Source organism: Cetorhinus maximus, chromosome 17, assembly GCF_964194155.1.
Source record: "Cetorhinus maximus chromosome 17, sCetMax3.hap1.1, whole genome shotgun sequence".
Lineage (NCBI taxonomy): Eukaryota > Metazoa > Chordata > Chondrichthyes > Lamniformes > Cetorhinidae > Cetorhinus > Cetorhinus maximus.
This window is the reverse complement of record NC_135895.1, coordinates 24535680-24679858: the sequence shown is the minus strand read 5'-3', so window position 1 is coordinate 24679858 and position 144179 is coordinate 24535680. Positions and strand designations below refer to the sequence as shown.

The 144179-nt window shown below is 42.8% G+C and overlaps 1 protein-coding gene across 2 annotated transcripts; it reads right to left on the bottom strand.

Moving 5' to 3' along the window:
* Window positions 1-26677: 26677 nt before the first annotated feature.
* On the bottom strand, window positions 26678-124758 carry agla (amylo-alpha-1, 6-glucosidase, 4-alpha-glucanotransferase a). 2 transcript variants are annotated; one of them, XM_078560844.1, is made up of 34 exons: window positions 124618-124758; window positions 123979-124092; window positions 111095-111302; window positions 108646-108815; window positions 96218-96421; window positions 90963-91144; window positions 90016-90127; window positions 89743-89860; window positions 86550-86652; window positions 86341-86438; window positions 84763-84902; window positions 81670-81857; window positions 79132-79255; window positions 71859-72022; window positions 68135-68236; window positions 66544-66699; window positions 66236-66386; window positions 63062-63186; window positions 62561-62670; window positions 62303-62437; window positions 56596-56726; window positions 55382-55518; window positions 53128-53261; window positions 50456-50631; window positions 49835-49937; window positions 47968-48193; window positions 43335-43446; window positions 43091-43226; window positions 40988-41100; window positions 31572-31783; window positions 30952-31049; window positions 30607-30694; window positions 30385-30518; window positions 26678-28203 (listed from the first exon to the last, which is right to left on the bottom strand). In XM_078560844.1, the coding sequence occupies exons 2-34, from the start codon at window positions 124058-124060 to the stop codon at window positions 28086-28088; spliced, it is 4590 nt and encodes a 1529-aa protein (XP_078416970.1). In that variant the 5' UTR covers window positions 124061-124092; window positions 124618-124758; the 3' UTR covers window positions 26678-28085. The 2 variants fall into 2 exon arrangements, with proteins under 2 accessions (XP_078416970.1, XP_078416971.1); XM_078560845.1 differs by lacking the exon at window positions 124618-124758 and adding an exon at window positions 124420-124438.
* Between the last annotated feature and the right edge of the window lie 19421 nt (window positions 124759-144179).

The window sequence follows — 144179 nt, the reverse complement described above, 5'->3', positions numbered from 1 at the left end:
CCACCACGACTGTTGTTTCACTTTCGATTTAGACAGCATTGTCTTGATTCCGTTTCTTCCCCGTCTTTACCACTCCCCCGGTCACCTATTTCCTTTCCCCCATCACTGTTGACCCCCCTGGCATCACCTTCCACCTCCCCTCCATGACCTAGCGACCCTTTTCCTTCGGGGATGTCCAGGTGAACTTGCAGGTTCCCTTCCTTCCCAAAAATCTCACCCCCATCCACATTCACCTCTCCAACCTCCTCCTTCTCGCCCCCCAGGGTCCATGTCTGCCTCCGAGGTGCTGCCAATCACCCTCGCCATCTCTTCTACTGCTACCGTCGACCCCTCACCCTCCCACCCTACCGCCTCACTCTGCCCTTGGTCATTCTCACCATTCCCTCGTTCCATGCCCACCCTCAGTTCACTCCCCAAGAGGCAGTTATGGACTTATCAGAGCCCTCCCTCCCTCGTTCACCTGGACATTCCCCTCTGGACCCCTTCTCCCCTTGGAGCCCCTTTCCCCTTTGGAACCCCTTCCACACAGACTCCCCCTGCCTCCCCCACTTTGGTCCTGATCCCCACCCCCACTTAGTCCTTCCCCCTTTCTGACGCCTTCAGACACCCTTACTTTTTCCCCCACCTTTGGTCCTTCCCCCTCCCAACTCTTTCCTCCAGCTTTACTTATTCCTCCAGCCTTACTTCTTCCCCCTTCCTGACTCCCTCAGACACACTTACTTCTTCCTGCAGCCTTACTTCTTCCTCAATACTTAGTCCTTCCCCCTTCCTGACTCCTTCCTCCGCCCTTACTTCGTCCTCCAGCCTTACTCCCTCCCCTCTCATTACTCATTCCTCCCCCTGGACTCCCTCCCCTCTCTGCACTCCTTCCCCCCTCAGAACTCCTTCTATTACATCTTCCATCCCCCTTACATTTACCTCCCCAATTGCTGTCTTCTATTCTGTTACCCGCTCCCAACCTTACCCCGTCCTGACACCTTCATTCCCCCTCTCCCAACCTTACCCCGTCCTTTCATTCCCCCCCCTCCCAAACTCACCCCATCCTGACGCCTTAACTCCACCCCCCACCTCCCAACCTCACCCCATTATGACACCTCTAACTCTCCCTGTTGATCCTAGACCTTCCTCTCCCATCACCTGGTATATCTTCCTGTTCCAAACACAGCTGGACCTTCCTCTCCACCCCCCTCGACCATCATCTGTTGCGAGCAGACCCTCAATGGTGAATTTCTAACTTCTGTGAGCTGCTTCGCAGTGGATCCATGTTTTTGAGAATCCACCCAGCATGTCATGGATGCTCCTCCAGTGTGCCGTTGGTGTCAGGCTCCAACATCTTCCGCTCCTCGGATGTCCACGATGTGGGCAAGGCCATGACAGTAAGTCCTGACTTCGGCACGTCCTATTTGTCAAGACATGTTCTGCATTAGTGTACAATCATGCTGACGTGGACGGACGATCCAGCGGCGGGATGACTCCGACGAGTTGGCCTTCTAATGCTATGCAGATGTTTACAATGAGGTTCCCGATGCCTGATGGCGGGAATGTGACCCGCCATCAATGGGCTGAGGGAACAATCGCAAACTGGTTTCACAACGTTGTGAAACCGATTTCTGGCCTTCTCGTCATATTGTCCATTCACGCCGTAAAGCATGCCCAACACCAACGGGCATGGAAAATTCCGCCTGAGTGTCTGCTGCCCTTGTCCTTCCATATAGTAGAAGACATGGGTTTGGAAGTTACTGTCAGAGGAGCCTTGGTGAGTTGCTGCAGTGCATCTTATAGGTGGTACACTCTGCTGCCCCATCTCTCACCTACCAACCATCTCCATCAATCATGGTCCATCCTTAACATTCATAGCTTCACTTCAGCAGAATACATTAACACTGCTGCCAGCCTCACACCTACATCTCAAGCCTTCCACTCATAGCCAGCTTCAAATATGACAGCCACTTCACTCAAACACATTGCTGCACACTCACTGACACACTCCTGCGCCCCCCCACCCCCCCCACCCCCCCTCTCTTGCAGGACATGGTGGCACACAACCAAAGGTAGCAGGAGCTAACCTATAGTGGCAGCCATGGCTGCATGTCCTTCTCCCATGAAGAGACGCTGCTCGCCCTCATTGGTGCAGCCATGACTGAGGCCATCGTCAGTGGTGGGACAGAAACCACCGAAGATGAATTGTGGTCCCACCTAATCCTCCTCCTCCCACTTCTCCATCAGCTTCCAATCTCTTCTCATTCCCAAGCTGTCTATGGTGTAGGCATGCACCTCTTGCTTTCCCCTCACTTTCCTCACCGCAACCCTATCCTTGTACCTTTCTCCTTTAAGATATCCATGAACTGCAATCTGACCAGGCAGTGGTGCAGGATTGTGAAATGCAAAAGGAAGAGACTAACGATGATGACACACTGTCACTCAACCTGACACCTGCTCGGATACTAACACTGCATCTACTTTAGAGGATAACACCAGAAGTGGGATCTGCACATGGTTAGTCACTGGGCACAAGTGGTCTGAAAGTGGAAGAGGTAGATCAGGTGCCACGGAGTGTGAGGTCGCACAGGGGTTTTGCTACAGAGAACTCAGATGAGGATTTTGATGGGGTGGCCTACAGAAAAAGGGTCATGGTAGGTCCACAGAACATCTTGGTGCATTGGCAGGCTTGCCAAAACTGCTGCGATCACTGTCAAGCAGTGCGAGGAGTACAGCACCAACTTGGCACAGGGTTTTGCACAGAACTTGGAGCCCATTTGTTTCCCTCTTCACAGGTGCTGCCAGCGTTTGCATGTGCAGTTGTATGTGTGGCTGCCCATACCCAGGGGGCAATGTGCAGCAGGGAGCATGCGTAGTCATTACTGACCCTGGAATTGCATTGATTACAGCAGCATCAGGTTAACACTTTTAAAATTCCCCTTCATCCACGGCTCACCCAAACCTCACAGACAGGGCTGGAAGGAGCAAGTGGGAAATGGGACCCACACCATCTGCCCATCCTCACCTCCAACCCCTAATCAAAATGACATATCACCTTGGTGTCCTTTTAGAAATTTAATAAAAGATGAAATATCTGAGTGCCTGCCCGCTCGCCCGCCTGCCACAGGACTCAGGAGGCATGGAATTGCTTTAAATTACAGACCAGCCATTTAATTAGTTCAAAGGGATTGTCCGTTATGTTTTTTTCTGGGGTATAAATCACTTTGGGGATCCATGGGCAATGAAATAAGATTCATTATTGAAAGTTTGAAGACTGCTGAAAAAAAGCCGTCACCGTTTATGATGGTGGTTTTGTGTCCCCTGCGAATGACATCACTGGATTCCGCATGCACAAGCGCTGACAAGTGCGCACGTGCAGATAGGTATTGGCAGCCATCTTGCATTGGCAGGAGATACAGCAGTTCACAGCAGTCTGGCAATCTAACCTCCAACAGATAAAAGCACCGCCAACAATACTGCAAACATTGGGGCTAACGGCACAAGGCAGGCACCAAGGGGATGCATAAGGGTGATTAGTTGATGTTTTATGGAATGGTGCATAGTCTGTTTGATAAACTTGGTTTTGAATGTTTTTGTGTTGGCTTTTATTTCAATATTGTTACCAAGAGGAAGCTATGATGGTCAGTGATAGAGGGAAGATAAAGTGTCGGACAGTTGTTGAGTGGAGAATTCAGGTTGCATTCACAGGCAGATGAGCCAATCATTGACAGCCTGGTCAGAAAGGGGATGTGTTACCTCCTCCCTTCCTCCTCCTCAGCGGCTTGCTGGTGGCAAAGGCTGTGTCATTTTAATAGAGAGGTTGTGTAGGATGCAGCAGACCACAACGAATCACGACAAAAGCTCTCGTGGGTAATGCAGCCTCCAAAGGTCCAGACAGCAGAAGCATATTTTAAGCACTCCATTTCGTACAGCAGCATGGCTCTTATTCTGTGCATGCTGCCGACGTGAGCATGGGTTGTGTACCTGAGTCATGAGGCAGGCTTTCAGCAGATGGCCCATGTCACCCAGTAGCCACCGTCTTGTTTTACGTGATAGCTCAAATACGGAGGGAACAATGGACTAACACAGAATAGAGGCATCACGACTATTGCCAGAAACCAGGTATCACCTGTATGATGTGCTGAGCATGGGCGCATGCTGGTGCACTTCAGAGTGAAGAACACTTTGGAGTTGCAATACATCTATACATTTAGATGCAGCACCTACAAATCAATGTGCGTGCGGTCAATGGTACCCTGCACCATGGGGAAGCCTGCTGTCCTGGTGAAGTTCAATGTTTACTCCATCTGCATCTCATCAGTCAGAGAGAATGATCTATTCCTCTCTCTTGGCAAACAGAGCAGTAGTGACTTCGTTTGTACACCAGTGGACAGCAAACTGCAAAATATTAGATGTCCCCTGCTTCAGCCTGGAAGGAGCCGATGTGAAGAAGTTCATGGCTATGATCACCTTGAAAACACTAGCAGCGTTGTCCTCACCCTGCTCTGAGGTTGCAGGTCTGCTTGCAAAACATGGCAGATTTCAGTGAGTACCTCCTTAGCAACCAGAGGCATCATATTCACTGTTTCTCAGTGAGGCTGAGATAAGGGAATTGCTCCTTGGAGACCTTGAGCAGATATGGCCTCCTGCTGCGAGCTCTACTACCCTTCCTGTTCCTCCTCCTTCAATAGTCCTCCTCTGTGTTGGGTCTGCTCATTCTCCCTGTCATGTTGAAGGCCCAAGGGGATACTAATGACAGCACCCATGACTGGGAGCAAGTGGACTTTACCAACCTTCAATAAGCAGTCCTTCCATTAACTAACTCAGCAACAACCTGTAGAAATCAATTAGCAACTAACTTGAAAGTAGTTGATCATTCCTTTAAACAGTGCCAGTGGCCATGTGCGGGGGTGCAGGGGTGGGGGGAGGGAGGGGGGGGCAGGTGTTGAGGGTGTGGTTTTTTCCTGCTGAACACATGCTCAGCTGTGCAGGAGTATAAAAGGGTGTTAGCTGGAACGCTGACGTTGAAGATGGCACTGATTGATCAAATCAGCGTTACACACTAACCAGTGTCACGATCTGTCCATTCTGCACACTTGCTCCCTATGTTCGCACTAATGCCTCACCAAAATGGCATCTGGCGCAGCTCGTGCCAGAAGTATACATGCGCTAAATAGCACACAGCGCCAAAAAATGTGAGTTCTGGCCTGAATTTGCAGCCTGTGTCTCTAATTCTTTGAATTCTTTCATGGGATGCAGGCAGCCAGCACTTGATGCTTATCCCTAATTTCCCTTGGGCGTGCCTGACAAATACCATCTTGGAGTTTAAGAGGAGGTTGGCAACATGCCTTAACAGTCGGATCAAGGTGTGTTGTGCAAGGTGACCTTTTGAAAAAAGAGGGATAAAGTACAAATAATTCTTTAAAAAAATATAGTCTATCAATTAATGATCATACACGAACAGTAAAGACTGTGATTTACATATTTAAATACTTGTGCAATATATCTTGCTGCGTAGCATTACGAAATGGCCCACCCCAGTCTGAAACCAGTACTGTTCTTCGAAACAAGCAGATTCTATGGTGATTAATGACTTAAGTTGACATATTGTATTACAGCACAGGGATAATTACTGAGTCTGATTAAATAAATATGCTGCATATAATATGGCATGGTAAAGGTTTGAATTCATGTTATGTTTCTATGGTGAATGCAGCACTTTGAGCTGATTGGTAAAACTAAACCAATATAGAATTCCAGCACAGAGTCAGGGACAGTAAATCTTCAACCCAGAATTGGCACGAAAGTTGGGAGGGAAACAAATACGTAGGTCACGGAGGCTTTAAAGGTGTTTTTGTGTGTGTGCGTGTTCGTGTGTGTGTTGTCTTACCAGTGGAGTGAGAAATTCTATTTAAAATCACCCAGCAGCAAAACCTTTTTACTTGAAAAGAAAAGGTTAGCTTATTTCACTCTATTGCTCGCGAAATTACTTAAGAAAAGATAAAGGGTGTGGCGGGCATGATAGGTGGTGTGTGTGCAAAATATGCAGCACCCATTTCACAGTGAGGTGAAGGCAGGTCACGATCTTCTGTTCAGCCCGCTGATGGTGGGCCACGTTTCCCGTCATCGATCAGCTGGGAGCTAATTGTAAATACATTAACATATAATTAAAAGGCCACCCCCCCCACCAGGCTCTTGGAACTCCGCCATATCATCCGTCCACATCGGCGGGAAAGCACGCCGATGTGTTTCACAACAGCGCGCAGGCAACCTGCACTTGTCGGCCTTCACTTTGGGGGAACTGAGGTAAGTGAGCAGCAGCGTTCTCCACAGCTCGCCCATTGTTTACAGGCCTCGGGGGCGCCGGGGGCGGGGTGGTGGGGGAAACTGATGCCTGGGTCTATAGACGCCAGCTGACCCTCCTGCAGATGATTGAGAACCAGTGTCGCCGACGACTGCTCATGAATAGGGACCTGGTGGCTCACATCTGCCACTTACTGCAGGACTTGGCGCTAAGGGGACATGGAGGGCATCCAATGCCAGTGGCTGTGAAAGTGACTGTGGCGCTCAATTTCTATACCAGTGGCTCCTTTCAGGGCTACACATGTGACCTCTGTGGGATTTCACAATCCGCCATCCACAAATGCACCCATGAGGTCACGGATGCCATCTTCTCCATGGGACACAACTTTGTGCATTTCACCCGGGACCGGGATAGCCAGGATGCAAAGGCCATTGGATTCGCCCTGATCTCGGGATTCCCACTGGTGCAGGGTGCGATTGACTGCACTCATGTGGCGCTTAGGTCTCCATCGCTACACTCAGTGGACTTTATCAATCGCAAGGGCTTCCACTCACTGAACGTGCAGCTGGTTTGTGACCACCAGAAACGCATCCTGCAGGTGTGCACACGGTTTCCAGGGAGTGTGCACGACGCCTACATCCTGAGTCACTCGCAGATCCCTGCAGTCTTCCAGGGTCCACAGAGGCTTCAGGGTTGGTTCCTTGGGGACAAGGGCTACCCACAGAGGCCGTGGCTGATGACACCCTTGCAGTGGCCTCAGACTGCAGCAGAGCGATGCTATAATGAGGCTCATGCAGCAGCTCGCAGCTTAGTGGAGCAGACCATCAGGATGCTGAAGATGTGGTTCCGGTGCCTGGACCAGTCTGGTGGAGCCCTGCAATACAGTCCGCAGAGAATGTCACGCATTGTCGTCGTCTGCTGTGCCCTTTACAGCCTGGCGCTGCAATGGGGTGAGGAGGAGCTGGAGGAGCTGGATGTCTCCTCTGATGAGGACGACGCTGACAGGGTCCTCCGTGGTGACAATGGGGATGAGGTTCTCGAACTGACTAGACGAGGCAGGCGCGCTCGGGAGGCCCTCATAGCTGCCAGCTTTGTGGAGGATGACGACGACATGCAGTGAGGTGTCCCCCTAGATGCTCACTTCGCAGTTGTGAACATTTGACTCCAGTCTGGCTTATGGAAGTGCCAATACCCTCTGTGAGAATGCTTCTGTCATGGAGATGCAGTGGAGGCCCTAATAGTCGCTCAATTGCTGGAGGATGATGACAACATGCAGTGAGGACACTCCATAGATCTTCACATGGCCTCTGAGAATGTCTAACTCCTGTCTGGCTGAGGGCAGCCCGCTTGCGCTGCATGATCAGGACCATCTCAGAGACGCAGCCATGAAACTTTAGATGCATCTGATGCTGTGTCCGCCTTCAGCACCTCAGCCCTTCAGGAGCTGGTGCACAGCATCACTGGTCTCAGATGCTGGTGTGATGGGGGCCAGCCCCACCTTCAAAGGTGCTGAGAGCACACAGAGAGTAAGAGAGAACTCTGTGGTGCCTGCCCACTTAATTCTGGCAGCAATGATCAGCACTGCTGAGGTGCAGACATCAGTAATGTTTCCAGGGAGTGTGAGGCTGGACCATCACTGTGGTCTGAAGGCCGCAAGGAGTACATGGAAGAGGCCCTGGACTGAGACACCTGCCTTTTATCTTGGGCAGAAAGGTTTCACATCTGAATGACAAGAACATTGCTCATCAGAACAAGGAGCCATAGGCAGGGTGACATTCTTGGGAGTTTATTGACAATAGTGAACAGTATGTACAAGTGACCAACACCGATGGTCAGGCTGAGCAACTACTTTTACCTAACTTTCTTAACCCTGCTGCTACGTCTTGGTGCTCCCCGGACATCCACAGCAGAGGTGGACGCAGCCTGTTGACTGTGACATCCTGCCTGTGATGACTTTGGTGGACGTCCTCTGGAGGGCAGAGACTTGGTGGGCCCCGGCCTGCTTTCAGGGTCCTGCTGTGTGGCAGTGGCACCCTCCTTGGCCTGTGAATCTGGATCTGTGGATGTAACAGGAAGAGGGAATTTGGATGGGCCGGTCACTCCCTGAGTCACCTGGGTGCTCGGCCCCAGATTGTGCACCTGCTGATCCTCCTCCCTATGGGTGCCCAAGGGCCCCTGGATGACTCTGAGCGCGGAAGGGGTAGCTGGAGTGAGATTGAGCTGCCCAGCACCCTTCTCATGTACACACTGTTGGAGGCCAACTATGGCATCAGCGATGGAGTTAAGCCCGCGCAGCAGTGCAGTAGTGACGCCTGGACCATGGTCTCCATGGCGGCTGCCATCCTGCCAGTGTTGATCTCGGTGCACTGCAATGCCGGTGCTATCACCTCAGCCTGAAGATGGACGGACTTCCTCCTTCGAGGACATCCCTTCCTGTTGTTCCCGAGCTTGCCTTTGCAGCTTCAGCAACTGTGACATGACCGAATCCAGAGGCTCGTCATCTGACTCGGACTCAGCAACGCTCTGGTCTCCAGCAGTCCTCTGCGTGCCGGGAACCTGGGAAGTCCCTGCCTCTGCCTGCTGTGGAAAGTACGATGTGCTCACCAGATTGTGATCCTGAGGCTACTCTAAAGCTAGGTTCCACCGAGGTGTGTCTCTGCGCTGTTGGAGGGTGTGGGTGAACGCTGTGATGGGACTTCAGGGAGGGTGCCTCCAGATTCCTCTTCAGAGGTTTCTTTGGAGCTTGATTGGAAGCCCCGGGTCATGGATACGGATGACACAAAGATTGACCGTGTGGTTAACAGTGAGGTTGAGTGTCTTGGGCTACAGGAAGATATAGACAGGATGGTCAAATGGGCAGATAAGTGACAGATGGAATTTAACCCTGAAAAGTGTGAGGTTTGTAAGGAGTTGTAAGGAGTAATTTGACAAGGAAGTATTCAATGAACAGCATGACACTAGGAAGTTCTGAGGAACAAAGGGATCTTGGCGTGTGTGTCCATAGATCTCTGAAGGTGGAGGGGCATGTTAGTGGGGTGGTGAAAAAGGCATATGGGATTCTTGCCTTTATCAATCGAGGCATAGATTAGAAAAGAAGGGAGGTCATGATGGAGTTGTATAGAACCTTGGTGAGGCCACAGCTGGAGCACTGTGTGCAGTTCTAGTCGCCACATTATAGGAAGGATGTGATTGCACTGGAGGGGGTGCAGAGGAGATTCACCAGGATGTTGCCTGGGATGAAACATTTATGTTATGAAGAGAGGTTGGATAGACTTGGGTTGTTTTCGTTGGAGCAGAGAAAACTGAGGGGGTGACCTGATCGAGGTGTACAAGATTATGAGGGGCATGGACAGGGTGGATAGGGAGCAGCTGTTCCCCTTAGTTGAAGGGTCAGTCACAAGGGGGCATAAGTTCAAGGTGAGGGGCAGGAGGTTTAGGGGGGATGTGAGGAAAAACTTTTTTACCCAGAGGGTGGTAACGGTATGGAATGCGCTGCCTGGGAGGGTGGTGGAGGCAGGTTGCCTCACATCCTTTAAAAAGTACCTGGATGAGCACTTGGCACATCATAACATTCAAGGCTATGGGCCAAGTGCTGGTAAATGGGATTAGGTAGGTAGGTCAGGTGTCGGTGCAGACTCGATGGGCCGAAGGGCCTCTTCTGCACTGTGATTCTGTGATGGACTTTGTTGGCTGTTTGGCAGATGTGCCTGCGAAAGCAGGGGGAAATAATTAGTGCATGGCAGTGGTCTGTGAATGTTGGACTGCTGGATCCTCACTTGGCAGAGCAGCTCACCGTCAGCACAGGACCGGTCCCAGTCATCGCCGGCCAGCTGAATGGCTCCTTTTTCGAATTCTGTCTGAGCTTTGATTTCTGGCATCCCTCCACCTGTCTGAAACCTTTCCCCCCTGTTGTGAGCCAGTTTGTCCTGCATGGATAGAGATGGGGAGAGTGTATCAGGATGCCTGCTGGGTCAGATGATACGTATGCCTGGCCTGTGCGGGTGGTGAGTGGTCTCATGGACGGGATGTGGACAATGACAGTGAGTGTAAGAGAGTGAATGGTGATGTCCCTTGCACTGGCAGTGAGTGAGGGCCCTGTGGATGTGTGATGGGTTTGTGAGTGTGTGAGTTGCGAGTGATGAAAGGAGTGACTTACGCTGGCAGAACGGAGATCATCATTCATCCTTTTCTGGCACTGGGTGGTTGTCCTCTTCTGCAGGGCGTTCGCGCTGACCACCGCTGCCACCAGCTCCCAAGCCAGGTTGCTGACTTTGCTGCCCATCCTGCGGCCATAGCACACCCTGGCGGGTCTCCGCGGCATCCAGCAGTCGCTCGAGGGACCTGTCGTTGAAGTGGGGGGCTGCAGTCTTTTTTCCTTTTCTGGCCATGTCTCCCGGGCAGCGGTGGCGATGAGCACTTTGCTGGCGGCAGCCTTTTAAAGATGGCAGCCGATGTGATGCAGGAGCCGGGTGATGGCGAGCGGGCGAATGAGAGCCCGCCCGTCATGGAAACGTGTTTCGCTGGAGTGAATATATAACGAGGCGGGCTCGGGAAGATACAGCGTGAAAACCCGCCATTTTCATCGGCGGGTAGGACTCCATTTTACCCTCCTGCTACCGCGCTTAGTGCGATTCTGGGAAAATTGTGCCCAAAGTTACAAACACATATACATACGAAGATTACTTACAAATTAAGATAAAATGACACTTATAAAAATTGGGTCAGTTTAGCCCACATTTGGTGCAGGCCTGATACTTTTGAAGTGGAGATGTTGCGTTGTCTGAAATGAAAGGTTTGAAACTGTAGCATTGTCTCTGCAGCTGTGATGGTTTCCATTGTTGATTGCCGGAGACTGCTTTAACCGATAAGCTTAGTAGGTGGAATCATGTTTACAGGGAGGAGAGATGGTTCCTTACTTCTGTTCTGCAGGTAGGAAAACATTTAGCAGCAGCAAACTAGTAGCTGTTTTTAGACGTCTTTCTCTGCCTTTACCTGGGTTAAACTTCTTCAAGATGGTTGTCTGTGGATCTACCACTTCCTGCCCTTTTAAATGCTTTTTGCAGGTAAGGCAAGGTGGCCATCAGTATCATGTGACCTGTACAAGAATGCCGAGTCACTTTCCATATGAGGCAAATGGTAATTCCATTAGTTATCCAGTCTCCTTGCCCCGTATACTGATCAAAAGAGCCAAGGTAGTTCACACCTTACAGTAGCTTATCAGTTAGTGCTTTTGTGTTTGGAGGAAAAGCCTTTGAGTCAGTGGGTGGAATTTTCCGCTCCCGCCAGCGGCAGTAATCGTGGTGGGCAGCGGTGCACGGTTTGGCAGCAGGCCAAAAAATAAGTTGCCCGATGGCAGGAAATTAACTTGGAATCTTGTGCTCCTCACTTTCATGGCAGCTTTATTATAATTAAGTGATTAAGCAGAGAATTAGTGATTCACTCGGCAGGCTCAAACGTTACACATCACTCAATCATTATCCGCGTGTTGTCGCTGTGTAATGGATGCTTCCTCACTGGGTTGCTGGTGGAGGCTAACCTCCCCTGCCAGCTCTGCAACCCGCTCCTCGAATAGAGTGAGGATCCTGAGCCCCGGGGTAGCACCTCCTGTCTGGGCTCTTTTCCTCTTGTTGTGGGCTATCTTAACCTGCGTGAAGGCAGATGGTCTGACTGGAGCACTATGGATGAAAGAGCAGCTCAGAAGCTTGCATGCCTGTTGTGCACGCTGAGCCCTCCCTAGTAAGGGATTAAGATTCCATTAGGGGCTATGACACATTGACTACTGATGAGCCATCTACTGATCCTGTGCAACATCCCTGTGGACTTTAACCCTTCAACCACCTGATGCCCTTATGAGAGTGGGAGATTACAGTGAGCAGAAGTTTGACTTAAGCTGGCAGAGCAGATGAGATCATTCATCCATTTCCAGCACAGCAGGACACTCACCACCCTGGCAACCTCCTCCCAGGCTGCTGTGGTCAGACGGGCGGGAATCCTGTTCCCATCCCTCAGAAAGAGGACCTCCCACTTTCCTCGATCACCTAGGAGGGGAATCTCCAGGGAGGCATTGCTGAACTGTGGAGCCGAAGGTTGCTGTCTTCTCCTGGACATATATTTTTTTAATGCAATGTGGAGGTTCTAGCCTGCAGCGTGAGAATGGCTGTCTTGGTGCCATCTAAACATGGTGCCCAGCCATTGAAGCCTATGAGATTTGACATGCTCCTTGCAGATGCATAATTAATGAGCAGAAAGGCAGAAAACCTGCTCCGCCACCCAGTGACTTTCCCGCCAACCACTGCACCTAGTCTCCAAAATGGAGAATTCTACCCAGTGAGTCTGTTTACATTTAAAATTCAATGTTCCAAAAAAGCAATGTCTAAGGATGTCTCCTCTTTGCCTGGCTGAAGGAGTCCCAGCCTAAATCCACAGGAAAGTCAAGTGACCCTTGGAGTGCATTTTGGAAACAGTTTTTATACTCAGTCCAAGGTTTACAAATGTAAACACAAAATGTGACCTTCGAAAGTTTTTTTCTAAAAATTTGTAATATCATCACTGCGCACTGTAACACAAAAACAAATCCTACTTAGGATCATCTCCAATCTTACCATAGCATTGTTTGGCAGCACCTGTTGACATGACTGTTGTTCTTCTGGGGGCGATGGCCCTGTAAACATAATAACTAATAAGCTGACTATTTTGCTGGACCAACAAACCCAGATATTGGGGTGAGTAAAAGATTACACCTTTAAGGAAATCACAATACCAAGGATGCAAATTGAATCATTTACTCAAAACATTTCAACAGATTGAGAAGAAATAATTTCTCATAAGCATCTAAAAGCAGATTATCGATTCGTTATCAGATTGCTCTGCAGTAATTGGCTGCTGCATTCTGCATCACAACAATAGCGATTACACACCAATAGTATTTCATTGGTGGTAAGTGCTTTGGGACATCCCAAGGTTGTCAGGGGCACTTTATAAATTCAAGTCCATCTTTTACAACAATGGAACTGAATATCAGTTGGTATGTATAAATAATAGATTATAATTTTCAGATATTTTTCAAACTGCCATCGCCAACTTTGGGATGTAAAACACCTGCTCTCTCACTTGTAGTCTAAGCCTCTAGATTATTAGTCTAGTGACCTAACCAGAACATGACTGTGTCCCTTTATATTCACACAGAACGTCTTTATATTGGCAATCCTCCAACTGTGGCTCGAGTGTTAGCACTCTTGTCTCTGAGGCAAAGGTTGTGGGTTCAAGTCCCACTCCTGAACTTGAGCACAAGGTCAAGGCTGACACTCCTGTGCAGTAATGAGGGAGTGTTGCATTGTTGGAGACGTCATCTTTAAGATAAGAAGTTAAACCAAGCATTGTCTGCCCACTCAGGTGGAAGAGATCCCATAGCACGATTTTGAAGAGCAGCAGGGGTGTTATCCACGACATCCCACCCAATATTGATCCCTCAATCAACAACAACAAAAAAGATCATTGCTCACTTTTAACCAACTTATTGGTGTTCTTTGAGGAAGTAACCTGTGCTGTGAATAAAGGGGAACTGGTGGATGTACTGTACATAGATTTCTAGAAGGCATTTGATAAAGTGCCACATCAAAGGTTGTTGCAGACAATAAAAGCTCGTGGTGTAAGGGGTAACATATTTGCATGGATAGAAGATTGGCTAGCTAACAGGAAGCAGAGAGTAGGCATAAATGGATGTTTTTTCAGGTTGGCAAGATGCAATGAGTGGTGTGCCACAGAGATTAGTACTATTAGATCAACTATTTACAATTTACGTAAACGACTTGAATGAAGGGATGGATGGGATGGTTGCCAAATTTGCTGATGACACAAAGATAGATAGGAAATTAAGTTGTGAAGAGGACATAAGGAGGATACAAAAAGACAGAAACATAGAAACGAGGAGGAGTAGGCCATTCGGCCCTTCGAGCCTGCTCCACCATTCATTATGATCATGGCTGATCATCCAACTCAATAGCCTGCTCCCGCTTTCTCCCCATATCCTCTGATCCCTTTCGCCCCAAGGGCTATACCTAACTCCTCCTTGAAAACATACAATGTTTTGGTCTCAACTACTTTCTGTGGTAATGAATTCCACAGGCTCACCACTCTCTGGATGAAGAAATTTCTCATCTCAGTCCTAAATGGTCTACCCCGTATCCTGACTGCGACCCCTGGTTCTGGACTCCCCCGCCATCGGGAACATCATTCCTGCATCTACCCTGTTTAGTCCTGTTAGAATTTTATAGGTTTCTATGAGATTCCCCCCTCATTCTTCTGAACTCCAGCGAATATAATCCTAATCGACTCAATCTCTCCTCATATATCAGTCCCGCCATCCCAGGAATCAGTCTGGTAAACCTTCGCTGCACTCCCTCTATAGCAAGTACATCCTTCGTCAGATAAGGAGACCAAATCTGCACACAATATTCCAGGTGTGGTCTCACCAAGGCCCTGTACAATTGCAGCAAGACATCCCTGTTCCTGTACTCGAATCCTCTGGCTATGAAGGCCAACATACCATTTGCCTTCTTCACCACCTGCTGCACCTGCATGCTTACCTTCAGCGACTGGTGTACTGATGTTCTCTTTCCTAATACCTCAAAACTAGAACGCTAAGAGGATGTTTTTGTAACTCCAGCAGTAAAGTTTATACATTTCATCAGTTATCCTGAGTTCAGTAATGCTGAAAATTGAATTTGAACCCATTTGCTGTCAACAAGCTCACTTCACTTGCTGTTGGTCGCTGCGTTGAAGAGCCCAATAATGAATGTGGTTGTTTATGGTTTATTGACTAAAATAATTATTGATCAAAATCACCTTGACTGAGAGAACATTCGTATGTAAAATGTTCTGGAGGAATAACGGGAAGAGAAATGTCCAGATTTCAGAAAATCTCTTTAGGTGCAGCAACATTTACTTCATACCAATTCTTGTTACATAACTGTTGTGCATGGCATTTTCTCACGTACTCCAAATATAAAGTATGGCAAAGCACAGTTTGTGTGGAAGTAAAATGTAGCTGTTGCGTCAATTAACTCCATCTATAAAACGGTGGGATATGCTTGAAATCTCCATGCATTGTTATGCCCTGTCTGGGGATACTGAAGGTACTGAACAGAGGTCAGCTTTTCCCTCACCAGCACAAACTGGGGAATGGAAGAGAAATTGGATAGAATCCATTCCCCATATATGTTGAGGCTCTTCTGTCTGGTTGGTCTCCACCAATTTTGCCATGAATTGGTCAGCTACGTGATTAGTTCAAGCAGAATTGCAGGGGGCGGGTGGGGGGTGGAAATGGGAGAAATAACTTCTAAACTATACAAGAAAGTCTCTATGCAAAAAGTACAATTGTTTATTCATCCCAGTGAATTACTAATAATGATGGTAAACTGCTTTGTGCAGCACAAAGGAGCCATTCAGTGCACAGACTGTGAAAAAGATAGTGTCACTATAGCAACAACAGTACATAGATAAATGCCCAAAAATGCATTGGAAGATGCAGGGAATTGAAAAGGTTTGACATTTTCCAGTTCAAATTCCTACCTTTATTACTGATTCAAAATAATTTAAGAGGCTGGGCCCAGGTGTTTATTTGATTAGATAAACATTTTTCCAGAGCAAACTAGCTTACAAATTGAATTGAACAGCCTCTCAATGAAGCACTGTGGCGAATTTCAAAGGAGGCTTATAGCAGGATGAATAACTTTCAAACAGGAGCAGGTAGGCAGTGATTCTTTATATAACTTGGATGGAGTTAACATTAAGATTATCTTTAAAACCAAGCTTCAACAGTAGGTTTTTTAAAAAAAAACTAAGCATAGACTTATGTTAAAATGGCAAGCATGTAAGTCCAGGTAATGGTTAATTTTAATGCATAATTTTCATATAATTAACTACAAATATGGCTCTGGGTATTGGCATTCACCCTTCTTATAGAAATAGCTACCAAGTTGTAATGAATTTTTCGAGTTTTAAAGTAGTTGTCACAAATATATTTCCATCTTTTTACTTCATTATTGTGCAGTGATAAACGGGCTAAATCAAATCGATTTATTATTGTAAATTATTACAACACACACCAACAAAAACTGACAATCCTACCGGTCAACCTACATCATATTGTACATATCACATTGCATTCCTATCTAGGACTTTAAATTATTGGTGTACATCATTCTTTGTTGGCATCTTCATTCATGTCTCTGGTGATTTCTTGTCCTTCCTCCTGTGACCTCATCATCAAGTTCAGCTCTCACATCCGCACATTGTCATCTTATTGACATTATCAATGAGAATTATGTCTAAGAATTACATCTCAAAGAAAGTGTTTGCAAACCATGACACTGAATAACTTTCAAACTGAAATAGCTTGCTCCTGTAGTTTCCATGTTATGCAACAGACAGGAGGAAATTTTTGAACTTCATTTACACTATCTGAGTATCCATAATTTGGACTCAGCATAAATGTTTCAGTTAATACAACACTATGCAGTGCCTTTTACAACATCAGATGTCCCAAAGTGCTTTACAACCAATGAAGTATTTTTTTTGAAGTGTAGTTATTATTGCAATGCAGGAAATGCAACAATGAATTGTGCACAGCAAACTCCCACAAACAGCAATACATCGGGACATACAAACAAGGAGCAGGAGTAGGCCACTCAGCCCCTCGAGCCTGCTCTGCCGTTTAATAAGATCATGGCTGATCTGAGAGTAACCTGAAATCTGCACCCCACCTACCCCCGATAACCTTGCTATCACCCCCTTGCTTACCAAGAATCTATCCACCTCTGCCTTAAAAATATTCAAAGACACTGCTTCCACCACCTCTTCAGGAAGAGTTCCAAAGACTCACGATCCTTTGAGTGAAAGAATTTCACCTCATCTGTTTTAAATGGGTGACCCCTTATTTTCAAACAGTGACTCCTTGTTCTAAATTCTTCCACAAGAACATTACATTGTTGTAGTGATTCCATCCCTCCCTCCTCCTCAAACATAAAAAAAAATAGAGAGAGGAAGAGGCAGTGCCTTCAGGAGTGCACCAGACCTGCGAGGGACATTCTTCTGAAAGTGGATTTTTTAAAAAAAGCAGCTGATTGGTGAGTAAATCCTGGGAGCAGACTCGGAGGGAGGAGCACTGGAGCAGTGAGTATAAATCTAGCTTACCTCAGGGATTCGCGGCCTTGTCTCCAGGGAGCAGACTCGGAGGGAGGAGCACCGGAGTGGTGAGTATAAATCTAGCTTAACTCGGGGATTCTTGGCCTTGTCTCCAGGGAGCAGACTCAGAGGGTGGAGCACCGGAGCAGTGAGTATAAATCGAGCTTACCTCGGGGATTCGCGGCCTTGTCTCTAGGGAGCAGACTTGGAGGGAGGAGCACTGAAGCGGCGACCTAAGGGCACAGAGTAACTGAAGCCAAAATTGAAAAAGTGATGTCACAGGAAAGCTGTGACCTGATTGGTTGGTAGGAAATCTGCGCCAAATTTGAAAAAAAAACTGCAAAGCTAATTAATAAATTAATTATCCAAGTAGAGATGGCTGGGAAGGTGATGTGCTGTAGCTGTATGATGCGGGAGCTGGCAGGTCCCATTGCAAGCCGCAGTGACCACATCTGCAGCAAGTGTTGGTTGCTGGAGGAACTCCGGCTCAGAATTGATGAGCTGGAGTCCGAGCTCCGGATGCTGCGGCACATCTGGGAGGGGGAGAGTTACCTGGATGCTTTGTATCAGGAGGCGGTCACACCCAGTAGATTAAGTACCTCAAGTCCGGTCAGGGTCAGCAGGGTGTGACTGCAAGTGAGGCAAGTAGAGGGATCCTGTGTTCAGGAACAGAGGAGCCTCAGCTCTTGACCTTGTCCAACAGGTACGAGGTACTTGCTCCCTGTGTGGATGAGGAAGAGGGCTGTAGGGAGGATGAGCCAGCTGACCACGGCACCGTCGTACAGGAGGCCATTCAAGAGGGGGGAGCAAAAAGACAAGTGGTAGTTGCAGGGGATTCTATAATTAGGGGAATTGATAGCTTCCTTTGTAAGCAGGATCGAGAGTCCCGCATGGTATGTTGCCTGCCCGGTGCCAGGGTGAGGGACATCGCTGACCGGCTTGAAAGGATATTGGAGAGGGGGAGAATCCAGTTGTTGTGGTCCACGTTGGGACAAATAACAAATAACATAGATAAGACTAGGAAAGAGGACCTTTTTGGGGATTATCAGGAACTAGGAACTAAATTAAAGAACAGGTCCTCAAAGGTTATAATCTCTGGATTACTACCCGAGCCACGTGCAAATTGGCATAGGGACGTGAGAATAAGGGAAGCAAACACGTGGCTAAAGGAGTGGTGCGGGAAAGAGGGGTTCCATTTCGTGGGGCACTGGCATCAGTATTGGAACAGGAGGGATCTGTACCATAGGGACGGTCTCCACCTGAACCGATCTGGGACCAATGATCTAGCGAAAAGGGTAAGTAGGGTAGTCAACAGGACTTTAAACTAGAAATGGGGTGGGGGGGTGGGGGGTGGGAGGGAAGGGTAAAACTCCAAGAAGTATGACAAATGGGAAACAAAGCAGCAGGTTAGCGTGTGGGGGGGTGGATTCAACTTACGACAATGAGAAAGGGGACGGGAAATACAGGACTGAAGGTGTTGAATCTGAATGCACGCAGTATACAAAATAAGGTCAATGAGCTTGTTGCACAGATTGAAATTGGCAGGTATGATGTGGTGGGCATTACGCAGACATAGCCGCAAGGGAATCAGGACTGGGAGCTAAATATCCAAGGATATACATCCTATCGAAAAGATAGGCAGGTTGGCAGAGGGGGTGGGGTTGCTTTGTTAGTAAGAAATGAAATGAGATCGATAGCAAGAAATGATGTAGGGTCAGATGATGTAGAATCTGTGTGGGTAGAGTTGAGGAACCGCAAAGGTAAAAAAACCATAATGGGAGTTATGTACAGGCCTCCTAACAGTAGTCAGGATGTGTGCCACAAGATACACCAGGAGATAGAAAATGTGTGTAAGAAAGGCAAGGTTACAGTGATCATGGGGGATTTCAATATGCAGGTAGACTGGGAAAATCAGGTTGGTAGTGGATCCCAAGAAAAGGAATTTGTGGAATATCTACGAGATGGCTTTTTGGAGCAGCTTGTGGTGGAGCCCACTAGGGAACAGGCAATTCTAGATTTAGTGATGTGTGATGAGGCAGATTTGATAAGGGAGCTGAAGGTGAAGGAACCCTTAGGAGGAAGTGACCATAATATGATAGAATTTACCCTGCAATTTGAGAGGAAAAAGCTGGAATCAGATGTAACGATATTACAGTTGAATAAAGGCAACGACAGAGGCATGAGGGAGGAGCTGGCCAGAATTGACTGGGAGATGAGCCTAGCAGGGAAGACAGTGGAACAGCAATGGCAGGAATTTCTGGGAGTAATTTGGGAGACACAGCAAAAATTCATCCCTAGGAAGAAGAAGAATACTAAAGGGAGGATGAGGCAACCATAGCTGACAAGGGAAGTCAGGGACAGCATAAAAGCTAAAGAGAAAGCATACAATGCGGCGAAGAGCAGTGGGAAACTAGGGGTTTGGGAAGCCTACAAAGACCAACAGAGGACAACCAAAAAAGAAATAAGGAGCGAGAAGATTAAATATGAGGGTAAAATAGCCAGTAATATAAAAGAAGATTGCAAAAGTTTTTTTTAGATATATAAAGGGTAAGAGAGAGGCAAAAGTGGACATTGGGCTGCTGGAAAATGACGCTGGAGAAGTAGTAGTGGGGAACAAAAAAATGGCGGAGGAACTGAATAGGTACTTTGCATCAGTCTTCACGGTGGAAGACATGAGTGACATCCCCAAAGTTCGAGAGAGTCGGGGGGCAGAGGTGAGTATGGTGGCCATTACCAAGGAGAAGGTGCTAGGAAAACTGAAAGGTCTGAAGGTGGATAAATCACCTGGATCAGATGGATTACACCCCAGATAGCTGAAGAGATAGTGGAGGCGTTAGTGGTGATCTTTCAGGAATCACTGGAGTCAGGGAGGGTCCCAGAGGACTGGAAAATCGCTAATGTAACCCCCCTGTTTAAGAAGGGAGTGAGGCAAAAGACGGGAAATTACAGGCCGATTAGCCTGACCTCAGTCGTTGGTAAGATTTTAGAGTCCATTATTAAGGATGAGATTTCAGAATACTTGGAAGTGCATGGTAAAATAGGGCAAAGTCAGCATGGTTTCATCAAGGGGAGGTCATGCCTGACAAATCTGTTAGAATTCTTTAAGGAGGTAACAAGTAGGTTAGACAAAGGAGAGCCAATGGATGTTATCTACTTGGACTTCCAGAAGGCCTTTGACAAGGTGCCACACAGGAGGCTGCTCAGTAAGATAAGAGCCTATGGTGTTAGAGGCAAGGTACTAGCATGGATAGAAGATTGGCTGTCTGGCGGGAGGCAGAGAGCGGGGATAAGGGGGTCCTTCTCAGGATGGCGGCCGGTGACTAGTGGAGTTCCGCAGGGGTCAATGTTGGGACCACAACTTTACACTTTATACATTAATGATCTAGATGAAGGAACTAAGGGCATCCTGGCTAAGTTTGCGGATGATACAAAGATAGGTGGAGGGACAGGTAGTATTGAGGAGGCGGGGAGACTGCAGAAGGATTTGGACAGGTTAGGAGAATGGGCAAAGAAGTGGCAGATGGAATACAATGTGGGCAAGTGTGAGGTCATGCACTTTGGTAGGAAGAATAGAGCTATAGACTATTTTCTAAATGGGGAGAGAGTTCAGAAATCTGGAGTGCAAAGGGACTTGGGAGTCCTAGTCCAGGATTCTCTTAAGGTTAACTTGCAGGTTGTCGGTAGTTAGGAAGGCAAATGCAATGTTGGCATTTATTTCGAGAGGACTAGAATATAAAAGCAGGGATGTGCTGCTGAGGCTTTATAAGGCTCTGGTCAGACCACATTTAGAATATTGAGAGCAATTTTGGGCCCCGTATCTCAGGAAGGATGTGTTGGCCCTGTAGAGGGTCCAGAGGAGGTTCACGAGAATGATCCCAGAAATGAAAGGCTTAACATATGAGGAACGTTTGAGAACGCTGGGTCTATAATCAATGGAGTTTAGAAGGATGAGGGGGGGATCTGATTGAAACTTACAGAATACTGAAAGGCCTGGATAGAGTGGACGTGGGGAAGATGTTTCCATTAGTAGGAGAGACTAGGACCCAAGGGCACAGCCTCAGAGTAAAGGGAAGACTTCTTAGAACAGAGATGAGGAGAAACTTCTTTAGCCAGAGAGTGGTGAATCTGTGGAATTCATTGCCACAGAAGGCTGTGGAGGCCAGGTCATTGAGTGTATTTAAGACCGAGATAGATAGGTTCTTGATTGGTAAGGGGATCAAAGGTAACGGGGAGAATGGGGTTGAGAAACTTATCAGCCATGATTGAATGGCGGAGCAGACTCGATGGGCCAAATGGCCTAATTTCTGCTCCTATGTCTTATGGTCTTATAAGAAGAAACATCCTCTCCACATCCACTCTGTCAAGACCTCTCAGGATCTTAAAGTTTTCAATCAAGTCACCTCTTACTCTTCTAAACTCCAGCAGATACAGGCCTAGTCTGTCCAACCTTTCCTCATAAGACAACCCACCCATCCCAGGTATTAGTCTGGTAAACCATCTCTGAACTACTTCCAGTGCATTTACATCCTTCCTTAAATAAGGTGACCAATACTGTACACAGTACTCCAAATGTGGTCTCACTAGTGCCCTGTACAACTGAAGCATAACCTCCCCACTTTTGTTTTCAATCCCCCTTGCAATAAATGATAACATTCTATTACCTTTGGTAATTACTTGCTGTACTTGCATACTAACCTTTGGCATTCATGCACTAGGACACCCAGATCCCTGGGCACCTTAGAGCTCTGCAATCTCTCACCATTTAGATTATATCCTTCTCTCTCATTGTTTCACATTTGCCCACATTATATTCCATTTGCCAAATCTTTGCCACTCACCTAACCTATCTATTTAAAAAAGGAGGCAGAGAGAAAACGGAATTATAGACCAGTCAGCCTGACGTCGGTAGTGGGGAAAATTCTAGAGTCCATTATAAAAGATTTAATAGCTGAGCACGTGGAAAACAGTGGCAGAATCGGACAGAGTCAGCATGGATTTATGAAAGGGAAATCATGTTCGACAAATCTACTGGAATTTTGAGGATGTAACTAGTAGAGTTGATGAGGGGGAGCCAGTGGATGTGGTTTATTTGGACTTTCAGAAGGCTTTCGACAAAGTCTCACATAAGAGATTGGCGTGTAAAATTAAAGCACATGTGATTGGGGCTAGTGTACTGAGATGGATAGAAAACTGGTTGGCAGACAGGAAAAAGAGCAGGACTAAATGGGTCTTTTTCCGAATGGCAGGCAGTGACTAGTGGGGTACCACAGGGATCGGTGCTGGGACCCCAGTTATTTACAATGTATATTAATGATTTAGATGAGGGAATTAAATGTAATATCTCCAAATTTGCAGATTACACAAAGCTGGGTGGGAGGGTAAGCTGTGAGGAAGATGCAGAGATGCTTCAGTGTGATTTGGACAAGCTGAGTGAGTGGGCAAATGCATGGCAGATGCTATATAGTGTGGATAAATGTGAGGTTATCCACTTTGGTAGCAAAAACAGGAAGACAGATTATTACCTGAATGGCTATATATTGAGAGAGGGGAATGTGCAACGAGACCTGGGTGTCCTTGTACACCAGTCGCTGAAGGTAAGCATGCAGGTGCAGCAGGTGGTAAAGGTGGCAAATGGTATGTTGGCCTTCATAGCCAGAGTATTCAAGTACAGGAACAGGGATGTCTTGTTGCAATTATACAGGGCCTTGGTGAGACCACACCTGGAATGGTGTGTGCAGTTTTGGTCTCCTTACCTGAGGAAGGATGTTCCTGCTATAGAGGGAGTGCAGTGATGGTTTACCAGACTGATTCCTGGGATGCCAGGACTGACATATGAGGAGAGATTGAGTCGGTTAGGATTATATTCGCTGGAGTTCGGAAGAATGAGGGGGGATCTCATAGAAACCTTTAAAATTCTAACAGGACTAGATAGGCTAGATGCAGAAGGTTGTTCCTGATGGTGGGGGAGTCCCAAACCAGCGGTCAGTCTGAGGATACAGGGTAGACCATTTAGGACTGAGATGAGGAGAAATTTCTTCACCCAGAGTGGTGAGCCTGTGGAATTTGCTACCACAGAATGTAGTTGAGGCCAAAACATTGTACGTTTTCAAAAAGGAGTTAGATTATAGCTCTTGGGGCAAAAGGGATCAAAGGATATGGGGAGAAAGCAGGAGCAGGCTATTGAGTTGGATGATCCGCCATGATCATAATGAATGGCGGAGCAGGCTCGAAGGGCCGAATGGCCTACTCCTGCTCCTATTTCCTATGTTTCTATGACCCACACTACTTCCTACCTTGGAGCTGAATAGCAAATGCCATATGGTTAATTGTGAGTGGGAGTAATGGAACTTGAAGGGGAACGGCTGTAATACTGCATAACTATAAACTCTTCTCACTCAATTCTTAGGGTGTTATCTGACTTTCCTTGACATCAAGGCTAGCATTCGACAGACTATGGCATCAAGGAACACTGGCAAAATTGAAGACAAAGACAATAAGGGGGAACTCTCCACTAGTTGGAATCATACCCAGCACAAAGGAAGATGGTTGTGGTTGTTGGGGGTCAATCATCTCAGTTCCAGGACATTGCTGCAGGAGTTCCTCAGGGTAGTGTCCTAGGCCCAATCAACTTCAGTTGCTTCATCAATTACCTTTCCTCCATTATAAGGTCAGAAGTGGGGATGTTTGTTGATGATTGTGCAATGTTCAGCACCATTCATGACTCCTCAGATGCTGAAGCAGTCCATGTCCAAAGGCAGCAAGATCTGGACAACATTAGGCTGATGTGTGGCGTGAATGTTACTTGCCACTTAAGTGCCAGGCAAAGACTATCTCCAACAAGGGATAATCTAACCATCTCCCATTGACATTCAATGGCATTACCATCACTGAATCCCTCACCATCAACATCTTATGGGTTAATATTGACCAGAAACTTAACTGGACCATCCATCTAAAGACTGGTTACAAGAACAGGTGATGAAATACTCTACACTTCCCTGGATGAATGTAGCTCCAACAACACAAGCAGCTTGACACCATCCAGGACGAAGCTGCCCACTTGATCAGTGCCCTATCCACCGTCTTAAACATTGTAGCAACTCACCAAAGCTCCTTCGACACCATCTTCTAGACCCATGAGCTCTATCACCTAGAAAGGGTATCAGGTGCATGTGAACACCAGCATCTGCAAGTTCCCCTCCAAGCCACACAACATCATGACTTGGAAATATATTGCCTTTCCTTCACTGTCGCTAGGTCAAAATCCTGGAACTCCCTCTGTAACAGCACTATGGGTGTAACTACACGAGATGGACAGCAGCAGTTCAAGGCAGCAGCTCACCATCACCTTCCTAATTGCAATTAGTGATGGGAAAAAATTGCTGGCCTTGCCAGTGATGCTAACATCCCATGAAGAAATAATAAAAATAAATTCAGCACCAAAAGCATAGCATTAGTCTTTTAGCTGTTTGAGAAAGGGTTACCATAAATTGCAGCATCTAAGTCAACATGCCCTATAAAGACGACGCCATTTTTCTGGCCCCCGAAATCATGGTTTTGCATATACTTGGCTTATAAGTTAACTCCCCTTTTCTGCTACGATATAATATACTCACATTAGGAGTCAGCCTTAATTTTTCATCCCACAAATGTCTTACTTACCAGTACCTTATAACTGAACGCAGGGATTAAGCATGTGATCCGGGCTGTGTTACGAAGATGCACAGGTGTTCAAGGCATGCCCACGCTTTGCATTGGATGCCAATGACATTTCAAAATGGTGACCACCCACACCAGAGGTTCACTTTTATACCTGACGTGTCAATCAACCCCATTTTTGGAGGAATTTTTCGAGGCTCCAAAGGTTGACTTATGTGCCGACATCTATGGCATTGCCATTGATGCTACAGAATTCTGGGTCTTTTACTCATGGAAGAATGTGAAGTTATCCACTTTGATTAGAAAAACAGAACGAGTATTTCTTAAATAGAGAGGGGCTGGGAAGTGTTGAACTTCAAAAGGGACTTGGGTATCCTTGTTCATGAGTCACTGAAAACTAACATGCAGGCACAGCAAGCAATTAAAAGGTGGCAAATGGTATGTTGGCCTTTATTGCAAGAGGAATTGCAATTATATAGAGCGTTGGTGAGACCATACCTGGAGTAGTGTGTGCAGTTTTGACCTCCTTACCCAAGGAGAGATATACTTGCCCTAGAGGGAGTGAAACAAAGGTTCACTAAATTAACTACTGGGATAGCGGGATTGTCCTATGAGGAAAGATTAAACAGGCTGGGCTTTTATTCTCTGGAGTTTAGAGGAACGAGAGGTGATCTCAATCAAATATACAAAATTCTTACAGGGCTCAACAGGGTAGATGCAGGAAGGATATTTCCCTTGGCTAGAGGGTCTAGAACCAGGAGACAGAGTCTCAGAATAAGAGGCAGGCCATTTAGGACTGAGGTGAGGAGGAATTTCTTCATTCAGAGGGCAGTGAAACGTTGGAATTCTTACCCAGAGATCTGTAGAGGCTCAGCCGTTGAGTATGTTCAAGACTGCGATTGACAGATTTCTACACATTAAAAACATCAAAGGTCAGGGGATCGTGCAGGAAAATGGTGTTGAAGTAGATGATCAGCCACGATCTGATTGAATGGTGGAGCAGGCCCGAAGGGCTGAATGGCCTACTTCTGCTCCTATTTCTTATGTTCTTATTCAGAAATCAAAACTGGGATCTCCAAGGCTTCATCATTAATTGTTCCTCAACATAAGATATTTTCTGTCTTCCTTTAATTTTAAACCTTTTGGTCATATAATCAGCAGTATACTAAAAGTATGATCAATGTCCTCTTTAACTTTTATTTTAAAGTTCTGGACAGGACGCATTTCCTAATGCAAAAGAAGATCAGCAAATGAACCAACACCAAATGCTGGATCAAAATTTTTGTTATGTTCTGTATTTGTAGACAAGAATACATTGTAGTAAGCTTTGATGTCAAAATATAGTTACTAAAGTAAATTCAAAATGCAATAAATCACACTTTAGTAAACCTGTAGTTTCCAGATGCTAGACAATCAAGTACTGAATTTCAAATTATAAATATATCTAAATAATTAAGCATAATTGAGAAATCATAGCTATACATTGCTCAAATTCACAAACACATTGAAAGACTCCGCATTGGTGAAAAGAAACAGGTGCAAAGAGCATAGTCTGAGTGATTTGTTTAATACTTAATCATATCTGTAGACAATATCACATTCTGTTTGGTTTGTAGCCATCCTTCCTCAGAATACACAAAATAGCTGTAGAAACTGCTGCTGCATTTCATATTTAACCTTCCCCAATTTTAGGCGAAAAGTGGCACCATTTTAAACAAACATATGGCTAGTTTCTTCAATATTTGAAAGGTTGGACTGAAGAATGTACTATACTTGGGAATGAAGATAGAGAAGTTGATTGAGGTATTTAAACTGTGATCTTATCCCCCCAATCAGCTTACTTATCCTCCTTTGCCTGGTCCAGTACAAGTGCTTCTAATTCTAAGAGGCAAACTTGGACTCTGCACGTTGTAACACAATGAAGCAGTCAATTCTGGTATTGACAACAGCACTTAGGTGGTGAATGGCATGGAAGATTTCATTAGCAGCTTTCAAAAACTGATGGCAACTCTACAATCTCTTTTGCTGAAATTCTTAGAATTACTGAAATTAGCTACAGATAATCTCAGGCAGTAATGCATTTTTTGATTTTTTTTCCTATAATCTGATACAAAAATACATGCATATTGTATAGTTCTGTGCCTATACTCTATCACAATCTTAATACAGTGAGCTAAGACTAACAGCACCATCAAAACGTTGAATACATCATGCCCCCAATTCCTTCTCTATTAAACACGAACATTAAAATTTTAATATTACAACTCTAAATGTGCAAATGTCATGCAAGTGCATAAAAAAATTTCATTCCGTTGGGCTTAAAATAAGCTTGTACACAGTAGTATGCAAGATAATGCTTCTCTGGAACATTACCTCACTATCGCGACTCATCCAAAACATTTACGAACATGATTCAATATTGCTGTAAAATTCTAATTTTCCAATCCATTGGTAATGTGTTAATTTAGTTATGTGCATCTTGGCCGATAAGCACAATAATGATGACACCTACAATGAAGTTCAAATTGTAATTTGCACAGTGCATCCTTTATAAGTAAACAGTCACGAGCCATTCAAATTTCAAGCTCTAGATTCAGGGCTACACACTGTTGGATAAGCAGTTTAGAGCTAGTTTCAGGTCAGTGCAACATTTCTGATAGCCAGACAAGAAGCAGATGAGCCAGACAAGAAGCACTTAAGATCACATCAGTTAATATCACAATCACTTTATATCACTAATTTAAAAAGCTCCTTTTATACTAATTACTTTAACACATTAAGGGATAATATAACACTTTAGGTCACAACTTTGTCCTGTCCCAGTGATGTGATCTGATGTTTTTAATTGTATCACAGAAACTGTACGGTTAAATGGCAAATAGTATTTAAAACTATGGAGGGCACGAAAGGAACTTCTTGAGTTGATACATTGCAATTGGCAACAGGAAAATACTGCACTTCAAAGCTCATACAGCACTTCTAGGATGGTAGCTATTGACCAGGCCTGGGTTTCACAGCTAAAGGGACAGTACCCCCCATTTTCATTTGTAAGCTCTGGAAGACCTTTCCAGGGAGATCTGCAAAGTAAAAAACACACAAAATAGTAAATAAAAGGACTGCAATTCTTAGTATCCTACACAATTTGATATTCCTTGATCTTATTTTTCATAAAAATGACTTGACCATCAGTTGCGTTAATATGTTGTTTTAAGAAAACATGTGCTTAAAATGGGTCTGTTTCTCAATGCTAGGTTATCAATCTGTAGGCAAACTGTAGTCACTGTGCAAGTTGGCAAGTATCTGAAAAATGTCAAGAACCTTCATGTTGAAGAATTCGTTTAATCTCCCTGGGTTGGGAGGAGAGACTTTTAAAACTCAGACTCCAACACCTGAAAAAGTTAGTTGAGTAGCTGGATGTTGCAAAGGAGTTAAACCGCAATGCTGGATGGTAGAACAGAATTCAAAGAGATTTGCCCAAATCTTCAGGTTCCCAGGTTGTCAGAGATGAGACATAAGTTGGGAGATGATGCACACATATGTGTAGAAATTGCTTGGCAAGTTTAAACTTGCAGTGGGCTGATTTCTGTCTGGGATGCTCTGTGAAAGTCTCCAACACTGAGCTAAGGGTCGGAAACTTGGGCCAGGTAGGCATGACATACCTGGATACCTAACCCTGGAAATGTTACACAGTTTAATACCGGATCAAACTCTGTGATTAGCCAACATAATTAAACTGAGCACCACAACCAACCCCTCCGATCACTACCTTTGACCTGACCAGCCTCCCCAACCTGGCCACCCATTCACTCACCTACCCACTCATTCATTCATTCAGACTGGACGCCTTCAAAGAAATTACCTGAATACAGCAGCCACTGTCGTAAAAAGGGGGCAAGTCCTCTCCTTCCCCCAGCTCTGCTACGCTTACTGGTCTTCCACATGAAAGGCTTCCCTGGTACATTTCTGCTTCAGGCGGGATCAAAAGTCCCAGCTGAAAATGGGTCGTAACATTGGGTTGGAGAAAACTTTGTGGGCAACGGCACTGCATTGCTGTTGACCAGAAGATCTGGGTCTATGTTTTTAAACTGAGCTAGGCAGCTGACTAAGTAGGTTCAGCTCTCATGCGTTCATCATTTTTGTGACCAGGCAAGAACAAGCTATAATGTGCCTTACCTATTGTGGAATAAAGCAGCTTACAATTTGAACCAAACTTGGTCTCACTCAGTATTAACTCAATCTCCCTTCAAATTGATTGATGGCACTCAGGTAAAACATGAAAATCTGATTCAGGGAGTTTTACTAATGAAGTTCTGGGTCCTAATACTTAATGTTTGCAAAGTTGGCAGTGGAAGTCAACATTCAAAGTAGTAGCGAAGATCATCCCAGGGAGTGACTGATACCACAGCAGGTATTTATTAGAACCGTAAGACTCAAATCAAACAATAAAAATGTTATTTTGATGTTTTACTTGAGGTAAATTCCACCCACTATATCTATAAAAGGTAAAGGCGGGACAGAGAGGGGGCAGGGGCGAACAGAGGGGAAGAGAAGGATGGGGTGAAAGAGTGTGACAGAGAGAGGGACAGCGTGAGTATGTGCATATGCATGTGTTGTGCGCGAATGAGCAGGCACGGATGAGAGAGAGTGAGGTGTGTCTATGTGAGAGTACTGAGATTGAGTTAATACTGAGTGTCTGGCTCACTCCCAGTCTCAGGATTCTCAGCACCCTCATCCACTCTCACAGTGGGTGAGGGTGAGCGAGTAAATAAATTGAGACAGGGAGTGAGCCGGACACACGCTCACACGTGCGCGCACACACCTCTTACACTTTTTAAAATCAATTTATTGCTTTAGCATTGCTTAATTTTAGCTCAGCAAGTTGCTTCTTTTCTTCATACTCAACTTTTTTTTTTGAAATTCATGTATCTTTCTAAAATCTGTTCATCTGCCCCTTGAGTGAGAAAAAAATGGAAACATGGCCTCCCACACAAAAAAGTTGGATAACAATGGCAAGTTATACATCAGCTGTTTTGTGTTTTACTATATTGAATTACCACTTGGATTAGAGACTTATGAACAAACTTAAACGTGGTGCCATTCACCTAGAACAATATTACAGTTAATACCAAAATTGGTATTTTGTAACACAAGATATATAGATCAATGTGAAGCAGGATGGCAATGTCACTCAAGTAAATTCTGTAAAGGAAATTTGCAATATATAGCCATTTTTGGAGTTTTTGAAATTATTGACCTACTTTTCCAAGTAATCATAATGATGAGAAAGAACATTCTTCACTAAATATATAGTGTCTTCATACAATTTCACTTCCATCATTTTTGAAAAATGCAACATTGCACGTAGGAAATATCCAACAGGCCACAGCCACTCCTAAAGCCAAAACAAAAATTCAATTGTGATATTACATACAAAAAAAGCATTGTAGCTAAACTTGATGAAACATAGCACAAATAATTACCGGTCCTTGGTGGTAATTAAAGCCTCTAGATATGTTGAAGTCGCCATTGTCGAATGAGTTATCATATACACCACAGTAAACTTTGTCACTAACCAAAAAGGAGAAAACAAACATTAGTGTATAATAACAAAGGAGTCCAGTGTGGGTAACCACAGAAAATGGGAACCCATGAACAGGCTACCGAAAGAAACACCTTAGGATCAAGAGTTCTGTACTTCTTTTCATTTAAAAATAAAACAGGTATTAAAGATCACTAGTGTACATCCCAGTGATAGTTTGCTTTCATTAACAAGGATCATTCTTTTGGAAACTGGGACTACTAGGATCAGCAACAATTTAACTCACTCTGGGTCTAACGTTTTCAATCCCAGAGGTCCAAGCAGCTTCTTCTCTACAGTTTTTAAAGCTTTCCATGCATTTTCTGGGTGAAAAAGTTCCGGGGCCTGAAAAATAAAAAAAGTATTGATCTTACTGCTGCATTAAAGCTTTATTTGTGTCATTTTGGATAACTCTGAGGAGTGAGAGGCAACAGATCTCACCACTGGTTGGATGGAAACGTTAATGGTACCAAGATCAAGATTTAGCAACAAAACACAAGTGATCAGAGATCAACATTTAATTATGTAATTCAATTGTTAAGCCAATCTCCATGCCACAAATTAAATATTGATGAAGACAGGAAACATGCTGGAAATACTCTGCAGGTCTGGCAGCACCTGTGGAGAGGACAGAGTGTTCATGTTTCAGGTGGATCAGCTTTAGTTCACCAACCAGAAACATTTAACTGTTTCTCTAGCTAAAGACTCTGTCTGACCCGCTGAGTCCAACACTTTCTGCTCTTATCTCAGATTTCCAGCATCCGCAGAATTTTGTGTTTAAATTGTGGCATCTTTATTGATAAGTTTATTCCTTTAAAGGTGTCCCATAAAAGGATTAACATTTATTCTGACAAATCCGTTACTTACTACAACCATTGCTATAGGGAAGTTTGGTCTCAGTTGATAGTCACACCATGGGCTGGAAGCACCACAGCTGTCTTTGTAAATGTTCCTTTTGTGGACCAGGTTGGGAAACTTTTCAAAGGGATCAGCTGGATCTTCGGAAACGAAGAAGTTCTTCTCAAAGTTCTGCTGTATTTTTTCATTCCACTGTGCATATGTAATCAATATTTCTTTTCCTGTATAGCATAATAGATATTTCACCATACCATTTTGCAGCTTTAGAAGAATATAAACTCAAGTTACAAACTTATTTTGCAAGCCCCATTAATTTATTGAAGCTTGCAACACATGACTAAATTTCCAGCAATGAGACTTGTCTCATGAAATGAAACTATGGTGTTGTTGCAAACTTTTGATTATAATGTTGGTCAAACCCAGTTAGGCATCAGATGAAATGGGTGTTAAAATAATTATAAATAATAGGAAGTAAATGTCAAATTTTTGCCACATGAACCAAAAATTGGTGGAGCAAATTGTGTGGGATTCATAAAAGGTAGATGATTCGTTCCACCAGATTACCCCTCAGGCAGTAAAATGAAAAATCATCCCATAATCTTCAATTTGAAGTGTTTAATCAATTAAGCATCTTTACAAGAGATTGCACTAACTAGGATTGCACTCCCTGGAATTTAGAAGATTAAGGGACAATTTGATCACAGTTTTCAAGCTATTAGAACTGATAGAGTAGATAGACATAGCCTAAAAATTAGATCCAGATCTTTTAGGAGTGAAGCTAGGAGACATGACTACATGCAAAGGATGGTAGAAATTTGGAAGTCTCTTCTGCAAACAGTAGGTGATGCTTGGTCAATTGTTAAATTTAAAGCAGAGATTGATAGATTCCCCTCACCAAAAGTATTAGGGATAATGGGGCAAAGAAGGGTATATGGAATTAGATCAAAATCAGGTACAATCTCATTGAATGACAGAACAGGTTCAAAGGTCTAACAGGTCTACTCCGGTTCCTATGCATCTAAACCCACCAACCAATGGGATTGGAAGACAAGAACACAAGAATTAGGAGGAGTAGGCCATTGTGTCCCTCAAACCTGCTCTGCCATTCAATAAAATGATCTGGATTGTGGCCTCAAATTCACTTTTCTGACTGCCCACCATCTGCACCCTCCCACCACATAACCCTCGACTCCCTTGTCAATCAACAATCTAACTCAGCCTTGAATTAATTCAGTCTCCCAGCCTTCACTGTTCTCTGGCGAAGAGAATTCCACAGACTAAACACGCTAAGAAAGAAAAATATTCTCATTATCTCGGTGTTAAATGGGAGACCCCTAATTTTTAAACTGTGTCCTCTAATTCTGGATTTCCCCATAAGGGGGGAACATCCTCTCAGCATCTACCCTTTAAAGTCTCCTCAAGGTCTTATTTGTTTCAATAACCTCTCATTCTTCTTAACTCCAAACAGCTATAGGCCCAACCTACAGTTTCTCACCTTTCCAATAATATACTGCTTTTCTATTCCTGCTGCCAAAGCGGACAACTTCACATTTCCCACATCATATTCCATCTGTCAAATATTTATCCACTCATTTAACCTACATAAATTCCTCTGTGGTGTCTTCATGTCTCCTTGACAACTTACTTTCCTACCTATCTTTGCATCATCAGCAAATTTAGCTTCCATACCTTCAGTCCCTTCATCTAAGTTATTAATATGGATTGCAAATAGCTGAGGCTCCAGCACTGATCGCTATGGTTCTCCAATAGTAACAGCTTACCAACCCAATCCCTACCCTCTGGGAAAAGGATAAAAAGTGGAAATTGGAGGAATGGACTGTCTGGGGAAATATAAGATTAGAGCAGGTCATGGAGGGATGCAAAGACAAAGTTGAGAATTTTAGATTCAAGGTATTGGGGACAGAGAGACAATACTAATCAGCAAGGGTGAACAGAATTCATTGTGTGACAGAATGCATGCAGCAGAGAATTGGACAAATCGCAGTTTATGGAGGGTGAATGATGGGAGGCCGTCAAGGATAGATTCAGTAGTCAACGCTTGAGATGACAAAGTAATAGATAAGAATTTCAACAGAAGGGCTATGGATAGATGGACCTAATATTACAGAGATGAAAACAGACAGTCTTAGTGACTGAGAGGATATGGTGACTAAAACTCAGCTCAGATTCCAACAGGCCACCATAGGTTGCAAACAGTCTGACTCAGAGGGGGAAGATAGAATCAATGACAAGAAAACAAAGTTTGTACAACATCATCCAATCTGCCTGGTGCATTAGACTGTGGCTGACAACAGCAAATATATATGAACAATCAGCTGTGCTGTGATGGTAGTCTAACTTATTTGAAATATTGCCCAATGTTCACACATGCATGTTTGAAAATGTGAATGAGAGAAAGACAGATTAATCACATAGTTTTAGCATCAAATTATTTAAACTTTAGTACAGCAACCGCCGTGTTAACCTATGTTTACAAAAAAAAACTTTGTTTCTGCCTTTCCGTTGTCACAGATTGCAAGCTTCAAATTCATGGATACCAATGCCCCTTCAGATCCTTCTTTCCCTTCACTTGCCTCTGATCCCATCCCTATTTCCAATTTCACGTGCTTTCACAACATCATCTAATCTGCCTGGTGCATTAGCCTGTTTTGGCCTTGGGTGTTAAATGGCTGTGGGGCAGCCATCCGGGATGGGAGCCAAGCTTCCTGCCCGATTTTTGTCAGTGGCAGTACAGGAAACCCCACCATTTGTTCAATTCTGGCCTCAAAGATGTGTGTTCCTCTAATTTTGGCCTGTTCGGCATCCCCAACGTTAATAACTTCACCACTGGTGACCATGCCTTCTGTTGCCTAGGCTCTAAGCTCTGGAATACTTTTGCTACACTTCGCTCCTTGACCTCACTTTCCTCCTTTATGACACATTTCAAAACCTATCTCCTTGGTCAAGATTTTGGTCATCTGACCCAATATCTCGAGGCTTGGTGTCATATTTTGTTTTATAATGCTCACTGACGCTTAGTTTGGGTTCGGCTAAGGCCACTCAGCTCCTGACCTTTCATCAGGTTCTGATGAAGAGTCATACAGACTCGAAACATTAACTCTGTCGTCTTCTCCACAGATGCGGTCAGACCGGCTGAGTTTTTCCAGCAATTTTAGCATTTGTCCCGAGTTTGGCATCAGGGAGCTCTAGCAAAGCTGGAAGCAATGGGAAACAGGGGGAAAACTCTCTGCTGGTTGGAGTCACACCTAGCACAAAGTAAAATGGCTGCAGTTGTTGGAGGTCAATCATCTCAGTCCCAGGGTATCACTGCAGGAGTTCCTCAGGATAGTGCCCTAGGCCCAAACATCTTCACCTATTTCATCAGTGACCCTCCTTCAATCATAAGGTCAAAAGTGGGGATGATTGCGTAATATTTAGCACCATTCACAGCTCCTCGCATACTGAAGCAGTCCACGCCCACATGCAGCAAGACCTGAACAACATTCAGACTTGAGCTGGTAAGTGGCAAGTAACATTCATGCCACACAAGTGCCAAATAATGACCATCTTCAACAAGAGAGAATCCAATCATCTAAATCTAACCTTGACATTCAATGGCTTTACCATTGCAGAAGCCCCCCCCCCCCCACCGCCCACTATCAACATCCTTCGGGTTACCATTGACCAGCAACTGAACTGGACCAGCACATAAACACTGTGGCTACAAGAGCAGGTCAGAGGCTGTGAATTCTGTGGCAAGTAACTCACCTCCTGACTCCTCAAAGCCTGTCCACCATCTACAAGGCATAGATTAGGAGTGTGATGAAATACTCTCCACTTGCCTGGATGAGTGCAGCTCCAATACCACTTGAAAAGCTCGACCATTTGGGACAAAGCACCCAACTTGACCGGCAACCCCAGCCACCACCTTCAACATTCACTCCCTCCACCACCAATGCACAGTGGCAGCAGTGTGTACCATCTGCAAGATGCACTGCAGCAACTCACCAAGGCTCCTTTGAGTGTATCTTCTAAACCCACAACTTCTACCGTCTAGAAGGACAAGAGCAGCAGATAAATGGGAACACCACCACCTGCAAATTGCCATCCAAGTCACACGCCACCCTGATTTGGAAATATATCGCCATTCCTTCACTGTTGCTGGGTCAAAATCCTGGAACTCCCTCCCTAAAAGCACTGTGGGTGCACTTACACCACATGGACTGCAGCGGTTCAAGGAAACAGCTCATTACCAACTTCTCAAGGGCAATTAGGGATGGGGCAATAGATGCTGGCCTAGCCAGTGACACCCACATCCTGTGAACGAATGAAAAAAAATAAAGCTTGTGTGAAGTACCTTGGGGCATTTTATGTTAAAGGCGCTATATAAATATATAGGATAAAGTATGAAAGTTGTTAAGCATATGCAATCTTTGGCTTTATTAAGAGAGGAACAAAGCATAAATCAAGGAAGTTGAGCTAAGCTTCCAAGAAACACTAGTTATATCCCAGCTGGAGTACCAAGATCAATTCTGGGCACATTACAAAGGAGATTAAGGCCTTGGAGAGAGTGCAGTAGAGATTTGCTAGAATGGTATCAGGGATGAGCAAGTTCCAGTTATGTGGGGAGATGAGAGAGGATGGGACTGTTCTTAAATTAGCGGCAGGAGTGAGAGCGGCCCTGGGTGAAAACAGCGCGGAGTAAGGAACGGGGGAGAGATACAGAGGCCCCAAACAACGATTCAAACCAACACTGATAAAACAAAGAGTGGTGTCACCAGAGAGCGGGCAGGTGATTGGCTGGTGAGTATTTCAGCCTTTAGCTTTGTTTCAGATTTAAATTAGCAGCTGAGTAACTATCACTTGTTGATTATTCTTAAGTTAGTAACTTAAAGATAGGGGGAAATTACATAACTAATAAAGGCTAGACAACAAAGAGCGATAGCGGAGCGGCTGTATAAAGAGCAGATTGGCTGTATAAAGAGCGGAAGTTTACCAGTGAGGGAGCAGAGCTGCTGTATAAAGATAAGAGCAGAGTTTACCTGTGAGGGAGCCAGTTCTAACCCAGACACTCAGCGGCGCTGGAAATTGGAAATGAGTGACGTCAGGACAAGGGCGAGCTGGTTGGTAGGCAATGGGTAAGTTATTTCCACCCCCCCCCACCCCCACTTTAAAGTGACATTACAGAAGATAAGAGTCTCAGCATTTGTTTTTAAGAAAAACTAAATAGTTTTCTACTTGGCTTAAATTTAAGAAAATAGTCTTTTAATTAAAAACAAACAAAAAGTATGGCAAGGGAGCTCAGTCCTGTTGTTGTATGCCCTGCAGCATGTGGGAATTGTTAGACACTCTTTACAGTCTGGGTGACCACATGTGCAGAAAGTGCCACCGGCTTGACCAGCTTGAGCAATGGGTTTTGGAGCTTGAGCGTCAGCTGGAGACTCAGCTGAAGACTCAGGGTTGTAAATAAGGTGCCGGCATTGCACTATTGATCAAGGAGTCAATTACTGCAGTAAGAAGAGATGGTATCTTAGAAGGTTCCTCAAATGAGGCCATATGGGTAGAATTTAAAAACAAAAAGGGGGCACTTTGCTGGGAGTGTACTATAGGCCTCAAAACAGTGAGGAGATGATAGAGGAGCAGATACATAGGCAAATCTCAGAAGTGTAAAAATAATAGTGTAATAATAGTAGGGGATTTCAACTTCTCCAATATTAACTGGGATAGTCTTAGCATGAAAGGCTTAGAGGGGGCGGAATTCTTTAAGCGCACCCAGGAGATCTTTTTGAGTCAGCACGTAGAAAGTCCTACAAGAGAAGGGGCAGTACTGAACCTAATCTTAGAATGAATCCAGGCATGTTGGTAGAAGTGTCAATGGGGGAGCATTTTGGGGACAGTGACCATAACTCTAAGATTTAAGGTAATTATGGAAAAGGACAAAGATAAACAGAAATAAATGTCCTGAATTGGGGGAAGGCCGATTTCAATATGATAAGACAGAATCTGGCCAAAGTGGACTGGGAGCAGCTACTTGTAGGAAAGTCTACATCAGACCAGTGGGAGTCATTCAAAAAGGAAATAGTGAGAGTTCAGGGCCAACATGTTCCCATAAAGGTGAAGGGTAGGGCCAACAAGTCCAGGGAACCCTGGATGTCAAGGGATATAGAGGATAGGATATGAAAAAAAGGAGGCTTAAGGCAGAGACAGAGGGCTGAACACAGTGGAAGCCCGAGAGGAGTATAGAAAGTGTAGGAGGGGTATTTAAAAAAGTAATTAGGAAAGAAGAGGGGCATGAAAAAACACTAGTGGGCAAGATAAAGGAAAACCCCAAGGCATTTTATAAATATATGAAGGGCAAAAGGATAACCAGGGAAAGAGTAGCACCCATCAGGGACCAAAGTGGCAATGTGTGTGTGGAGCCGGAGGACGTAGGTGAGATTTAAATGATTACTTTTCATCTGTGTTCACTATGGAGAAGGACGATGTAGGTGTAGAAATCAGGGAGGGGGACTGTGATATACTTGAACAAATTAGCATTGAAAGGGAGGAGGTATTAGTGGGGTTAAAAGTGGATAAATCCCTAGGCCCAGATGAAATATATCCCAGGCTGCTATGTGAGGCAAGGGAGGACATTGCAGGGGCTCTGACAGTAATTTTCAAATCCTCTCTGGCCACAAGAGAGGTGCCAGAGGACTGGAGGACAGCGAATGTGATACCATTATTCAAGAAGGTAGTAGGGATAAACCAGGTAATTACAGGTCAGTGAGTCTAACATCAGTGGTAGGGAAACTATTGGAAAAAATTGAGGGACAGGATTAATCTCCACTTGGAGAGGCAGGGATAGTCAGCATGGCTTTGTCAGGGGGGAGATCATGGCTGACAAATTTGATTGAATTTTGCGAGGTGGTGACTAGCTGTGTAGATGAAGATAGCGCAATTGATGTAATCTACTTGGACTTCAGTAAGGCTTTTGACAAGGTCCCACATGGGAGAATAGTCAAGAAGGTAAGAGCCCATGGGCTCCAGGGCAATTTGGCAAATTGGATCCAAAATTGGCTTAGTGGCAGGAGGCAGAGGGTGATGGTCAAAGATTGTTTTTGCGATTGGAAGCCTGTGACGAGAGATGCACCGCAGGGATCAGTGCTGGGACCCTTGCTGTTGGTAGTGTAAATTAATGATTTAGACGTGAATATAGGAGGTATGATCAGTAATTTTGCAGATGATACGAAAATTGGCAGTGTCGTAAATAGTGAGGAGGAAAGCCTTAGATTACAAGATGATATAGATGGGCAGAGCAGTGGCAAATGGAATTTAATCCTGGGAAGTGTGAGGTGATGCATTTTGGGAGGACTAACATGGCAAGGGAATACACAATGAATGGTAGGACCCTAGAATGTACAGAGGATCAGATGGACCTTGGTGTACATGTCCATGGACTGCTGAAGGCAGCAGCACAGGTAGATAAGGTGGTTAAGAAGGCATATGGGATACTCCTTTATTAGCCGAGGTATAGAATATAAGAGCAGGGAGGTTATGTTGGAGCTGTATAAAACGCTAGTTAGGCTACAGCTGGAGTACCGTGTGCAGTTCTGGTCATCACACTATAGGAAGGATGTGATTGCACTAGAGAGGGAGCAGAGGAGATTCACCAGGATGTTGCCTGGGCTGGAGCGTTTCAGCTATGAAGAGAGACTGGATGAGCTAGGGTTGTTTTCCTTAGAACAGTCAGCTGAGGGGGGACCTGATAGAGGTATACAAAATTATGAGGGGCATAGATAGGGTAGATAGGAAGAAACTCTTCCGCTTAGTGGAGGTGTCAATAACCAGGGGGCATAGATTTAAGGTAAGGGGCAGGAGGTTTAGAGGGGATTTGAGGAAAACTTTTTTCACCCAGAGGGTGGTTGGAATCTGGAACACACTGCCCGAGGTGGTGGGTAGAGGCAGGAACCCTCACAACACTTTAGTATTTAGATGAGCACTTGAAAAGCCATAGCATACAGGGCTAAGGGCCAAGTGCTGGAAAATGGGATAAGAATAGATAGGTGCTTGATGGCCAGCATGGACGTGATGGGTCGAAGAGCCTGTTTTGGTGCTGTATAGCTCGGAGGAGGCTGACAGGAGAATTAGTAGAAATACTCAAAATAATGAACAGTTTTGATGGAATAAATAAGCTGAAATTGTTTCAAGTGACTGGTGGCTTGGCAGCCAGAAAACAAAGTTAAAGGTGAGTGGCAAAAACAAATGAGGCAACTGTTTAAAAAAAAAATCACAGGAAGTTGTTGTGATCCAGAATGTACTGACTGACTGATGGAAGTAGATTTATTAGAAAGAGAATTGTTAATTCATTGAAGGGAAAGAAAATTATAGGCCAAGAGCAAAGAGGAGGGAAGTGGATATAATTGGATAGCTCTACCATAGAGCTGGCATAGGCATGATGGGCTAAATGATCTCTTTGTGATTTTATCATGCCATGATTTTAAAGCATTGATTGGCAGCCAAGGAAAATAATATCAGACTAACACTACAAATTCAAAACCTCAAGGAGAGGAACCAGTGATACTCAGCAAGCATTTGAAGATGTAATAAATGCTACTTCAGGAATTGAACAGGACTCAAAGGAACTATGCGACAGTAGTGTGCAGCCTCTTGGAGTTTGTTTCACCATTCTACTAGCTCTTAGCAGATCTGTAACTCAACTCCATTTATCTGCCTTTAACTCAGGTTTCTCGGTAATCTTTTCCTCAAAAAAATTTATTAATCTCATTCTTGAAAAGTTCAATTTTTTTTAATTAATTCATGGGATGTGGGCATCACTGGCTAGGTCAGCATTTATTGCCCATCCTTAATTACCCTTGAGAAGGTGGTGGCGAGCTGCCTTCTTGAACTGCTGCTGTCCATGTGGTGTTAGTACACCCATGTGTTGTTTGGGAGGGAATTCCAGGATTTTGACCAAGTGACAGTGAAAGAATGGTGATATAGTTCCAAGTCAGGATGGTGAGTGGCTTGGAAAGGAACTTACAGGTGGTGTTCCCATGTGTCTGCTGCCCTTGTCCTTCTAGATGGTAGCGGTTGTGGGTTTGGAAGGTGTTCAGGAGCCTTGGCAAGCTCCTGCACTGCATCTTGTAGATGGTACACACTGCTGCTACTGTGTGTCAGTGATGGAAGGAGTTAATGTTTGTGGATGGGGTATGAATTGAGCTGGCTGCTTTGCCCTGGATGGTGTCAAGCTTGAGTGTTGCTGCAAGTAGAGAGTATTCCATCGCACTCCTGACTGTGCCTTGTAGGTGTTCGACAGGCTTTGGAGAGTCAGGTTATTTCCTCACCACAGGATTCCTAGCCTCTGACCTGCTCTTGGAGCCAGCGGCCACAATTGACATAGCCTAACTGAATCATGGCAAACTATGTATAGAGATTAATGTTCTCACCATCTTTATGTGCCTTGACTCCACTGTAAGGAAACAAGGAATTTTTGTGTAGTTCCATCAACCACCGAATAGTTGATTTACTGAGGCCAACAATTTCAACTGCAGATCCATCTCTGAAAAGTAAATACATTTCAAGTGGTCAGTTTAAAAGATTGGATGTTTCCCTGCAGGATAAAGGTTTTTGGAGAAAACAAATTGTATTTACATAATGCCTTTGACACAAAAAAAAGGCTCCCAAAGTCTTCAAAAAGACATAAAGGAGAGAGATTCTGAGGGACAATTATACGTTTGGTCAAAGAGATGGGTTTTACAGGGGGTCTCAAAGGGGCAGAGAAAGTTGGAGAAGTGGAAGGGTTTAAGAAGAAATTCCAGAGCGTGGAGCCTCAGTGGTTGACAGCACAGCCACTCAGTGGAAGAAATGAAAGCGGGAGTGGGGGTGGCTGCTGAATGCACAGGGGGCTGAAGTCAATTGAACACCATGTTTGGTGAGGGATGGGCTATGGAGATTAAAGCTAGCAAAGGGTGAGATACTCAAGTTCTTTGTCCTCTTAATCATTTGCTTTTTAAAAAATTGAGATGTTGACTATTCTGGCAAGGTATGTTTTATTGCCCACCATGAGTTGTCCCTCTGGAGTCATGGCTAGAACAGATCGGGTAAAGTTGTCAGGTACCCTTCCCTAAAAAAAATTGTAAAACCCAACTAAATTATTTATTTTTTTATTCATTCACAGAATGTGGACCTTGCTGGCTGGGCCAGCATTTATTGCCCATCCCTAGTTGCCCTTGAGAAGGTGGTGGTGAGCTGCCTTCTTGAACTGCTGCAGTTCCCATGTAGTGTAGGTACATCCAGGCTGCTGTTAGGAAGGGAGTTCCAGGATTTTGACCCAGCGATAGTGAAGGGACGGCGATATATTTCCAAGTCAGAATGGTGAGTGACTTGGAGGGGAAATTCCAGGTGGTGGTGTTCCCATCTATCTGCTACCCTTGTCCTTTTAGGTGGTAGTGGTTGAGGGTTTGGAAGGTGCTATCTAAGAAGCCTTGGTAAATTCCTGCAGTGCATCTTGTAGGTGGTACACACTGCTGCTACTGTGCATCAGTGCTGGAGGGAGTGAATGTTTGTGGATGTGGTGCCAATCAAGCAGACTGCTTTGTACTGGACGGTGTCCAGATTCTTCAGTGTTGCAGGAGATGCACTCATCCAGGCAAGTGGGGACTATTCCATCACACTCCTGACCTGTGCCTGGTAGATGGTGGACAGGCTTTAGGGAGTCAGAAGGCGAGTTACTCATTGCAGGGTTCCTGGCCTCTGACCTGCTCTTGCAGCCACAGCATTTATACGGCTAGTCCAGTTCAGTTCAACTAAATTATTAATGTTCAGCAGCTATGGGCCTTTTTTTTCCCCATGTTGCTAGTTTACTTTGTATTTTCCTTGGACATTGATCCATTATGTATATTTAGAGATCCTTTGAAAATGATGCAAAAAAAAATGACCTTCTGGAACAAAACGAGCAGCCTTGCCTGGCAGAACAACCCAAGGTCGCAAGCCAAGAGGACAGCATTCCAACAGCTCAAGGCTGACTCCCAAAGGCAAATCCGGGAGATAAAGGGCAAGTGGTGGGAAAAGAAAGCCCACAAGATCCAAGAGTATGACGATTGTCATGATAATGCAAAGCTTTCTTGAAGCCGCCAGGGTGATCTATAGACCAAGGTCAAATGGACAAAATCCTCTTCATTCACAGAATGGTGTTTCTCTTCTCAAGGATAACATGGAAGAAACTCAATGACCCTGAATAAATGGCTGTCCCTCAGTTTGAGGATGCCAACAATGGCCACCTTTAGGAAGTAATTTCACAGGTCTGTGCTGTTGGCAGGGACTTTGTTTATCTACAGTACAAGTTAGATCTTCAGTAGGCACTAATGTTTTTAAGCATCAAATCGAGTTTGAAGAAATACAAAGATGAAATTAATTTATATTACCCTTTACATCATTTCAGTAGGTTCACAAAAATGACTGCAGGAAACAAAATGTACAATTTTTTTTTTGAAGCTCAGCCTGTAATTTAAAGCTCCATGTCTTCAATCTTATTTTACTGAGACTTTTACCTTGGTGTAGCTGGAATTCCTTTGTTTTGAGCTATTTCACTCTCCCCCATTTTGTCCATCCAAGTACCACAGTTGTATCGCTGTCCTCCAAACACAAAGCCTGTCTCTAGGTCCACCCCTATAGTAACATTGAAACCTTCAAGGGAAATAAAACCAATCACATTACATATGCCTCATCGCTGACCATTCCTTTTAAAAATGGAATTATTTAGTGAGAGGGGAATTGGAGATGTAGCACAAATACCTTCATCTCTCATGTGTGGATCCATGTGAGGTCCAGCATTTCTTTCTCTGTACTGTACACCTTCCATATGGCGCTGCATGACCTCCTGAATGACATCATGTAGGGGCTGATCCTGGATGGAAAGATATCCCAAATTGATTCATTGGAATATTTACAAAAATTGTTTTAAAAACAAAGAAATATTGTTTGTTAAATTAAATCCTTTCACAAATACTTTTTTCCTTTTTATTTCTAGTTGAACTTCTACTCTTGACCTCAGTTTAAACAAACACCCGTCAAAAGACATCAATGGCCCAATTCTTGTAGTAGTGGCAAATGAAGAGCACCAGCTGCTCATCACAGTTAGGTTTGCCCAGGGGTGTCCTGTGGACTTTTGCACTGTCATGAAAATATGATAACTTTCAAAACATTATTATCATTTATTGTAAAGGTGAGTTAATAGTGGGGTTTGGATTAGTTTCTCTGTGTGAGGTTGTGTGTGTGTGTGGGGGGGGGGGGGGATTTTAATTGAATTGCAGGTGGCTAGTCTGGAGCTTTTGAGTTATCAAAAGAGAAGCTAGGTTGAAATGCTAAGTACGTAAACATGGCTGGAGTTTTAGAATGTGAGGTGTGAAGAACATTTGCATTTTTAAATATACCAGAGTAGTGAATTTCAAAGAGATGGTAAGGTCTTACACCTAGTCAACAGAGCCAAGTCAAACAGGGTGTTTATTTTTCCCAAAGATTACTGATATTAGAACTATGGAAGATTTATATTATAGGAAAAGTAAAGTTGCAAAGACATATTGGGACAATGGAATTTACATTAAAAAGGGAGAAACATGTATAAAGGAGATGAGGCTATGTGGAAGCAGAAGGTATTATAAGATCTAACAAGTGTGAAAAGCCTCCAGCCTCTAGGTATCAAGTTGCCGTCTACAGGAACCAAAGGTAAGAAAACTCACTGTGAATATCACTGTGTGCTTTGTCTGAGTCTTTTGAAATTTATTTGTTTTTACTGTTGCCTTAACAGGTGTAACTGGGAGTCAGATTAATTAGGGGAGCTAGGAGTTACCATAATAGTAATTTGTAGACTCATGTATGTGCTTAAATATTTTCGTCCATTAATAAATGTTTAATTTAGTAAAAAACCTCCAGGACTCAGACTTATTATTATTGAATTCAAAGCACCCATCTTGAATTCAAAATACAAATTGCAAAAACAGTTGTGGCAGCTTTTTCAAGTTTCCCTCTGGGATTTGAGGAGCTCGGCATTTACCATTCGCTGTGCTATAACAACTGGAGCTTGCAGTTATTGGAAATCCATGTGGCCACTCTACAGGAGGTCTGAGATCTGCATCAATAGGGCAACTAACCGTTTCTCCTTAACCAACCAGATTGAAGAATCCTTACTGAGACACTCCCTACAAGGAAGTGCAGGTTACAATAGTTTATTCATCGTCAAATCATGTACAACAGTCGTTCTCCAACTATGGATCGTGACCCCAACTGGCATCACAGAAACAGCAAATGGGGTCACAATCTCCCCTTCCTCCGAGACTGTGCCCCACACCAGAACAAGATACAGGCAACGTCTGGCCTTGCCCTTGCCCTGCTCTTCTCTTGGACTCTCTCTCCCTCTCAGAGTTGAAGAAAAGATGTCCGCCCAGTGCCAACACTAACAACAAGTTTGACGCACAAGTCATTAATTTTCTCCTCTCCCTTCATCCTTCCCCCACTGAACCTGATCTCAGCCAAGCCGCTGGAAGTTTCCTCTCTCATCTCAAGACCATTTAAAAATGTTAACGATAGGGTTTGCAGTCCACACTGGCTTGGGTTGCAGCTGTCAGAGCTGCTACACTATTTCGCTGGCTGCTACCAGCTGGTTGACCTGGGTTAGAGAGAGGGGCTGATTACCATGTACATCTGTGTGCATGCAAGGGTGGTGGTGGTTGGGGGAGGGAAAGAGAGGCCGATTATAGTATGCACACGCATGTGGGAGCAGGGGAAAGGGGCTTCACTGAGTTGTCTGTCATCAAGGAATATGGAGAGCTTGGCTGAAATCTCAGTGGACAGTAACTGTTGCATGTTAATGTTCTATACCTGTTCAGGAGCACTCCATTTTCCTCAAAGCCTGGCCCCAGGTTGGGAGAAGCGTGGCTCCGCACTCAGGCAAGTTACTTACCTGGGGAATTAAATTCATTTTATTTGAAAGTTGCGTTTTGAGTAGCAGGCTCCACAGTGAAACTGCAGCTTCTGGAACTATGAATATTATTGTGTGTCATTTGAAATCCTCAGTAGAAAATTAAAACTTTATTTGACTTGTCTCACATTAAAATCAATTATGATAAGATGGCCTTTAAGGAACCTTGATGTGATATGTTATGGATCTAACGCTGAATACAAATGCAATAGTCAATAGTATCCGCTGCTTGCTGGCTAAGGGTCCATGAGCTGGAGTGGCTCAGATGAAGTAATGAACTGCTGAGTCCATAAAATAACATTTTTACAAAGTACTTTAAAAACACTGCTTATTGCTGTTTTGTTTTTGTTGGTACAGAGGTCACGTTAATTTTGAAGTGTTAAAATGAGGTCACATTGGAAAATAGTTTGGGAAGCACTGATGTACACAAAGCAAAAAGGAAAAGAAGGGTGAGATTAAGAGGGATAAAAAGGGGAAAACAAATTTGATTTAAAAAAATCTCCAACAATTAAAATCTGTAGGAATTTTCAGTACCACAGAGGTTGCTTGGCACCAATTAAAACTAATAACGCCATTAAAAATGTACTTGCACTTGAATGGGCAAACCAACTTTTTCTGGTGTGTTTAGTGGGCATCTAATGGGTCACTGTCATGTGTGCTCTGCCTCATGGCCTGCTAAGGCTTCATCCTGAGCCGTTTTCTTGTAAGTTCTTTTTTTGGGTCAATGGTGGTTTGCCATCTAGTGGGCAAGCACAGCAATTTTACATTGTTCCATGTACTTGAATGATAATAAAAGCAAGATAACGGCATAGTGAAGCTTCTGAAGGAGGACACAACTCTGACAGCAGCTTCCTGATTTCCAGGTTTAACTGTGCATGTGCAGCTGCCAAAAGTTGCTGTACAATTTACTTCATGGTTATTTTTACTGCAAAATCCAAGTCAACATGGCAGAATGGGAGACTACTGCACATATGGGACAAACATATAGTCAAACTTTACTCGTGCAGACTACCCTTTGTCAACCTGATCTCTTCTTAGGCCAGAACTAATAATAGAATCAATAACAATTACAAGGGTATTAATTCGTCTTAGAGCTGACACTTGCCACATAAGAGGCACTTTGTTACTACCTGCTTTACACCACCTCAAGACAGGGGAAGATTAACACACTAAAACAGAAAGGCCGTAATGGAATTTGCCCAAAAGCATGTTTAAGACGACTTCCCATCATCAGCTGACCAATCGGTATATCACAATATTTCTGACAGTGTCTATGCTTATTTCTTGCTCCTAAAATTTCTTACTTTGTGTTCAAACTTGCACATGCAAGAACTTGAGTACAGCTGTGGAGCAGCTGGGAATCTCAAACAAATCAACAGGTCTTTTACATTACAATACTGACATTTCTCGAGTCGCTCTGGCCTATTTATATTTCTGCTCAGTCTAACTGGAAGGTTTATCATTGGCCAATTGACTGAGACCAGAAGATCGTCAATTTGGCCCCGTGGTAGAATCTTTAGTTCATCAATAAATCGATTACTCACTGAGGGCTTGATGAAAACACTGATGCAGAGAATTATAGGCTGAGTCTACATATGCTAAATAAATATATTTCTGCTCAGTGCCAAAGTCCATCACACACCAAGAAAAACCAAGATGGCGAGTCCAGCAGTGGCTCACAAGATACATGAAAAAGTGGATCTCCCCTGCTTTATATATTAACTGTAAATGTTGATAAGAAACATGTTTTCCACCAGCTAGGAAAACTGTCCCTCCTCATCTTTCTCGACCTATCTGCAGCCTTTGACAATGTTGATCATCCTTAAACCTCTAATCGTAGCCACAGAATCCCCGTCAATGGCTTCTCTTTCTGCTCCTGCACAGTTACCTCTGGTGTCTTGCAAAAATCTATCCTTGGCCCACTCCTATTTCTTATCTACATGCTGCCCCTCAGGAAGCACAATGTCAGTTTCCAAATGTACGTAAATGACCTCACCACCACTAGGGCTACCTGTACCTTGCTCATCCTGCTTTCTACCCTTAATGTCACCATTAGCAAATATCTTAGCTAATGTCACCACCGTCAACACCTCTTTGTTCTTTTGTTTATGACATCTTTTGGCAATCTCCACCTATCACTGGACCTCTATCCAGCTCTACCTGTCCCACCCCCCCCCCCTTAAACCAGCTTATATTTCACCTCTTTTCTATTTTCCCTTGGTTTTGATGAAGAGTCATTCGGACTCGAAACGTTAACTGTATTCCTCTCTGCAGAAGCTGTCAGACCTGCTGAGTTTTTCCAGGTATTTTTGTTTTTGTCCTGAAGTACTGATGTCTGACCAGCAATGGGGAAAAAAAACATTTGCAATTACGATGATTTGTCACTGTAGAAGAAAGTTATTTGTGCCATAGTTATACATCGCTATAAATTATTAGGATAAAATAAATTACCAAAGTGCCTGGCTCAAGAGCTGGAGACTGGTCAGTAGGGTATAGGCGCGATACAGGACATTTGAGAATTTTCACTCCATTCTCAACCTTCATACAGTAATCCTGAATACACTGAAGCCACCACCAGACAGCATCTCTACAATTGTATCGAGCACATACTCCATGACCAAGTAAATTTGGAATTAGGCCATGCCGTAGAGTGCTGGCAAATGCAAGGATTATATTCCTGTAATTAAATTAAATATTTTCAGAACAGAGATGATTGCAGATTTTTGGTATACAAAGATAACTAATTTACATTAATACAACAAGACAAATAGTTGCAAAATGAAGTCTCAAATGTAGGTCACCCAAGATTTTGGCACACAGATCACTTGAAACTCCAATTACCATTCAATGAAGAATTTGGGGTCAAACAATAGACTCACAAAATTGCAATGTTTGGCTTTTTTAAGAGAAAAAAAAAATCAGGCTTTAGTTGTCAAAGCAATGCTGCAAATCAGAAATAATAACAAACATGCTGGAAAGCCTCAGCCAATCTGGCAGCATCTGTGGCAAGAGAAGCAGAGCTAACATTTCAGGGTCTTTTTTAAAAAATATACATTTTTGGGGATGTGGCTGTATACATTTGTTTTAAGGGAAGTTATTATTCTCAGGCTACTGAGCAAAATATAAGGGTAAGATTTTGTACTGTTCTATTCAACCATCATTTTGTGTGAAAGAACAAGTTTTTACTCCTACTGAAGCTGAATTCTAATCATGGAATGATGGAATGAGTCCAGCATAGAAGAAGGAGGCCATTCAGCCTGAAGTGTTTGTGCCAGCACTCAGCGCAACTCAGCTAGTCCCAATCCCATGCCTTTTCCCTGAAGCCCTGGAAATTTTTTCTCTTAAGAGAATTAGAAACCAGTGTTACTGCCACCACTTCTTGCACCTCCAGGGTAAATGGGCCTCTTCTTTTATTGTACCTTTCTTTAAGGTCGCTTCCTTAGTATCTAAAACAGAACACTTTGCGGGCAGCTAAATTGGTTACAAATCAAATCTACTTCCAAACTGTAGCCATCCTGAGTTAAACAATGCTTTTTAAAAAACACTTAACTGTGTGTCATGTTTTTATTCTTTAATTCATTGCCACTTCCTATTTAGATTGCTCCCCAAGCCCCCAATGATCTGTTGCGCTCTTTAGTTCAATTCTTAAAAAAAAATGCTTTTCATTTACAATCTTTTCCACTTCAGACAAGGGGTCTCCATTTGAAATGTTATCTCATCTACTCTTGACAGATGCTCCCTCGGCTGAATATTTCCAGAAATTTTATTTTATTTTAAATGCACCATCCATTTGGGTTTCAGAATTAGATGTACAATTTCTCATACAAGTTCATTCAGACCAAAGCAACAAATATGAGCACTCATTTCATAATGCAAGAGTGTAGGACCCTCCTTTCTAAACTCACTAGCAGCAGAAAATTCATTCTGGTCAAGTGCAGGTACCACACAGCCTAAAACCTTACAAGAAGCATTTTGTCATTCCTCTGACATTTGCAGACTCAATCAACATGCATTGGTTAAAAAGCACTGCAGAGTGTAGCCTGGGTGCAAAGTGGAATCTCAGTTTATTTTCAGGCAAAACAAAATTTAGGTGGAGAAGAGACAAATGTGATCAAAGACATCAAACAGTGCCAAGAGCAGCAAAATAATAGCTGTAGTGTAGCTAGTTCCATTGTGGACATAGTACTGGCACAGCACAATAGGGAGAACAGCCTCCTTCAGTGCTGATGGATAAAATCCCCGCACTTACACAAACTTGCCTAGGAAAATTGCCTGAGAAAATTGCCTTCTTGGATGCTATGACATGGTCATGCCTTACCTGGCCTCTACATAGCGTCCAGTTACCAGCATTAGACCTCTGAGAGAAATGAACGTATCTCTTCCCCAGCAGCGGAATAAACCAGCAGCAAAATGTGGCAGCCCTCAATAAGAAATTTAAAAATCCTAATTAGAAGTGCTAGAATTGAAAAATAAAAAAGGCACAATGGCTTTTCAGCAAAACAATGCAAGAGGAAATTATTCAGTGACACTTAGAGAGAGGTTTCCTGTTGACAGATAAAATACGAATGCTGCATGTTACCCAAGATAGAGCACCTTAAATTTCTACAAAAAGCAGTTAAGAGCGGAACACACTTTTTTCATTACAAGCTTGCTCGAGTTATAACACTGAATGATACTTGCTCTTCAAACAATGTCACTCTGAAAAGCTCAATCATTTTGGTATAGAGGATACAGTATCAAACTAGATATATCTTGAAATGTGAAGACAAAATTGTTTCTCGTGACACAGTCTTGTTTCTTTTGGAGGTTTTTTAAAAAAAAATGTTGTGACTAGTTATAAAAGAACAGGAAAGCATAGCGATTCTGGAATGAAAACATAACAACAATATTTTCAATACATTTAAATTAAAACATAGGAAGAAAAGTGGTTGCCGCTTACCAGCTGCTAAGGAAGCGCAGCATTGCTCCTTCTCACCAGTAATGTAATTAAGTCTATACGGAACACCTTCTATGCAACCAGACAGTTTTGGAAGAGCAGGAAATCTTCCCACTCCACACATCTGCAGCGAACTCAGAGCAAGGTGCTTCACAAACGTTGAGCCATTTTGCACAAAGCTACAAAAAAAACAGATTTATAAGATTTCTATGGATAATTAATTTTTTTCACCTTATAATTATGTCCACTTCTCTCTTGCCTATCCTTCTGCAACACCCCCAACCTCCCCAACCCCTAATGAGAAAGTTAAGCATATTTTAAGATCAACTGGCAAAGTTATGGATGGTAATCAAACTCTCAACCAACTAAACAAGTGGATCACCTTAGTAAAACCATGGGTTTCATTTAATGCTCCAGACTGGTAGTTGTGAAAAGAGGACACATTAAATCTCGCAGGTGGGCTGTCTGCTGCCTAACCTCCCGCCCAGCCTCCACTGCAATTATACGAACAGCAGGGGGTGGGGGTACATTGGGCAGCCCACCGTCCAATGGGCCAATTGAGGTTCTTAAAGTGGGCAATTATTTCCCACGTCGGGGCCTCATCCCATCACCGCTGGGATTTAACTGGCTGTGGGAGAGGCTCACGTCAAGCAACCACAGGTTTTCCTGTGCGGGTCAGTGGTGGGGTGGTGGCTGAAAGAGTGGGGTGGGGGTGGTCCCACCTTGGCACCCCCCCCCTCTCACCCCAGTCCTTGGCCCTGGCACCCTTCCCTCCAGCTCGCCAGCACCCCACTATCTGTTATCCTATCCCACCCACACTTAACTCTCACCAGGGATCCAGTGATGATCCCTGGTGAAGGCCCCAGTGTAATAATGGCAGCGGCCACTGATCCCAGTGCAGCTGCCAATACTGGAACTGGCAGCTCCCTGAGGTGGAATTTCCTATTACTGAGGGGCGTAAATCCCATGGCTACGGGGTCTGAAGTTTTGGCCTAGTTTGGTTTTTTTTGGGGGGGGGGGGGGGGGGGAGCAAGACTCCAGTGCCCCGCTAAATTCAGCCCCATATCTTTCGTCACTGCTTGGAGAAACAGGTTAAAGTCACATTTCATTTAACTCTACTGCAAATCTGCTATAAATGCTCTATTCACAATCGGAGGGCATTCCAAAGCGCTTATGAGCCAATGCAGCACTTTAGAAGAGCAGTCACTGTACAGAATACAGAAACACGGCAGCCAAGACGTGGGCGGCTAGTTCCCACAAAGACCATTGAGATAAGTGACCAGACAGACAAGTTTTTATTGATACAGAAACAGAAAATGCTGGAAAAACTCAGGTCTAGCAGCATCTGTGGAGAGAGAAACAGAGTTAATGTTTTGAGTCCAAATGACCCTTCTTCAGAGCTTCTTTTCGAAACATCAACTCTGTTTCTCTCTCCACAGATGCTGCTAGATCTGAGTTTTTCCAGCATTTTCTGTTCCTGCTTCAGATTTCCAGCGTCCGCAGTATTTTGCTTTTAAGTTTTTAATTGATATTGCTTAGGGATAAATGTTGACCTGAACATTAGGAAACTCCCCTGCTCTTCTTCCATTAGAGTTATTGCATCTTTTACATTCACCCAAAAGGTAAGATGTGAAATCAAATCTGATCAGACAGCACCTCTGGTAATGAAGCACAACCACAATACTCCATTGAAGTATCATTCAGGTTATATATACAAATCTCCAGAATGGGGTTTGAACTTCTGACTCTCAGGTAAGACTGCTGTCACTGAGCCTTAGCAGCTATTTGTTATTTTGAGAGCTAGCCTGGCTGGAATACAGAGATGGAAGATATGCTACCATTGTATAAAACTCATGTTAGACTCAACCTGGAATATTGTGCTCAGTTCTCTACATGCCTCAGGAAGAACTTATGGGCTATGAAGGGAGTGCAGCACAAATCATAATAGAATGGCTAAAAGGGTTAAACTATGAAGACAGGTTGAATAGACTAGGTCTATTCTCCTGTGCATAGAAGATTAAGGGGCAATCAATATTTGATAGGATCGATAGAGAGAAGCCATTTCATCCGGTGGGACAATACAGGTCAAGAGATGGTATGGGTGAGGCTTAGCCTTAAAATCAGACCCAGGCCATCTGGGGCTGTATCAGAAAGCATTTCTTTAGGAATATGTAGTAACCTGGAACTCTCTCCCCTAAGGTTAGCTCAATTGAAAATGTAAAAACTGCGATTTACACTTTTTTTTTAAGCAAACACAAAAGGATACGGAACAAATTAAGTTCAGATGCAGATCACCGAATGGCAGCACAGGCCGAGGGGCTGATGGCCTACTCCTGTTATTAACAAAGCCATCTGGATATACAACTCTATTCCTTCATCGGAGTCATTAATACATTAATAAAAAAAACTTTTGCTGTTATATTTGATATCTTCTGCAAGTTTATCATATTCTCTTTTTGCACCTCTTAATACTTCCTTTGTATCCTTTTGATTTTTTAAAAAAAATAGTTGCTCCAGTCTGCTGTTCTGACTGCAGTTTTCCTTTTCTAAGACTTATCTTTTAGCTCGATACAAATGCAGACTTTAGGGGTGAAATATTTGTGTTCTAACCTTCTACACCAACAAAACACTTCACCATTAATATATTTTTGCCCCAGCTTTAACATCAGACGTACCTTGACATTTGGCTCCACGTTATATCCATTAGGGTTGTGTATGCCCCTACAAGGATTGCATCAAAGTAGCACGGGATAAGGTAGCGGGGAAGGCATTTGAGGTAAGTAAACATTGCTTCAAACCAGTTACCAATCTGTTAGAAAAAAGAACGCCATTATATGATGCTCTGGATTTCTAGAACAGTACACAGTGTTACTCAAAAGCTGATTTACTTTTTTCTAATCACAAGTCACTACCAAAAATCTTCACCTGCTATTACACAAGGGTTTGTGACATATTAATCCTTCCATTAATCTGCATTTTCCCAAAGGTGCTGGTTATGAGAACAACATGAAAGATTATGTTCTGGGAAAAATAACTTCCAAAGCAAGGGTGAAACAATGGGATTTACAGATCAAAGGAGAGAGAATATATTTAAAGAAAGATGGGAAGCTGTATGGTGAATAGCCCTGTGAGATCTTGAAAGGTGGACTGTGTGAAATAGACCTGTGAAAAAGCAGCCTCTAGCCACCCAGGAGAAGTGCTGGTTTGGTCTAGAGTACAAGGCTTTGTTAAAAGCCTTGAGTTCCATTGCTGAGTGAGAGAAGCTGTGAAATACCTCCCTTATAACAACAGTAGGTGCCTGTGGTAATATTGCTGGATGTTTTATAGATTAAGAGTCTATTTGGACTGTTGCCTGAAAAAGGGTATGTAGTTGGGGGTCTAGTTAAGTAGAAATCTTTTGGGAACTGTTGTAAAGCTAAGTTTAACTGTGTAACTACAATCTTGTGCACACTTAATTTTTTTCTTTTATTAATAAGTGTTTTAATTTAATCTTTAAGATCTTCAAAGATGGTAGTGGACTCCTTACTTCTGACTTCAGTGTACATACCTTCCCGTAATAAATACAAATTGCGAAATCATTGAGATAGCTTGACCAGGTTTCCCTTTGGGATTTGGTCAGCCTGGCAATTACCATCTGTCACATCATAACAAGCGTCACCAGGAGCAGTGGTCACTGCTTGTACTGCAGCAGGCCTGAGACCAGCAACAATAGAGGAAGCCCCAGAAGAGAGCTCATTGGGGTGGGTTTGTTATGGCCAGTTCAGGTTGAGTGGGGGTGGGTGTGGAGGTCAGAAGGTACTTTTCCAGTGGATCAGCCCTCTTCACCAATGGGTCTCTCCATGGAGTGCAGGGTACTTAATCAGGAGGACTCCTGTCATCAGCCCCAACCAAAGGGAGACCAGCATATAATTGGTGGTTTACGCATCTTTTCCCCCCACCTCAACAACCTTTTCACTGTGGCAGCTCAGCTGAGGCCTTTAAGTGGCCCTTAATTTGCCACTGAAGAACCTCAATTAGCCTCTCTGCACGAAGGCCAACCTCAACCAACCCTGCCCAACTTCATTGTGGCTTGGGTGGGGGGTGGCAGGATGGGGTCAGGGAATTGACCACCCTAAGCCTTTGCACCCAATTATGCAGGGCCCTCCGTCACCCAGCCTGCTCCCAATTGTAAAATTGTTTTGATTTACAAGTGTGAGACATGCTTTTCTGATAAGAGGAATAAAAGACCTCTGAGCTCAGAATGTCCCATAGTCAATGAAGCACTTTTGATATGTAATCACTGTTACAATGTAGGAATCATTGTATTCAATTTGTGCACAGCAAGCTGCCACAAAGTACCTGATAATGACTTATAACTCATTTTTCTGGTGATTTTTATTGAGGGATAAATACTGTCGAGAGCATCATGGGAGGGCTAAAGCCATGGGACCACTTACATCCACCTGAGAACTCAGGCCATGTTTAATAGCTCATCTGAAAGACGCCGCATTTGACAGTGCAGCACGCTCTCTGTAATGCATTGGAGTGTCAGCCTAGATTATGTACTCAAGATTCTGGATGGAGCTCACAACCTTCTGACTCAGGAGGTGAGAGAGTACCAACTGAGCTACAGCAAATGCAGTGAGGTTAAATCTTTGAACAAGAGTAGAATTTCTGCGCAAAATAACAAGCAGAGCCAGAATTGAAGTGTGCTTTGTTGCTACATTTTAATTTGGTATTTATTGCTACACCTTTAGGAGGAATAGATTCCAATGTATATCCAATAATTTGGTTACAAAGGATAAAACTTTATTAAAATGATGCAAGAAACTTCTATTTTCTCCTTAGCAAAAGGAGGATATTAGATGTTGTGTCCAAAAACCTGACTTAGAGAGGTGAGTTTTGAGGAGGGCACACGCACAGACACACACACACACCTTCACCTCATACCTCTTCAAGTTTGCCTCCACGTGCAATCAAACGTTTAGAAATATAGTCCATCATCCAGTCTCCAGCTCTCAGATTTTCACACAAAGGATGTCCCAGGTCGTTCCTAGGTCTAATGTCTGCAAGTACTGATATGAACCCTAAGTAAAGTACAAGAGTCTCAGTCACATATGCCATAGAAAGGTTTTCATAAGGTTAATTCCTTACTTGCATCAAAAAAAAGCTCATATATTGATCGATCCTGTAAACTATAACACCCGGAAAACATTACTGAAATGCTAAAGGTCAGTTAACTTTTATATATGAATGGTAAAACCTCCCGTGAAAGTAAGGTGCAATATAAGGTACAAGTATAAGTTGATTGGGACTTGATCCATGAAGAACACAGGTACCAGTGTTTCAAACAGATATTACGCAGTATTTTTTCTTCCTTTTTCTCCCCCCACCAGTTACCTACTATTGTAGCTGAAGACATTGGCTCTTTGCTGAGAACCAGCTGTTGTGCACCCCTAAATACCACGCTGAATGATTATTCTTCAGTGTAAGCTTGGCCAGTGAGCAGTCAGAGGGTTAATCACAGCAAGGTGCATCACTTTACAGCCCTTATCCACACATGTGCGCTTTCAAAATGGGCAGCGAGACAGCAATCAGGAGTAGAAACTCTGACTGATTTTTTTTCCTTCTGCAACCCAAGGGCAAGCCATCTCCTACTGCTGCCCTGGCTGCAATCAGGCAACTCAGCATGGAATTGAACCCAGAACCTTCCTGGTCTGTATGGCTAACTAATCACTAGCTTAGCCAGCTGAGCTGCTAAGAAAGCTCCAGTACTCCAGGTTTTAAACCGCTCTTTTTATCAGCTGTGGCACTGCCACTAATCCCCCAACCCTACTGCGCCAACCACCACCGCTCCTCCAACTGTCTTAAAATTTGGTTCTGTTCAGGTTGGTGCTCATAATTTGGCAAAGTACATGTAAAAATCTAGAAATACAAAGTTGTAATTAAGTTCCCTCCTGAAAATGCAAATACGAGTTTTTAAATACTTAGTCCAGTTTATCCGTGCATGGTCCTGTCATTGTTTATAATACTAAACAAAAGGGATACTTCACAGAACCGTAACAAATTAAAGTTGATGCAGCAACATTTAGAAGTTCCACATATTAATTCATAATAGGTCTGAACATCTGTACAAATGCAACCAAGCATCAAAGTCCATGTACCTTGCAAACCTGCATACTTCAAGGGTCCAAAATTTGCAAGAGTGTAGCAGCCTCCTCCATCTTCCTGTTCCTCGAAGTCACATCGGTAAAGCAACAGATTAAGGTCAGCCAGTGTAATGCCGGAAGCAATGCTGTTGTTTTTTTTAAAAAAAAACATAGGATACAGATGAATACAATGCACTGCATTTATAGTAAAACAGCACCTCGGTCTCAAAACAAGTTAATTCACATTCGTTGGTCTGTAGTTGTATTTTCTAATTCTTGATAAGTAATTATTTCATTAAATAAAAATAATGACCATTTCCATCTTTCCATACCTTGCAGAATTGAAGTCTTACTATAACTGAGGATCGATTCACTTTTACTTTGGTGCTTATGAGGAAAAGTTCAAAATAATCGCCATTCCAAAGAATGCTGGAAAAACGGGACACCGAATAGCTATTAGTAGGAGCTATGAAATATATTAGAAGTTTAGAAGAGGAACGAGGGTGACTCCCAAGGTGACAAAATTACATTGGAAGGGATATAATTTCAAAACTCGAGAAATTTTAGTAGAAATTAACTGATCTCCAAAGACTGTGCTCATGAACAGTGTACAGTCTGGTACATTTTTATAATATCTAGCTGCTAAGATACAGCTGTATTTAATCTTAGCCTACCTTTTAATCTTCCTATAATATATAATAAAAACAGAAAACGGTGGAAAAATTCAGCAGGTCTAGCAGTTTCAATGGAGAGAAACAAAGTTAATGTTTCAAGTCATGACCTTTCATTAGAAATAGGAAAAGTTAGAAGTGGATTAGATTTTAAGGAGGTGAAATGGGGCAGGGTGGAAAAAGAACAAAAGAAGTCTATGATACGGCAGAAGATGGGAGACAGATGGGAGACATTAAATGACAAGAGAGTTGATGGGAATAGTCAAAAGGGTCTGGTAATGAGGCAAGGAAAGGAACAAAAGGTTGGTCCAGAGGTGCAAATGGCAGAATAATGAATCGCTGCCTTCTAAAAGCAAAAATGAGAAAAACAAGATCAAGATCAAAACCTGCAAAGTTGCAGAGAGAATGAAAGCAAAATTGGGGGTGGGAGGAGGGTTTACAGTCCAAAATTGTTGAACTCCTTGTTGAAACCAAAAGACTGTAAAGTACCTCATCGAAAGACAAGGTACTGTTCCCCGAGCTTGCGTTGAGCTTCACTGAAACACTACAGTAGGCCGAGGGCAGAGATGTCTGTGTCACCCAGTCTCCCCTGTCCTGTTTGTGTGTTGCACAGAACCCTTTGCTGAGTCCATCAGGAAGGATCCGGGCATAAGAGGAGCGACAATCCCAGGCAGTGGAGGCACTCAGGTCAAAGCCTCCCTGTACATGGATGATGTCGCCGTCTTCTGCTCGGATCTGCTATCGGTGCGCAGACTGATCCACATCTGCAACCAGTTCAAACTGGCCTTGGGAGCCAAGGTAAATTGTGGGAAAAGCGAGGCCATGCTCTTTGGGAACTGGGCTGACCGATCCTTTGTTCCCTTCACCGTCAGGGCTGACGGCCTGAAGGTGCTGGGGATATGGTTCAGACGGACCGGGGCATGCGTTAGAAACTGGAAGGAGCGAGTGTCTATGGTGAAAAGAAAACTGGGCATGTGGGAGCGACGCTCCCTCTCCATTGTGGGTAAGAACCTGGTCATCAGGTGTGAGGCACTCTCGCTGTTGCTGTACATGGTGCAGGTCTGGCCCATTCCAGACTCCTGCGCGATGGCGATCACCCGAGCCATCTTTCGCTTTATCTGGAGGTCGAAAATGGATCGTGTCCGCAGGGACGCGATGTACAAGCCTCTAGATAAAGGGGGAAAAAACGTGCCCAACATCGCCCTCATACTGATGGCCACCTTCGTGTGCGGCTGCATCAAGCTGTGCGTAGACCCTTGGTACGCAAACACCAAGTGTCACTACGTGCTGAGGTTCTACCTGTCCCCGGTGTTGCGAAGGATGGGTCTGGTCACGCTGCCATGGAACGCTCCAAGTAGTTGGACCGTGCCATACCATCTGTCCCTCGTGGAAAAATTTATGCAGAGAAACACCTTTGACCACAAGTCCATCAGGCAGTGGTCGGCACATAATGTCTTAGAGGCCCTGCAGGAAAAGGAGATGGTGGATCCTGTCGGATAGTTCCCCGAGCAGACTGTCAAAGTCATTTAGCAGAAGGCCTCATCGCCAGAACTTTCCAACAAGCGCCAAGACATAGCTTGGCTGGTGGTGAGAAAGGCCCTCCCCGCCAGATCCTTCCAACATGCCAGGAGTCTCACCCCCTCTGCACGTTGCCCTCGAGGTGGCTGTGGTGGGGACGAGACTGTTGTTCACCTCCTTGTGGACTGTGCCTTTGCAAAGAAGGTCTGGAGAGAGATGCAGTGGTTTCTGTCGAGGTTCATCCCGAGCAGTTCTGCGACACAGGACTCTGTGCTCTACAGGCTGTTCCAGGGACACACACCGAGACAAACATCAACTACAGCTGGAGAATCATCAACTCGGTGAAAGACGCTCTTTGGTCTGCCCGAAACTTGTTGGTCTTCCAGCGCAAAGAGTTGTCCCCGACTGAGTGTTGCAGACTAGCACATTCCAAAGTCCAGGACTACGTGCTGAGGGACGCACTAAAGCTTGGGGCAGCTGCCGCAAAGGCGCAAAGGGTCGCTGTCTAAGACCTTTCTGCCACAGTGCACCGAGGGGCTGGGAACTGTTGAGAGCCCCTCGGGCTGTACAGCTCAAAATGAATGTCTGCATTGAATACCAATTGTATTATAATTGTATTGAAGCACCTCAGAGTGCAACATGATGTATGTTGATAACTCCAATACCATTGTCCGATTGTCTGCATTGACCATATTGAAATGATTGTAATATTCATTGATTGTATTGATGCACCTTGTGATACATGTGTAAAAGTTGAATCTGATTGTACTTTTGTGATGGTGATTTTGAAATAGTTTGGAATATTCTTCAAGATATTTTATGAATAAAGTATATTTTTCAAAAAGAAACTCTGTCACCCAGTCGGTGTTTGGTCTCCTTAATGTAGAGGAGACTGTATTGTGAGAACCAAATATAGCACGTTAAATTAAAAGTAGTACATGTCAATTGCTGCTTCACCTGGAAAGTGTGTTTGGGGCCATGGACAGTGAGAAGAGAGGAGGTAAAATAGGTGTTATATTGCATGTGCTTACATGGAGGGGTGCTGTGGGAAGAGGACGGTTGTTAGGGTTGACAGATCAGTGGACCAGGGTTATAAGTACAAACAGAAAATGCTGGTAAAACTCAGCAGGTCTGGAGAAAGAAACAGAGTTAACGTTTCGAGCCATATGACTGCTCTTCAGAGCTAAAGAGAAGTAAAAGCGTGATGGGGGGATTTTATACTGTTTAAGAGGCAGCGGAGCAAAATAGAAGGTCAGGGATAGGTGGGAGCTAAGGAGAAATTTGACAAGGATGCCATGGACACAGGACAAAAGGGAGTGTTGATGGTAGCGTTAGGGTCAGCGCTCTGTGAAAGCACAACAAAAATGAGTGACAGTTGGTCTATTGGGGGAGGGGGGGGGGGGGGAGGGGAGTTGGGGAAAAAGGATAAGAAAAAAATGAATAAGTAAAAAGTAAATAAATAAGGGAAGGGGATGAGGAGTTGGAGAAGTGATGGAGAAGTAGACCAGGGTGTCACAGAGGGAACAGTCCCTACAGAATGCTGACAGAGGGGCTGAGGGAAAGATGTGTTTGGTGGTGGCATTATGCCAGAGTTGGTGGAAATGGCAGAGGATGAACCTTTAAATGCAGAGGCTGGTGGGGAGAGAAGTGAGGACAAGGGGGACCCTATCATGGTTCTAGGAGGGAGGGGAAGGGGTGAGGGCAGAGGTGTGGGAGATGAGTCAGACACAGTTGAGGGCTCTGTCAACCACACGGTGTGAAACCTTGATTATGGAAAAAGGAAAACATGTCAGAAGGGCCATTTTTGAAGGTAGTATCAGCAGAGCAACTGGGAGAATGGGATGGAGTCCCTTCAGGAAGCAAGGTGTGAGGAGCTGCAGTTGAAGTGGCTGTGGGAGTCGGTGGGCTTGTAATGAATACTGGTAGACAGTCAATCATCAGAAATGGAGACGGAGAGGTCATGGAAGGGAAGGGAAGTGTCGGAGATGGGCCAAGTTAAGGTGAGAGGTGGATATTGGAAGCAAAATCAATGAATTTTTCCAGGTCCAGACGAGAGTATGAAGCGGTACCAAGAAAAAAAAGAGTTGAGGGAGGGGGCCTGAGTAGGGCTGGAACAAGGAATGTTCCACATATCCCATAAAAAGACAAGCATAAGCGGAGCCCATGCAGGTACCCATGGCCACACCTTTTATTTGGAGGAAGTGAGACAAATTAAAGGAAAAATTGTTCAGTGAGAACACAAGTTCAGCCAGGCAGAGGACAGTGGTGCTGAATGGGGATTGTTTGGGCCTCTGTTCAAGGAAGAAGCAGAGCGCCCTCAGGCCACCCAGGCAGGGGATGGAGGTGTACAGGGACTAGACATCCATAGTGAAGAGGTGGCGGTTAGGGCCGGGAAACTAGAAATGATGTTGGGCATCAGATAAAATGTGTATGTAGGAGGGAAGAGACCAGGCAAGTGGAAAGAGAATTGAGTCAAGATAGAAAGAAATGAGTTCTGTGGGGCAGAAATGGACCAGAGTGTTGGGAGGGAACAGTCCCTTTGGAACGCTGAAAGGGGAGGGGAAGATGTGTTAGATGATCATACTGGAGGTGGCAGAAATGTAGGATGATCTGCTGAAAACAGATGCAGGTGGGTAGGAGGTGAGAACAACACCCTATCGTGGTTCTGAGAGGGAGGAGAAAGGGTAACAGCAAAATGCAAGAAATAGGTCAGAGAGGATCCTTGGTTGAGGAAATAGGGGGACATACGAGCGGCACTGGTACGAAAGGTTGCATCTTCATAACAGATGCAATGGAGATGGAGAAACTGTGAGAATGGAATAGAATTCTTACAGGGTGCAGGGTATGAGGAAATGTAGGCGAGTTAACTGTAGGGGTCAGTTGGCTTGTAATGAATGTTTGTTGATAGCCTATCCCCAGAAATGGAGATAGAGAAGTCGAGGAACAGAATTAAGAGTTTGAGATGGGCCATGTGGAAGTGAAAGAAGGAAAGAAATGGATGCAAAGTCGCTGAAGTTTTCCAATTCAGGTAACTGCACCACTACAGCCGATCTTTCTATCGGACAATGGTCTAAACATGTAGATCGAGAGCCCAATGGGTAACTGGCAGCTGCCTCTGGATCTGTGACTCACATCCTGCAGAGCGGCCAGCTTGTAAAGCTCAGAAAAAGCAGTAGACATACACTGGCTTTTCTTTTAAGTTGTCATCTGGGTTGGAGGGAGAAAGGGAGACGCAAATGTGAATAGGATGAAATTGTATTACTAAGGGTTCAAGCAAAAAGAAACTGCAAGTCCAAAATAAAAACAGAAAATGCAGGTCTGTCCACATCAGAAAATTGTTCAGGTGAAGACCCATCAGCTTAGTTTTAGGTCTATTTATTGCCACAACTTTCCAATTTATAATGCAGTATTTTTGCCAACTGAAACTATTTTATTTCTTTCTGGTCAATTAAAGTTGAGTTGTGTTTTCAAAGAGTTTCCTTTCAATTTAGTCATGTACACACCAACGACACTATAGAAAATCTGATACTTACGATGCAAATGAACTAGTCAGCGCTGGCAGAGCATGCATGTCAGGAATACTGCCAGCTTTATAATGAGGACTAAATTGAGCAAGATGATGACGGAGCTTTCCAACGGTTTCCTGGGCGTTTGGATCGAGGCTCACCCTACAAAGAACATAATTACGAAAATAAAGAATGCTTTACAGAAACTTGTCATAAAGCAAATGTAATTGAAATATGGATAAACACAATTTCTTTGTCATAAAATTGTACAACGGCTTCACTTACCGGAAGATAATGATGCTTCCAGGTGGAAAGTTTTCAAACTTAATTTCATACACATAGTCACTGCGATCTTTAGAAGTTACCTCCGTTTTAACAATTTTGCTGTCTTTTAACTGGAAAATAAACATGAATTTAGCTTTTCATAATTTTTTTTTATATTAGTAACTTATTAAAAAGCACAGGTGTTACGATGTACTTTCATAATTTATAGATCAACATAATACCATGAGGTGGCTGGTTTGCTCAGTTGGCGAGATGGCTAGCATGTGGTTCAGAATAATGCTAACAATGCAGGTTCGATTCCCATTCTGACAGAGGTAGACTTGAGACCTGCCTCTTTGCCCTGCCCTGAAGAGTGGAAGGCAATGGCAAACCACCACTGACTAAAAATGCCAAGAAAACGGCTCAGGGTGAAGCATCAGCAATGATGCAAGGACCTGCCTACAGCAGAGCACTCATGAATGAAAAACAAATTATACCATAAAAAGAGGATGTGCTCTTCACCTGAAGGTGCTCTTCGATATCCACCGTGTATTGAGGTAATCCATTAATGCAATGCACGTCTCTTTTGTAAGAATCAGTTTTCCTCTGCACCGTCCTGGCCTCCATCACAATCTCTTCTATTTTACCTGTAATAAAGGTAGTGGTATAGAGTTTTGTCAGCACATTTAGCCAAAACGTAAGAAAGAGTACACAACAAATAGCTGTATTCCTCCAGGGGTAAGCCATACACAATTATGTCACAACCAAGATTATTTTGTCACTGAGCACAACATTTTATAGTAATATCTGAAAATATGTCAGTCAAAGCTCACTGATAGCACTCTCACCTCAGAGTCTGACATAGGTTCAAACCCAATGAGTGCATAATTTTGGCTGCCACTTCAGTGCAATTCTGAGGAGTGCTGCACTGTTGAAGGTGCAGACTTTCAGATGATTTAATTAATCTGAGGCACTACCTGTCACCTCAGGTGGATGTAAAACATCTCATGGCATTGTTTGAAGAGAGTAGGAATTCTCCTCCCAATATCACTGGCAACATTTATCTCGCATTCAACACCAAAATCAGACTCATATTGCTGCTCACAAATTGAATCGCAGAATTGTTACAGTGCAGGAGACCACCATTCGGCCCATGGCTGCACTGGCTCGCCAAATGAGCAATTCACTTAGTGTCATACTCCCACCTTCTACCCATACCCCTTCACATTCTTCCTCTTCAAATAACAGTATAATTCTCTTTGAATGCCTCGGTTGAATCTGCCTCCACTACATTCTCAGACAGTGCACTCCAGACCTTAACCATTCGCTGCGTGAAAAAGTTTTTTCTCGTTGTTTTTGAATGCTAGGTTTGTCTTCACATCAGCAGTGAATTAACTTTAAAAGGTACCTCATTGACTTTGAAGCACTTTGGAAATGTCAAAGGTAAAATGAAATTCTTTTTGCTTCTCTCTTCATAAATGTACTATGCTTTAAATACAGTTTTGGATGAGCTCAAGTTTTCAGAGGGTGAATGGCGTAACGCCAACCAAGGTATTACAGGAATAGTTATAATTCTAGAGATAACAAACGCTGGATGATATAATGGAGGTGAAAGTAGGCAACCTTCATGTTGGTGTGACATGGAGCTGGAAGCTCAGCTCAGGGTGAAAAAGGACACTGAGGTTGCAATCAGTTCAGTTCAGCCTCAGACAGTGCTCAGGCGGAGGGGTAGAGTCCATAGCAGGGAACAAAGGCAATGGCTTTAGCCTTTCCAATGTTAAACTGGAGGAAAATTGAGTTGATTCAGAGCTGGATGTCAGGTAAGGAGTCGGGGCAGGACAAAGGCAGCAGAACATTTGAGAGAACTGGTGATGAGGTAGAATTGGGTGTTGTCACTGTACATGTGGAATCTCATGGTTTTCAAATAATGTCATCGTGGGGCTGCATGTAACTCCAGTTACTTGGGAGCAGGAAGAGAAACCAGTGCAGTTAGATTTTGGACTGTACAAACACATCCCTAAACACTCAGATTATGAACTCTTTAGCTCTGAAGAGTCATATGGGCTCGAAACGTTAACTCTGTTTTTCTCTCCACAGGTGCTGTTCGACCTGAGTTTTTCCAACATTTTCTGTTGTTTATGAACCGAAGAAGATGGCATTACTGCACCTGACAGAATAGCTAAAGTAATCTTATACTTTTAATATTAACATATGTGGCACTTTCAGTTGTTGTGGAAAATCAATCTGGCCCTTACTTTAATAGTTGAGTATGTTTATTTGTACTGGAACACTAGGGGGAGCACCTCCTACATATGCACAGTATCAGTTTCAACTACTGCATTAAAGTTGGCTTGATACAGACTAAATGCTGTGCAGTCATTAACCAATTGCAAGTTCTCGTATCTACTTTACCTATCATTTATCAGCTGTTCCCTCTAAAATACGCTTCTGACAATTCAGCGAATGCTAAAGAAATATAATCAGGATATTTCCGCAAATAAGATTCCCAACTTCCTATGAACTCAGACTGTAGAGAATTGATTGTAATTTTTTATTTTGTAAAGATCAATAAAAAACTTTTTTGAATAAAATACCCCAGAAGAAATGTGTCATCTTGTGTAGGATTCAAAACAATGTCCTTGGGGTTCAGAGTCCAACTACCTGAGCTTTGAGGGGTTCCCTGAACAAAGCCTTAACAGGCTAGGGAAAATATATCATTTAAATAAACTCATTTATTTTATGGTATGATTTCTTATGGATTGTGGCACTTTAATTGGGGTATGTGTGGATGTGTGTGTGTGTGTATGTATGTGGGGGAGGTGGGGGCGGGGGGGCTGGAGGAGAGGGGGGAGTTTGATCCCTCTGTAGATGCAACTGTTGCTCTACCTTAATATCGTTGAAGAGCTTTAATAATAAATCAACTGCCAATCACAGCACTAACACTCATTTGATGGTGATGTAAATAGGCAGCTTTACAAATCTGCATTTAATTCTGATATAGAAAAATTGCACCCTGTCACCACCATCAGGGACAGCTGCGTAGCACTGGCAGCCAGAGTGGGTCAAGCGTTCATGTGCAACTCTCCCTGCCGCACTTCCAGTTGGCAACAGAAGTTAGTGTGGTTTGGACATCCCTTGTGATATATGAAGTAGACCTATCATTGAATGATTGCAGATTACATCAGCCCTAGATACGAATTCAGGTAGGTTATAATACAAAAGGTTTCACTTCCAGCTTAAGATTCAAACCCCACTGTATCTTAATGTGTTGTTGGAAGTATAGCCGCACTTATAATAGCAGCAAGCTGGCTGGAGTGGGCAGAGAAGGTGCTCTTGTCCAGTCCAAACGCTCAATAAGAAGCTTCTCTCTCAGGAAGAAATACTACAACAAAGTTCCACAAGAAAAAAGGATGCATTCTCCTCTAAACCTTATTTATTGTGCATTCATTAAACAATTACACAACATTATTTTATATATGCATATAAAACAGCAGACTCATTGAATAAAAGTAGAACTTTTTTTTTTCTTCATAAGCCAAGTAGTCTATTTTGCTCTTTAAAATTAATACAATTAGAGTCTTGAATTAAGGTTGCCCCAAACATTGTGCTATCAAAGAATTAATATTAAATTATTAAAGTTATTTAAAGTACTGCTAGCCATTATCTTAATTTATTTTTAAAAAGCTGAAACATTACCTGGGATACACATTGAAGGTAGATCAGACTTATAGTAAGATGTTGCTGGGTCTCTAAATGCAGTGCGTGACACAGCCACTACTGAGCTGTGGCTTTTTGGGCAATGTCGTGTTACTGCCACAATGTCTTCATCCACTTGATCCACATACACCTAAAATGCACATTATATTTGAATACAACTATATTTGAATACAAATCTCTTGCAAGCTTGGTGCAACAGTTTTTCAATTCATTCAAAGGGCATAATGAAGAAATCTAATTCATCCTGCTGCTAATTTTAAAGAACAGAGAATTACACATTTCCACACCTGATAGAAGGCACTAGCTCCAAGTTCACGGTGAAGTTTGTTAATTGCATGTTTTCCTGCAATGATTCCACTTTGTTGATTTACCTCCCCTAAATGCTCTGGATGTGTATTAGGATTATATTTAGGGTATAGCCTCTCTTCTGAAACCACAGATATCTATTAATGTACAAAAGCAGAAAGCAGACACAGTTAATATGAGGTATTGAAAGTAATCCAATACATACAGAATATGTGCATTAAATTTTAAATACTGCAATCGAAGTTCAGGACCCCAGTGATGACATTGCTCGGGTTTGGCAGGAAAGAAGGGAAGGCAGATAGCAATTGCTAAGCCACACAGCCAAGTGGGATCTTAAGATCCGAATACCCAAAATTGCTGGTAAAGTCACAGTACAGAGACATCCCTATGCTTCCTCAGATTTAAAAAAAAAGAGATGAAGGCAAGTGATCTTATGTTTGACACACCACCATTAGTGGAAATGTGCATGAGCTTTCCAACAAACTTCAGAAGGAAACATCACACACAGGTTCTGCATACATGTTTGGTAAAGTTCATCCTAAAAAAGTAGGGCAGGAACAGCAAGCTCTCAGGTTTTAGAACAAATGTGTAAGAGCATTTTCCAATAATAGACAAAACAAATTAGAATTACATAAATAGTTGCCCATTGCTTTAACTTTTAAGACAAACTATAGCCAGGATTTTCAGCTCAGCGTGCGGGCACGCACCCGACATGCCCGAGAGTGAAATAGCGCGTGATGACGTCGGGTGAGTGTCACGGCGTCATTGCGTACTCTTGCAATATTTCGGTTGGCAGGCCGTGCGAGAGTCAGCAGCCCGCCCGCCAACAATTAAGAGGCCTATTAAAGGCCCTTAAGCAGGTAATTAAGTAGAATTTTTCACTGCCCGTCCAACCTTAAGGATGGCGGGCAGGCGAATAGGCCAGGCGGCCTTTGCATTTTTTGCAAAACCTCATCCACAGGCGGGGTTTCCAACGGTGAATAACAAAAAAAATTTTTTTTAATGTTAAGCTCATTTTTAACATGACCCTTTTCATGTGACTGAGTCACACGTGGAGATATGTTTCCCTAATTTTTCAAATCTTTATTTTACATATTAAAATCCTTCAGCTCCCTGAGGCAGTTCTGTGCTGTTAAATGGCCAGCCAGTGTGAAATTGCGTTGGGGGGCCCGATCGCAGGCGGTGAATTGTTTCACAGCCGCTCCCGGGCCTGCCCGCTGTGCTCGCCCGGCGAGAGGAAAATCCTGCCTTATATGTCTTCAAGACCTAAATTCAAGTTCAAGTTTGAGTTAGCAATGGAAGTGATCACGGCAATAAATGACAAACTAGTTGCCCATCATAAAAGTTCAAGCCTGCGTCCATTGGATTTCAGGAGGTTAAATGTAGGATAAGCAGCCCCATCACTGGGAAGGTGTAAAATAACGTACTTGTTTATTTTCCCACCACGTTATTATCCTCTAATGAAAATAACTGAATGAGGTACTCTGAATAACAAAATTAACATTTGGCAGCAACATTAAAAAATGCTAATCTTCAAAATCTTGTGTAAAAAATCATATCCTTCAAACAAACCTGATGGGGTACTAGGTAATCATAACCCATTGTGCTTCCTGAGGCACAACAAGCCATAGAAACAATAGTTGAACTGGGAAGAGGATCATAAGCAGAACGATGCTGTAAAACAAAGGAAATTATGTGTAATAAAACTAATAAGACATTTTGATCCATGTAGAAATTCATACATGTAGTTTGCAAGTTAAATCTCAATTTATCTTTTCATTTAAAAAAAATAATGGTTTCCAACATTAAAAGGAATGTCTCTTAGTTATAACAACAAAGTAATGAACGCAAGACCAGTTCATCGCGAAGGTTAACTCATCAATATTTAGTGATCTACATCTGTTCTTACACACATACAAGATTAAATGGTTGATAACAGTGAAGCATGCCACTTTTGAGGGAAGAAAAATCAAAGGACTTGCATCACTTCAAACTATAAACTAAACCAAGTTGCCAGATATATTAAGGGGTCCTTGACATGCTATATGGCAACCTTGGACAAATTTACCAAAGGCTTAGCTCTCATTAGCAATTTCATTTTGACCAGGAATATGTGCAATGCGCTGGTGCCCTATCCTTCCACCCACCTGGCTCTGGAGGGGGGTACGAGCTGAAACAATAACCAGTTCGACTTAGTGAAAACATGCTGCACTTTATGGCACTGTTTATAGGTAGATTCTGAATTAAAGTACAAACATGCGAATTACGAGCAGTAGGACATTTGGACCCTCAAGCCTGCTCCACCATTAAATACGATTATGGCTGATATAACTGTGGCCTCACCTCCACATTCTGCCTACCCCCAATTACCCTCCATGTCGAGAATGTATCTACCTCATGAATATTGCCCTGCCTCCACTCCCCTCTAGGGAAGAGTTCCAAAACTTCACGATCCTCAAAAGATTTCTTCTCATCTCCATCTTAAATGGGAGGCCCATTATTTTTAAGCTGTGTCCTCCAGTTCTAGTCTCTTCCACAAGGGAGGCATCCTTTCACCATCCACCCTGTCAAGTCCCCTCAGGACCTTCTATGTTTCAAGATCACCTCTCAATCTTCTAAACTCTAATGGATACAGGCCCAGCCCGTCCAACATTTCCTCATAAGATAATCCCCCCCATCCCATGGTATCAGTTGAGTGAACCTTCTCTGAATTGTTTCTAATGCATTTATATCCTTTCTTAAATAAGGAGACCAAAACTGTACACGGGACTCTAGATGTGGTCTCACTAATGCCCTGTACAACTGTAACAAAACATCCCTACTTTAGTATTCCATTCTCCTTGCAATAAACAACATTTGCCTTCCTAATCACTGTTGAGCTACATACTAACCTTTCCTGATTCATGTACACGGAGACTCAGACCCCTCTGTTATCTCAAGAGTTCTGTAATTTATATTTAAATAAATATATTTAAAAAAATATATACAAATATATATTTAAATAATATGTTGCTTTTTTAATCTGCCAAAGTGGACAAGCTCACATTTTGCCACCTTTTTATTCATTCATGGGTCGTGGGCGTCACTGGCTAGGCTAGCATTTATGCCCATCCCGAATAGCCCTCGAGAACTTGGTGAGCTGCTTTCTTGAATACATAGAGCTGCTAGGGAGGCAGCTCTAGGGTTTGACCCAGGGACAGGATGGTGAATGGCTTGGAGGGAATTTCCAGGTGGCGGTGTTCTCATGTATCTGCTGCTCTTTTCCTTGTAGATGGCAGTGGTCGTGGGTTTGGAAGGTGCTGTCGAAGGAACCTTGGTGAGTTCCTGCAGTGTATCTTGTAGATGGTACACACTGCTTCCACTGCTCATCAATGGTCGAGGGGGTGAATGGCTTTTGGACTGGGTGCCAATGAAGTGGGCTGCTTTATCCCAATATGCTCCATCTGCCAAACTTTTGCCCACTCACTTAACCGATGCCCTTTTGCTGACTTATGTTCGCTTCACAACTTACTTTCCGACTTACCTTTGTGTCGTCAGTAAATTTAGCAACCATACATGCAATCGTTGATATAAATTGTAAAGAGTTGTGGCCCCAGCACTGATCCCTGTGGCACTCTATTTGTCACAACTTGCCAACACAAAAAAGACCCATTTACCTGTACCCTTTGCTTCCTGTTAGCTAACCAATCTGAGGGGAGGCAGTGGCATAGTGGTGTTGTCATTGGACTGGTAATCCAGAGACCCAGGGTAATGCTTTGGCGACCTGGGTTCGAATCATGATGACGGCAAGTCTAACGATGACCATGAAACCATTGTTAATCATTGTAAAACCCATCTGATTTACTAATGCCCTTTAGGGAAGGAAACCTGCCATCCTCATCTGGTCTGGCCTGCATGTGACTCCAGGCCCACAACAATGTGGTTGACTCTTAAATGCCCTCCGAAAAAGGATAATTAGGAATGGGCAATAAATGCTGGCCTAGCCAGCGATGCCCACATCCCATGAACGAATTTTTAAAAAATCCATGCTAGTATGTTAACCCGCTATGAGCTCTTATTTTGCATAGCTACTTTTGATGTGGCACCTTGTCAAATGCCTTCTGCAAACCTTCATATCCATATTGCTGGTTACTTACTCAAAGAACTCCAATAAATTAGTCAAAGATTATTTCCCTTTCACAAAAACATGTTGACTCTGATTGATTGCATTGAGATATAAGTGTCCTGCTATAATCTCCTTAATAATAGATTTCAGCAATTTACCTATGAGAGATGTTAAGCTAACTGGCCTGTAGTTTCCTGCTTTGTCTCCTTCCTTTCTTGAATAGAGTCATATTCGATATTTTCTAATCTGATGGGGCCTTTCCAGAATCTAGGGAATTTAAGGCCAAAGCATCTACTATCGCAGCAGCCATTTCTTTTAAGACCCTAAGATGAATTCCATCAGGACATGGGGACTTGTCAGCTTTTAGTTCTCATAATGTTCTCAGTACCCTTTCCCTGGCAACTGTAATTGCTTTAAGTTCCTCCCTTCCTTTCACCTCCTGATTCACAATTATTTCTGGGACATTATTTGTGTCCTTTACAGTGAAGACAGACACAAACTGTCCGTTCAACTCATCCACCATTTCCTCATTTTCCATTATTAATTGCTCATTCTTACTCTAGAGGACCAACGCTCGCATTTAAATACCTGTAGAAACTCTTACTATCTGTTTTTATATTCCTAGCTAGCTTTCTCTCTAAAGTACCAGTGATTAAGGTGCATTTTGATTGCAAGGTTAGCCAGCTGTTAACTCTACCAGCTGGCAACTAACTTCATAGCCAAGCATTCAAAGAGTACTGGCACCTTTTCCATGTTCTGGATTAAAAGTGAAGTGCTAGTTAATGGAGAAACAATTTCAAAGTCTACAGTGCATTTTCAGTACACATTTGATAAACTGTGATTACTGATAAATCCTGGTCAAACAGGGCTGATGCCTGCAGTCCAGGTGTTCTTGTTTAGTTATAGGAAGATGGGAGTACTAGTGAACTAGTTAATGGAGTAAAAATGGACAATATTAAAGATTTCTAAACTAACTAGCTAAATAAAACAGAGGAACTTAAACATTCAAGTACTACTTTATAGTAATGTTCATGTGTTTCATGAATGGGGTTCACCATGCTAGAAGAAAACAAATTTTTAATGGGAAAACTGTACAAAATATTCGGCTCTTTATAATCTAGGGACAGATACTTTACAATAGGAAAGTTGTCTGTTGATAAATATTGACAATAAACATTAATGATGCTGCACCTGAATCAAGGACTCGTTATCATGGGTAACGTCCATAAACAAAGCATGAGCAATTTTGGGTACTAGAGGCTTTACAGATGGCTGTGCAAAAGATCCAACAGGTAGTCCTCCAAAACGGTAAACCAGTCTTCCTTCCTCATGGCTGTCAGCGGCACTCATTGCCTCTGTAGCACATAGAAAAAGTGAGAAAGTTATACAGTACATTTTCAAAACATGTTGCTAAAATGTTACTAAAAAATGAGCACAGCATTCTCTTTTCAAATAGTCATTTGGTTGCACAGAACTTGGTTGTTGCTGAAAAAAAGAGACGTGTCAAAGCTTTTCGTCTTGCACTCATCAGGACGACTCATTATTTATTCACTCCCATGAAACACGCCGATTCCGTGGTGGACGAGCTCTCATTCGCATGCCCGCCATGCCAGGCACATCTGCCAAACAGTTGACAGAGTCCATGGCCAGAAACTTACCCTTGTCGGTAGGGACGGATGGGAGCGGAGCCAATTGCCACCTGCGATCGGTTGCGCACCGCCATTTTACTTGGGCAGGTCAATGAAGGCACACCCAATGTGACGCACGGCCAGTAGCACTCAGCGCTACCTGTGCTTGAGGCGGTGGTGGTGGGGGGGGGTAGGAGGAGAGTCGGGGCTTGCGCTTTTTCACGCATGCGATTGCATGGATTAAGTTGGTAATGGAAATGAAAGGATCTGAAAAATCACTTAAACATGTCCCCTCATGTGACAGTGTCACATGAGCTGAGACATGTTTGCATAGTTAGCAAAGTTTATTCAATTATTTTATTAAGTCTTCAGGAAACCTCATCCCGCCCACGGATGAGGTTTCCTGAAAACCGGGAAAGCCGCTCGGGCTCTTCGCCTGCCCGACAACCTTAAGGTTGGACGGGCAGCGTTGGTAACAACTTTAAGTGTTTTTTTTTTTAAATGCCTCAATAGACCGTTGTCAGTTCGGCGGGTGCGCAGCCGCCTCAAGCATGCACCCGCCAAACAAAATATATAAATGACACACACCCGACGTCATCACGCGTCATTTTGCATTTCGACGTGTCGGGCCCACCCCCGCACGCCAATGGCAATATTCTGGCCCATGGCCCAGGGCCTCCAATCAAGCCCCAAAGAAACCTCTGAAGAGAAATCTGGAGGCACCCCACCATGAAGCCCCGTCACAGCACTCACCACACCCTCCACCAGTGCACCTCAGTAGGACCTAGCTTTAGAATAGCCTCAGGATTACAATCTGGTGAGCACATCGCACTTTCTGATCCACAGCAGGCAGAGGCAGGGACTTCCCAGGTCCTTGGCACTCGGAGGACTGCTGGAGGCCAGAATATTGCTGAGTCTGAGTCAGATGACAAGCCTCTGTGCTCAGTCATGTCACAGTTACTGGAGCTACAAAGGCAAGCTAGGGAACATCAGGAAGGGATGTCCGCTGCATTCCTCAGACTGCATGACACGATGGTGGAGTCCATCTGCCTTCAGGCTGAGGTGAAAGCGCCAGTATTTCAATGCACCAAGATCAACACTGGCTGGATGGCGCTGTCATGGAGACCTTGGTCTAGGACGTCACTCCTGCGCATGCCTAACTCCATCGCTGATGCCATAGCTGGCCTCCAACAGTGTACACGCGAGAGGGGTGCTGGGCAGCTCAATCTCACTCCAGCTACCCCTTCTCCTCAAGGAATCAGCCAGGGACTCTCAGGCACCCATAGGGTGGAGGATCAGCAGGTGCACACTCCAGGGCCATCCACCCAAGTGACTCTAGGGATGACCGGCCCATCCGAATCACCTCTTCCTGTGACCTCTGCAGATCCAGCTTCACAAGCCAAGGAAGGTGCCACTGTCACACATCAGGACCCCAAAACCAGGTCAGGCCCACCAAGTCTTGGTCCTCCAGAGGGCGCCCGCCAAAGTCATCACAGGCAGGGCGTCACAGTCAGCAGGCTGCCTCCACCTCTGCTGTGGATGTCCAAGGAACACCAAGACGTAGTAGCAGGGTTAGGAAAGTTCGGTAAAAGTAGTTGCACACTGGACATGGGAGTTGAACACTTGTACGTACTGTTCATTATTGTCAATAAACTCCTAAGAATGTCTCCCTGCCTGTGGCTCCTTGCTCTGATGAGCAGTGTTCTTGTCACTCAGGGATGTGAAACCTTTCTGCGCAAGATAGGGCCTCAGTCCATAGCCTCTTCCCTGTGCTTTGTGCAGCCTTCAGGCCACAGTGATGGTCCAGCCTCACACTCCCTGGAAACATTACTGATGTCTGCACCTCATTTGCTGCCAGAATGTTGTGGGCAGGCACCACAGAGTTCTCTCATACTCTGTGCTCTCAGCACCTTTTAAGGTGGGGCTGGCCCCCATCACACCAGCATCTGCGACCAATGATGCTGTGCACCAGCTCCTGAAGGGCTGAGGTGCTGAAGGCGGACACAGCATCAGGTGCCTCTAAACTTTCACTGCGTCTCTGAGATGGCCCTGATCATGGAGCGCAAGCGAGCTCGGCCAGACAGGAGTCAGACATTCTCAGAGGCTGTGTGAAGATCTATGGAGTGACCTCACTGCATGTTTTTTTGATTTTCGACCATGGAATGTAGGTGTCGCTGGCTAGGCCAGCATTTATTGCCCATCCCTAATTGCCCTGTTCAGAGGGCAGTTAAGAGTCAACCACATTGCTGTGGGTCTGGAGTCATGTAGGCCAGACCAGGTAAGGACGGCAGATTTCCTTCCCTAAAGGACATCAGTGAACCAGATGAGTTTTTACAACAATCGACAATGGTTTCATGGTCATCATCAGACTTTCAATTCCAGATTTTTATTGAATTCAAATTTCACCATCTGCCATGGTGCAATTCGAATCCAGGTCCCCAGACGTTACCCTGGGTTTCTAAAATACCAGTCCAATGACAATACCACTATGCCACCACGTCCCCATGTTGTCATCATCCTCCTGCAGTCGAGCGACTATTAGGTCCTCCACTGCACCTCCATGACAGGAGCAGAGTGTTGGCGCTGCCATAAGCCAGATTGGAGTCAAACGTTCACAAATGCGATGTGAGGATCGAAGGGGACACCTTACTGCATGGTCATCACCCTCCACAAATCCGGCAGCTACGAGGGCCTCCTGAGTGCGCCTGCCTCATCTAGCCAGTGCAAGAGCCTCATCTGTCATCGTCACCGAGGACCCCCTCACCCTCATCCCCGTTGGCATCCTCCTCATCTGAGGAGACCTGCAGCTCTTCTACCTCTTCCTCAGCCAGCTCATCTTCCCGTTGGATTGCCAGACTGTAAAGGGCGCAGCAGATGATGACGATGCGTGACACCCTCTGTGGACTGTATTGCTGGGCTCCACCAGACCTGCCCAGGCACCACATCTTCAGCATCCCGATGGTCTGCTCCACCAAGTTGCGAGCTGCTGCATGAGCCTCATTATAGCGTCGCTCTGCTGCAGTCTGAGGCCGCCACACGGGTGTCATCAGCCACAGCCTCTGCAGGTAGCCCTTGTCCCCAAAGAGCCAACCCTGCACCCTCTGTGGACCCTGGAAGACTGCAGGGATCTGCAAGCGGCTTAGAATGTAGGCATCATGCACACTCCCTGGAAACCGTGCGCACACCTGCAGGATGCGTTTCTGGTGGTTGCACACCAGCTACACGTTCAGTGATTGGAAGTCCACCGAGTGTAGCGATAGAGACCTGAGCGTCACATGAGTGCAGTCAATCGCACCCTGCACCTGTGGGAATCCAGAGATCAGGGTGAATCCAATGGGCCTTGCATCCTGGCTGTCCCGGTCCCAGTCGAAATGCACAAAGTTGCGTGCCATGGAGAAGATGGCATCCGTGACCTCATAGATGCATTTGTGGGTGGCGGATTGTGAAATCCCATAGAGGTCACCTGCGGAGATCTGAAAGGAGCCACTGGCATAGAAATTGAGCACCACGGTCACTTTCACAGCCACTGGCAGTGGATGCTCTCCATGTCCCCTTGGCGCCAAGTACTGCAGTAAGTGGCAGATGTGCACTACCAGCTCCCTAGGCATGGAGTCATCAGCAACACTGGCTCTCAGTCATCTGCAGGAATGGCAGGCGGCGTCTATAGACCCTGGGTGAAGCTAGGTGAACAGCCACGGCTCACTGTTGCTCCTGGGCAGTGTGTGCGGGAGCCCCTGCTGCCCCTTCTTCGTGAGGTTGCTGCACCTGCCTTTGCACAGCCAGGTGCCTCAGCCACTCTCTCCTCCATCTTCTACGGTCTCTGTAGGCCATCAGGCATACAGCTAGGTCACCAGGATCCAGGATCCTGACGTGGTCCTCCTGCAGCATGAAAGAGAGAGAGGCATGGTTATCATGGCTGTATTTAGCACCTTTCCTGGCCTGGTGTGACCGCCCTTTAACGCTTCCCGGAAAGCGCTGGTCACCCCTCGGATAGCCAGAGATGAGTGCGCTGCATGACTGCCCTGTCAGCCTGTGACGTGGGGGACACTGATTCAAACCGCAATGCTGAGATTGCAAGGCGCTGTGCGTGCCTCCAGCAGTGACTGCTACATGGCTAGCATTGGCAGGGAGATTGTACAACATGTGCAGTCCAACTGCTCCATGGTCCAATAAAGTGGTGGCGGACTCGAAGTCTGTGCAGGGTGGGGGGGGGGGTGGAGATGAGGTCTGGAGCACTAGGTGGCCCTTTGGTGCCTGTGTTGCTTGCATGGGCGGGCAGATAGGAGACCAACCCCAATCAGATCAGACGCAGCCACAGTGATATATCTCAGTTGCAGCAGCATGGTCAGTTTCATAAGGTGTCCCTAATATGTGGCCACTTCCCTCACTTACCCTGACCCCCACCTCGATCCTGTGTGCGGGTTGCAGTGCCAGGGTAGCATTTGACCCCACCTCACCAACCGACAATGGTCGTCTCTTAAGCTCGCCAGCACTTGCCCCCCCTCAGTAGTCACCTCTGAGGCTGGCCAGCTCTTGCCTCTGGATACCCCACCACCTCAGCAGTCGCCTCCGGGGCCAGGCATCAGTTGCCCCCATCCGCCGAAGCCGTAAACAACGGGCGAGCTGAGGAGAATGCTACTGCTCACTCACCTCGGTTCCCCCAAAGCGAAGGCCGCCAAGTGCATGTCACCTGTGTGCTGTTGTGAGACACGTCGGCGTGCTTTCCCGCCGACGTGGACGGACAATCTGCCGGGGTTCCCAGAGCCTGGCAAGATGGCCTTTTAATTATATGCTGATGTATTACAATTAGCTCCCCGCCGACCGATGGCAGGAAACGCGGCCCGCTGTCAGCAGGCTGAGTGGTCAATCGCGATCTGCCTTCACGCCGTCAAGCAGGTCACGCCACATTCTCCGCACACGCCACCTATCACGCCTGCCGCCAGTGGGCTCAGAAACTTCCGCCCATACACAAATTTCCTGCAATTGCAAAAATAAACAAAGGTCCCCCCTCAAAATATTTAATGTGATTTAGTAAATTTGAGTGGGCCGGGTTAGAGGGAAGAGGGGTGGAAAACTAATACAACAGGACAAAGCAACTTACTGTTTAAATTGTGCCCTCAGCACTGAAAGCAATGATCTATAGCTCTCTCCTAATGGCAAGGGCACCAAAATGGAGAAAACCAAGTGCATTGTGCATGGAATTCAATATGTTTTAAACATTGAATTAGCTGAGGTTTGATAATGCAACTTAAAATCACCCATACAGCTAACATAATATGCAAACCCAGGGCATCTCATTATCAAATACAAGGCAATTTGTTAAGGAATCTCAAAACTACATACTAAGCCAACTTGTCAGAAATATTAGAAGCTCTCCGCATGCTATACAATCACCTCGGACAAATTTTTCAAAGGCTTCACACTCATCAGCAATTTCATTTTGACTAGGAATGTGTGCAACGTGCTGGTGCCCTGTCCTTCTACCCGCTTGGCTCTGGAGGGAGGTAGTAGGTGAAACAACAACCACTTCATCTTAGTGAAAACATGCTGTATTTTATGGCATTGTTTAATGTTAGATTCTGAATTGTCAGTGATTAAAGCGCATTCTGATTGCAAGATCAGCCAGCTGTTTACTCTGTCAACTGGGAACTTCCTCCATGGCCAAACATTCAAAGAGCACTGGCACCTTTTCCATGATCTGGATTAAAAGTGGAGTGCTAATTAGTAGACAAACAGATGAGAAAGTGCACTGGGACTCAGGAAGTTGGGCAGTCTTTGCATATATTTACTACAAAAGAGTTTTTATTCTATCAGACTGGCACCAATCCCTATGTGCATTTCTGTAAAGCTGGGATATCATAATATAAAAGAAAACTAGCACCTGCATCCAACACTTGCTAACTTGGGATCCAAAAACCAGTCAGCCTGCCTCATTTTATAAATGCCTTCCTTGAGTAACATCTGTTTTCTTTCTTTTCCATTTCCAAGATATCTTGCCTTTTCACTTGCATTTATATGTTTGCAACATTAAATGTAAACCAATTTTGTAAAATTTGGTCCCTGCACAAGTCTCTTTAAGCCTCCTGTTTGGCTAGTTTCCTTTCATGCTCACAATAGCATTTCAGGATTCATCTCCTTCATGAGATTTGTGGTCCCACCGACGCTCTGTTCTACATCATTGGCTTACCAACCTCCTGGGCTGTTCATTCCTTGGTAACCCCACAAGTTACACTTTTTTTCCCAGCATTGAAGAAATCCAGCTCCCGCCTGGCACCCCCAGCCCCTCCACGCCTGACCACCAACTGAAATTCTTGTAAAACTTTACAAAGAAGTACTTTGTTTTACTCCCCATAACAATCCTCCGTCAGCCTCACCCCCAGACATCATTTTTTTGGGACCTTGAGCCCAATGCCCAGCATCCCTCCACCCAGCTGACCTTTCACAGCTGCAAACCTAACTTTGTGTTCTCTCTTTGCTTTGGTCCTGATCCTTGACTGTCACTCACCACATCCCTCTTTCTACTTTTTCCACCCACTCACCCCTCCCTTCTAGTGACTTTCCTATTCTCTCCTCTTACTCCTCCTCCTCTCTTTCACCTTGTTTCACACATCTTCCTACTGCCCTACATACTCCTGTTCTCTAGCTCTGCTTGGCCCAACTGACCCCTTGAATCACTGTGAAACACCTTAGAAAATAACCTAGTAAACAGTAAATCGATATGCATATATAAATGCAGAAATCTCTTCTTAGGAAACATAATTACACAACTAATGCTTATAAAGATAATAATCCATCGCCATATTAGTACACTGTATTCAGAAAACTATCATGCTTACCTCGTATTAAGGAACTTATGCCAAGTTTAGTCACAAAGACATTATCCGTCTCTTCACTTCCAGTGAATAGTTCTGCTACTACGTACAAGTTAGGTCGTATTTTTCTGGCAGTGTCCAGCATATACTGCAGGTGAGAAAGCAGAGACCAAGGAATGGAGATAAAAAAATAGGAAGCAAGGCAAAACAAAACCAAAAACCCAGATTGGGCATAAAGGTAAGATCAAGATGGAAGAAAAATTGTGCAGAAGAATTAATTTAGCAAAATGGGAGGTTGGTGAGATGTTGGGGAAATTGACATTTGTTCCCTTCTAACACTTTCAATGTTAAATATATCTCACGTGTAAAAGAGAAAGTAAAATAAATTTTAAGTCAGAAATAGAATGATGGGATGAAAAAGAGAAAGAACAGTTTCAGTAACATGCTCTTTAAGGTTATTTTACATTTTCTGAAGTCAGGTCTCTTCAAGTACCTTGAATGAGCCTGCTAATTCCCAGACAGTTGACAAATGAATGTTGGAACTGAACCTCACTAAACCTCAACTTGCGAGGTAAAAGCAAAATACTGTGGATGCTGGAAATCTGAAATAAAAACAGAAAATGCTGGAGAAGCTCAGCAGCGTCTGTGGAGAGAGAAACTGAGTTAACGTTTAGAGTCTGTATGACTCTTTTTCATACGGATTCGAAACGTTAACTCTGTTTCTCTCTCCACAGATCTGGCTGAGTTTTTCTAGCATTTTCTGTTTTTATTTCAGAAACTTTTCTAATTTTGACTTCCTTTCATCATCAAACTTGATAATGCCAGTTTCATTTGTGAGACCACTGTTATAAATCATAGAATCATGCAGTACAGAATGCAGCCATTTGGTCCAACATTTCTTCAAAGGAGCTACCCAATTTGTCAGAATATTCCTGTTCTTTCACATAGCCCTGAAAATTTCTCCAAACATTTACCTTTTGAATAAAGAATGATACAAATCACAGCACACTCTCTTGCCTGAGTAAGGTTATACTTCAGCATAGAAATTGAACCAGAATACTTATGTCAAGAGTGAGCACGTATAGTCATCCAAAATGTGTTCATATTTTCATCAAGGTGGAAACTAATAATTCCCATTTGCAGTACGAATGAGAATACTTGCCTATTGCTTAATTTGCTATAATTTGAGATGATCACTTAACTTCTCATCAACATTCACAGCAGATGGCTTTCATAACTCTAAATTAAAATTTTGCCAAATAACAGTAAATTTCTAATCTAAAGTATGGCTGTCACCATTATTGTACCTGCTGTTTGACAACTTTAAAGAAAAGGCAGGTTAATTGTTTCCCACACCATTAATCAATGAAGATGATATTAACACAATGACTGGCTCTAACTGAGCAATGAGTAAGTCAGGCAACCCAGGGCATCCCGAATTGTGTGTCATGGCCCCCAGAGGTGTCGTGAGATGAAATTTTGGGGTCACAAGCTAAGGCAGCAATGGCTACCATGGAGCACCAACCTAGTCTTAACAGTTGCGAGATCGCTTCAAATCCTCACTTTTTTTTAAAAAAATGGACGTGGCCTGACTGACCTTTGAGGCCTGAGACCTGCTCCAAAAAAGCCAGTGAAATAGTAGGTGCTTTTTATTTAAAAACCCTGCAGATTAAACAGCACTTCCCCCTCAAAGTGCCCCCACAGCTCTCCACTCCCCACAAGCACCCCCCCCACCCAACCTGTTCTCACAGCTCTACCCCTGCTCTCACAGCTCTACCTCCCTGCCTGGCTCTTACTCTGGGACCACGGCACGGTGGTCAGCCTCAAAATACGGTCACAGTGGGGAAAAGTTTGGGAAGCACTGCTATAGTCCCAGTTGTAAAATAGAAACCACTGAAGTACTGCATAATCTAGTCAGGACACTGCAGTTACTTATTGAAAAAAAAACACACCTTTAAGACAGGGGTATCCAACCTGTGGCTGTAAGGTCACCCTAGCCTTGGGAATCCAACCCTTGACCGAGAGAGATTCTGTCCTTTGTGCACTTATATGCCTTACTTTGTAGGCTTGGAGGCTTAGGCGGAGTTGTTTTTAAGCACTGTTGTCTCACTGTTGGCAACACCAGGGCCTCTTAGTTTCAGGAACTTCAGATGTATACAAATTAATCGAAACAGATTTAAACTTCACATGAGGTTCCTAAGGGCCCATGTTAAGCACCTATCGTACCCTCTATCCTAGGTGCTCCACTCAGCTGAAAATGACAAAAGCTTGGATATCCTTACTTCAAAGAAACATTAGAAACCAAACGAATTGGGCGATATAGCACAATTTAAGTGAAATTGTTTGGACCTTGTACAATGGGCCAGTTTTGTAGCTGGAAAGCCACCTTGTGGAAGCCCTGACTCAGAGTACGGAGCCAGTATGTGCATAATAGCAATTGAAAATACATTCTACCCTAAATTAAAGCCTGAAACATCTTTAAATAAGATCTATTGTTAGTAACATGCATGTTCAAACAGTTACTTAAAAAATTTATTAGAAAGGAGAAAACTTAATCTGTACCTCAGCAACACGAATAGGTGTTGAATGGCAATTGTCTAACCGTACCCCATGGAAGATTTTGGCTGTTATTTCTGTATACTTCTGCATGTGAGCCCAAAGGTAAGGGCAGTCTTCAGGCTTTTTTCCATATCGCAGTTTAACACTATCACCCCAGCAAATCAATTCTCTTCTTAGGTAAACATTAGATCCTATGATAATAAAACCCAATTTGTTAAAATATATAGGAATTGAAAGCACTTCAAAAAAGAACTACAGAATTTGTGATAATGGCATAAGAAATATTGCAGTGGCAAAGACTGGAAAATAGAATACAAGCATTTTTAGGATTGAGAAACAAGAAAAGATCATTTGGCTAAATACGCTCACCCCTTCATAAAATAGCTATTGCACTGAAAGAGGCCATTTAGCCTGCCGAACCTGTGCCAACTCTCTGCATGAGGTATTTAACCAGTCCCATTCCCCTGCTCTTTTCCCATAGGCTTGTAAATTTTCCCTCTTCAGATAATTATCCAATTCTCTTCTTCGGTAACCATTACAAACTATGATAATAAAACCCCAAATTATTGAAATGTATAGTAATTAGACCAATGTGTATAGTAATTAGATCACCCCCTCAGGCAGTATATTCCAGATTCTTACCACTTGCTTCTCAAAAACTGTTTTCCCTCAAGTTCTCTTTGATTCTTTGCTAATAACTTTGCAACTGTGTCTTCTGGTTCTTGGCCTTCTGACAGTTTCTCTATCTATTGTTTAAACCACTCACTATTCTGCATACCTCTACCAAATCTTCTCATTTTTTTCTTCTACAAGGAGAATAATCCCAACTTCTCCAATCTATCCTTATAACTCAAATCCTTCACACCTGGGGCCATTACTGGAATCTTTTCTGCACCCTCTCTAAAGCCTTCACAATCCTCAAATGCGGTGCCCAGAACTAGACAACATTCCAGTTGAGGTCAAAGCAGCCCTTTATAAAGGTTCATCATAATTTCTTTGCTTTTGTGCTCTATGGGCAGAATTTTGCTCTTGGCAGGCAGTTGGGAAGTCGACTGCCACTCATGATCGGGACCGAACCACGATTTCACGCTGGCAGGCCATTTTGGCCTGCCTAGCATGAAACACAAGTGGCAGCGCTGAGCGCTGCCTGTGGGGGGAGGGGGGGATGCAAAAAGAGGAGGATGAGCAGACCGAGTGTCAACTTCGCGCATGTGCACGAGTGAGCGCTTCATAGATCTCCCTGGGGCACATAACTGCCTCAGGGAAATGAAGTGCTGTTTAAAAAAAGAGAAAATCAAGAAACTAAAAGTGTAATGAAACATGTCCCCTCATGTGACTCTTGTCACGTGAGCAGGGACATGTTATTAAATCAATTTAAAAACTTTTATTTTATCTTTATTTGCTTTTGGAAACCTCATCCTGCTTGGGCTTTTCGCCTGCCCGCCAACCGTTAGGCAGCAAAAGAGTTAATGATTACTTAATGGCTTTAACAGGCCTTTTAATTGTCAGCGGGTGCGCTGCCGGCTCCGGCGCATGCCCACTGACCGAACTATCGTGGGACTGCGCGTTGACATCAGCACACTCGGCCGACGTCCACATGCATCATTTCACGTTCGAGCGGGTCAGGTGCATGCCAGCCTGCCGAGCGAAAATTTCTGCCCTATGCCTCCATAAAGTCCAGGATCCAATAGGCCTTTTAAGCGTCTTCTCAACCTGCCCAACTACCTTCAATGATCTGTGCACATATACCTCGAAGTCTCTGTTCCTCCATCTCCTTTAGAATTGAATCCCTTAGTTTATATTTCCTTTCCTTGTTCTTCCCATCAAATGTAAAATTTTTCTGCATTCACTTTCAACTGCTTGTGGGATAAATCCATCATCCTATCTCATTATAAGCTTCAGTTAACAAATCTGCTGGGTTTAATGAGGTTGCTTATGCGATAAAGTGACAAATTTTAAGGAAAGAAATTTTCAAGAGAACTTTTCTAAAGCAACCATTTAGCTGACTCTTATTTACGTGCAACATTTCTTAATGAAATTGAATAACAATCTAACTTGAATGTCTAGGTTTTACATCACATTCTACCTAAGCAATCACCTTTCTTCAAGGGACAGCAGGTCATAAGATAGGCCTTTTAATTTAGACCACCTATCTTCAATTAAACTATTGCATGAATTCAAATTAAATATGAAGTAATTTATTAAAACAAAGTTTAAAGATATGAAAAACTTTTGATTATACAGGAATAATCCACAAAGACAGAAATGCCATTTACTTAAACAGTTCTATCAAGCTAAGGCAAGTTTCTTCAGCAACTCGTGGGGTTTCAATGTTTTAGGACTTTGGCAATTGAAGGCAATGAAAACACTATGGAGTTTCAAATTAATGTGGAAAGCATTATGACAGCAAAGAGAATCTTAGAATGGTTACAGCACAGAGGGAGGCCATTCAGCCTCTCGTGTCCATGCAGGCTCACTGCACGAGCTACTCCCATGCCGTTTTCCCAAAGGCCACAAATTTTCTCTCTTCAGGCGTTTATCCAACGTCCTTTTGAAAGCCACAATTGAATCGGCCTCCAACATGCTCTCAGACAGTGCATTCCAGAGCCTGACAACTCGCTGTGCAAAAAAAATTCTTCCTCATGGCGTCTGGCTCTTTAGCCAATCACTTACAAATCGGTGCCCTCTGGCTCTTGACTCTTCTACCACTGTTTCATTTACCTTTCGTAACTAACACACAACTTTGACAGGAAATTTTAAATGATCCTTACATGATAAAAGTGTAGTCGGGGACAACAATTTGACCTTGAAATAGTAGGATAAAGGAACATAAGTTTAAACTGGTAAAAGTCCAAATTTAAGACCCATGTTCAAAAGTCCTCCTTCATACTTTGTCAAGAATGTTCTTCAGTGCACAGAGTGATCAATACAGTGGAGTCCTGAAGGTTAAAACCTTGGAACTATTTAAATAAAATTAGATGGCTTTGTGGGGGCGCTTATTGAGTGCATAACCTAAAACAGGCCAAATGACATTCCTTATGCATTTTTTGTTTCAGTTCTATTAAAATATAATCCATGAAAGTACAAATAATTCACCTGGCTCAGCAAAATTTTTTAGAGGGTCATCACCCATCACCCAGCCATTATGGGCCATAAAATACACTGCTTTCTCTGGTTGATACATCATTGGCTCCTCCTGCTCCAAAGGCATCACTTCAAAATCGTATGTGAAGTATCTGCATGCAAAGCATATAATTTTTAAAAAGACGTGGAGTTCGTGCATGCTCAGAGTGCACTTGGCTGCATTGGCAAGACACACTAATTTTGAAGAGTAAATAGGTCCCACTGAAGTCATACAATTAGACTGAGTATCCTGAGCCTGTAGGGTTTAATACACTGTATCTCTAATATTTAATGCCAACTTCTTTACAAGATGAAAATTCACTAACTTTTCTGTTACTGAAGCAAGCAAAACATGCAATGTGCTCATCCGACAACTAGCCAAAATAGGAGTACATTTTTCTTACTATATCCCTGCAGTAGTTGCATTTACTGAAATTAGGGACAGTTCTCTGCAGACCTCCCTTTTGGGAATGGAGCAGAAACTGTCTAAATGTATTTTGTGTAGAATCTTTGTAGATTTCAATCCTGTTAATCCCAGCTTCCAGAATTAAAAGTCCAATGATCAACCCATTATGCCAGGTCCCTTTGAGGAAAGCATTCAGGCAGCTCGCTAACAGGTAAGTAGAGTGCCAGCACTAGTGATCTTTCAAGCTGATCTAACACTTAGACCTAGTAATGAACCAGTGACAGAAGCTTTCCAATAGGATAAAATTGTCTCACTCTTTTTCAAGGTAAAACAGGATGAACCTGGTCTGAAAACACTCAAATGTCATGGGTAAAACCAGGGCACTTTGCAGTGCAACAACGACCCTAGTCTACTCTGCTGGAGAATATGGTCTGCCTCATGGTCCTGCAGCCACCACTCCAAGATTGTGGATGTTCAGCTAAAAAAAGTTGCCAAGTAGAAGCTGTCAATGACACAAGTCCACATAAACTGAGTGGCTCTTGGTGCTGTCTCACATTGCAGCATCTGATATTCACCTGACATCATCCTGCTCCACGATTTGGTACAAGTCGCGACAAACATTGACCTTCCCATTCACAAAGACGCAAAATACCCAGCAAGAAAGCACTTAAAATTGTGCCAGCTATTCTGGGAAACAACAGCTAATATTCATGCAGCTGATATCAAACCACTATCCAGGTGGAGAGAATTGTGGGATGCATGTAGCAGAAAGAACTAATACCTCATCACTGACCCAGCAGCAGAGGTCCCTCACTTCAACCTCCCGAAAGACAGTGAGTGTCACTCAATCAAATCCATGCAGGGCATGGACAATGCAATTATATGCTTCATAAACGGTGATGAGGGCATCACAAAGTGCAATTGTGGGCAGAGTCCCAGGACATGGAACACATCACCTTGCCATTATGATCTGTTTTGGAAGGTACCTTATTTCTCCACTCAGCTTCTCAGGAGGCCATCAAAAGATCAAACTAGTCATCCCATAGAAAGCATTACCATCATACAAAAGTAGCAGTATTCGACAAAGAATTTTACATACTAAATGAGCTTGAGTGTGGTGGTTTTTAGTGACTTTAACACTGTACCTGGTCACTAGAGGATGCTTTTCTGTTATCGGTCCAAGTTTGGGGCCATCGCCTGCCAGGCGCTCATAACTTACAGTCCCCAACGTGCAGTTCACAGCCTGAAGGTACATAACTGTATTAAATTGCTTGATGACAACAAAAATAGACATCAGCTGATTAAAGTTCACTTAGGGGATGCAGGACAGGAGCAAAAATTAAGTAAAACTTGCCTGCTCCTGATGCCAATGCATTTCCTGATAGCGTTCCATATTTAATTCTTCCAATTTTTTACTGACCCAGTTGCAGCATTCTTCTATTTCATCTGGCCTTTTACTTTAAAAAGAATTTTTAAGAGAAAATATGAACAGTTTCCAGCATAAGCCTCATGTTTAGTGAGCAGGGAGCTTGCATTTCCATAGCATCTTTCATGGCCTTGGGCAAACAGCAGTGAGACAATGACTAGATGATCTGCTTTTAGTGACGTTGGTTGATGGATAAATATTGGCCAAGATCACAAAGGAACTCTTTTGCTCTTTCAAGTACAGATCAGTACCCTTTATCCGAATCCTTTGGAGCCGACTGCATTTTGGATTTCAGATACCACATATAAACTTACATTACATCAGCCTAAGTCTAGGTTAGTCTAAATTAAATAAAAATGGCTAGAAAAGTGAGATGTATCATTGAACAATAAATACAGAGTGCCTGTAATAAGTTTATTTTTGACATGTTCACCACAAAAATCGCAAGACAAACAGCTCGACTTTTCATGTTAAAGGTCGATGAGATTCAAAAAAAGTGTTTTTTTTTTAAAAGACATTTTCGGGTTTAAGGACAGAGGATGCTGTAGGATCTTTCAAGTTCACCGGAGAGGGCAGATGGATCCACTTGAGTCCCAGCGCCTTTCCATCCTTTAGCTTAACAACTTCTCCTAAACATTTCAACTCCTCTTAAACATTCCATTTACTTATTATTTAACATATCTCATCTCAGGCAAGTTTCATTTTTCTTTCTTTTAGAGCCATCACAAAACTATTAACGCATTATAGAAGGGCTACTTCAGGAAAGTTCTCCATTACACAGAGACATTAAAAAAAAAGGTGATGATAAGCTGCAGCACCCCCTAAGACTATGTGGAACAGATTATTCATTTGATTATGTTTAACATTAAGCATTCAATTGCAGTAATTACAAAATCATGTTATTAAAGAAGCAGATCTCCACTCTAACTGAAATTTATAACTTTCTTGTTCAGTTAGCCTGTTAGCTGTTGTCCAGCTTTTTGGAATTCATGAGGAGCAAGAGGATAACTAAGGTAAGAGTACAGGCTGAAAGGTAACTTATGTGGGGGATGCGGGCAAGATTCTTGATGAATGTTTTGCATCTGTTTTCACAAAACAGGCAACGAGAGTTATTGTAGTTAAGGAGAAAGGTTGTGAAATATTGGATGAACAACCAGAGAAGAAGTATTAAGTATCTTTGAAAGCAAGTAAAAGTGTCAGGCCAGATGAAATGTATCCCAGGCTGCTAAGGGAAACAAAGAAGGAAATTGAGCAGTCTTTGACCATCATTTTCCAATCCTCTCTAGCAGTAGGCATGGTGTTGGAGGACTGCTAACATTGTACTGTTGTTTAAAAAGGGAGAAAGGGATAGTCTGAGTAATTACAAGCCTGTCAGCTTAACCTCAGCTGAAACAAATTATTGAAAGAAATTCTGAGATGCAGCATGGAGGTGTCAGCTGTGGCTCAGTTCATAGCACCCTCGCCTTTGAATCAGAGGGTTGTGGGTTCATGTCCCACTCCCGGAAACCAAGAACTGTGATTGTACTCGAAAGAGTTGCAATCTGTGACTGTTGATAACTCAAAAGAGTTTCCTACATGTTATGATGGAAAAAAAAAAATAAAATAAATTGCAATTTAGAAAAGTAGAGATTTATTAAGGAACGATCATGTCTGATTAACTTGATTGAATTCTTGGAAGAGATAACAAGAATGGTCGATGAGGGTAGCATCTAAATCTAGTCTAAATCAATTTCAGGAAAGCTTTTAAAAAGGTTCCACATGGCAGACTGATCAGGCAAGTAAGAGCCAATGGGATCCAAGGATATGCAGTTGAAGTGCTGTAACTTACAGGGCTGTGGAACAAGAGCTGATAAGTGGGATTAGGCTGGACAACTTTTTTTCAACTGGCATAGACACAATGGGCCAAATAGCCTCCTCCTATGCCATAAATTTTCCATTTTTCTATGATGTCATCAAGCAGGCTAAGCAGCCTGAACATTGAAGAACTATCACAAACAAGAAACCAGGAAATAACAAGAAAGTCGTATCATTCACAATTGTGTAAAATTCAATTTGAGACATATACGAGATTAAGTTAAAGTATCAAACAAACTGAAAAAAACAATTAATTTAAAAATCTATGAAATTTTTATAAAGGAGAAATTTGACATTTGAAATTAGTTTTTGAAGGTTAGGGGGATAATTTAGCAGTAATTATCATTTTCTATACAGTTAAAACGAGTTTCTTATTCAAAAAGACAAGGGCTTTAAGGTTTTAGAGTTGCCAATAATTTAAAAGTTGAAGCTCACGTTAAATCTACAATGTCTAATCAATTTCCACCTGCAAGAACTTCAACACTACATCCTGCAGAGGAGTGGGGAATCACTACCATTGACTTCTAGATTTCTGCATTTAATTGCACATCTATGGAGCCAGAAGTTGTGGTCAGTTTCAGAGTAACAATGGCAAACGTTGACAGTTTCACCATTATTGCAACTGCAAAACCTGCGCTTGTGTTGTGGGAGTTTACAATGATTATATAAAATCAAAAAATTTATTCAACTTACTTAAACTCACTGTGAATGAGTGTACATTATATATATTCAGTTTAATTTATATGTACCAAAATTTATTTGCATAAATGCTAGTTATACAGAGACTCAAAGGCTTGGCTTAAAGAAGCGTTAAAACAAAAATATTTTAAATATTCACATACATGAAATTTTATATTTCTACATGCATATGCTGAATGGAATACATATTTTAATAGGATTGTGTGTAAATTTTGGAAACTGGCAATTTCACTTTCACTAGGTCAAAAGATAAGACGACAAACATATCTGACTGACAACACAAACACACGGATCAGAGAATTTTCAAATTCTTGGCAGGAATGGAGTGACTGGCACCCCATTTGAAAAAATAAACTCTACAATCTATGCTTAATTTGAAGTTACTGACTTGAGTTGCCTGCTAACTATCTTTTCTCAGAACAGACAACCTTCTGTGTAAATTTAAATTGCATAATTAAAACTACTAGATAATTTAAAGCATTTTAAACAAAAAAGGACTCTCAACAGGAGTAGACTTGTAATCTACTTCCTCCAATGGCATTACTTCAGCATATTTTGCATAACTTACCCACGAGGCACAAACATTTTCAGTAATAAGCTCATATTAACAGCACAGCCATTTCTCTTAAATTCAGGATCCTGGATAATCTTAAGAGGCTGTTTGGTGTCACACTTTTTCTTCTCACCTTAAAAACAGAACAAAATTGTTACAATTGTTAGCTTTAGAAACATTAAGATTTAAAAGTCTATAAATTTTCCTATGTGCATGTATTCTTGGTATCTCATCCAATCAGCTCTCAAAGCAAATAATGTATAATACATAATAATCTTCATTGTGTACCATGTTGGAGTGCATCTCGAAAGTCATCAAGGATTTTGTTAACATTCACTTGATAGAATTCCCATAACCGCAGTTTAGGGTAGATTTCGTCCCACATGATTCTGCGGAGAGACTGTCAAAAGAATAAAACATAGTTACATCCTGTCAGATATTTACACAGAATTACATTGAATGGTATGCTTCTGTGCTGAACATTCAGTCCATCAGGTCCTTGCTGCCATTGATGCACTGCATGAACCTCCTACCACTTCTCTTCATTTAACCCGATCAGCATATGCTTCTGTTCCTTCCTTGCCCATGTACTTATCTAGCTTCCACTTAAATGTATCCATGCCATTTGTCACAAATTCTCCTTGAGGTAGAGTTCCACATTCATACCATACTCTGGATAAGGAAGCTTCTCCCGAATTCGTTATTGGATCTGTAAGTGACTCATATTTATGGCCCCTAATTTTTTTCCCCACAAGTGCATTTATATTCCAAGTATACAAATATAAATATTACTAATTACAAAGAGAACACCCCAAAATTCAATCCTAACCTGTGTTGATCTCAACCATGACATGCTAAAACAGGCTTTGGTCTTCTGGATAAGGGATCAAAAAAAAAAGCAACTGGGGTTCCATCCCCATAAATTGCTATGCCATCCATCATACTAGAAGTGCATGGGAGATCCACGTTAGTGACATGGTTCTATTCCAAAATTCTCTTTGTTTAATAGCTTCCCCGCACTTACTGTTGCAGTTCACACATAACAGCAGCCACTTGGCTGAGATACTAGCCTGAGTGTCAAAATATTTGGAAGAGCAAGAGAAAATTCTGAAGGAAAAGATAAATTTATTTATTATTTAATTGGCTTCAGGTGTTTTCTTTTAAAGCACTTTATGAGGGAAGGATGTGAAGGAGCAAAGGAAAGGCACAGAGAAAGAACATTGTCTTGTACTTACATCGAGGTGGCTTCCACTTTCAATAAGAGCAGGCAGTCCCCTATCCTGATACTTCCCTTCAGCCACATCACAAGTTAAATGCCACAAGGCTTGGTCTAGAAGCCAGGCAGGTTTCAAATGAGGGGAATTTAAAATGTTGTAGGAACATTCTGGGTGCTTCTTCAGCCAGCCACTGTTGGCAGCTAGTGAGCAAAGGGGAAGAAAAAAGTAAAAATAAATGTTGAGCATTCCTTATGTAAAAAAAAAATAGATCGAGGTCAAAAGGTGTACTTCAACTAAATTTTCATAATGCACTTTTTTCTAACTCTGCTAGGCATTAGTCCATGACAAGATATTCTAAAGTTTTGTAAAATTAAACTAGATATCATCAACTACAAATAGAAAATGAATTCAACCATAACCCATATTTGAGATATTTCAACCCATTTTATAATTATTTCTTGAAATATTGAGCCCAGCAAGTGTACTTTCTTCCCTATCAAACTGATTTACATTGTGAAAAGAATGTCCTGTTGCCTCAAATGGCAAATTTAGGATGATCTGTTTTGTTCTACAGAACCTTCATGCAATTGTTTTATTTTAGAAAAAATGCTTGTTATCTAATTAATTCTCTGGTTAGCTAAGGTACACATTGGCACATCAGATGACAAAGCAATTCCTATCTTTGAAAAAATTACACTAACTTGCAATTATAAAGCACAGCAAAATGTGCCAATGCCCTTCATAGCAGCGTTATCAAATGTAATCTGACACCAAGTTATAGCAGGAGATATTAAGACTGGTGACAAGGCAGGTTTTAAGGACCATCAAATTGATGGAGAGGTAGAAAGGTGGAGGCGTTTATGGAGGGAATTCCAGAACTTACGGTTAGGCTGCTGAAAGAACAGTCTCCAAAGAACAAGCAATAAAAATCAGGAACACACAACAGGTAAGAACAGGGAAGCGCATGTCTCATGCGTATTTTAAAAGATAGAGAATTACAAGCTCTGCTGTTGAAAAGCTTGTGTACAGCTGTATGTGTGGTGGTGTTGTGAGAAATTGAAGGGGATCAGCTCCCATAAGGATAAAGTAATTGCTCTGAAATGCAATTTTGTAAATTTGCTTAAGTTAGGAGAAATTCTTAAGGCCTGGAAAGTAGCTCACACACCTTTGTAACTAGAAAGATATTAGGTTAACTATAAATGGTTAATTATAATTCACTATACTGGACTGGTAGTGAAGACAAGTAAATTATATCTTTAAAGCAACCATAAACTTGGTATATTAATCTTATCTAATCTTTATCACCAAGTTTACATTACAAATGAATTGACCTTTCATATCTTAGCACCAGCCAACTATATTAACAAGAAAGTGAAGAATAAGACACCTCAAAAAATAAAAATCAAACTTCAAATATTTCCTATATAATTCACAAGAACCCAGAATTACTGAGAATACTGATTCAATGAGAAAAAAACTGCATAATTGCACAACTAACTTATCCTTGATTACCTGAAGATCAGTTCTAACTTGGCATTTAAAAAGCAGAGTGTCAAATTAATTTGGCACCCTGACCTTTACAAAAATAAAACAAGGTCAGTCAACGCAAATACTGAGTCTCAAACATCATCCAATGTACTCTGCTGCTACTCAGTCATTACCCTTTAAATAGATGATATTCCACCTTTGACATTTTTAAAAGCATTGCCTACACATGACTATTTCAAATCCAATTATTAAATTGAAAGTCTCAAGTCCCTTTTTGATAGTACAATTTTGATGCTGAATTGCTTTTGAAGGTTTCACTAGCTTTGAAAACTTATTTCAGAAAATAGCAATGTTCAAGCTCCCTCACCCTAAATTAACTCAGCAATAACCAGCTTTACGTATATAATAACGTTCATCATATTTGAATTAATGCACCTCGATTAAAAGTCACAATCTCTTGGTCTTAAAGTATAAATAGAATAAATCAGTTAAGATAATTAAGTTGCAAATGTTAAGTATACTTAACAGGATCCAAGGGGATACTTCGCAAGTGGGCACACTTTGCAAAAGATCAATATGTTAGGGCATCAAAAACGTTAGAAGGGGTCACAAAATTGTCAACAAAAGCTTGATCACTTTCAAGACTTTTCCTTCTACCTTCACAATAATGTTGAGAGATAATCTGGTTGAAGGAGTAGCTAACGAGTCATTTAGCAGCCTGGGATATCACTGTAGAGGATTATCCAATACTTGTGGAAATATTGGCCTTGACTCAGTTGCAGAATGTTCAGCATCTAGTCAAAAGATTGTGGCTTCAAGCTCCATTCCAAAGTCTTGAGCACATTATCCAAGATGGCATCACCATGCCATCTGCACTCTCCGTGGATGGAAAAGATCCCATGGGGCTTATTCAAAGAAGATCTCCCTGCTGTCCTGACCAACATCACTAAAAAAGATTATCTGGTCATTTATTGCATGGCTGGATGCAAGACCCTGCTGAGTGAAAATTACCTACCATGTTTCCTACATTACAATAAAACCACTTCATTAGCTGTAAAGCATCCTGGGATGCCCTGAAGTCATGACAGTCACAGATAAATGCAAGTGTTTCTTTCAGATAAGATGTGCAATCAAATTAAGGTCTGAGTGTTTTGCAGGCAAGGCACTGTGGTACAACCCTTGGATTTTTGTAGTGCATTTTAATTCTAGAGCTAATAGTTGGGAACTGGTACAAAGCAAAATAAATCCTCACCATCCTGACTTGGAAATGTATCACCGTTCCTTCACTCTCACTGGGTCAAAATCCTGGAACTCCCCAACAGCACTGTGGGTGTACCTACATCACATAGACTGCAGTGGTTCAAGAAGACAGCTCACCACCACCTTCTCAAAGGCAACTAGGGATGGGCAATAAATGCTGACCTAGCCAGCAAAGCCCATATCCCATGAATGAATAAAAATAAATTAATTTCGAAGTACCTACCTAATAGACACAATTTTGCAGTTCAGTTACGCAATGAGGCTTAATTTCATTTAAGGGAGGAGTTTCAGGCCCCAATTCATTTTTTAGAAAAGGAAAGATTTCCACTGATAGCTGCACTGGATCAAGAATGAAAATGGTGCTTTAAAGAAAGGAGACTGATATTGACAAGTGATAAATTTGTCAAATAAATATAGCCGTACTACTTAAGGCATCAGTCCATGTCCATATGCAGCAAGATCTGGATAATATCCAGGCTTGAGTTGACAAGTGCCAACTAGCATTCATGTCACAAGTGTCAGGCAATGATCATCTCCAACAAGAGAGAATCTAACCATCACCCCTTGACATTCATGGCATTACCATCGCTGAATCCCCCACTATCAACATCCTGGGGGTAACCATTGACAAGAAACTGAACTGGACTAGCCATATAAATACTGTGGCTACAAGAGCAGGTTGGAGGCTAGGAATCCTGTGGCGAGTAACTCACCTCCTGACTCCCCAAAGCTTGTCCACTATTTACAAGGCACAAGTCAGGAGTGTGATGGAATACTCCCCACTTGCCTGAGCTCCCACAACACAAGCTTATCATCCAGGGCAAAGCAGCATGCTTGATTGACACCCCATCCACAAACATTCACTCCCTCCACCACCGACAAACAGTGGCAACATGTGTACCATCTACAAGATGCACTGCAGCAATTCACCAAGATTCCTTACACAGTACCTCCCAAATCCACGGCTGCTACCTTCTAGGAGGACAAGGGCAGCAGACACACGGGAACACCACCGCCTGCATGTTCCCCTCCAAGCCAATCACCATTCTGACTTGGAACTATATCGCCATTCCTTCACTGTTGCTGGGTCAAAATCCTGGATCTCTCTCCCTAACAGCACTTTGGCTGCACCTACACCATTAGGTGTGCTAGAGCAGTTCAAGGTAGCAGCTCACCACCACCTTCTCAAGGGCAATTAGATATTGGCAATAAATGCTGGCCTAGCCAGGGATGCACACATCCCATGAATGTATAAAAAAAGTTTCCAGTTCCTATATCCTATTTTACTGGATGAGCAGAAATCTCCTCCAATTAGATACTGGGAAGACTGAAGCCAATATTTTCGCCACTGCATGAAACTCAGCTCACTAGCTATCAATTCCTTCCCTTTCCCTGGTAACAGTCGGAGATCGAGTCAGTCAATCGCAATCTTGGTGTCACATTGGATCCCGAGATGAGCTACTGAACTCGTATTCATGTCATCATTAATGCCACCTATAGTTCTCCCTAATGTTGCCAAAATTCACCCATCTCAGTTCATCTGCTGCTGAAACCGTCATTCATGCCTTTACCATCTCCAGACTTGACTATTCCAACGCACAGCTGGCTGTATCTCTCATATTCTAACATATGTAAACTTGGGGTCATTCAAAACTCTGCTGCCTGTGTCTTAACTCACACCAAGTCCCATTCCTCTATCACCTTGGCTCACTGATCTACATTGGTTCCCTGTCAAGCAACGTTCTGATTTTAAAATTCTCATCTTTGTTTTCAAATCCCTCCATGGCCTCACCCTCCTATCGCTGTCATCTCCTCCAGCCCCACAAACTTTTAAAATATCTGCGCTTCTCGAATTCTGACCTCTCATACTTCTCAGCTTTCAATCACTCCAACATCAATAGCCACATCTTCAGCTCCCTAGGCCCCGAGTTGGAATACCCTCACTACACCTCTCCGCCTCTCTACCTCAGTTTTCACCTTTGCGACGCCCCTTAAAACCTACCACTTTGTCCAAGTTTTTGGTCATCTGACCTAACATCTCCTTATATGGCTCAGTGCTGTACTTCGTTTTATAATGCACTTCAGGGAATTTTATTAAGTTAAAGACACAGTATAAATATATGTTCTTGATGTTATCATAACCCATAATTTGCTAAAACCTCTTGGGCAATGCCTATGAACAAAATGCGGATGTGGAGTTACAGCATAATGTAAACCCCTGGCCAGAATAAGACTAGACTGTGCGAGGGAAAACATATCTTGGATCTCTTTTGCCATAAATTAGATGACTTTATAGGTAAGCTTTGCCTTTGCTTAAGAGCGATAATAGAGTAATGCCTACGTGTGTGCAGTTGCACAATTAAGATATTAAAACAATATTGACTGATACAGTTACACATACACAGGCAATTTACATAACTCATACCTGTATTAGATCTAATTTAACTGGTTCTCTTTCTTTCTTCCCTCAACCTGACAAATGTAGATTTTATAATATCACTGGAATTTTTCCATTAATTCAGTACCTGTATGATTGTAGACCACATCTGTAATGCAGAGTACATTCCATTCCTTCTTTAACTTTTCCACTAGCCTCGCAACATCACTCCAAGTGTAAGTTTTATCAGGCCGAGAAAAATCAGGGTTTAGTTCCAACTGGTCTGCTAAGGAATAGCATGATCTGGATAGTCCAAGAGTTTGTAATGGAGTAAAATGTATCATATTATAGCCTGTTAAAAAGAAAAAGTAGTTATTACTCATTTATATGTTCAAATAAATTAATATAGCACTTAAGTCAGTAATATCAATTTCATAACTAAAACCAAGGTTTTATTTCGAGCAAAGTTTTCTCAGTTGCAAATTTGGTTGTCTTTAGACATCAAGGGAAGATTTTGCATTTATATAAGCATCTTTCATGCCTCGGGATAACCCAATTGGCTTCATAGCCTCATTAGGTTCTTTTGGAAGAGTAGTTAATTTTATTGTACAGACAAACATGACAGTCATATCTCACGAACACCATACAAGAGGTGACTCATTAATCTGTTTTGATGGTGCTGTTAATTGAGGATGAATGTTAACCGAAGCCCCCTAAGTTTTATACAAATCAGTGCCACAGGACATATTTCCACCTGAATAGGCAGACAGAACTTTGATTTAATGCATGCCCAAAAGATGGCATCTCTGACAATGCAGCTCTCCCTTTAAATTATCTTATCCTCAGGTGGGATCTGAACATAAATGCCTTCCAATTGAATGAAGCCAACTCTTCAACTGATTTAAAAACTTAATTTCATATTCTAAACAAAAGATTTTTCATAATGTTAGAATATTTATTAACATGATTTAAACCCAGTCATTGGTTAGCTCCAGATACTTTAGCTAGAGGATAGGTCAGTGGTAGGAGAGGGGAGCCAAGCCTGGCCTCCGTGGGTGTGAATAAAGAAGCAAAACGAAGGATGGCACAGCTCTACCACCAGAACATCACTAGGATTCAGGGGGCTAAATTATCAGGGAAGGTTGCATAAATGTATTTTGTGTAGAAGGTTGAGGGGGTTTATGACTACTGACCATTACCCCATCAGACCCTATCAATATACAAGTTAAAATGTCCTTGCCGATTTTAATTGCTCCACCACTGGCAGCTGTGCCTTCAATCACCTAGGCACTAAGCTCCGAAATACCCTCTCCACAACTCTCTGGCACACTTTCCTCCTTTTAGGCGTCCTTAAAACCTACCTCTTTGGCCCAGCTTTTGATCATCTGACCTTATATATTATGTGGCCCAGTGTAATATTGTGTTTTACAATGCTCTTTTAAAGTGCTGTGGGATGTTTTATTACATCAAAGTAGCTATACATATGTAAAAGTTGTTGCTACTGTTGAAGCGCACTAGCTGGTCTTACAGACAATGAACTTTATTTGGAAACAAGCTGCAAGACCCAGACACTTGTATAGCCTACACATTCCAGAAGGCATAAACAAGCTTGCAAGATCAATGAAGGCAGAGGATAAGTTATGCAAACAGCTCACCTTGCTTGGTAGCTGGCGTCAGCTTGCTGGGAAAAATAATTAGAAGATAAGAGCAGGGATGTGGATGTGCAGCCTAAGGTGGCCAAATAATTTAAAGACAGACCCTCTGCCTTCTCAAACTTTAGAGAGCTCTCAGGACAATTGAAAATCCATGTTCTTTGTGGATCACAAGGCAACGTCCAATTATCTTAGTATTTGCAGGAAGATCAGGTTGCATCAATGCCTGTCATTTAAAGTCATACTGTGGAACAGTTGTTTAACAACACTGTTATTAGTTAATATATACCCAACCTTACTGTTTAAATCCATTTGGGCCAGAGTCACACAAAGTTATTGTTAGCACTGAGCTCTTATTGTGACAGCAACCATGGTAATCAGTCGCATTCATATTTAAACCAACCATGGTTAACCAAGTTAAGGATAGTATCAAATGAAAGGAAAAAAAACACAATATGGCAAAGATTAGTGGTAAGCCAGAGGATTGAGAAAGTTTTAAAAACCAATAAAAGATGACCAAAAAATAATAAAGAGGGAGAAAATAAACTTTGAGGGTAAACTAGCAAGTAATATAAAAACAGATAGTCAGAGCTTCTTTAAATATTTAAAAAGGAAGAGAGAGACCAAAGTGAACATAGACCCCTCAGAGAATGAGGCTGGGGAAATAATAATGAGGAACCAGGAAATGGCAGAGGAGATCAATAAATACTTTGTATCAGTCTTCACAGTAGAAGACACTAACAGCATTCCAAAAATACTAAATAATCAAGGGGCAAAAGTGGAAGGGGGGTGGTGGGGGGAGGGGGTGTGGTGGTGGGTGGGGGGGAGGAAATAAATATAATAACTATCACTAGAGAAAAAGTACTATGGAAACTAAACTAATTGCAAAGAAAGCTCAAGAACTGCCGACTGGATTGCTCTAGTAGGATTAGGTATTCATACCAACAATTCAAATATCACGGGCATGGCTCCTGTAGTGAAGAATTGCTGCCAGTATGTTTTTTGAAAATTCATCATCATGTTTTGTAACTAAGCCAGTTTGTATTTGTTCTGTTAATGTAAGAATGACATTTCAGTAGTTTTGAGTCAAACAGGAGTCACTATAGCAGGAAAGGTTTTTTTCTGCTTTAGTTATATAGAGAGTTTCTCTGTGTACTGCATTACTCGTGAAAAATGCAGTCTGTCTAGTTGCAAAATGAGAAAAGAAGCCATTTTATTTTGCAATTTCTTTAAAAATATTCTGTCAGCTCTTGGTCAATTTTACAAAAAGGTAAGCTTTTTAAACAGGTGTTAAAAAGTCCAATTACTTCCCATTATTTGGTACCTAACTGCATCCAGTGGACTAAAATTGTTCATCCTTACTAAGGATTGAAAACAATTTATACTATTTTTAAAAAAAAGTCATCTGCATCTATTTGTGCATCCACTTTTGTGATTCACCAATATTGTGTGAAAGACTTATTCTTTGAAAGGGCCAGTGTCGACCTGATGGGCTGAATGGCCCCCTTCTGTATTATACATTTTTTAAAAAATTTCTTTCATGGGATATGGGTGTCGCTGGCAAGGCCAGCATTTGTTGCCTACCCCTAATTGCCCTTGAACTGAGTGGTTTGCTAGGCCATTTCAGAGGGCAGTTAAGAGTCAATCACATTTCTGTGGGTTTGGAGTCACATGTAGACCAGGCCAGTAAGGATGGTAGATTTCCTTCCCTAAAAAGGACATTCATGAACCAGGTGGTTTTTTTTTTTTTACAACAACCAATGATACTTTCATGGTCATCATTACCGAGACCAGGGGGAGAATTTTCTCCACGTCAGACGGGCGGGTCGGAAACGGGGCCGAGAGCTGCTCGCGATTGGCTGCACGCCATTTTAAGTGGGCAGGCCAACTAAGGCCCGCCCAGCATAACACGCATCCAGTAGCGCTCAGCATTACCTGTGTGGGCGGGGGGGGGGGGGTGAGGAGAGAGTCAGGGCATGCGCGCGAAAGAACGCTTCAATCCCTGAGACACAGAGCTGCCTCAGAGATTGAAGCACTTTTTAAAATAAAAAATAAATGCAATAAAAATTTAATGAAACATGTCCCCTCACGTGACTGTGTAACATGAGATGGGACAGGTTTTCATTTTTCAGAAAAAGTTTTCATTTAATTCGTAAAAGCTTTAGGAAACCTCATCCAGCTCGTGGACGAGGTTTCCTAAAAAACATAAAGGCCACTTGGCCTTTTCGCCTGCCTGCCAACCGTTAGGTTGGACGGGCAGCGTAACATTCATGTTAATTACCTGTTTAATGGTCTTAAACGGCCTATCAATTCTCAGCAGGCGCGCAGCCGACTCCGGTGCGCGCCCACCAAACAAAACATCGCAAGACTGAGCGATGACGTCGGGACACACACCCGACGTCATCATGCGTCATTTTACGTTCCAACGTATCAGGCCCGTTCAAGCATGCCAAAAGTAAAATCCTGTCCTATGAGCTGTTGTGGCAGTGGGGAACTTGCAGTATGGTAGGAACACTACCTTTGTGTATAAGGCAGAGGCATTTAAGATCTAACCAGCCTGTAAGCCTACAACTGTGTCTCAAAGGAACCAGGTTGCAAGGGACCTCATTTTGTACCTGGGTAAGAAGTTAGGAATGAGAACAGGTCACTATCATGCCAAGTTCCATCCCTCCAATATACAGGTACCTAAATGTGCTTTAAATTACAGAATGAGTTTGCTGTGTCATGAAGAGATATTAATGTCTATAATGTTATTGGAAATTATTTTTAAATTGGATTAGTAGGGTCTGTGTGTCTGTGTCTTAATTGGATTAAAGCCAGTTAGTCTGGGTGCTTTGATGTATAGTAGTTTGAGATGTTAATTAGATAAACGTAAGGAAGTTAAAAAAAGGTTAAGTGCAAATTTGCATTTATTGAATAAATCATTCAAAGGAATGGGTAAAATCTTGCACCTAGCTGGGAGATGCCAAGCAGTGTGTCTATATTACTAGTAAAATTGGTGGAATCAAAGGATTGTTATGAGAAGTAAAATTTAAAACCTAGGAATACAATGGAAAATTTACATTCAAAGGGGAAGCTAGGTATAAACAGAAAGGAATTTGTGTATAAGGCAGAGGCATTTAAGATCTAACCAGCCTGTAAGCCTATAACTTGTCTGAAAAGGAACCAAGTTGCAAGGGACTTCATTTTGAATTTGTAAGGTCTAATGTGCTTTGCCTGGTGTCTGTTTAAAGTCTATGGGTTATCGTTGCCTTGAAGATTTACCTGGGAGTGATTAATTTGGGGATTTGTTTAAAAAGTTATTAATTTGTATATGTGTTCAATTTGTTGCTAAATTAATAAACGTTTAATTTAGTTTTATATAAAAAACCTCTTGAGGCTTGGTGGTTTTATTCCTGAATTCAGAGCTGCATCTCAAACATACCAATTGAAAATATAGGTTATGACAGTTGTTTAAAGTTTCCCTCTGGGATTTAAACAACTCAGCCTTTGCCAACTGCTGTGTCATACGAGCTGAAACAATTCTTTTTGAGTAGAAGTTATTCTTAATACTTATTCCAAATTTACCTTTCACTCATTTTCATTATTGATCCCCTGTCCTGCCTTGTTTTTTTGACTTATGATGTAATAATCTGGGCTTTACCTTACCCATGCTATTTAATATACTTTTATACATTGAGTAATTAGAATGGTGCTGCAGGAGTTTTCTGAAAGCAAAGGAGATTTAATTGAAGCGCTAACTTTAGATGATTCTTGATTTAATTTCAGTGCACCAAAGTGCAACAAAAACAGAAAAGGTTACATTTTGAGCTGTTTTATTTGGTTTGGAGGACCAGGTTTTTTTTTAAATTTCCTGATTTTGCTTTAAGGAGGATGTAGTTGAATACATTTTGCATGTATTAAAAGACTATAATTTGCAAGTTTTATACATTTCACAATCAAAAATTGAGCATCTTTATGAGGAGTCTTTTCAGTCTGGAGCATATTCAGCCAGGGAGTGATAATTTCCATGTTGAACACACCAGTCATAACCTGAAAGTGCAGTGAGGGCAGGATCAGGTTCAGAAGTGATATCATCACAATAAAATAGCCTTCAAGCACTCACTATCTTATCACATTTAATAATACTGTGCAGAGTTGCCAGTACTGGCTCTCTGTTCTCACAACACCATTTGGTTTGATATCCTTGGTGGCTTGTGTAACTACACTATTTGTATCTTTGAGCTGCTGGTCACTGAAAGACGGATCACAAGGTGACCAAGGATCTATGTTAACTTGTAATTGGAATTTGGAATCTATTTCATTAACCTCCCTTTAGCAAAGCAAAAATAAAAACAAATCAGATATACGTCAGTTCCATCAGCATGCAAAAGTTCTTTGTTATGTTGGCTACAATAGTGTAGATTCCAATCTACAAATATAATCCAAGCCAGTTAATGCAATGAAATCTTCATGATCTAGTGCCCTGGGAAATTATGGGGGGGCAGCGCATTTCTCAACTACATAACAGCAAGTGACTAGAGATACAGGAAATGGAAATTCTGGTGCACCTAGGAAATAGAACTACAAAGTAATCAACTTCAACTTGATGTGCACGGAGGAATACAAGGAAATCAGGGACAGCCGAAGCAAACTGATTGAATTTGAAATGTTTGTGTGGCACTAGGAGAAACAGGCGGGCTGTTCCCAGGGACACACGCCGAGACAAACATCAACTGCAGCTGGAGGATCATCAACTCGGTGAAAGACGCTCTTTGGTCTGCCTGAAACTTGTTGTCTTCCAGTGCAGAGTTGTCCCAACCGAGTGTTGCAGACTGGCACATTCCAAGGTCCAGGACTATGTGCTGAGGGATGCAGTAAAGCTTGGGGCAGCTGCCGCAAAAGCCCGGCGGGGAAAGGTTGCTATCTAAGACTTTTCTGCCAGAGTGCACCCAGGGGCTGGGAAAGGTATAGACTCCTCGGGCTGTACGGCTCACAATAAATGCATGCATTGAATACTAATTGTATTATAATTGTATTGAAGCACCTCAGAGTGCAACATGATCTATGTTGATAGTGCAATGGTATTGGAGTTGTCTGACTGTAATGACCATATTGAAATGACTAATATTCATTGATTGTATTGAAGCACCTCGTGCTCCATGTGTAAAAGTTGAATCTGATTACACTTTTTGTGATGGCAATTTAGAAATGTTTTGTAATGTTCATTCAGATATTTTATGAATAAAGTATATTTTTCAAAAAAAAGAATACCTTTAAAGGCATAATTCTCAGAAATTTGGATAAACAGCAACAGAATTAGCAAACATTGATGAAACAAGCGAGAATCTAAATAAATGAACAAATTAATCCAAGGAATGGAGGCCACAATCAGGTCATCCACGATCTTATCAAATAGCATAGCATGCTTAAGAGGCCGAATGGCTTAATCCTGCTCCTAACTCTCATTCTTTATATACCTTTTTTTGAACAGGAGGTGCAGTTCTATAGCTGGTTTTCTAAATGACTACATAGGAACACAGGAATAGGAGTAAACCATTCAGTCATGGATTCTATTCCATCATTCAATGAGATCAACGTATCTAAACTCCATTCCCATGTCTCAGCTCCATATCTTTTTATGACCTTGCCAAGCAAAAAAAAACATGAATTGCAGATTTAAAATTATTAATTGAGCTAGCATTTAATGGTTTTTGTGGGAGACAGTTCCAGACTTCTACAACCCTACATACCAATAAATGTTGATCCTTTGCTAATGCAACTTGTCCTCATCTCAAATGCTAGCTTCTTTCCCAGGTTATAGCATGGATGAAAGGGAATGTGATATTCAATATTAGTGATGATGATGAACTCAGCTTTTTCCAATTGTAAATTTCAAGTCCTCCAGCTATGTGAAGATATATATATACACCATAATGATTTAGTATATCTAAAAGCCCTGTGATAAAATTTCAGTGTTTACAAATATTAAAACAGACGTATCTGGTACAGTGTAATAGTGCACTGCTTTCCAGGCAGACTGGGACTAGCTTGTAATGCTGGCTGACATTTGTAGTCTGGTGAGAAACATAGTTACGGCATGAATAACGGCAGCAATTGCAGATTAAATTGAACTTCAGCACCTGCTATACAGTCCAGTCACAAAGTTTTATTAGAAGGAGGAGTGTAGATATCTGTAGTTAGCTACCTTTTCTCTCAGCATAATGTCTGGGAGTTGTTCATTTATCTGTTTGTGGAATGTGTGCATCGCTGGCAAGGTCAGCATTGCCCATCCCTAATTTCCCTGGAGAAGGTGCAGGTGAGCTGCCTTCTTGAAACACTGCACACCCACAGTGCTGTTAGGGAAAAAGTTCCAGAATTTTAAGCTGCAGATGAAGGAATAAACATTTTTTTAAAAATCAGATGATGGGAAATTTGGAGGAAAACTTGTAGTTGGTGGTGTTCCCATGTTCCTGATGCCCTTGTGCTTCTAGTAGGTAGAGTTTGGGGTTTGCAAGATGCTGTCGAAGAAGCCTTGGTGATTGTTGCAGTGTATCTAATAGATGGTAGGCATTGTTAATTCTGTGCACCAGTACTGAGCAGAGTGAATGTTTAAGGTGGTAGGTGGGGTACCAATCAAGTAGGCTGTTTTGCCCAGGATGGTACCAAGCTCCGAGTGGTGTTGGAGATCCACTCATTCAGGAAGTGGACAGTATTCCATCACATTCCCACCTTATGCTTTGTAGATGATGGAGTCAGGAAGCGAGCTAACTACTGCAGAACACCCAAGGTTTGATTTGCTCTTGTAGCCACTGTACTTAAATGGACCAGCCACAAGTTTCTGATCAATAATGCACCCCAGTGTTGCTGATGGGGTATTCACAATGGGAGGGAATATCATTGAATATCAAGGGAGGTGGTCAGACTTTCTCTTGTTGGAGATAGTCACTGTATGGCAGTTGTGTGGCCTAAATATTACTTGCCTGAATATTGTGAATGGAGCAGAACACTGCAATAATCATCATCAAAAAAAAAAACCCACACCATTTCTGACATGATAGAGGAAAGGTGCTTGATAAAACAGCAGAGGATAATTGAGCCTAGGACACAACCGTGACATAATCCTTCAACAGTGTCTTAGGGCCGAGATGATTGGACTCCAACAACCACAACCATCTTCCTTTGTGCTAAGTATAACTTCAGCCAGCAGAGATTCTTCCCCACCCTCAGCCTGCCGATTCCCACTGACTACAATTTTACTAGGGTTCCTTGATGTTATACTCAGTCAAATGCTAACTTGATGTTAAGGACGGTTGCTTTCACCTCAGCTCTGGATTTTAGCTCTTTGGTCCGTGTTTGGATCAGGGCTGTAATGAAGACTGGAGCCAAGTGATCCTGGCAGAACCTAAACTGAGCATCAGCCAACAGGTTACTGCTGAATAAGTACCACTTGAAAGCATTGTTGGCAACACCTTCCATCAGGTGTTGCTGATAACTGAGGGTGGACTGATGGGTGGTAATTGGATTTGGGCCGCTTTTTGTGGACTGGGCATATCTCAGCAGTTTTCCATGTCAGGCAGATACAAGTGTTTAGCTGTACTGGAACAGTTTGGCTAGAAGTGCAGCTAGTTCTGGATCACAAGTTTGCAGGGTGCATAGCCTTTGCTACATCCAGGGCACTCAGCTGTTTCATGAATCATTTGGAGTGAATCAAACTGGCTTACTCATAAGACCATAAGTAGGAGAAGTAAGCCATTCGGTCCATTGAGTCTGCTCTGCCATTCAATGAGATCATGGCAGATCTGATAATCCTCAACTTCACTTTCCTGCCTTTTCCCCACTGATTCTCGTACTGATTAAAAATGTGTCTATCTCAGCCTTTACTGTCATCTGTGATGATGCAGATCAAGAGGAGGCAGAGATGGATCGTCCATTCAGCTATTCTGACTGAAGATAGATGCAAATGCATCAGCCTTCCTATGCTGGACTCTGCCATGATTGAGAATGAGGATGTTTCTGGAGCCTTCTCCTCCTCCTATTAGTTGTTTAATTATACAACAACATTCACAACTGATGTGGGAGGACTGGAGAGCAATGATCTGATCCGAGGGTTCTGGAATTGGTTAGCTCTATCCACAGCATGCAGCTTTCGCTGTTTAGCATGCATGTGGTTTATAACTTCACGAGGTTAGCATCTCATTTTTAGGTATGCCTGGTGCTGCTCCTGTAATGCTCTACTGCACTCCTCATTGAACCATCATCAATATCTTGGCTTAACAGTAATGGTAGTGTGACGGAAGTACCGGGGCCAAGTAGTTACAGATTGTGGAGAGATAAAATTCTGTTGCTGATAGCCCATAATGCCTCATGGATGCCCAGTTTTGAATGAATAGGTCTGTTTTGACTTAATCCCAAATAGTAAGGTGGCAGTGCCACACAACACAAAGTTGTTGTCCTCATTATGAAGTTGCGATTTTCTGAGAGGACCATGCGGTGGTCACTCCTACCAATACCAGAATGGACAGATGCACCTGAGACATGTAGTTTGGCAAGGACGAGGCCAAGTTAGATCTCCCCTCATGTTGGTTCTCTTACTACCTGCTTTTGGCCCAGTCTGACAGTTATGTTGTCAGAACTTAGCCAGTCCGGTCAGTAGTGGTGTTAACAGAATCATTCATGGTGATGGACATTGACATTTTCACAAGATGACATTCTGTGCCTGTGTTACCCTCAGTATTTCTTCCAAGTGGTGCTCATCATGGAGGAGTACTGCCTGACCAGTAGTAATCATCAGGATAAGATTTCCTTGCCCATGTTTCATCTGATGCCATGAAACATCATGGGGTCCAGAAGCAATGTTGGGGATTCCCAGGGACTCCAACAACATACCCATCTGCTGCCATCTCTGGTGAGTGTGTCTTGACAGTAGGATAGAACACGAAGATTGGTGATAGAGAAAATATGATTATGATTTATTAGGGCAGCAGGGTGGCAAAGTCCAGGGGGGTGGTGGTGGTGGGGAAAGTGTCGGAGGGAGTCAGTTGTATAGTTAGCCAGGAGTTATGCATGGCGTTTTCCTGTCTAATGATTTCTGGGTAATTACACAGGTAAGTAGGTCGGAATGTCCAAAGTCTCTGACCCTAGCACAGAGTTGGAGACTTTTTTTGGGAGGGTTCTGGTTGCAGGGGAATTGCCCATCAAAAGTTGAAACTTCCTGCAGAGTCCTTGTGTTGGGACTTCTGAAGTGTCCTGTAGCACATCTCTGGAGTACGTCTGGTTTCTGACCATCTGCAGACTGGAAGATCTGGGTCCTAACATTAGATTGGAAGAAGGACAAGTTAACCATTTACTCACCTGGAAGGAGCTTGGGGCCTTGGACGGTGGTGTTGGGCAAAGTGAATGGACGCTCATATGGAAAAGTGAGTAAGGATTAGTGGTGATGAATGAGTGGACTAGGATGTCAGAGAGGGAACCATTCCTTTGAAACACTGGACTGGAACGAGTGGGAAATGTGTCTCATGGTAGGATCATGTGGTTGGTGGCAGGAATGTTTGAATCCAGAGGCTGGTTGAGGGCCCTATCTACCAGCTGAGGAACAGGCCTCCAATCCAAATTTTTCATTCTCAGAACAAGATGTATTTTAAATGATAAATGCAACACCATTGAACAAGGTCTTCTGCTCTTTGAACCATTAACAGCAATTCCATAGATCATGTAATGATTTTTCCCTTTATGGACTTTGAGTTGTCAGGTTTTGAGTAATTAGGATTTCTACACACAATTATAGCACATTAGCACTATCCTCAGCACATCTTCTGGATCTCAGTCAAATATCAAGCAATTATTGGCTAATGAGCAGAGATAATGATCTCATTCTACTAAAAAGCTTGCATAGTACAACAATAACATCTTTGTGTGAACAATTCCAGAGCACAAAGGTTTTTATTGGAAGAACCAGAATTCTGTATCTCTCCTAGTAATACCATGACAACATTTTTCTTTAATTCAAATTTGAAAGACTGGAATACAACATTTCTACTATTTCAAGGTGCTGTTCCTCCACAAATCCACAATTTCACATGTTGCTACCACCTCAGGTGTTTAAAATTACATCTGATCTTTTCACAACTATCTGACAAAAATTGAGTGAATACAGTATTATTTTAAGCACAAAAAAGTAGTAACACTGTACAGATTATACATTACCATTGATGTAGCACTGGAACTCTATTTCATTTCTACCCAACTTTAAACTTCTTTGAATTAGCATGTCATTATTGAAAAACTTTGGTGAAGGTCAAGGATCAATATTACAAGATACCATCAAAGAGGAAGCCATGAGTAAAATCAAGGAAGTGGTTTTGAAAGCCTAGAAGGCAGGAAAAACTGGAAGGCAAGGAATTCCATATGAATGAAACGGATGTCTCAATTTAATAGAGTGTGGGTTCAAAGAAAAGTGTGAACAAATTGAATGGTGTATTTGCAGCTTAGAAGAAATGAGAGGAAAATTCAGCAGAGCACTGACCATAACTACACAGCAGCTTGTAACCCACAGTTTGTGCAGGAAGGCATCTCAGAGTGCTTAATAATGGAGAAAGGTATTTGATGAACACAGTCTGTGGAAAGGGAGAGTGAGATACAGAGGGGCAAGAAGACACACACAGGAAAATAGGAAGGATCTCTTGTTGGAAGGCAAGGTTTCTTCCCCTGTATCCCATCCAATAGTTACAAAAACTGTTTAGAGAAGCATTTGCACATATGGAAACAGAATTAAGGTTAAGTATGGCTTTGAGTTTTGAGTTGGCCGTTAATATTGCAATGCACATTATGTTCTGTCACCTGGTTATCTATACAGGTGAAGAAAAGTTATGATAAACAGCTTGACATTAAACATATTTTTCACAATAGACTTAGACTTAGAATTTGTACATTCATTGATCCTCACCTGACTGCTTGGCAACGTTCAGCCGGTCCTCCCATTCATCAAATTGTCCCAAACATTTGGATAAGTACGTCTGTGCACAAATGCAATCCAGTGGCAGAACTCGATTGTCATGTCCAACACGTAGAATAGGATCTACGACTATAAAGCCCGTACTAATCTTTTGATTATGTCTTTAAAAAAAAAACACAAGAAATGCAGTCATTCTATGTTTCCCTCAATTGTTGTTGGAATTACAATGCTTATGTTTTATTCAAATCAAATAAGTATGCACCTTCCCATTCACACTCCCATTCCATCACCCCACCTCTGCCAAATTCACATTCACCCTGTATAACACACATTTGAAATATAATGCTGCTTATGAAAAATGCATTGGCATTGAAGCATATGGATACATCAACATTTCACTACAATGCAGTTTTTCGATAAACTGTCCTAAGGCCATGCACTTAAAGCTACTTCATGATGATTTCCATTATATTAAAAATGTCTTTATTCTCTTTCAATGTCATGTTCTGCAGCTCTGAATGGGATTTCCTTATTCTAAAAGACTACAGAAAGCTGCCTCCATTGCATAAGGCTTCTCATGTAGAGCTAGTAACAGTCATGCAATGGCAGAAAGCGAGTTTACAGATCAGTCAGTGAAATGGCCTTTCAGCTCGGAATCAACTTGATTTAGATTCTCTCAATTGAAAAATCATGAAAGAATCAAATGTAATATTATTCGTCCCCAAAGAGGAGAACATTTACAGAAAGACAATCTAGCATTAATTTCATTGAAATTAACTTTCAAACAAGAAACCAAAAGTTAATACTAATTACAAATGATTAGCAAAGCCTAGCCTCTCTGGGAATGAGTCAACTAAAAAGGCAAGGAGGAATCAAAGATTAAGATTTGCAGTTGTGAAGATATCCTGCCCAAAAGTGGTATAGGTTAATGTTGAGAAGAGAAATAGGAACTTAAAAATAACAGATGTGACAAACTGATTTAATGCTGTTAACTTCATCATTACCAAATATTTAATACCCAGTAATTTCAAGAGGTTACATTGCCTCAGGTGTAAATTTATAATTACTTTGAAAGCAAAGAGCTAAGGTTGCTTCCTTTCTTTCATTCACAGAATTTGGGCATCACTGGCTAGGCCAGCATTTGTTGTCGATTCCTAATTGCCCTCAAGAAGATGGTGGTGAGCTGCCTTCTCGAACCACTGAAGTCCACCTGGTTCAGGTACACCCACAGTGCTGTGAAGGAGGGAGTTCCAGGATTTTGATCCCGCAAGGGTGAAGGAACACCAATATAGTTCCAAGCCAGGATGGTGAGAGACTTGGAGAGGAAGTTGTATGGAAATACTACCACTTGCATTAGCTGCCCCTGTCTTTCTAGGTGGTAGAGGTTGTGGGTTTGGAAGGTGCTATTAAAGGACCTTTGGTGAGTTGCTGTAGTGCATCCTGTAGATGGTAAACACTGTTGTCACTCTGCGTTAGTGGTGGAGGGAGTGAATGTTTATTTTAGTGGAGGGGTGCCAGTCAAGCAAGTTGCTTTATCCTGGATGGTGTCGAGCTTGAGTGTTGTTGGAACTGCACTTACCCAGCCAAGTGGAGAGTATTCCATCACACTCCTGACTTGTGCCTTGTTGATGGTGAGCACACTTTGAGTCATCAGGAAGCAAGTTACTCTCTGCAGAATTCTCAGCTTCTGACCTGCTCTTGTAACCACAGTATTTATATAACTGGACCAATTCAGTTTCTGGTCAATGGTAGCCCTGAGGATGTTGATAGTAGGGGATTCAGCGATGAATGGAAGGTGGTTAGATTCTCTCTTGTTGGATATTGTCATTTTGATAAAAGCAGTAAGAACTTTGCATCCACGTGTTTGGAAAAACACCTGGGGAGGCAGGGGGCGGGAAAGCTGGAGCTGTTGGTAAAAGGAGTCCAAGTGAAAATTGGACTCTGCCTAATACCAAAAATGGATTTTGCTGCTAATGTTGGCAAATTTGCTACCTAGTGTAGAACAGAGCCTCAAAGGCCAAAAAGATCCCAGGTTTAATATGCAGAGATAGCTGAATTCCAACAGTGTTGTGGTAAGGATGTTATCATTAACCCCAACAGCCCTTGGCTAAGGAATGGAAAAGAAAAGAAAACCAGATAACGTTCTTGCTCCTTTGCCTCCTGGCGGAATGTATGTGCTTATGGATGTCAAGTAAAGACTGATCAGGCTTGTCTGTGATGGTTTCTAGCTAATTCGTCTGCGGTCAATTCATGATAAATGGAGAGGATTCCAGAAATTAACTGGCTTATGGCTTTTGAATCATATCACCGGAATGATTCAGCATCCTTATGAGAGAAAATTGGGCAGGGCGGAGGTGGTGGCAAAAGTGGATCGTGAAAACATTTCAATGAAGAACTTTATATCTCAAGATTAGAAAAATTAATATTCATTTAAGCTCACCCATAGCTAAAATAAAATTGAAATGATCCAGGTATCTGCAGATCAATTGCACAGTATCTATCAGAGTCATCTCCTACTAGTGTATTCTGCCAATGCAGTAACTGAAAGTGATGACGGTCAAAACTATCTGTATCAACTGGATAGTTGGTCTGCACATGGACATCCTTTCCTTGTAAAGATGGACCAAGGCGAAACTGCAATTCATATCCTGAGGACAAAAACAGAAAAATAAATGTAACCAATTTTATTTTGGTTGCAAGTGATCTGTAACATCATCTTCTTACACGTGAAATGTAAATTGCACCAATTATCATTAATAAATATTCAGAAAGCTTCAAAGTAAAAGCACCAGTAATTAAATTTTAACTGTCAACCATCAACTGGGCAAATGGGAACTTTGTTTTATTGAAGGTAATAAAGAATCCTCACTGGGAGAGAAATGAAGGCCCAGACTTACATAGTGCCATAACAGGTTTCTCATCAACTCTTTAAAAAAGCTCACACACATTAAACTGTTCAACCACTTTTTGCACAGCCAGACCCCATAAACAACAATGACATGAAGAAAAAAGTTTTTTTTTGTTGGTCAGGACCTCAGGAAAATTCCCTGTTTCTCAAATAGTGTTTTAGGATCTTGACCACCCATGTGAACAAAACAGATGGAAGCATCACAGTTTAAGATCTTACCAGTGGAAGACATTTACCAAAATGTAGAACTACAGTAGAGCATCAAGCAGATAAGATGCTCGAGTTTTAGAATAGGGCTTCAGTCTTCTGTGAGTCAAGAGCACCAGGTCAAGCAGACACTTTTATTACTCATAATGACAGGCAAAAATTAGTGGAATTAACATATTAGATGTCTATATTACCTTTCTGTGTTTGCATGCCTGCATGCGATCTAGTTTAAGAAAATTAAATTATTTAATTTGATTCAATATCCATCATTATAAAGGGGGAAATGAATAACAATTAAGGAAAGGGGTCAGAATCTGGGAGCAGTGCATGAGGGAGGAAAACAGAAGCTTGGGAATAGCACTCTAGGATGGGGGAAAATGAAGAGTGAAAGAAAGAGTGAAAGATTTCATTACTTCAGGTACACCAAAACACTTCACAGGCAAGCAAATGCTTTTGAAGTGTAATCACTGTTCAATGTAGCAAAAGTCACCATGTGCACAGTAAGGTCCCATAAAAGAAATAAACAGACCAATAATCTGTTTTAATGATGTTACTTACAGGATAAATATTGCTCAGGGGACAAGTGGAGAACTCCTTTGTTGCTCTTGGAAAACTGCCATGAGACCTTTGGGTGGAAAATGGGACCTCAGTTTAAGGTCTCATTTGAAAGACAGTGCCTTCAAAAATATAAAACTCGCTCTTAAATCTCTGCAGTGGAACTTAAACCTACCACCTTCCGACTCAGGCACATTTAAAAACTTATTATTTGGCACCACTGGGCAAAACTAACTCATTAACTGATGATGCAGGGAAAAGAAATACCAGCAAGAAATAGGGGAAGGGATGAAGAAATATGTTGATGTGGACTGAAAGAGGCAAGAGAAAAAGAAAATGCTGGGTCGAATGGAAGATTGAAAAAAATTTTAAAATCAAACTGGATTGGAGGAGAAGAGAATGAGTTTGAACACAGCAGTGTTGTGGACACGCAGAGTATGAGGATAAACTGGGAGAGTGCAGGCCATGTCTCTGTGAAAGGTTTCAGGCGTTAAGATAGACTTACAGTATATCTTAACTGTCTGGAAGGGAACTGGAGCTGGGTTGAATGCCAGAGAATGACTTAAAGCACATTTTGGTCTGATTTGAGTACACTGAAAACACAAATGTCACTTTTTTTAAACATTAAAACACCATCAATTATCAGTTTCTTCACTGTCACTGAGTCAAAATCCTGGAACTCCCTCCCTAACAGCACTGTGGATGTACCCACACCACATAGGCTGCTGTGATTCAAGGCAGCAACTCACCACCACCTTCTCAAGGGCAATAAATTCTACCTAGCCAGCAACACCCACATCCCATGAATGAAAAAAAATCTAAAGTGAAAAAATGCTGAAGATTAATCATCCATGCATCATTTTTGATGTACAACTTCAATATTTTCTAGAGAAGCATGCTTTGCTGGAGGCCATAATTCACCACTAATCTTGAACCTTCAACAATTAGATTGCCCCTCAGTCACTTTTTTTTACTCCCAAATGAAGAAATACTGAATATATCTACAGCAACTAACATTTATATGAAATGGAGAGAAATCACCCATCTCTTTGCAGAGATGTAATCATAAAATGGTTTCCAAGTCAAAGGAGGAAGGGTGATCAAAAGCTTGTTTAAAGAGGTGCATCATGAAGAACATTTTAAAGGAGGAGAACCAGAAATGTTTATGGAGAATTCCAGGGCATAACAGTGAGGTGAAAGAGTTGGAGCCAGAGGAACTGAGAATTCTGGTGTTGCAGGTGGAGGTGTTATGATCTCAGCTGGTGTTTTCACTGGACAAGTCAGGTCCCAGGGTGGAACACAGCTTGATAGATCCTAACTTTTATTTTTTGGTTTAGACGTTTGGAGAGTGGCTACTGAACAGAGTCACAGGGGTCAGCTGATGAACTTTTAATAAAAGAATAAAACACTTGTTAAGCAACCAAAAGACGAACTATATTACAATACTCCTTCACCCGCAACTATACCTTTACGGATAGATACAGGTTCTTAAGGATAACAAGTTACAAAAGCTATTTTATACTCTAATGTTCACAGTCCTGTAAACCAATAGGCGACCTGTGGTCAGGCACACCACACTCTCCTGTGTCAAGCCTCTTGAATCCTAGCTTCAACTGAACTGAAACAACTTTTTCTGTTTTTCTCTGTCTTTGTGGGACCCCAGTTGCTAAGCAGCAGCACAGTTTTTTTTAAAAAAACCTTGTTTCTTTTAACTCCCCTTCATAAAATCTCATTAAAATGCAGACATCTTTTAAAGTGAAAATAAAAATCAGGTTTCATCCTTTTAATTCACAAATACAGAAATACAAATTAAACTTAAAGATATAACTTATTCTTAACACATAACTTATTTAAACTCTCTATTTCCTAACAGGGGTTACATAAATAGCAAGGGGTAACACCATGAAGGGATTTAAAAATAAGGGCAGGAGTCAGCGAGAACAGCGGGGGCTGACCTCCAACCAGTTTCCACATTTAAAACAAAAATCAAATCAAGATGTGACATCACAGGGATTGGATGGTGAGTGGTGATTTGCTTGTTTGTCTTTCAAATTGGTCATTTATTTGTAACTGTAAAGGTTTTGTTAGCATCAGTAAGGTTTATAAATAGTAGTAGGTTTATCCCGAGCAGTAGGGTTTGTCAATTATAAATAAATTAAGAAAAACAATAAAATGAAACACATAAAAGAGCGCGAGAGGAGGTGGGAGCACAAAAGGAGCGCTGAGGAGCCGGGAGCACAAAAGGAGCTAGCTGCGGTGCTGGGTCTCAGTGGACTGACCAGATTTGGAGAAAATCAAGTGTGGCGTCATAGGGAACTAGAGGGGAACCCAGGAGATAAAAGAGTGAGAGAGGAGCAAGACTTCATAAAGAGGCACGAGAGGGAGAGGAGGAAACGACTGGTGAGTGACAGGTGAGTAACTACTTTTAAGGCATGTCAGTGCAGCTTGGCCATGTGGAATGTGCCCTCGATGACTACATCTGCAGGAAGCGTCATCAGCTGTAGGAACTTGAGCTCCAGGTTGCGGAACTCGAGTGGCAGCTGGAGTCATTGTGGTGCATCCACAAGGCTGAGGATTACGTGGATAGCATGGTTAGAGAGGTGGTCACACCACAGCTAAGAAGTACACAGGCAGAGAGGGAATGGGTGGCCGCCAGAGTATCACAGAAACATGCATCTAGTGCAGGAATTTCCTGAGGCTCTCTCACTTTCTAACCACTTTTCCATTTTGGATACTGGTGAGCAAGATGCACAGGAGAGGAAGAGGAAGAATGGAAGAGCTATACTGGTAGGGGACTCCATAGTTAGAGGAGCAGACAGGCTTTTCTGCAGCCATAGATGTGACTCCAGGATGGTATGTTGCCTCCCTGGTGCCAGGGTCGAGGGTGTCACAGAGTGGCTGCAGGGCATTTTTTGGGGGGAGGGTAAGCAGCCAGAGATCATGGTCCACATTGGGGTCAATGACATAGGCAGGAAAATGGACAGGGTCCTAAAAGCAGGTTTTAGGGAGTTAGGAATTGAAAAGCAGGACCTCAAGAGCAGTAATCTCAGGATTATTCCCAGTGCCACGTGCCAGTGAATTTAAGAATAGGAAGATTGAGCAGTTCAATACGTGACTGGAGAAATGAGAGGGAGGGCTGTAGATTTCTGAGGCACTGGGACCGGTTCCGGGGTGGATGGGACCTGTACAAGGAGGACGGTTTACACCTTAACAGGACCGGAACTAATGTCCTCGCAGGGACGTTTGCTAGTGCTGTTGGGGAGGCTTTAAACTAGATTGGCAGGGGGATGGGAACCTGAGGGGAAATTCAGAGAGGAGAGGAGAAAAACTGGCAGTGGGAAGAAGGGAAGTGTTAACTGGTAAGGAGGATAAATCAGAGAGTAATTTCAAGGTAAATACAATACTTGGAGAGTTTGATAGAACTAGAGTAGGGTATAGTAAGTCATTAGATGGGGTCAGAGCAAGGGGGAAAAGTTAAAAAGCCTAAATCAAGATTAATGTGCATGTATGTGAATGCATGGAGTGTAGCTAATAAGATTGGTGAACTACAGGCTCAGGTTGACAAATGGAACTATGATATTGCTATAACAGAGACCTGGTTCAAAGGAGGGCAGGACTGGACGTTAAATATTCCTGGGTACAAGGTGTTTAGGAGAGACTGAAATAAGAAATTTACAAATGGATATGGCTAGGTTAGGTGAATGGGCCAAAATTTGGCAGATGGAGTTTAACATGGATAAGTGAGAGGTTATCCATTTTGGTTAGAAGAATAAAAAGGCAACTTATCATTTAAATGGAGAGAAACTTCAGAATGCTTCAGTGCAGAGGGATCTGGGTGTCCTCGTGCATGAATCGCTGAAAGCTAGTATGCAGGTACAGCAGGTAATAAGGAAAGCAAATGGAATTTTGACATTTATTGCTAAAGGAATAGAGTATAAAAATAGGGAAGTGTTGTTGCAACTGTACAAGGCATTGGTGAGACCGCACCTGGAGTACTGTGCACAATTTTAGTCCCCTTACTTGAGGAAGGATGTAGTTGCGTTGGAGGCGGTTCAGAGGAGGTTAACTAGATTGATTCCAGAGATGCGGGGCTTGCCTTATGAGGAGAATTTGAGCGGTTTAGCCCTATACTCGCTAGAGTTTAGAAGGATGAGAGATCATCTAATTGAGGTATACAAGATGCTAAAGGGGATAGACAGAGTGGATGTGGAGCGGATGTTTCCCCTTGTGGGGCATTCTAGAACGACAGGCCATAGTTTAAAGCTAAGGGGTGGTAGATTTAAATCAGAGATGAGGAGGAATTACTTTTCTCAAAGGGTCGTGAATCTGTGGAATTCACTACCTCAAGAGTGCAGTGGATGCCAGGATGCTGAATAAACTTGAGGAGGTAGAGAGATTTTTAATTAGTAATGGGTTGAAAGGTTATGGGGAGAGGGCAGGAAATTGAAGTTGAGGCCAAAATAAGATCAGCCATGATCGTATTGAATGGCAGGGCATGCTCGAGGGGATGAATTGTCTACTCCTGCTCCTAGTTCTTATGACAGGAAAGGAAGCAAAGGGAGGGGGAGTGGCAGTATTATTAAAGGTGACATTACAGTACTGGAGAGAGAGGGTGTTCCAGAGGGGGTCAAGGGTGGAATCTCCCTGGTTAGAGGTAAGAAATGAAAAAGATGCAATAACATTGATCGGTGTGGTATACAGATCATCAACTAGCAGAAGGGATGTAGAGAAACAAATTTACAAAGAAATTACAGAGAGGTGTAAGAATTATCAAGTAATTATAATGGGGGGGGGGGGGGGGGGTGGAGCTTCAATTATCCAAATATAGGCCGGGATAGGAACAGTGCAAAAGGACAAGAAGGGTGAAGGTTCCTGGAGCGTGTTCAAGATAATTTTCTGCAGCAGTATGTTTCAGGTCCAACAAGAGGGCAGGCACTGCTGGACCTGGTTCTGGGGTATGAGTTGGCCCAAGTGGATCAAACAATAGTGGGAAAGCATTTAGGGGACGGACAAGGAGCAATCCAGAGCAGGGATAATTAATTGGAGGAAAGCTAACTTCGATGGGATGAGAATGCATCTGAGTCAAGTGAATTGGAATCAAATACTGGTGGAAAAGACAGTCACTGAACAATGGGTTACCTTCAAAGAGATATTCCCTTGAAGGGGAAAAGTAGGACAAATAAATCTAGAACACCCTGGATGACAAGAACAATAGAGGTGAAGATGAAAAGGAAGAAGTAAATGTATGACAGGTGTCAGGTAGAAAATACAATGGAGAATCAGGCTGAATATAGAAGGACCAGAGAGGAAGTGAAGAAACTAAGAAGAAAAGCAAGGAGAATGCATGAAAAGAGACTGGCAGCTAACATAAATGGGAATCCCAAGGTCTTCTATAAGCATATAAATAATAAAAGGCTGGTAAAAGAAAGGATAGGGCTGATTAAGGATAAAAAAAACAAGGAGACTTGCATGTGGAGGCAGGAGAAGTAGCGGTATCAAATGAGTACTTTGCATCTGTCTTTACAAAGGAAGAGGGTGCTACCAAGGCAGAGGTGAGAGAGGAAGTAACTAGTACACAAGGAATTTACAATTGAGAAGGAGGTGGTGTTAGAAAGGCTACCTTTACTTAAAATTGATAAGGTACCAGGGCTGGATGAGATGCATCTAAAGATACTGAGGGAGGTGAGTGAAAATTACAGAGGCACTGGTGATAATCTTCCAGTCTTCCTCAGACATAGGGGTGGTGCCAGAGGACTGGAGAATTGCAAATGTTACACCCTTGTTCAAAAAAGGTACAAGGATAAAGCCGACAACTACAGACTAGTCAGTTTGACTTCAGTAGTAGGGAAACTTCTGGAAACTAAAGTACGGGATAAAATCAATAATCACTTAGACAAGTGCAGGATAATTAAGGGAAGCCAGCATGGATTCATTAAGAGAAAATCATGTTTAACTAACTTGGGAGTTTTTTTTGAGGTGGTAACAGAGAAGATTGATAAAGGCAATGCTGTTGATGTGGTGTATATGGATTTTCAAAAGGCATTTGATACAGTGCCACACAACAGACTTGAGCAAAATTCTAGCTCATGGAATAAAAGGGAAAGTAGGCACTTGGATAAGAAATTGGCTGAGTGACAGGAAACAGTAGTGATAAATGGTTGTTTTTCAGGTTGGAGGATGGTCTTTGATGGAGTTCCTCAGGAGTCAGTGTTGGGACTCTTGCACTTCTTGATATATACTAATGACTTAAACTGTGGTGTGCAGGGCATGATTTCAAAATTTGCAAATGATACGAAGATTGGAAGCAGTGTCAACTGCAATGAGGATAGTCTTGAACTTCAAAAGGACACACATATATTGGTGGATTGGACAGACAAATGGCAGATGAAGTTCAATGCAGAGAAGTGTGACGTGGTTCATTTTGGCAGGAAGAATGTGGAGAGATGGTATAAAATAAAGGCAGAAACGCTAAATGAGGTGCAGGAACACAGGGACCCTGGCGTATATGTACATAAATCATTGAAGGTGGCAGGCCATGTTGAGAGAGCAGTTAATAAAGCATATAGTATCCTAGGTTTTATTAATAGGGATATTGAGTACAAGAGCAAGGAGGTCATGTTAAACTTTTATCAGACACTAGTTAGGCCTCATCCGGAGTACTGCACCCAGTTCTGGGTGCCATGGCATTGGAGATTGTAGAGAGGAGATTCACAAGAATGATTCCAGGGATAAACAACTGTAGCTATGAGGATAGATTGGAGGGGTTGGGTCTGGTTCCCTTGGGAAAAAGGCTGAGGGGACACTTGTTAGAGGTATTCAAGATCCTGAGGGGTATGGACAGAGTACATAATGAGAAACTGTTCCCTCTCAAGAGTACATAAAGAACCAGAGGGCACAGATTCAAAATAATGGACAAAAGGAGTAGAAGTGATGTGAGGAAAAGTTTTTTTCACTCAGTGTGGTTGGAGTCTGGAACAAACTTCCAGAAAGGGTGGTGGAGGCAGGTTCGATTGAGATATTCAGAAAGGAATTGGATTGCTACCCGAAAATAATGTACAAGGTTACGGGGATAAGGCAGGGGAGTGTGATTAGGTAGACTGGTCTTTCAGCGAGCAGTGCAGACTCTATGGACCAAATAGCCTCCTTCTGCACTGTAAAGATTCTATGATAATTTAAAATTTGAGGCATTGGAGACAATATAGGTTAGCAAGTACAGGTGAGATGGATAAGAGGATATTATACAGGCAGCAGAGTTTTGAATGAGTGGGAGTTTATAGAGAAAGGATAGAGACTGAGGGGCCAGCTAGGAAGGCAGAGTGGAAGCAAGTGATGCTTCCAAGGTGGAAGTGATGCAGAGGGTAGGAGGTTAATAACTCAAATTGAGGTCAAAGATGGCACCAAGAAACAGTCTGGCTCAGCCTCAGAGTGAACAAAGTGTTTGAGGGTGGGGGTTTGGTGGGGGGGGGGGGGGGGGGGGCAGATATGTTGCTAACTAAACAATCTTTTCAGTCTTCCCAGTGCCTAACTCTATAAAATTGTGATTCATTCAAGAATCTGCTGAAAATGAAGTCTGACAACATAAAAGCAGTGGAGGAAATGAGTAGAGCTGGTGCCAATGTTCACACAAAAGTTGACCCTATGTCTGTTGATTGTGGTGCCAAAAAGCAACATGTAGATGAGGAATTGGAGGGGGTCAAGAATGGGGAGGTACTTCAGATATGGGAACGAAAAAGAGAAGCCATTGCTGGCGATGCTGTGGCTACAATCAGATCAGTAAAAGTGGAAATAACCAAGGGTAGGCCCACTAGCCGGATAGAGGACAGATGTCGGAGGAGGGTGGCAGTGCTGACACAGAAATTGATGAATGTGACATAGTGTATTGTCCAATCATACAGAATGTTGCTCATGACTTTGGTTAAGGCAGTTTTAGGACAGTGGCTGGGGTGGATTGGAGACATTCAATGAAAGAGATGCAAGAGAGATAGACATCGATGTGTAGGTAGACAGCATTCTCAAGGACCTGAGAGGAAAGGGGAGTTGGAAATAGGAATGGTTTGCAAGGGCAGAGGTCAAGAGGGCATTTTTTGGCAGGGCTGACGATGGCCCTTTTCAAATGGAGGACAATACCTGAATAAAGGTGCAATTCATAATGTTAGTTAACACTGCCACCAGGAAGAGAAGCTGATGAAAAAAGCAAAATACTGCAGATGCTGGAAAGCTGAAATAAAAACAGAAAATGCTGGAAAATCTCAAATCTGACAGCATCTGTGGAGAGAGAAGCTGGTGGCTGGTAGTACAATGGGAATGGGGGTCAAACGGGCAAGAGACAGATTGCAATGGACAAGATAAACACAAAGGCAGCATGGAGCAGGAAATACAAGAGAAGTTAGAGATAGACTTGGGCTCAGGGGCACAGTGGGGAAGATTTGGCTTGGTGGGCAAGAGGAAGCAGTAGAGGCAGCTAAACAGATGGATGGCATGACCTCTGCTCCATATCCAGTCAATTTGCCAGCCTCAGGGTCATTAATATACAGATACAAAGTTCTCAGCCTCCGGCAGTGGATCCTATCAAAATCTGAGCAAGGTTTAACTGCAGGTCTTTGAGGACTGGCACAGGTGCAAAACCAGGCAGCCTATGTCCTAACTATCAAAATTAATTTTTAAAAATACATAAATTATGAGGCCTCCACATTGGCCTCTGAAAAACCACACTATTCGAATACTTGCACACTCAGATTCTGAGGGAAAAAAAATCTACCACCAGAATAGTGCTGGATGCCTGGACTTAACAGTTTCTGTGTCCAGCATTCCAAGGATTTACTTGCAGGACACATCAGGAATACATTTCCCCAATTTGCATATTCGCATACATCCCATCTACAAATTTTTTTTTTCATTCATTCACAGGATGTGGGTATCGCTGGCTAGGTCAGGATGGTGAGTGGCTTGGAAGGGAACTTCCAGGTGGTGGTGTTCCCATGTATCTGCTGTCCTTGTCCTTCTAGATGGTAGTAGTTGTGGGTTTGGAAGGTAATGTCTAAGGAGCCTTGATGAGTTCCTGCATCCATCTTGTAGATGGTACACACTACTGCTACTGTGCGTCGGTGGTGGAGGGAGTGCTAATCAAGCAGGATGCTTTGTCTTGGATAGTGTCAAGCTTCGAGTGTTGTTGGAGCTGCACTCGTCCGGGCAGCAGAGGCTATTCCATCACACTCCTGACTTGTGCCTTGTAGATGGTGGACAGACTTTGGGGAGTCAGGAGGTGAGATACTTGCTGCAGGGTTCCTAGCCTCTGACCTGCTCTTGTAGCCACAGTATTTACATGGCTTGTCCAGTTCAGTTTCTGGTCAAGGTAATAACCATTGACCAGAAACTGAACTGGACAAACCATATAAATGCTGTGGATATAAATGGGCTGGTGTACCCACTGTCGCCAGCTCAAATACTAGGAAATGGGATAAAAACAGTAAGTGTTGGAAAACCTCAGCAGGTCTGGCGGCATCTGTGGAGACAGAAACAGAATTAACATTGCAAGAACAATATGGCTCTTCTTCGGGAAGAGAGTTAGAAACATGAAGGATTTTATGCTGTTGAAAAGGGGAGATGAAGATGGGTTGATGTTGAGAGTTTGGAGACAAGAACCCAACTTCACCACTGCCATACATCGTACACTAGACCCTTTGCCTAATCCTATCAGACTTGTAGCTTGCCTCAATCTCAATCTTCTCTCAAATATCCACCGGGGAGGGAGACAACCAGATCCAGAGCCCCTCAACTCTGACCCACAGCTCAGCTTCATGAAATATGGATCCAGCTGAACCAAAATCCTCCCACACCCAACTCTGGCAGAGAAACACATGCAACTCTGCTCCAGATCCATGCCAGCTTCCACACACTACAACCTACAGACTACTCTCACCCACCAGCTCCAGGCCTGCTTTCCCACACATATTCTAGCTTCATTGTTTGCTTACGTGGAATGCTGCAGGAATCCACTAATATTTTCTGAAAAAATTCTGAACATTGGAGGTGTTTAATTTCCATAATAACGTAAGCATATTTTAACAATAAACTTCTGAGCTCAATAATGCTTTTCTGATCTCCCCAAAAGAAATATAAAAGCCACAGAGGAAGACGGTGGTATAAGCGGTAATGTCAATGGAATAGTAAACCAAAAACTCAGGCTAATGCTCTGGGCACATGGGTTCAAATTTAAAATTCCAAATTAATAAATCTGGAACTGAAAGCTAGATTCAGTAATGGGGTCTCGAATCTATTGAGTGTCTGAAAATCCCATTTGGTTCGCTAATGCCCTTTAGAAAAGGAAATCTGCCATCCTTCCCTGGTCTGGCCTATATTGACACCACCTCCCACACCAATGTAGTTTACTTTTAACTATCCTCTGAATTGGCCTAGCAAGCCATTCAAACTGCTACAGATGCCAGATAGACTGCAGCTGTCCAAGACAGCTCACCACCACCTTCTCAAGGGCACTTAGGGTTGGGTAACAAATGCCCATCCATTGAAAGAATAAAAAATTGCTAATGCAGAACAATTTTTAAATGGCCCTACAATTTATATCATAGCTTTAGGATACACGTTTCAAACATATCCACTGTATTAAATACCTAATAAAATGGTAATTATAATAAAAATAATTGTGATTGACATACAAACATTTTACAGCAAATATCGCAATTGCACGACCACCCAAAGTGTGTCCAAGATTCAAGCTGAAGAAATCACATGCAGCACAACAGTAATCTACTGCATCAAAAAAACTTAAGTGAAAAGCATGCCCCATAGTGCAAGATAGCACCAATGTTGATAAGATAAAAGCAACATACTGCGGATGCTGGAAATCTGAATCAAAAACAAAAATTGCTGGAAAAACTCAGGTCTGACAGCACCTGTGGAGAGAAAAAGTTAACGTTTCGCGTCTAGATGTTCCGAAAAAGAGTCATCTAGTTTAAAACGTTAACTCTTTATCTCCACAGATGCTGTCAAACCTGCTGAGTTTTTCCAGCAATTCTTGTTTTTGTTCCAATGTTGATAAGAATAGGAGACAAGGCGATAAGCGGCCATTGAGTGAAGCCAAACTTGGGGTTTAAAAATCACGTAGACAGTAGCTGCAAGAGTTGTTCCGCAATTTCAAAATCTTCAGGCAGAATTAGGTTCAAAATATATCTCAATTTCAACAAAACGGATATTGCGGAAAGGAGTTACTGCAACTTCTAACCACAGGACAATAAAATAAAACAGCTTTTTATGACACCATGTTAAAATAAAATATTCAACAGCATTCGAGGGGTAAGTGCACTATTCATCACATGAAGTTATGTGACAGCAGTTTTATTACTGGTCATAGATACTGCTCCCAAATTAGACTGAGGCAAACTATCAATTGCGTCACTTCTAAAATTTGCCAAAATAAAGTACGCATCAGCTCACACACATGTTCAAAAGCTTTCATAGGTAAAAGTCAAAATTACAGTACAATCAAAAAGTAAATCCAACAAAACTTTGAAACGGCCCTTCTTACAGCACAAGGTCGTGTTAAAAGCTGTTCTTTCACCTGGCACTTCCTCGTTTGAACTATGAGTTTGCAACAGATGCGAGCGCAAAAACAGTGCAGCTTTAAGTAAAACACCGACCTTGTTTGAGCCGAAAAAGCGTCCTTTCGAGCTTGTCCCATTCATTCAGCTGCAGGATCCGAACTTGCTTAGGTTGCTCCATCGTTCAAGTGTTTTCATGTGCACGACTCTACCCTGCAGAAAGTACGGAAGGTTTAATCCCCTAAAAGTCCACACAAATGGGACAATGCAGTTTTCTCCACCACCAGCTGCATTGTCATTTTATAAACACCGGCAAGAGAAAGAAAACAGAGGTGGACGGACAAGAAAGAAAACAAAAGTGATAAGCAAACAGCAACTCTGAACTGCAAGAACCACCACCCTCTCCCCCCCACCCAGGACAGCAGCCACGACCTTAAATTCCTCCCACAAGGTGTCCAGACACAAGTTAAGAGAACAGTTAAACAACAACATCGGTGTAGGCCATGACTGGAGGGGATTTATTCAGAAATAGCTGTTCACTGATGCAAGCGTCGTAGGTAACAATGCCCAATCATCATCACTCCAGCCGCTCTGTACAGCCTGACACCCCCCCACCCCACACCAACCGTCAACAGCGTCCGGCCCTGCTTCACTCGGCCTAAAGGGGCACAGCTCCCGGCCTCTGTCCAAAGCCCAGCTGCAAGAGGCCGGTGGCCGGGGCTGCTTCAAACTCCTCACCTTCCTGTGGCTCCCTTCTCTACGGACACTCCCCTCTCGCCGCGGCACATCAGCGAGTGAGTGACTGGCCGCCGCCCACCTCAAGGTCACGGACAGCTGGTCGGAAACCAGCCGCAGACCCCACCTCTCCCCTCTCGCGAGACCCCGCCCCCCTCTCGCGAGACCCCGCCCCCTTCCGTGACGCCCCCCTTGACCCCGCCCCGTCCCCGAGACACCTCACCCCTCTCCAAAACCCCTCCCTCCTCCGGAGTCCCCCCCGAATGGAGACCCCCACCACGAGACCCCGTCTCCTCCCCTCCCGCTCCCCTCCCTGAGACTTCGCCCACTCCCCTTTCCATTCAACGACCCCGCCTCCACCCCGAGACCCCTCCCATTCCCCCCTATCCGAGAGACCCCGCCTCCTCCCCTGACCGCTCCGCTTCGCTGAGACCCCACCCCCTCCCTGAAACCCCGCCCCTACGCTGCAAACCCTCCCCCCCTCCCCCATTACGTCACCTCCTCCCCCCCCCCCCCCCCCCCCACTCCCCTTGGCGTTCACTCAACCTCCTGACTCTTCACCTCCGGAGAGCAAGATAACTCCTTAGTAACAGGAAGGTGGAGAGCAAAATCACAGTGTCAGGTGGGAGGAGTTCAGCGAAACGCTGTTCCCTTGGCGTTCAGTCAATCGGCCGTTGGTGCTCGGGCTCAGCGCTTTAAGGAAATGGCTGGCCCGCTGTGCCCCGCACAGGCCGAGATCAGGCGGTGGGCGCCATCTTTCTGAGGGGCAGAAGGAAGCTCTTTCGCCTTCAGCTCTCTCTCTCTCTGTTGTGGGTCAATATCTCAGTGCACCTTATACACTTCCCATTCACTCTTGTTGCTCTGTCCCATGTACTCAGCTACTTCCATTGCCTACATTTCGACATCTCTGAAGTCAAACACTATTTTAAAATCAGCTCCCCCTCTGTCTGCCTCAATCTACTGTGATGTCACTGGTATAACATCAGGCAAGTCAGCCTCAGTTGGTGAAGGTCAAATTGACCTGAGACCTTTACTCTGCAGCAAATGGCACTGTGAGGAATGACATCAAGACTACAGCTTCCAGATTATTCAGCCCAACCAGTCTGTTGGTTTTTATCCTCCATGCAAATGCCAATCATGTGGGTGCATCCCAACCCTCTATCTGGACCTCTAATGCTTTTCGCCTTTAGGAAAATACCCTGTTCTATTCTTTTTAGGTCCAAAATTTGCCTACCTTCAAATGCATTTGCCACTGTTCTTCCGATTTTGTCTATCAATATCACCTTGTAATATTACACCTCCATCTACAGAATTTACAACGCCACCTATCTTTCTGTCATCAGCAAATTTGGATATGTGGCTTTCTATCCCATCATTGAAGTTGTTGAGGCCCTGACACAGATCCTTGTGAGACACCACTGGTCACACTCTGCCAATTAGATTGCCTGTCCATTATCCTTATTCTCTGTCTCCTGCCACTCAGGCAATTTCCTAACCAGGCCAAAATTTTGCCGTCAATCCATGAGCTTCCACTTCCGCTAGCAGTCTCTAATGTGGGGCTTTATAAAATGCCTTCTTGGAAGACCTTATAAATAGCATACATAGACATGGTGGTGGCGTAGTGTTACTGTCACTGGACTCGTAATCCAGAGACCCAGGGTAATGCTCTGGGGACCTGGCTTGGAATATCACCTTGGCAGATGGTGAAACTTGAATTCAATAAAAAACCTGGAATTAAAAGTCTAATGATGACCATGCAACAATTGTTGATTGTTGTAAAAACCCAGCTGGTTGTCCTTTAGGGAAGGAAATCTGCTGTCCTTACCTGGTCTGGAGTACGTGTGACTCCAGACCCACAGCAATGTGGTTGAATCTTAAATGCCCTCTGAAATGATCTAGCAAGCCACTCAGTTCCCAAGGGCAATTTGGGATGGGCAATAAATGCTGGCCTAGGCAGCGACACCCACATTCCATGAATGAATAAAAAAATTCCCCTGCCCACTACTTAAGTCAACTCTGCAAAAAATTCAGTCAGATTCATCAAGTATGACTTACAAATCCATGCTGGCTTTCCCTGATCAGCTGAAAATTTTCAAGGTGTTCAGTCACCATCTCCTTAAGTAAAGATTCCAGTAATTTCCCAACAACGGATGTTGGTCTACAATTCCCTTGATTCCTTCTCTAACCTCTCTTAAATAGCAGAGTAACATGAACAAATTGCCAATCTAACGAAATGGTTCTTGAATTGAGAGAACTTTGGAAGATTATGGTTAGGGCATTTGTAATTTTATGAACTTTTTTTCATTTGTTCACAGGACCTGGGCATCGCTGGCTAGGCCAGCATTTATCGCCCATCCCTAATTGCTTTTGAAAGGTGGTAATGAGCCATCTTCTTAAACCGCTGCAGTCCATGCAGTGTAGGTACACCCATAGTGCTGGGAGTTCCAGGATTTTGACTCAGTAACAGTGAAGGAGCGATGATATAGTCCCAAGTCAGATGGTGTGTGGTTTGGAGGGGACCTTGCAGGTTGTGGTGTTCCCATGCATCTTCTGCCCTTGCCCTTCGAGGAGGTAGAGGTTGCAGGTTTGGAATGTGCTGTCGCACGAGTCTTGGTCGGTTGCCTCAGTGCATCTAACTCCTTTAAAGCCCTGAAATGGAAACTGTCTGTTCCTGGAGATTTGTCACATTTTAGTGCCGTTATTTTCTTTATTGCTGTTATTTTCCATACATTAATTTTGGTGAGTCCTGACCCCTGATTCAGTATTAATTTGCTTGGAATGCCTGACATGATAGTCATAGCCAAGTAATGCAACAACAAATGGATCAGATCAAAGCGCAGCAGTCCTGCGACAAGTTGCCCCTGGGCAAAAATCAAATGAAGACATAGGGTCCGTGATAGTTGCAAAGATCTAGTGATTGACTCCTGATTTAGGGACATTTCGTCCTTGTCCACTTTGAAAAGCAAGGGTTTCTTTAAAGAAGTTTTCAGATAATACTACGCAGCAATGCTTAGTGTGCACCTTATTCCATTTGCAAGTTTGCTCAAACTCAAATTGGAAGTATTACATTTTAACGAAGATGCAAAACAATTATATGATAATGCATAAAGAAAAATTACTAAAAAGCTCACCTCAGGGACAACAAGGTCCCGTTATGAATCTGAACAGATCATCAATTGTGGAATCCAATGATGTACATCAGATCTTTTGTTTATTCATTTATTTTTAATTTTTAAAAATTAATTCATGGGATGTGGGCATCGCTGCCTAGGCCAGCATTTATTGCCTATCCCTAATTGCCCTTGAGAAGGTGGTGGTGAGCTGCCTTCTTGAACTGCTGCAAACCCTGTGGTGTAGTTATACCAACAGTGCTATTTCGGAGGGAGTTCCAGGATTTTCACCCAGCGACAGTGAAGGAACGGCGATATATTTCCAAGTCAGGGTGGTGAGTGGCTTGGAGGGGGACTTCCAGAGGGTGGTGTTCCCATATGTCTGCTGCCCCTATCCTTCTAGATGGTAGCGGCCATGGGTTTGGAAGGTGCTGTTTAAAGAGGCTTGGTGAGTTCCTGCAGTGCATCTTGTAGTTGGTACACACTGCTGCAACTTTACGTCAATCATGAGGGGAGTGAATGTTTGTGATGGGGTGCCAATCAAACAGGATGCTTTGTCCTGGATGGTGTCAAGCTTCTTGAGTGTTGTTGGAGCTGCACTCATCCAGGCAAGTGCAGAGTACTCCATCACAATCCTGACTTGTGCCTTGTAGATGGTAGGCAGGCTTTTGGGGAGCCAGGAGGTGAGTTACACGTCACAGGATTCCTAGTTCCTGATCTGCTCTCGTAGCTACAGTATTCATATGGCTAGTCCGGTTCAGTTTCTGGTCAATGGTAACCCCCAGGATGTTGATAATGGGGGATTCAGTGATGGTAATGCCATTGAATGTCAAGGGACGATAGTCAGGTTCTCTCTTGTTGGAGATGGTCATTGCCTGGCACTTGTGTGGCATGAATGTTACTTGCCACTTATCAGCCCAAGCCTGGATATTGTCCAGGCCTTGCTGCATTTGGACATGGACTACTTCATTATCTGAGGAGTCACGAATGGTGCTGAATATTATGCAATCTTTAGCGATCATCCCCACTTCTGACCTTATGATATAAGGAAGGTCATTGATGGAGCAGCTGAAGATGGTTGTGCCTAGGACACTACCCTGAGGAACTCCTGCAGTGATGTCTTGGAACTGAGATGATTGATTTGCAACAATCACAGCCATCTTCCATCTGCTTGGCATGACTCCAACCAACAGAGAGTTTTCCCCCTGATTCCCATTGACTCCAGTTTTGCTAGGGCTCCTTGATGCCACAAATGCAGCCTTAATGTTAAGGGCAGTCACTCTCCCCTCACTGCTGGAGTTCAGCCCTTTTGTCCGTGTTTGAACCAAGGCTGTAATGAGGTGAGGAGCTGAGTGGCTCTGGCAGAAATCAAACTGAGCACCAGTGAACAGGTTATTGCTAAGCAAGTGCTACTTGATAGCACTTTTGATGACCTTTCCACCTTTACTGATGATTGAGAGTAGACTGATGGCATGGCAGTTGACTGGGTTTGGATTTGTCCTGCTTTTTGTGTACAGGACATACCTGGGCAATTTTCCACATTGCCGGGTAGAGGCCAGTGTTGTAGTTGTACTGGAACATCTTGGCTAGGGGTGTGGCAGGTTCTGGAGCATAAGTCTTCAGTACTATTGCCGAAATATTATCAGGCCCATAAACTTTGCAGTATCCAATGCCTTCAGCCATTTCTTGATATCACGTGGAGTGAATCAAATTAGCTGAAGACTGGCATCTGGATGCTGGGGACCTCCGGTGGAGGCCGAGATGGCTCATCCACTCGACACTTCTGGATGAAGATTGTTGCAAATACTTCAGCCTTATCTTTTGCCCTGATGTGCTGGGCTCCCCATCATTGAGGATGGGGATAATTGTGGATCCTCCTACTCCAGTGAGTTGTTTAATTGTCCACCACCATTCACGACTGGATGTGGCAGGACTGCAGTGCTTAGGCCTGATCCATTGGTTGTGGAATCGCTTACCTTTATCTATCACTTGCTGCTTATGCTGTTTGGCACGCAAGTAGTCCTGTGTTGTAGCTTCACCAAGTTGACACCTCATTTTTAGGTATGCCTGGTGCTGCTCCTGGCATGACTCCTGCACTCTTCATTGAACCAGGGTTGATCCCCTGGGTTGGTGGTAAGGTAGAGTGTGGGATATGCCGGGCCATGAGGCTACAGATTGTGGTTGAGTACAATTCTACTGCTGCTGATGGCCGACAGCACTTTATGGTTACCCAGTCTTGAGTTGCCAGATATCTTTGAAATCTATCCCATTTAGCAGTGGTAATGCCACACAACATGATGGAGGGTATCCTCAATGTGAAGACGGGACTTTATCTCCACAAGGACTGTGCGGTGGCCACTTCTACCGATACTGTCATGAACAGATGCATCTGTGACAGGCAGATTGGTGAAGATGAGGTCAAGTATGTTTTTTTCCCCCCTTGTTGGTTCCCTCATCACCTGCCATAGACCCAGTTTTGCAGCTATGTCATTCACAGGATTTGGGAGTCATTGGAAATGCCAGCATTTATTGCCCATTCCTATGTAACTAGGCCATTTCAGAGGGCAGTTAAGAGTCAACCATATTGCTATGGGCCTGGGGTCACATGTAGATCAGACCAGGTAATGGGAGCAGATTTTCTTCCCTTAAGGACAATCGTGAACCAGAACAGATTTTATGACAATCTAGTAGGTTAATGGTCACCATCACTGATATGAGCTTTTTATTCCAAATTTATTTAATTAACTGAATTTAAATATCCCACTCACTGTGGTGGGGTTTGAACTCATACTTCTGGGATCATCAAGGCCTCTGGATTACTAGTCCAGTAGCTCCAAAAGTACAAGACGACTAATTGCACAAAGTCAAAATCATATAGGCAGCCACCTTAAAGTGTTTGGTAATTATTGTAAAGAAGAGCTATTTTATTAAAAAATATTAAAAGTTAATTTTGAGATTAAAGTCTACAAATTACTGCCGACAATGACAAATGAACGATGGACACATTTGTATGCCATTCCTGCGCCTAGTACTTTGAAGAAGGTATTAATCAATTTAAAATAATTGATTTACTGGCTCCTTTGAAATAGCACACTGTAGAGTAACATATCAATAATACAATGATAATTGTTCGGCTAAAAATGTAACTGTATAATAAAAAGTGAGTATTACATTGTGCTCATTATAGATTATCACCATACAGATGATTCACCCTATAACTTTTGTTTGAGTATATTGCGGTGTATTACCCCATATGCAGTATATACATATACATGAAAAGTCAAAAATGCTGGAGAATACACCAAATAAAATAGCAACAATAACATTTTCCTAGCAAAACATGCCCCTACCATACCTAGAATAAAAATATCATATACATGGTGTACAATAAACCAATTTCTAGAATTGTCAATACACTACCATTGCTCAGTTAAAAACAAATTAGTGAAATAAAGAGGAAAATCTTATATGTCCTACCAGGAAAAAGGCGCAGAGGTCAAGGAATAAAAAGAACAGTGGCAGCATGGTTACGAGTAGAAGGGTTGAGAACCAGAGGATAGTGATTTAGGTTGAATGGCAAAAGAACCAAACACGCCATGAGGAAAAACATTTTTACGCAACTTGTGGTTAGGATCTGGAATGCATACCTGAGAGTGCACTGGTGTCAGTTTAAGGGAATTGGATGAGCACCTGAAGGGAATAAAGTTACAGGGCTACAGGGAAAGGGTGGGGGAATGGGATTAACTGAGTTGCTCTCACAGACAGCCAGCATGAACATGGAGGGCTGAATAACCCTTCAATAATCCTATTGAACAACCAAACCCTTCTGCACCGTAAGGATTCCATGACTTCAAGAAAAGGTGTTTGAAACCATTGATAAACACAAGATGATAATTTTTTTGTATCATTGCTTCCTCAAAATATTTACAAATGAAGACATGAACAATGTGCTCTCCCAGCCAACAAAGTAGTACTATGGAATAATTCAAGACTTCAGTATAAATGAGATAGAAGTCCCAGACAATGGGAAAGGGCTTATGTCAAATGAATACTCAGGAATTCATGATTAATAGTATTTATTCAAGAGTGCTGAGTGAGACTAATGAAGAGATTTGTGGGGCAGGCAGATTCATTATGAGGGAATCAAGGACAATGGGAAGTATTATTAAACTGGAAACAGACAAATGTAATATTGATTTTCAAAAAAAGGTGATGAGTTAAACACAGGGAATTACAGTCCTAATAGTGCTACTTCAATTCCATGTAAAATAATGATTTCAATTATCAGGAGTAAATTTGAGGTGTAAGTGTACACCAACAAAATAATAAATGGTGGTCAATATGGTTTGAAACAGGAAAGATTCTGCTTGACCAACCTGTTTGTTTCCTTTGAAGAACTGACAATCTAAATTTATTATGGCCAACTCCACAACATTGTATACTTAGACATTTATAAGATAGTGATATCACACAAAAGATTATCCATTAAACCAGAAGCTGTGGGATTTCAGGGAAAAACCGGGATATGGATAAGAAATTGGCCTTAGGATAGAAAACAATGGGTAGTGACTGGAGAAGTAATGTCAAAGTGGAAAGATTTTCTGATTGGGATGTCCAGGGTTCAGTGTTGGTACCACAATCACTTCTAATTTACAGCAATGACTCTAATTCACGAATTCAGTGCAAACCAGTCAGATTTGCAGACAACATCAAATTGGGAGTGGAATGGAATTGAAGAAAGCTGATCAGTAAAACGAGTTTGGACGAATTATATGAGTAGGCCAAGCAGTTATGGGGAACGATTGGAGAAACTTGGGGTTTTCAACCTGGGGCAGTGGTGATCTTACAGCTTTATATCGAATAGTAAATAGAATAGATAAAATTAACCCAGGATATAATTTTAAATTAAACAGTAGGAACAACATAAAGGGAGCACGAGTTGGAACTAATAATAGGCAGCTTTAGGATTGTTATCAGGGGGCTCTCTGTTAACACTTAGTAAAGCCCTGGAGGCAAAAATTCCTGGAATAATTTCAGAAACAATTAGATACAATATTAGGAAAGTGGAAGACTCTAGAAGTGGATGGATGAATTAAGAGGGACCCAATGGCCTTTCTCACCTTTAAGTATCTTATAATTTTGTAAGCCTAACTCGCCAAGGTAAATTTTAGTTCCCTAAACTGGATGGTGTTGTTTTTATTTGAAAAATATAGTTTATTCATAAAATATCTGGGAGAACATTACAAAACATTTCTAAATCACCATCACAAAAAGTGCAATCAGATTCAACTTATACACATGGATCCCGAGGTGCTTCAATGCAATCAATGAATATTACAATCATTTTAATATGGTCATTATAGTCAACTGGATGTTGTTGTTACGATGCCAGAGCCCCGCCTCAATAGTGAAACCTGACGGGAAGTTTCACTAAGGTGAGGACACGTTCGTTCCAAGTCCACAGGTAAGTGTGAGTAACCACCTTATATTTTAAGCAGTAGTTTGTATCTTTACAGATAACTTTAGTTTGATCTACGCCTTTCTGCGATTCTTGATGTTAGTACAGATGTAAACGGGGCAAAAATAGACCAAGCAAGAAAAGCGCACGGTAATGGAGTCGGAGACGGTGGTAAATCACCTTGAGGTAATGTATAATGTTCACTAAAAACAAGTCAGAATGAGAGCTTGATTGATTTCCGCAAATGGATTATCACAATTGGCTTTTACAGGAATTATCAGTATGTAGCATGTCAGTAGACTATTTGGAGTGCAGTTTTTTTTTAATCCTTAGCAATTTAACACAGGATCTACTGTATTGGCAGTGGAGGCAAAGAATTAGTCTAAACACTTCGTTTTCATAGAACAGCCCAACTGTAAAATCTATTGCACTCGTTGCAGGCACTGAATTATTTATGAAACGGTTGTCGTGTTCTGTATCAATCAACCACACATGTCAGTTTCAGTGTCGCAAAGGAAGAATAAAAGAGTGACTGTAAAAACGCCCCTTGCGAAAGTTCCTAAACAGTTGGCATAATCATACGATTATTAACACAGAACTCCAGCAACCAACTCTCTGCTAATTCTTCAGTGATCATTTTTCTCCGTAACGTAGCTGAGGGTGGTTAATCTTACAGTATGCGGTTACCTAAAAGCTAGGAGGGCACCTCGAGCTGGCCTAGGCACTGACATGAATGCTATTTTCATATTTCAAAACCAGACAAACCGCTTTACAAAAGAATGTGGTATAGATAGGTTTTGATTGCACAATGTTTAAATAATAAGTGATTCCAAGGCTGTAATATTGGGATTCAGGGGATAACTATTTAATCTTCAATTTCCAGCCACCTATTTAAAGTGACTATGACCTTTTGCCATTGCCAGACAGTGTTATTCTCTATAGTTTTAAAATTCTGCTGCGTAATATCAGCACCTGAATGCTTAAAATGTTTGTGCAAAATTTATACTATTTAAATGGAGTAATAAACGCATTTAAACCAGACTATATCATTCCATAAATGTAGTCAGTGCTATTGTTTCAAAATTCTAATAACAATTCCTGCAAGAACAAAATGTCAACCTTTTTAATAGATTGTCAAATAATTTTAAAGTCTCCTTGAGATATGCCAAAACACCATATTCCTGTTCCTTAGTGGAAAGATGTCATTATGGTTACCGTAGATATGATGTATTTGACTATAGTAGGTCACACCTCATTAATCCAACTCAATGCTCCATAGATGACTGATAATGTGGTGGCAGTAATGCCACATACACAGGAGAAATGAATACCTCCTCATTGCTGAGATCCACTTCTATAATTTATGCCCAGTATTCAAACTTGCTGCATTCTGTTTCATGGAGCCAGTCTATCATACTGCAAGATAATTCCAGGAGCTAGGAATCACAATAATATAATTAACTGCGCTCCCTAACTGCAACCAACTCAAAAGGTGAGGGAAATTGAAATGCCAGAGGGGAAAAAAGTTCTAAAATTCTGAGTGTGTTGTTTTAAGAGTAAACTTGCTCTATTTTGTTTGCTAATGAGACAGCAACCACATTTTTTTCATCATATAGATTTTTTAAAATGGGAAAATATAGTATTCAGATAATACAGCTTCAGATGATATTAGATAGGATTAGTGAAATCAGAACTGTATATTCAAAAGCATGTATTTGAGAAATTAGTTAGATTAGAGTTTTATTGATATTTTACTTTAAAAGTTGCTAGGATTTAAAAAATTTTGGGAGGCAGGGTTGGGTCTCCCATTCTGGCATAAAGTGGGCAAGGGCAAACTGAAATTTTGGATGTTAAGAAAACTGCTTGATCTGCTAGGATAGCACACCACTGGAAAATGTGAATCCTTACAATAACAGAATGCACAAGAGTTATCAATAAGCCTGTGACAACTTTGCAACTTGGCTGATGTGTGTAAATTCTGAGTAATGATACAGAACAACTGTTTGCTGTTTGCTCAGCATTCTTTTTTTTTCAGTCAGGAGATGTGGGTGTCACTGGCATTTATTGCCCATCTCTATTGCCCGTGCAAAAGTGGTGAACCACCTTCTTGAATTGGTGCAGTCCATGTGGTGCAGGTAGCCCCACAGTGCTATTAGGAAGGGACTTCCTGGATTTTGATTCAGCGCTGATGAAGGAAAGGCAATATACCTCCAGGTCAGGATGGTGTGTGACTTGGAGAGGGGCTTGCAAGTGGTGGTGTTCTCTTGTGCCTGCTGCCTTTGTCCTTCTAGGTGATGAAATGATTGGTTTGGGAGGCGCTGTCAAAGAAGCCTTGGTGGATTGCTGCAGCAATTGTAGATGGTTCAAACTGAAACCACATTGAGCGGGTGGTGGAGAGGGTGTATGTTTTAAGGTGGTGCTTCGGACGTCAATCAAGTGGGCCACTTTGTCCTGAATGTTGTTGAGCTTCTTGGGTGTTGCTGGAGGTGCATTCTTTCAGCCAAATGGAGACTTTACCATAATACTAGATGGTGGAAAGGCTTTAGGGTGCATTCAGGAGGTGAGTCTATCGCCGCAGAATATCCAACTTTTGACCTGTTTCTGTAGCCACAGTATTTATGTAATTGGCCCAGTTAAGTTTCTGGTCAATGGCAATGGTGCAGTGCACTGATGGTGAGGGAATTTGACAATGGTAATGCCATTGAGTGTTAAAGGGAGGTGTTTAGACTCTCCCTTGTTGGAGATGGTCATTACCTAACACTTGTGCATTGCGCATATTACTTGTTACTTAACCAGCTCAAGCTTGAATGTTGTCCAGGTTTTGCTATATGTAGGTACAGAATGTTTCATTGTTTGAGGAGATGTGAGCACAACTCAGAACTGTCCAAGCATTAGTAACATCCTCATTTCTGGCCTTATGATGGAGGAAAGGACTTTGATGAAATAGCTGAAGATGGTTGGGCCTAGGACACTACCCTGAGGAACTTCTGCAGTGGTGTCCTGGGGCTGAGATGATTGACGTCTAGAAACCACAAAACCACAACCATATTCCTTTGTGCTAGGCATGACTCTAACCAGTGCAGTTTTCCACCTGATTTTGCTAGGCCACCTTGATGCCACACTCGATCAAATGCATGATGTCAAGAGCAGTCTTTTTTACCTCACCTCACCTCTTGAATTCAGCTATTTTGTCCATGTTTGGACTAAGGGTGCAATCATGTCTGAAGCCAAGAAGGCCTGGCAGAACCCAAACTGAGCAGGTTATTCATGAGTGTCATTTGATTGCACCTTTACGTCATTTTGCTGCTGATTGAGAGTAGGCTGATGAGGCAATAATTGACCACACTGAATTTGCCCTGCTTTTTGTTGGGAGGGCAACCTAGACAATTTTCCACCTTGTTGGACAGATTCCTGTGTTGTACTGGAACAGCTTGACAAAGGGGTGACTAGTTCCGGTGCACACTTCTTCAGTACTGCAGTTGGGCACTTGTCAGGGCCCATGGCCTTTGTTGTGTCCAGTGCACTCAGCCATCTTTTGATGTCTGTAGAGTGAATCAAATTGGCTGAAGACTGACACCAGTGATGCCAGGAACATCAGGAGGAGGCTGAGATGGATCATCCACTCAGCATTTCTGGATGAAGGTGGGTGGAAACATGAAACAAAAACAAAAAATTCTGGTAAAACTCAGCAGGTCTAACAGCATCTGTGGAGAGAAAGACAGTTAATGTTTCAAGTCCGTATGACTCTTCTTCAGAGCTAAAGAGAAGTAACACTGTATTGAAATTTATACTGTTTAAGGTAGTGGAGCAGGTGAAGCTGGATAGAAGGCCAGCGATAGGTGGAGGCAAAGGAGAGATTGGCAAAGATGTCATGAACAAAAGCACAAAGGGGTGTTAACGGTAGTGGTACTGGCTAAAGGAGGTGCTGATGGTGGCATTAAGGTAAGAAAGCAGAATGTGATAATAGCAGGACAAGGGTAAGCACTCTGGAAAGAACAACATGAACAAGTAACAGATGGCCCTAGTGGGGGTGGGGTGGGTGGGGGAGGGGTGGAAAAAAAGATTGAAAATAGGATATAAGGCTTTTGATGTCTGTAGAGTGAATCAAATTGGCTGAAGACTGACACCAGTGACGCCAGGAATAAAAATGAAAATAAATAAAAATAAGTCGATAAAAAATAAAAATGAATATTGAAAAAAAGGGATAAAAAAGGGGTGAGGATGGAGGGGAGAGTTCATGGTCTGAAGTTGTTGAACTCAATGTTAAGTCCGGAAGGCTGTAAAGTGCCTAATCGGAAGATGAGGTGCTGTTCCTCCAGTTTGCGTTGGGCTTCACTGGAACATTGCAGCAGGCCAAGGAGGGACATGTGGGCATGAGAGCAGGGTGGTGTGTTGAAACGGCAAGTGACAGGAAGGTTTGGGTCATGCTTGCGGACAGACCGAAGGTGTTCAGCAAAGCGGTGACCCAGTCTGCATTTGGTCTCTCCAATGTAGAGGAGGCCGCATTCGGAGCAGTGAATGCAGTAGACTAAATTGAAGGAGGTGCAAGTGAAGCACTGCTTCACCTGAAAGGAATGTTTGGGCCCTTGGATGGTGAGGGGGGAGGAGGTAAAGGGGCAGGTGTTGCGTCTTCTGCGATTGCATGGGAAGGTGTCGTGGGAGGGGGATGAGGTGTTGGGGGTGATAGAGGAGTAGACCAGGAGGGAACTGGGTGGGGGGGTGCTGTGAAGGGAAGATGTGATTGGTGGTGGCATCATGCTGGAGTTGGTGGAAATGGCAGAGGATGATCTTTTGAATGTGGAGGCTGGTGGGGTGAAAAGTGATGACAAGGGGGACCCTATCATGGTTCTGGGAGGGAGAGGGTGGTGTGAAGGCAGAGGCGCAGGAGATCGGTCAGACACGGTTGAGGGCCCTGTCAACCACTGTGGGTGGGAAACCTCAGTTAAGGAAGGAGGAAGACATATCAGAAGTGCCATTTTGGAAAGTGGCATCATCAGAGCAGATGCGACGGAGGCGAAGGAACTGAGAGAATGGAATAGAGTCCTTACAGGAAGCAGGGTATGAGGAGCTATAGTCGAGGTATTCGCTGCTCCCAATGTGGTCTCCTCTACATTGGAGAGACCAAATGCAGACTGGGTGACCACTTTGCGGAACACCTTTCGTCTGTCTGCAAGCATGACCCAGATCTGGCTGTCACTAGCTATTTCAACACACCATCCTGCTCTCATGCCCACATATCCGTTCTTGGCCTGTTGCAATGTTCCACTGAAGCTCAACGCAAACTGGAGGAACAGCACCTCATCTTCTGTTTAGGCACTTTACAGCGTTCCAGACCTAACATTTGAGTTCAACAACTTCAGACCATGAACTCTCTCCTCCATCCTCACCCCTTTTTTCAATATTAATTTTTATTGCTTAATTTTTATTTTTATCCACTTATTTTTATTTATTTTCATTTTTATTCTTTGTTTTATCCCCACCTTCTACACTATTTTTGATCTTTTTTTCCACCACCGCCCCCTCCCCCCACCCCAACCCCATTAGGGTCAACTGTCACTTGTTCATGTTGTTCTTTCCAGAGTGCTTACCCTTGTCCTGCTATTACCACATTCTGCTTTCTGACCTTAATGCCACCATCAGCACCTCTAGCCAGTACCGCTACTATTAACACCCCTTTGTCCTTTTGTTCATGACATCTTTGCCAATATCTCCTTTGCCTCCATCTATCGCTGGCCTTCTATCTGGCTTCACCTGCTCCACCCGCCTTTAACAGTAAATTTCATCACATTTTACTTCTCTTCAGCTCTGAAGAAGAGTCATACAGACTCAAAACATTAACTCTGTTTTTCTCTGCACAGATACCATTTGACCTGCTGTGTTTTTCCAGCATTTTCTGTTTTTGTTTCAGATTTCCAACATCCGCAGCTTTTTGATTTTGATATGGGTGAAAACATTTCAAACTTTGCATTCACATGATGGGCTGCACTATCATTAAGAATGCGATGTTCATGGAGTCTCCTCCCACTCCTGTTAGTTGTTTAATTGTCCACCAACATTCACAACTGGTTACAGAGCTTTGATCTGACTCTTTTGTTGAGGGATTACCTAGCTTTGTCTATAGCCTTCCGTTGATAACATGCATGCAGCCCTGTGTTATAGCTTCATCAGGTTGGCATCTTAACTTTGGGAATGCCTGTTGCTGCTCATTGTAACTTGGCCTTAAATGCCAGTAATATTCTGGCCTGAATGCAGAGCAATTCTTTAAGATGGACTCTCTCACATTTGACAAAGAGAATGAAGAAAAACAGATTACCATGGAAATTGTATCAAAGGCCTACTGCTACCAGCTATCATTACTCATCGTTATTCAAGTAGCTAACTTTACAGGCCAATGAATTGCTGTCTAATAATATCAGTAGAGAGCTATCTTCATTGGCTCTGGTTCATCAGGGAAACAGTTACAGAACTGTGGCATCTGCTGCAGAACACACTTCACATGTAGAGCCTGCACTGTCAGTCAGTCACCATTGCTCTCAACTTTTTTTGTCTTTGGCTGCTTCCAGAGCACCACAGGCAATATATATCAACTTGAAGTGTAATGCCAAATACCTCACTGAGAAATTGTTCATCAGCGCCAAGTTGTTCATCGCTTTTTCCACTGAACAGGAAAAGCAGCCGGGCAAGACTGTCCAATCTTATCACATTGTGGATTCCCCAAAGTGCAGGAGAATGGTGCCCATGTTGCCATCTGAGCGCCTGGGAACAATTTCTTGGTGCACATATACCGAAAAGGGCTCCACTCCATCAATGTGTAGTATTAACTGATTAATTGATGATCAACATTTGATCCATTAGGTCAATGCCAATTTCATAGGTAACAGTAAAGATGCTTCAATTTTAAAACAGTCATTTATGCCACCTTTATCTGAAGGAGAAGGCAATCTGTAAGAATGGCTGTTTGGGTCCTAATCAACCCTCTTCAGATATGGTTAGTGATCTGCTTATGCCAGCCATGGATGCTAGTTGAGCACAGATAACTAAATGGCCTCCATATTTCAAGGCCATAGAGGACACTCTAAACATCTGGAGGGAGATTACTTTGCTACAATCCCTCTATGCACGAATATTCTGTGCAACATGGAATCAAATGCCAGATTAGTATAACAGGTTAGTATATCCTCTGTCAGTGTAAGTTTGTCCCCCCTGTTATCAGCTAATGTGCCAAACAGAAAAGTACCTGAAATGTGGGTTTGAGGAGCACAATGGCACCCAAGTGGCTTTGCAGTGTAATTGTGAGTCAACAGACAAGCATTTTGCAAATAGGCTTGTGAAGTTCCTTTTAACAATTGTGTGCCAATAATGAGCATAGCGAGTTGCAACTTGAAGGAGTGCTCTGTAATTGTTTGACCATGTCAGGTCAGTTATCTAGGTGCAGATATAATAGAGTGAGATGAAACAGCTTGTTGCAAGTTTACCTGGCCTAGCTATTTGTATTAAACATCCTTGGATCATCTTGTCTTCACAGTACGTGTAGGCTCTCATTGCAAAAAAAATTCAGAATCCCTTTTGCCAGCCTTAGAACTTAGAATAGATGCCTGAGATCAGGGGTGTTGTGCCAAATTTTGAGGTGCCGGAGCTCTAAGAAAATGTGTTTGCCATATCATTTCTAAATCTATTACGTTGTTTTCCTATGTATAATCATTTGAGTCCCCAAATGTCAGTAAAATGATGCTTTTAAATGATAAGTATTACTGTAGTAGGCATTTTATTTCGTACCATGTGGTATTTTGAATCATTGGTCCTTAGCATAGCTAGAATTTCATTATGGAACAATTTAATTATTTAATTCAAGCCTATTAAAAACACGAATTACAGAAAATTTTACTTACTTCTGACTGGGGTATGGTATATAGAGGTGGCACAGGACAGGTAGTTGAACCAAAGCTGGGTAAACATGTAATTAATAGGCAAAAGGCAGAGGTTTGAGAGATTTATAAAGTCCAGAAAGAGCCAGTTTAAATGTTGCAATTCTTTTATGTATGTTTGCAAAATTTTTTGTCAATTATATACAGAATTTATTTTGTGGCAAATGGTACATGCTTTGTTGAAGCTTCTTAGGTAGAACTGTGATAAACCTTTTCAATATTAAAAGTGTCAAAATGAATGATGCACAATCACTACCATAATAAAGTGAATATTTATCACCATGAGATAAAATAGTATAGTCACCAGCCAAGTGTTTTGATTTCATGTCTGGTGTCGACTGTGCCTCAATGAATAGTTCAATAAGATTGTGCCGAAATAATATATACTTTTTCAATATTTACATTCTCTTTAAACCTTTGTTTTGGACATTAAATAATTTTTTACTCAAAGCAAAATCTCTATTTTTAAAGGGAACATTTTGAATTTTGATTTGTGGAAAGCCAGCAGTCAGACTGCAATATTGTGGCTATTCAGCTTCACACAGTATGACATTTGTAGATTTTGTTTTCTATAACCTTTATGTATACTAAGCTGAAAGAGAAAGTTCGAGACTTCCACGTTCATGTTCAAATTCCAATTTCAAAGACAATTACCCACCTGTGTTGTTAGCAGAAACAGGAATTCCTTACTCCTGTGAAATAGATAGTAATTGCTAACACCTAAGAAGGGAAAAGCAAGATAGAGAAAAGACGATAGATACCAACTTTCTTCATTCTAATTTGAGTTTTTAACTGAAGTTGAATTTTGAATATAGCCTAATATATTTGAGCCAGATAGGATGGAAGGGAATATAGGAGGAAGCAAGTCGAGGGTGAGTGGCCTCTAGCCTTTCTCAGCCCACGCTTTGAGAAAGTGAATAAAAATGGTAAGTAGATGAAGTACAATTGCTGAAGTGAATGAAGTAGAGTAGGGGGAGGAGGAAAACAGATGTTTGAATTGACAGTTCAAAGGGGTAAGAGGTATGGATAATTGGGAATTAGAAGAGTGGAGGATCTGATGTGAGCAGGGACTGGAAGAAACATGAGAGGGACTGGAAAGAGAGCCACTGAGGGTCACATTTCCTCCAAAACTCCTATTCAATATGTGGCCAACAGTCATTAGTGGCTCCTTTCCTCACAACACCACAGCAAGCCATATTACTTAATACCCCTCACCCAGAAAAGGAAAAGAAAGAGCAATTGGGGGTGAGAGGAAAGCAAAACAGAAGTTAGGAAAATACAAAGTAGAAAGGGGTGAGAACGTTTAAATTCAAACTGACCAGATAGAGAGAAGCAGCAAAGTACAAGAGATAAATGAGATCATAAAAGCAAAATAATGCGGATGTTGGAAATCTGAAACAAAAACAAAAATTGTTGGAAAAACTCAGCAGGTCTGATAGCATCTGTGGAGAGAAAGACACAGTTAATGTTTCGAGTCCGCATGACTCTTCTTCAGAACTAAAGAGAAGTGGAAATGTGGTGAAATATATACTGTTTAAGGGGGGTGGGACAGGTGAAGCTGGATAGAAGGCCAGTGATAGGTGGAGGCAAAGGAGAGATTGCAAAAGACGTCATAAACAAAAGGTTGAAAGGGTGTTGATGGCGGTGATAGTGGCTAAAGGAGGTGCTAATAGTGACATTAAGTGTAGAAAGCAGGATGAGCAAGTGACAGATGGCCCTAGTGGGGGTGGGCTGGGGAGGGGGGAGGGTGTGGGAGAAAAGATCGAAATAGATTAAAAGGTGGCGATAAAACAATGAATGGAAATAAATATAAATATATATATATAAATAAAAAAATAAATATTTGAAAAAAGGAGATCAAAAAAGGGTGAGGATGGAGGAGAGCGTTCATGATCTGAAGTTGTTGAACTCAATGTTAAATCTGGAAGGATGTAAAGTGCCTAATCGGAGGATGAGGTGCTGTTCCTCCAGTTTGCATTGAGCTTCACTGGAACATTACAGCAGGCCAAGGATGGACATGTGGGCGTGAGAGCAGGGTGGTGTGTTGAAATGTCAAACGACAGGAAGATCTGGGTCATGCTTGCAGACAGATTGAAGGTGTTCCACAAAGCGGTCGCCCAGTCTGCGTTTGGTCTCTCTAATGTAGAGGAGACCGCATTGGGAGCAGCGAATGCAGTAGACTAAATTGAGGGAAGTGCAAGTGAAGTGCTGCTTTACTTGAAAGGAGTGTTTGGGCCCTTGGACGGTGAGAAGGGGGGAAGTAAAGGGGCAGGTGCTGCACCTTCTGTGATTGCATGGGAAGGTGTCGTGGGAGGGGGTTGAGGTGTTGGGGTTGATGGAGGAGTGGACCAGGGTGTCCAGGAGGGAACGGTCCCTATGGAATGCTGCCAGGGGTGGGGGTCCTGAAGGGAAGATGTGTTTAATGGTGGCATCATGCTGGAATTGGCAGAAATGGTGGAGGATGACCCTTTGACTGTGGAGGCTGGTGGGGTGAAAAGTGAGGACAATGGTTCTGGGAGGAAGAGGAAGGTGTGAGGGCAGAGGCGTGGGAGATGAGTTGGACATGGTTGAGGGCCCTGTCAACCACAGTGGGTGGGAAACCTCGGTTAAGGAAGAAGGAAGACATGTCAGAAGCACCGTTTTGGAAAGCGGCATCATCAGAACAGATGTGACGGAGGCGAAGGAACTGAGAGAATGGGATGGATCCCTTACAGGAAGCAGGGTGTGAGGAGTTGTAGTCGAGGTAGCTGTGGGAGTCGGTGGGCCTGTAATGAATATTGATGGACAGTCTATCCCCAGAAATTGAGACAGAGAGGTCAAGGAAGGGAAGGGAAGTGTCAGTGATGGACTCTGTGAAAGTGATGGAGGGGTGAAAATTGGAAGCAAAATTAATACATTTTTCCAGGCCCAGACGAGAGTATGAAATGGCACTGAAACAGTCAACGATGTACTGAAGAAAAGAGTTGTGGGAGGGGGCCTGAACAAGGAATGTTCCACATATGCCATAAAGAGACATGCATAACTGGTGCCCATGCAGGTACCATAGCCACACCTTTTATTTGGAGTAAGTGA

Bases quoted from the DNA above. Each gene is read 5' to 3' on its own strand.
- agla (XM_078560844.1), bottom strand. From the start codon at position 124,060: ATGGAGCAACCTAAGCAAGTTCGGATCCTGCAGCTGAATGAATGGGAC. The intron at 84,903-86,340 runs GTACAGTGTTAA...CTTTGCATGCAG, and splicing joins AAGCATCCTCTAGTGACCAG to ATACTTCACATACGATTTTG. The intron at 28,204-30,384 runs GTAGGTCAATAA...TTTACTTTGCAG, and splicing joins CATTATGATTACTTGGAAAA to ATCTCCCTGGAAAGGTCTTC.